Source organism: Callospermophilus lateralis, chromosome 5, assembly GCF_048772815.1.
Source record: "Callospermophilus lateralis isolate mCalLat2 chromosome 5, mCalLat2.hap1, whole genome shotgun sequence".
NCBI classification, from domain to species: Eukaryota; Metazoa; Chordata; class Mammalia; order Rodentia; family Sciuridae; genus Callospermophilus; species Callospermophilus lateralis.
Window position 1 is genome coordinate 106,156,687 of NC_135309.1, and position 103,081 is coordinate 106,259,767.

Here is a 103,081-nt window from a genome sequence, read left to right on the forward strand (position 1 = left end):
TGCTTCACTAGTCTTTAAATCATGGGCTTCTTAAAACACACTTCCTCCCTTCCCCAAGGTCTCTTAAATTAGATACTGGATTCAGAAAGCTGGCCTGAGATTTTCCAGAGGTCAAACTTCCGTGTTTTTCTTTTGGTACTAGGGTTTGAACCCAGGGGTACTTTACCACTGAGTTACATTCCCAGCCTTTTTAAATTTTTTTATTTTTAGACAGGGTCTCTCTAAATTGCTTAGGGCCTTGCCAATGCCAAGGTTGACCTTGAATTTACACTCCTCCTACCTAAACCCTGGAACTGCTGGGATTACAAGCATGCATCACCACACCCAAAACTTCCCATTATTGTCTGTATTCTCTTTCCTTCAGCTATCTCCACCATCAAACTAGGCAGTACCCACAGAAACTGTGTGGTTAACCAAAATGTCAGAACACAGTGACAAGAAAATTCGCTAACAGAAACCTAAGGGACAGTGATTGTGAGACACACATCTTTGACAAGGCTCACCATGTTTGGGTCATTTTTTCTGAGGCTCCTCCATATCTTAGCAAATTCTGGAATCCACAGACAGAAGATTTCCAAATTAGATGACTGCTGCACAGCATCATTAAATCATTCCATTTTTCTTGGGATAACAGGGTCAATCATCACCCAGTGTCCAGACCCTGGGGAAGCTGAGGAGCTATGTATTGTGTTAATAACTGATAAGGTAAATCTTCACTCTGCTTTTCTTTTTCAAAATTGACTTAATGGGCTGGATATGATGGCACGTGACTGCAATTGCAGTGACTGGGGTAGCTGAGGCAGGAGGGTTGCAAGTTCAAGGCCAGCCTCAGCAATTAGCACAGCCCTAAGCAACTTAGTGAGAAGTTGTCTCAAAATAAAAATAACAAAGGCTGGGGATGTGGCTCAGTGGTAAAGTGACCCTGGGTTCAAATCGCTGGTATCAAAAAATAAATAAAATTGGTTTAGTGGGATTAGGGGGCATGTAGCTCAGTATTGGCATGTGCTTAGCATGAGCCATGTTCAATCCCCAACACCACTCACACAAAAAAAGACATAATTGACTTAATTATCATGAATCTCCTCTATTTTTCCATATAAATTTTAAAGTTAGTTTTTCAATTCCTAAAGCAATCCAATGGGATGTTTTTTTGAAAATTACATTCAAATGTATAGACTAATTGGGGATAGAATTAACATGAAAGTTTATCAATTCACATACCTTCTTTTTTACTTTAGTCCTTCTGTTTTATTTTTTCTTTTACTTTGGGGTGTGTGTGTGTGTGTGTGTGTGTGTGTGATGTTGGGGATTGAACATGGCTCATGCTAAGCACATGCCAATACTGAGCCTCACATATGCTAGGCAAGGGCTTTACTTCTGAGTTATGTTCCCACTAGCCTCTTAAGTTGGTATAGTCCTTTTTTTTAAAATTTATTCAGTCGTAGATGGACACAACACCTTATTTATTTATTTATTTGTTTATTTATTTATTTATATGTGGTGCTGAGACTCACACATGCCAGGCAAGTGCTCTACCACTGAGCCACAACCCCAGCCCAAGTTTTAACACTGTTTCTGAAAAGGTCTTGGTCTTTCTTTTATGGGGGTGATGGGGTAGGGTTTTAGAGATTTAACCCCCACTGAACTACTTCCCCAGCTCTTTCTGTTTTTTAGTTTGAGACAGGGTCTCACTAACTTGCTTAGGACCCAAGCTAAGTTGCTGAGGCTGGCCTTGAACTTGCAATCCTCCTGCCTTGGCCTCCTGAGTTGTGGGGTTACGGGTATGCCTGGATGATTATACCCAATTTGAGGTACCTTTAGGACCCCTGTACCAATGTCCAGTAGGGAATGAGCACTTCAGAAACCTGACTGAAGCTCAAGAAACAGATCTGACTGTACAGCTAGTACTAGGTAAAGCATTTCACACAGCTTCAGGGTGAAGGAGGTAAAGCAAATGAGTGCACAGGGCAGCCAGTCACTACTACTGGGTTCCAAGGACCATGGAAGCTTGTGGGAAAGGGACTCCCTGTCTTATGCAGCTTTTCATTTTTTTAGAAAAGGCAAAAAAAAATTTAAAGGGGAAACCCCTGTTTAAAAACAATGGTTCAAGTTAGAAAGAAAATTTGTCATTACTCGTTACTTGTTACTGGTTATTCCATCCTTTTCATCATCCATGTTTGCTTCAGATAAGCTCCAGGGTCTTCTCATTTTTACCATCACTATCCCTGCTGTGTTTGTCCCTTTCCTCCCCATTCTTTGCTCTTCTCCTCCTACTTTTTCTTCTTTTCATGCTTTCATCTGAAGAAAGTTTAACTGTCTCTCTATGAATCAGAATTGGCTTGTACTTAGCATCAGTTGATAGATCTCTTTCCTTCCAGGTAATAAGTCAGGGTTTTCCAGGTAAATAGAACCAATGGGAGGAAAATATATATATATATATATATATATATATATATATATATATATATGTGTGTGTGTGTGTGTGTGTGTGTGTGTGTGTATACACACATATATATGTAATATATATGTAATTTTTTCTACTTGTTATATATATATATATGTGTGTGTGTGTGTGTGTGTGTGTATGTGTATATATAGAGGGGGGTAGGGGGATAGGGAATATAAGGAATTGGCTCTATTGATTATGGAGGCCAAGAAGTCACATAATGTATTACCTACAAGCCAGAGAAACAGGAAAGCTCTTGGTGTAGTTCGAAGACCTCCAAGTTTGGGAACCAATCATGTAAATCCCAATTCAAATCTGGAGGCCTGAGAACTAGGAGTACCCAGGGCAGAAGAAAATTGGTGCTTCCCTCCAGCAGGCAGGCAGAGACTAATGCTTGCCTTTTGTTCTGTTCAAACCCTTTGTGTGTTGCCTGATGTCTGAAAGGAAAGTGTCTAACACAAGAGATCTTTATTGCAGCAGTGAGAAAGAGAAGAAGACAAAAAGAGAGGAAGAAAGAGAGAGCAAGAGAGAGGGGGCCCAGCAGGAGGGAGTTTTTATAGCCAAAATCTAATGGGGTCTTTGGGTCTGCAAGCTGCCTTGTTGGCGTACAGTGATTGGATCATACAGTAGTTGCTAAGGGTATCATCTTCTGCCTTCAGGCAGATGGGGTAGAGGTCAGATGTGGGTTTCCATTGCATCAGACAGGTGGGGGTCGAGTGTTCAGCCTTGAGTGGGGTTGAGTGTTCAGCCTTGATGCAAACAGGTGATAAAGAACCAGACAGTGGGGGGTTTGAGTGCCCTGGGTTATCCTGCAGCTACCATTCGTTCAGCCCACCCTGCAGACAACTTAGTTCAGCCTACCCTGAACCCAACAATGTCCACTCACATGGGGGGCGGGGGGAGGTGGCAATCTGCTTAACTCAGTTCGTCAAGTCAAGTGTTAATCTCTTTTGACTTCAACCTCACACAGAAATAACATTTAAGGAGATATCTGGGCATTGTGTGGCCCAGTCAAGCTGACACATTAGTTGACCACACTTTGGAGATCCAAGTAATGGCTTCTGTTATCTGTTCTGTGCTCATATCCCTTGCCATGATTTTGTAGCTTTCCTTATTAAAGAGAGATTCTTACCAAGTGGTACACACTGTAATTACAGCTACTCCAGAGGCTGAAGCAGGTATATTGCAAGTTCATGGCCAGCTTTGGCTACTTGCAGAGACCCTGTTTCAAAATAGAAAATAACTAAGAAGGCCGGGTGCAGTGGAGCATACCTGTGACTCCAGCCACTCCAAAGGCTTAGGCAGGAAGATTGCAAGTTCAAAGCTAGCCTCAGCAACTTAATGAGGCCCTAAGCAATTTAGTGAGACCCTGTCTCAAAACAAAAAGGACGGGAATGTGGCTCAGTGGTTAAGTGCTCCTGGTTTGTTGTAGGGACAAAAGAGGCAAGGCACCAAAGATAGCAGGAAACAGTTTTATTTGGCTGTAGCCAGGTTCAGAGGGCACAGATTTTGCTGTAATCAATTAATCCCCTGAACTCCGATTTGAGGTAGTTTCAGAGTTTTATACTCAGCATGTAAGGGGAGGGCTTCAGAAGTTCACAGTCTGCAGAAGTTCACAAAAAAGCAGCTTTTTCTTTCACTGATTTGGGCAAGTTAACTCTTCAAGGACAACACCTGAGAAAGGGAGAGCTTCTTCTCCCCTTTCTTTCCTCCCCTTGCCAGCTGTTACCATGGAGCCCAGTTGGTAACTTATCTTAAAAATGTAGACATCTCTGTGAAGCCCAGCTCAAGGCCAGAGGCCTTGTTTACACATTTCTACAAACTACTATACTGGATATGTTTGTGAAAAACTAGTAAGGAGTGTCCAGCACCAGGAGTGCTGGTATCTTCCGAGCCAGTAGTCAAGTAAAACAGGGCAACATGAAAATAGGAAGTTTATCTACATTGAATTCTTTTGCAGAGACTCTTTTGCTGACAGTCCTAAAAATCAGCCATGGTGAAGATTTCTGGAGAAGCCCAGTTAAGACTTTTCTGTGGAGAAAGGGGGTGCCACTTTAGGTTCAATCCCCAATACCAAATAAATAAATAAGAAAACAACAAAGTGCCACAGTCTGGCTGGGCACAAATCACGAGCCACTCATAGCTTTGTAGATTCAAACAGCAATTCTTTATTCCCGATCTCACACGGGCCATCTACAAACATGTTCTGGGGAAATCCACGTTCTCTGCCCAAATCCACAATACTGGGCTTCTATCTCCCAAATATATTCTGAATCCCGTGAGAACTCAAGGGGAACTCAGGCAGCAGGATACGCCCTATTCCCAGCAGGAATAACCTTAAACCGGGAACACCCTAAACACGGATCTGCCCTGGTCCTTCAGCAAGGTCACCTTACATGCAATGTCGCTGCAAAATGTCCTGTTTCCACGAGTCCTTCCACTAAAGAAACATGGGGGTATGCTGGCAAGGAAATTGTCATACCTACTTGGCTGATGGCTCCCAGCAACAAAGAGCTTGAGATATAGCTTCGTGGTAGAGCACCCCTGAGCTCAATCCCCATAACAACAACGAGAGAGAGAGAGAGAGAGAGAGAGATTGATTCTCCATTCTGCCTTTGAGTCTAGGGTTTGGCCATATAATTTGCTTTAGTCAGTAGAATGAAGTAATATGCCAAAGAGAAAACTCCTTCTAAACCTAGTTTTCAAGAGGACTCAGTAGTATGCCTGCTCTCTGGGATTCTGCTGGACTCAGGAGGAGGATGAGTTTCACATGGAGCAGATCTTTCCCAACTAAAATGCTCCAGAGCTAAGCCCAACTAGAGCAGAGGCTCAGGAACATTATCAATGCCAGTGGTGATCAGCCAGCCCCCACACAACCCTCAAGCTTGTGAGAAATAATGTGGTTGTTTGAAGCTATTAAAGTTTTGGGTGTTCTGTATGGAGCAATAGCTAACTTATGCTCATCCTGACTTAGAGCCATTCCAAGAGCTTGTGAGTTTCAGCAGATGGGATCCAAATACCTGAAATACTACATATTCCACAATAGAGGAATAACATCAACTCAACAAAGCCTAACTTATGTCCCATGTCTTTTAGACATCAGTTCTTTATTTAATGAACATTCACTTATCATAATTTATATTGGATCTTGGGGGTAGCTAACTCTCCCCTATCTGATCTTACTTTATGTCACAGAAGGATGTCTGGGGAGCCATAGCATTTCAATAGTTCTGATTTATTGCTACATATTACCTTTGGTCAATTGACTATTACCTATTTCCTCCCCTTTAGGTCCAAGAAAAAAGTTGTTGGGTGTAACATTAAAACACGGAGTGACGGTAAAGGAAGCCAAAGAACTTCTCCATCCCTAATGGATACCCTTACATTTATACCTTTATCTTATGATTATATAATGATTTTAAAAATTACTAAGCTGAGTGTGGTAGTGCACATCTGTTGTCCACGTTACTTGGGAGGGAGAAGCAGGAAGATTGTTTGAGCCCAAGAGTTTGAGGCCAGCCTAGGCAACATAGCCAGAGCCCATGGCTAAAGCACAAAATAAGGGCTGGGGATGTAGGTCAGTGGTAGGGTGCTTCACTGGCATGGGGTGGGGGGTGTGTGGAGGGTGGAGTCCCTGGGCTTAATCCCCTTAAATATATTACTATATTATAAATGTTCCTACACTTTCCTCTCCTCTCTTTCCCCCCCAATAATGAGAATGCTGACCCTCAGAGAACAGTGTGTCTCCACAGACCTAATCCTAGGTCTTCAAGATTCAAGATCAAAGAATTATCCTGGAGCTGAACCTCTCAAACTCTCTTTGGTGAAGGACTATGTAATAAAATGTTCCAATCCGTTTTGGATTGATGTATTTGTAATATACCACAAAATGTGTGAGTTAATGGGGCAGGGAGGGCGTGTAGAGAACATGGATGCAATAAGGGCTGCTGGATACTATGAAGTACTAGTTTTCAAGAGATGCAAATGAAGTATGGATTTTAAAAGTTATGCTTTGAACTGTGCATCTTTGACCATGACTGGCTTATTTCTATTTTTCAGTATTCAGATTGGCTACAAAAAGCAAAAATTAGCAATTCTACATTGATGTCAAATTCTTTTGAAGGTGTTCATTACACCAGGTGTGGTGGCTCATGCCTGTAATCCCAGGGACTCCGAAGCTGAGGCAGGAAGACTGCAAGTTCCAGGCCAGTTTTGGCAACTCAGTGAGGTCCTCAGCAACTCGGAAAGACTCTGTCTGAAAGTAAAAAATAAAAAGGACTGGGGATGTAGCTCAGTGTTAAGCCCTGCTGGGTTCAATCCCCAGTACCAAAAACAAAACAAAAATCTCACTCAAGCCAGCCCATCCATGCTGAACTTTAATAATCTCTTGTAATATCTCTGGCCTTAGCCTATAAGAAACTTTTATTCAAAACCTTAAGTAAATCATTTATTTTCTCTTTGTTTCCAAACAGCCTGTGAATTGACCCTTTCTGATTTCTGTTGATTGATTTATACAGAGATTAAACTCAAGCTATGCTCAACCACTGGGCCACATCCCCAGTCCTTTTTATTTTTTATTTTGAGACACGTGTGGGAGACCAACCTTACACATGACTGAGTCACACTCCCCGGCTGGGTGCTGAGGCGCTCAGTGGCAGAAATGTGGCAGAGCTTTCCCCACCCTTCTTGGGTTCGAGGGTCAGTCTCGTGCATGGATGTGTCTTCCTACAACCCCATGAGTGGAGCTATGCTCACCTGTTTTCCTTTGTAATATAACCCTTTGCCCTGTTTAGGATAGAATTTTCCATGGAAGTGCCTTTTGTGTGTCCCCTTCTCTTACTGTGCCCTTGGGTGTGACCTACCTAGGTATCAGTCAACCTGCTGACAGTGACATCATGAAGATACTCAGCCCCCTGAAACCTGACCCCTTGCCTCATTTGAATAGCTTCTCCTCAATGAAAGGGGTCAGCATGTGCTCTCTCTCTCTCTCTCTTCCTTCGGACCCTTAAGGTCAGAGGAGCCGTCACAGTGACCCCAAAGAAAAAGGTATTTGTGTTTCTTGTGTGGTTATTTCGTGCAGCCCAGTTAGCCCAGCTTAATTGGAGTGATCCCTGAGCCTTTTAGTCTCGAGAACAGAAACCCGGTCTTCCTAAATCGCTTAGGGCCTCGTTAAATTGCTGAGGCTGGCTTTGAACATGTGATCCTCCTGCCTCAGCCTTCCCAGCTGCATACACCACAGCACCTGGCTCTGAATTCTATTTTTAAAACTGTTTTGGAGATAGACACTGCTAGGTTGTTAACTGAATAGCCATTCCCCCAACTTTCTTACAGGGAAACTTATTGGGGGGTCCAACCTCCTGAAGTCATGGAGAGAATAAGTATCCTGAGCAATCCCAACACAGAATTCCTGTCTATTAGCTGAAGCCAATGAGGCTGGAATGCTTAACATAGCAGGACAGCAATGACTCCTGACACTAGGCTAATTCTTGTGGGGCATGTTGACCCTGATTAAGGAGAAAACTAAGGCCCCAACTATACTACCTGCTGTGTACTTTAGGTGTATGTTTCCTGCCATTTTTATGAGAACATATCCTGTTTTGTCACTGGGGAAATGTTTTCTTAGTACTAGCAAACCAATTAGTTGTTTTCAATGTGTTATGCCATAGTTAAGATTTAACCTCACACCGCCCTGTAAGAGATGTGCTGTGCAAGAACAAAGCAGGCTGCAGCTTCCCAGGCTCCCAGCTCCCCCATGAAACAAATTGTCATTTTAGGACTCAGAGTCTTCGTGCATAATTGTGGGCTGAACTCTCACCAATAGTTCATTCACAGCAAGTGCTCACCTTTTGTTAGAGGTAGAAATACATCTAATAAAGAATGTATTTCTGATCCTTCTTTGCAACTAGTTAACCATGTGACAAAGTTATGGCCAATGAGGTTTAAGTAGAAGTCTAGAAGCAAGATTTCTGGGAAATCTATTGCTTTCTGTTAAAAAAAAAAAAAAAAAGAACAGATTTAGGCTTTTGTTTTAAGCTTTCTTCTGAGTCCCCTTACCTGGAAGGTGGATATTATATTAAAGGTGAAGCAACCATTTTGTGACCATAAGGCAGTCATGGAGGTGACCACCATACTCTAAGAACACATTTCTGGGTTCAATCCCCAGGACCACATCAGAAAAAAGAGAGAGAGAGAGGGCTGACTGTGTGTGTGTGTGTGTGTGTGTGTGTGTATGTGTGTTTATGCACATGTATGTGCACAGATGCACAGATGCTCAAGTGCTGAGAGCCATAGCCAAGTAGGAATGATGCATAGCATTTTTGGTTGAAAGGTGATGCCAGCAAGCCATTGAGATGATATGATTATGTTAAGATCTGCATTCAATTGGATATTAGACCCCTGCTGTCCGCCTCAGCCTGCTACTTTGGAGCTCTAGCGGGACTCCTGGAGAGTTCCCACTGGTTGGGGAAATGCGGTAGGAGGGATTTCCGGAGGAGGGATTTTCCTGTTGGTGTAGTGTGGCCTGGGAGAATGCCACGTGGGTGGTTCGGCATATTTCCCGGGAGCGTGCGTGGCATTGGCGGGAGTTTCAGAAATAAAGTTTGCTCTTGCTTGAGTGGCTCATGATTTTGTGCCCAGCCAGACTGCGGCACTCAAGCACATGCATGTGCATTCTATATGGGTTCCTTTGAAAACTGCAATTCATTAAATTTGCAAATAACTGATTCAGACTTTTAAAAATGAGCAATAAATTTTTGTTATCCTAAAGCTTCTCTAAAAACTGAAATCTATCAAAAAGTGAGTAGAGGGGGTTGTAGGGGAGTGTAGCTCAGTGGCACAGTGCTTGCCTACCAAGCGAGAGGCTCTAGGTTCAATCTTAGCACCAAGGGAAGAAATAAGTGAGTGGTGACTATGAAGCCAGATTTAAAATTAGGTAGTCAGTGTAGTTAGGTAAATCGGGTCTAATATCGAGTGAAACCTAAAATGGAGGCCATGCTGGGAATGACTCAGGGAAAACGCAGGACAACTCAAGGAATGTTAATGAAGTCCCGAAAAGGCCCTAGGCCAAAGTCCACCTCAAAGAAATGTTAATGGAGCCCAGGAAACAGCCCCCAACAGATTTGGAGATAGCCCATCCTGGAGAAATGATAAGCCCATCCCAAAAGGTGATAATTGGGCCCACCTGTGTCCTAACCCCTTCAACCTACATTCTATCACCAAAACTATAAAAAGGGGAAACAACCGCACTTCCACGGATTCCACCTCTTGGGTCCCCTTCTTCCTCCGGGAGAAGTCTTTTCTGCTGTCCTTTAATAAACTTCTAATTTCTACTCTGACCTTGCCTTAGCGTGCTTCTTTGGTGTTATTCTTCAACATTGGGGAAGCAAGAACTCGTCACCAGTCAACAGCGGTATCAACTATAATTCTTGTGTACTGAGCACAGCCAGCATGTTTCCAAGACAATAAGTGTTCAGTCTAAGCTGCTAAATTGAATTGAAAAATCATTAAGTGCAAGAGAAAAACAATTGCTTATAGATAAATAGCTTGAGTGGTATTAGAATTTCAGAGTTTATGAGCTCAAAAAAAAAAAATGTGAGAATTGAATAAGGTGGTAAACATCTGTAATCCCAGCAACTGGGGAGGATCGCCACGTGATCGAGACCCTGTCTCAAAAATAAAAAGAGCTGGGGATGTAGCTTAATAGTAAAGAGCCCCTGGTTTAGATCTCCAGTACAAAAAAAAAAAAAAAAAAAATCAGAGCTGGGGCATGGAGGATAACACCTTTAACCTGGGTCTGCTGATATTCTTCTTCATTTTTATTGCTAAAATGTAGATAAATTTTCAAGAATTCTTCTAAAGGCAAAATAGAGCAACATTTATATAAATATTAAGGAAACATTATGTCCCAGACATGGTGCTAGGCACATTTCACTATAATGGTGAGTTGAAAATAGGTTCAGTCTCTCATCATACACAGTCTAGTGGAGGAGACATCTAGACATTCATTAGAAATCACACAAATAAAAGCACAACTGACATTAACAGCCTTAGAACCCCATCATTCATTGAATGCACATTACTCAATAGGAGCATTATCTAAAAATGTAATAGGAGTTCCCTTTGAAGGACAAGAGTGCTGACGATAATTTGAGGAAAATGAGTAAGGGAACTGTGGCAACAGATTCTTTGATTTTCCTAACTAAACAATAAGTTAAAAAAAAAAGTCAATTCAAATTCTCTTTTAGAGGACCAAAACAGATAACTATGACAGAATACCCTCTCATTAGGGAAACAACCTCTCAGAAACTTTCCCAACATTACCCCACATCTGGGCAGTTATGTTCAAAATAGGTTGAATGGAAAGGAAAGAATGTTAGGCCAGTTTCATATAATAATGATGTAATAATAAATAAAAATAATATTTATATTTATATCAAACTGAAATTTTAAAATGTATTACATTAAGCTGAGCATGCCTGTAATCCCAGCAGCTCGGGAGGCTGAGACAGGAGGATCCCAAGTTCAAAGCCACCTTTAGCAAAAGCCAGGTGCTAAGCAACTCAGTGAAACCCTGTCTCTAAATAAAATTTAAAAAAAGGTTTGGGGATGTGGCTTAGTGGACGAGTGCCCCTGAGTTTAACCCCTAGTACCAAAAACAAAAAGAAAGAAAGAAAGAAATGTATTACATTAAAATAGTATAAGATAGCTGGGCACAGAGGCACAGCCTGTAATCCCAGCAGCTTGGGAGGCTGAGCACGAAGATCACAAGTTCAAAGCCAGCCTCAGCAAAAGCAAGGTGCTAAGCAACTCAGTGAGACCCTGTATCTAAATAAAATACAAAACAGGGCTGGGGATGAGGCTCAGTGGCTAAGTGCCCATGAGTTCAATCACCAGTAATTCTCCCCCTCCAAAAAATAAATAAAATAGTATAAAATATTCTACATTAAGCTGGGAGCAGTGACATTGCCTATAATCGCAGCAGTTCAGGAGGCTGAGGCAGGAGGATTTTGAGTTCAATTTAGTGAGGCACTTAGCAGCTCAACAAGACTGTCTCTAAATAAAATATAAAAGAAGTCTAGGTATGCGGCTCAGTGGTTGAAAACCCCTGAGGGTTAAGGGTTCAATCCTCAATACCAAAAAAAAAAAAAAAAAAAGAATATTATACATTAAAATATAACAATTCATATTATAAATCATCATATAAGTATATAACAATATTATTATGAGAAAATAACAATATTATACCATTTATAATTCAACAATATCCAAACACAATAATACAAAATGCTATAAAAATAATTTTATGTTATATCATTATGATCATGATAAGAACAATTAATATAGGATGATTTTCCCCTGTCTTGGGAGGGTCTAATAGTCAATTTCTCCGTATTCTGAAAACAAGGAAAGGAATGGGTTCTGAGCCTAATGTACTTTATCATGAAGAAACTAAGACTAGGTTTGAGGAAGAGAAAGAAGAATTCTAACAAAGTCAAAGAAAAAAAATAAGCAAACATTTTTCTTAAGAACATATACAGGGATGAGGGAAAGAAGAAGAGAATTTGCGGTCAGGTTGGGAGCCAGGAAAAGTTGCTCAGATAGACAAAGCATGGTGAGGCATGCCTGTAATTTCAGAGACTTTGGAGACTGAGGCAGGAGGATCACAAATTTAAGACCAGCTCAGGCAAATTAGCAAGATTCCATCTCAGAATGTTCAAAAACAATAAAAGGGTTGGGTATGTAGCTCCATAGTAGAATGTCCATGGGTTTAATTCCCAGTGCAAAGAAGAAGAGAAAGAAGGAGAAAGAAAAGAGTCGCTGAAAGCTATAATTCCAGCAGCTCAGGAGGCCTAGGCAGGAGGATGGCAAGTTGGAGGCCAGTCTCAGAAATTTAGTGAGACCCTCAGCAACTTAGCAAAACCCTGTCTCATCATAAAAAATAGGAAGAACCACGGATGTAGCTTAGTGGTAAAGCATTCCCAGGTCCAGTTGCCCATACACCCAATATGAAGAGAGACAGAAGGAACACATCACTCAAGGAAGACCTGGGTGGATGGATCTGAGAAAGTACCTGTGAGTTATTGGTCCTGGGCCCAGGAACTTCTCAGGAACTGAGCCATCACCTGCAGTTGTTCTGCTTTCATTTAAAAAAAGTCTCCATTGCCTGTGCCAGGGGACAATGATAACTGCTCTCCCTGGTGTCCATGAGGATGTCATTCCTCCATCATCTATCCCCACCAACTGGCTAGTAGGACTTGCAACCAACACTATCGGCCCACTTCGGTACTCAATGCACATAATACTGTGAGACACCATGAACCCAAAGTGGGGGAAACTACTGATGGGTCTAAACTGGGTCCCAGTGGAATGGGAGTGGGGGAGCATCCAACACCTCCACTTGAGGGAATAATCTGGTTTAGCATATAGACAGGAGTTCTGTAGCCCCAACTGCTGTACTGTGCCCAGGTAGCAGAACCATAACTGGCAATTATCCTCTGGGGTGGCCAGATGTCTTCACCCAAGTTTGTTGACCTCCAAGATCAAATCCATCCCCAATGGACTTTTTTTTTTTTTTTTTTTTTTTTTGGTCCTCGGTCTTCAGACAAGGAAACACCTAAGTCTTTTCAAGTTTTATTTGACAGTAGGAAAAATCCAGGTCTAATAACACCAATAGTACAGGTCCTCCTCCAGTTTGTTGGGAGGTACGTATGTGCCTTTTCCCCACAGATCCAAAACAGCCCATCTGGTCTTTCCATTCAGTCTGGACTGAATTACTCCATAATTTTATGGATCTCAGGGATGCCCTGAAAAGAACTGATCTGGTTAGTGTCTGAACTGGTGTCGTTAAACAGAGCTCATTTCTTTTGGAGATTTTTGCATTTGAGACCATTAATTCTCAGCCCATAGGGGTTATCTGTTCACAACCAAGTAGTTTTCTTTGTCCACTAGGAGGCGTTCCAGAACAGTATTTTGTTACATGGGGTTTCATGGTTTCATGGACACACTGGGTGTGGTGGGGTCCAAATCTGCCATTTCTACATTTCTTTCCACGTACTTCTGAAGTAAGATCCCAGCCTTGGTGTCTTTTACCCTTTTGTTCAGTGCAAGTCTTACTTCACAGTAATAGGGAATAAGCATCTAAACTTATTCCTGTTCGGGGCCATTCACTCATGAGGGCTCCTCCATAGACCTAACAATTTTTATCCCAAAGACTTTTGGCTATTTTTTCTGCTAGGTCCAGAAAGAAATTCTTCCCAAAGAAGAAAGGTTAATATTTGGGATTAAACCCTCATATAGTTTAGCAGCTGGTCCAGGGCTTGTAATGGAGATCAGGATGATTGATTTATTTTTTTTTAATTGATTGATTGATTGATTGTGGCCCTGGGGATTGAACTCAGGGCCCTGTGCATGCTAGGCAAGCACTCTATCAACTGAGCTATATCACCAGCCCAGGATGGTTGATGTTTTTGTTTGTTTGTTTGTGGTTTTTTGGTTTTTTTGGATTTTTGTTGTTGTTTTGTTTTTAAAGAGAGAGAGAGAATTTTTTTTTTAATATTTTAGTTTTCGGCGGACACAACATCTTTGTTTGTATGTGGTGCTGAGGATCGAACCCGGGCCGCATACATGCCAGGTGAGTGCGCTACCACTTAAGCCACATCCCCACCCCATGGTTGATATTTTTTAAAAAAATATTTTTAGTTTTACATGGACACAATACCTCTACTTATTTTTTAAATATTTATTTTTTAGTTGTAGTTGGACACAATACTTTTATTTTATTTATCTATTTATTTCTATGTAGTGCTAGGCGAGTGCTCTGCCTCTGAGCCACAACCCCAGCCCCTGTTTATTTATTTTTATGTGGTCCTGAGGATTGAACCTGGTGCCTCACATGTGTCAGGCAGGTGCTCTACCACTGAGCCACAACACCAGCCCAGGGTGGTTCATTTTTGAATCAAAATTCTTATTCCCCTTTAGAGGCTGAGTGACCAGTCGCCAGCAATACCAAGTGGGAGGGTCAATTCCTGGGTAAGTTGTGTCTCCCACATATTGGGATTTGACCCTAGCTATGTTGACTCTTTCTCCTTCCCAGAGGCAAGTGGCCACTGAACTATAGCATCTCTCTGACAGTGCAGGTCCTAAATATATATTTTGAACTGTCCCTTAGTTATAATAAATTAGTTGGACACATGGATCACATGATGGCAAAAGATGTGTCCATAGTGGGGAAGGGCCTTCTAAGATTATCAAAGGAAAACATACTAAGTGATAGATTAAAGTTTTGGCTAGCATGGGTTAAACTGTGTAAAACTGTCAATAAAGTAAAACTAATAACACCAACCAAAGCCTAGAAAACCTACGTAAGCAAAATTAAAAAGTACAAATGAAATTTCGTTACCAAGAGTCCAGTCAGCAGGACTTACTGGTATCAGTCCTGTGGCAAAGATCAAGGAAAGGACTACATACACAGCTAGAAGCAAGGGGTGGCAATGCATCACAATATAACAACCCTCTTAGAGGATGAAACAGTTCATTTGTCCTGTTGGTTAGTGTATCTTCCACTGTGCATGGATGAGCTAGCCCCTGAGTGGCTGAAGCAGGGCTGTTGTTTCCTCAAGCTTCCACCATGAGCAGGCTAGTCAGCTTCCAGAGTGACCACAGCAGGGCTGTTGTCCTTCTGACCCTCAAGCTTGTCTGCTGTTTCCTTCCTCTAGATGGTCAGCTTATGAGGTGCAGAGGGGTCTGGAATGCACTTTCGGTCCATGGCTGTGGGCTTGAACCTGGAGTAATGAATCTGCAACTTTTACTGCAGTTGGGGAGGATGAAATAACAGTGCAAGGACTCTTCCAAAGAGGTTTTAAGGGTGGAATAGTCTATCCTTTGACCTAGACTGAATCTCCACGCCTGAAGGAGTGTGCACCTGTGGTCAAACTTACTGGCAACCTTCCCTGACCCACTGATTGAGAGTCTGTGTTTTCCTAAAGCTTGAAGCTGTTGTCTTTTTTTTTTATTTTCTAATATTTTTAATTGTTACATTATACTTGTACATAAATAATTTTTTTACCATACGATTTATTTTTATTTTTTTTAGTCACACATGACAGCAGAATGTATTTTGACATGTAATACATACATGGAATGTACATACATCAATCATAATGTCTATTCTATTCTGCTGTCCTTCCTATCCTCCCTACTCCTCCCCTCCTCTCCCATCCTTTCTCTCTATCCAATCTAATGTGACACACTTTTTTTTTCTTTTTCTCACCACAACATCATATATGTATTCTGTATAACAGTGAGGTTCTCCTTCCATCTTCCGTGCAAATCCCCTTCTCCCTCTTTTTTCCCTTCCACCTCTCTTCCCTATTTAGTGGTAGTCTTCTTCTCATGTTCTTCCTCCCTATCCCATTTTGAGTCACCCCCCACCCCTTATATCAGAGAAGACATTCGGCATTTGTTTTTTAGGGATTGGCTAACTTCACTTAGCATAATCTGCTCTAATGCCATCCATTTGCCTGCAAATGCCATGATCTTGTTTTTTTTTTAGTGCTGAGTAATATTCCATCATGTATAAATGCCACATTTTTTAATCCATTCATCTATTGAAGGGCATCTATGTTGGTTCCACATTCTAGCTATTGTGAATTGTGCTGCTATAAACATTGATGTGGCTGTGTCCCTGTAGTATGCTCTCTTTAGGTCTTTTGGGTATAGTCCGAGAAGGGAAATAGCTGGGTCAAATGGTGATTCCATTCCCAGCTTTCCAAGGAATCTCCATACTGCTTTCCAAATTGGCTGCACCAATTTGCAGTCCCACCAGCAATGTATGAGTGTACCTTTTCCCCCACATCCTCAACAGCACTTGTTGTCTGACTTCCTAATGGCTGCCAATCTTACTGGAGTGAGATGGTATCTTAGAGTAGTTTTAATTTGCATTTCTCTGATTGCTAGAGATGGTGAGCATTTTTTCATGTATTTGTTGATTGATTGTATATCCTCTTCTGAGAAGTTTCTGTTCAAGTCCTTGGCCGATTTGTTGATTGGGTTATTTGCTTTTTTGTTGTTTAACTTTTTGAAGTTCTTTGTATACTCTAGAGATTAGAGCTCTATCTGATGTTTGAGGGGTAAAAATTTGTTCCCAGGATGTAGGCTCCCTATTCACCTCACATATTATTTCTCTTGCTGAGAAAAAAACTTTTCAGTTTGAATTTGTCCCATTTGTTGATTCTTGGTTTTAACTCTTGTGCTATAGGTGTCTTATTAAGAAATTTGGGGCCTGCCCTCACGTGATGAAGATTAGAGCCAACTTTATCTTCTATTAGACGAAGAGTCTCTGGTCTGATTCCTAGCTCCTTGATGCATTTTGAGTTGACTTTTGTGCATGGTGAGAGAAAGGGATTCGATTTCATTTTGTTGCATATGGATTTCCAGTTCTCCCAGCACCATTTGTTGAAGATGCTATCCTTTCTCCATTGCATGTTTTTAGCACCTTTGTCTATTATAAGGTAGTTGTAATTTTGTGGATTTGTCTCTGTGTCCTCTATTCTGTACCATTGGTCTACCAGCCTGTTTTGGTGCAAGTACCATGCTGTTTTTGTTACTATTGCTCTGTAGTATAGTTTAAAATCTGGAATCACGATACCACCTGTTTTACTCTTCCTACTTAGAATTAATTACTTTAGCTATTCTGGGTCTCTTATTTTTCCAGATGAATTTCATGATTGTGAAGCTGTTGTCTTAATGTTAATTCTCTATTTCCTGCAATCCCTTTGTAAGTGGGAGAGGTCTCCCACGCATTGTCTCATAGGGCTCTCCCAGCCTCTAAGAGGGCTCTATCAAGTCCTCTTAATGGGAGAGGATGTAATTCTCAAAAGTGCAGTAGGCAGGATTTCATCCCAATGCAGGTGAGTTTCCTGATGCAGTTTACCCATCTAAGCCTTTAAAGTTGTTTTCATTCTTTCTACTTTACCAGAACTTTGTGACCTATAGCAGTATGTAATTTCCATCTAATATTTAAACTATTGCAATAATTGTATCATCTCTGCCACAAAATCTGGCCCAATTGTCTGAGCTAATGGTTACTGGGATGCCAAATCTGGGAGCAATTTCCCAGAGGAGCATCCTGGCTACCTCTTGAGCCTTTTCAGTGCCAGTTGGAAAGACTTCCACCCAGCCGGCATATAAGCACACAAAAAACAAAAGATATTTATAGCCTCATGAACATGGTAGTTCAGTAAAGTCTAGTTTTAGGTCTTCAAAAGGTGCTTCTCCTATAGTTTGGATTCCTGGTGGATGCCTTGGCCCCTGGTGTGGGTGTTGCAGGTACGAGTTTTCCATTGCTCACAAATCACACAGGAGAGGCTTATGGGGGGGGTGTAGAAATGCTGACTTGAGTGCTATTTGGCCAATGTGTTCCCCTGTGGAACTGTGTGATGATTATGGCAGGGGCTGCAGTCTCAGAGATGGCTAATTCAGTCATCAGAAAATCTCCATCATCCACTTGGGAGATAGCTTCCCTTTTCAGCCTTAAACTAATTATTTTTCTGCTGGGATTACTATAGTTCGCATTCTGTTAGAGGATTAGGGAGAAGAGCAGTGTTTAAGATTGGTAGCTGGATGTTCTGTCTGCTTTTTACAAGCTGCAAATCTTGCTTCTTGGTCTGCTCTTTGGTTGCCCTGAGCAATGGTGGCAATGGTGCCTTTGGTGGCCACAGCAGTACATAGCCACAATTTTTTGAGTGCCCCTACTGCATCTAAAAGATCTTTTCCTGGCCATGTTTTATGTCTTTTCCTCCTGAATTAATTATCCCCCCTTCCTAATCTAAGGCCCCATAAATATGAAAAGTGGTAATGGCATATTTTGAGTCTGTGTAAATATTGCCACCAATTCCTGGTGCCAATTGGAGTACTTGAGTCAGAGAGGTTAGTTCTGCTTCTGTGTTGAATTTCCCTAAAGCTGAGGATCTGCCTCAACGGTGGAGTCCACAGTGACCACTGCATGTCCAGCAAGACGTATTCCACCTTCTGTAAAGCTACTTCCATCTGTGAAGTACTGCACACCAGGGTCTTTGAGGGGCTGCTCTGTCAGGTCTGGTTTACTAGAGATGACCTCGGTGCAGTTGTGATTAGGCTGTCCAGTCCCAATGGGCAGCAGAGTTGCTGAGTTTAGAGGAGTCCTGACAACTTCAATGTGGACATGTGGATTTTTACATAACATGCCCTGGTATCAGATCATCCTTGCATTAGTAGCCATATTGTCATTTGGATTCTAACAGCATCAGTACAGAGTGGGGCACCTAGACTGTCAGTTTCTGTTCTATAGTCAGTGTCAGCTTCTACCACCAGAAGAGCCAAGGCTGCAAGGACCCTGTAGACAAGGTGGCCAGCCTTAAGCCCCAGATCACAGCTGCTTAGGAAGATAGGCCACTAGATGGTGCCATGTCCCCAGAGTTCGAGTTAGGACTCCTACAGCTATTTCAGACTGTTCATGGACATACAGAAAGAAAGGCCTGTGAGAGTAGGGAGTCCTAGTCCAGGCACACTGGTGAGTACTTGTTTAATGCCCTCAAAGACTTTTTGTTGTGTTGGTCCCCACATCAGAGGCTCCGGTTCCCCCTACCTGCCCTTTGTTGCTTCATAGAGGGTTTTGGCCATAACTAATCCTCAGACAATCGCAGCAGCAATCAAGAACCCGTTCAAGAAGAATCAAGCTTGCATCTGCTCCAAACTGGAATCTTCATGCACAACTTCAACACCTAATGCACAGTGCTTCAGCTGTTCCCTTGCCAAGGACCCACACTAGCCAGAGCATTGAAATAGTTCCCAATGGGGATCTACTTGAGAGACTGATTCTATGGATCCCTTGGATCCACTTGTGTACAAAATACCAAGTCCACTGACTGGGTTACTTATATGAGCAGCTTCATTGCTCTGACCCATGGAGCACAGTTCCCTTGCGCCTACAGGTCTGACCTGGGACATTGCACAAGCACCTGGCTTGGGCTCCTCTCTTGGGCCATTTGCCTAGAAACTCACAGAAGACATCCTGTGCCCACTTTGTCCTCCACTCTTATGTCACATTGCCTGGTTGGGCTCTGGCCTGGCTTTGTGGCTTGAGCACAAGGTTGAATGTCCCCTTGTGTGTTCTCTTGCATGGGCTCCTTGCTTGAGCCACTTGCTTTCAAAATTGATCTGATGTAATCCATTACTCAGACCCACCAGCCCACCTGGATTGACTGCTGTCCCCTGCTTCTGACTCTGTTTAATATGGAGGAGTGCAGATGAGTGACCCAAGCTGCTTTAAAATGGCTAGAGGATGGGGCTGAGGTTGTGGCTCAGTGGTAGAGCGCCTATAGGGCATGCGTGAGGCACTGGGTTTCATTCTCAGCACTGCATATAAATAAATAAATAAAGTTTCATCCACAAATAAAATGACTAGAGGAACATGTTCCAGACACACAAGGTGACATTCTAGCCTATGCCCAAACCCGATTCCCAGACACAGACCCAGGTGGGACTCCACAAAGAGGAAGATCTTCTAAAGGTAAAAAGATATCAAACGGCTCTCACTGGTGGCCTGAAAGAAGAGGGAAAAAGAGCCCTAAATGTGAACTAAATATCACAAGTACTCCAAATGCCCAATGGAAGCCCCAGGCAGTTAGTTCTATGGACGACTGTGCAAGGCCTTCCGACTCTTCACTCCCTTTGATCTTAAGGCGCCACACAACCAGCAGATGATCAATGCCGGCTTGGTGGGACAAACTCAGGGAGACATTCGCCCAAATCAACCAAGCTAGAGGGTTTTGCTGGAAAGAATGCCAGTGAGCTGATTGAAGTGGCCACCCCCGTTTTCATCAACGGAGACCAATGGACTCAATGAGAGGCAGACTGGAAGATGAAGAAGATGGATCTCCTTTCAGCTGCCCCTCACCACAAAACCAGAAGTCACCCAAAGGGTGGGGGGGTGTCCCACCAGGACAAAACCAAAGCAAATATCAAAATTGGGGCCAAATGCAGATCTCAAGGAAGGTCTGGATGGAAGGACAGAGGGATGTGGGGACAAGGCTGAGACTAAACCAATGTGCCTACTGCCATCTAGAGGGCCACTGGAAGAATGCATGCCCCTAACTAGAGGAAGACAAGTGGGCTGAAATCACTCCTTACCAGCATAAAAGGGCCAAGTGATCCCAGCCCCACTCACATCCCCTTGATGCTCAACACTGTGGATATCTCTCTGATGCCTCTGAGAAGGATTTTATGGGTCTGGAAAACCATGAAAAATTATGAGGACTAGGACCAACTGGGCTCCATCCCTTTGGGCCCCCAGGAGTCCTAATGATTATGGGGAACCTCCTATTGATTTTAAGGCGAACACTGGGGCTCACCATTTCATGGTAACCCAACCTGTGGGCCCACTTTCAAAGAAACAGACCATAATTGTGGGACCCACTGGCTACAAGGGGTGTCACCCTTTCCTGATACCCTGGCACTGCAACGTAGCAGGTCACAAAGTGATCCATGAGCTTCTGTACATGCCAGATTGCCTGGTGCCATGATGGGTTGAGACCTGCCGGGAAAACTCTAAGGCCAGATAACCTTTGACAGCCTGGCTAGAGACCGGGCAATCCTGTCACTGGGAAAACCTGAGTAAAGGTTCTAATTCTTACAGTTCCCTGGGAAGAGTAGTGGTGCCTCTTTGGCCTTACATTGGCACCACAACAGGGACAACAGCTCCCTTTCTGGGCACCAAGAGTAGGCTGAGGACAAGTCACCTGCACTAGCCCAGACATCCCCCATGGTGGTGGAATTAAAACCAGGAACCATACTGGTCTGCCTGAGACTACTATATTCCTCATAAAGCACAACTTGGAATTCAAAAACATTTGGACAGAATTTTACAATATAGAATTCTCAATCCTTACCAATCACCATAGAATACATATCTTTTGCCTGTCCAGAAAGCAGGAACTGATGACTAACAGCCAGTTCAATATTTGCATGCAGTGAATCAGGCCACAGTCACCTTACATCCTGTGGTCCCAAATCCGTATACTCTCCTAAGTCTGTTCCCTGCTGAGGCAGCCTATTTCACATGCCTGGATGTCAAAGAGGCCTTCTTCTACATTTGACTGGCACCTCAGAGTCATCCACTCTTTGCCTTCCAGTGGGAGACTCTAACAGGAACAAGGGCCAATTGACCTGCACCAGGCTGCCACAGGGCTTCAAAACCTCACCAACCATCTTTGGGATGGTGCTGGCCTGTTCTGAGGGCCTTTCCTATAAAACAATGTAGGTGCACATTTCTCCAGTATGTAGAGGATCTGTTGCTGGCCAGAGCAACCCAAATATGTCTCTATGATGTCTCTACAAGACTCCTCACTGTCCTATGTAAAGCTGGTTACAAAGTCTCAAGAAAGTCCAAATATGACAAGAAAAATTCAAGTATCTTGGTTTCTATCTAACTCAGGGACAACAGCAACTGGGCTCCAAACAAGCAGTCTGCTCAATTCCAGTCCCTTCTACCTGCTGCCAGATCCGCAAGTTCCTGGATAAAGAAAATGAGGTACATATACACAATGGAATATTACTCAGCCAAAAAGAAGAATGAAATTGTGGCATTTACTAGTAAATGGATGGAACTGGAGACTAACATGTTTAGTGAAATGAGCCAATCCCATACAACCAAAGGCCAAATGTTCTCTCTGATATGTGGATGCTGACTCACAATAGGCGGTAGGGGAGGGAGTAAAGGTTCACCGAATTGGACAGGGAGAAATGGGGAGAAAGGGTATGGGAATGGGGAAGACAGTTGAATGAATCAGACATAACTTTCCTATATTCATATATGAATACACGACCAGTGTAATTCCACATCACATATAACCACAAGAATGGAAAGTTATACTCCATGTATATATGATATGTCAAAATACATTATACTGGCATGAATAACTAAAAAAATTTTAAATAAAAAATTTAAATAAAAAAAAGAAATTATGGTATTTGCCAGTAAATGGATGAAACTGGAGAATATCATGTTAAATGAAATAAAAAATTACCTTAATTTCATTTAACTCCTTCTCTCATATATAATATTATTGTTATATATTTAATTTTTTCTGTTTCATAAAATACTAATATTTGAGTATCTTGTTTTGCTGTATTGGTAAAAAAATCTAGGGCTTCAAGTATGCTAGGTAAGCACTCTACCACTGAGCTACATCCGCAGCCCTAATATTTGTTTATTTTTCCCTATTATCATATTTCCTTTTTTAAAATTAATTTTTAATTTTTTTACACAAATGAAGCACAACTTTTCATTTCTCTAGTTGTACATGAGTAGAGTCACACCATTAGAGCAATCATACCCATACATAGGGATAATAATGTCCATCTCATTGTACCATCTTCCCCACACACACACTCCCTCCCTTCTGCTCTATCCAAAGTTCTTCCATTCTTCCCTTGCCCCCCGCCCATTATGGATCAGTATCCACTTATCAGAGAAAACATTTGTCCTTTGGTTTGGGGGGAATGGCTTATATCGCTTAGCATGATATTCTCCAACTCCATCCATTTACCCATAAATGCCATAATTTCATTCTTCTTTAACACTGAATAGTATTCCATTGTGTATACATACCTGTTTCCTTATCATTCATCTATTGAAGGGCATCTAGGCTGTTTCCATAGTTTAGCTATTGTGAATTGAGGCTGCTATAAACATTGAGGTGGCTGTATCGCTGTAGTATGCTGCTTTTAAGTCCTTTGTGTATAAACCTAGGAGTGGGATAGCTGGGTCAAATGGTGGTTCCATTCCAACTAATATTCATTTTAATCAGTCAATGTTTATTAAAATTTAATTAGGGGATGGACTGTAGCCGAGTGACAGAGCACTTGCCTAGCATGTGTGAAGAACTGGGTTCAATTTTAGCACTGCATAAAAATAAACAAATAAAAAAAAGGCATTCTGTCCAACTACAACTACAAAAAAAATTTTTTTTAATCTAATTATATATTTACCATTTTCTTGACTCTCCATTTCTTGCATGTTAGATCTATTTAGGATCATTTTCTTTCTACCTGAAGCACATCCTTCAGAATATAATACATTCCAAGTATATCACAAGCTACCTATTATATAAAAAAGGAGGAAAAATAAGAATATGCATTTATATAAGAAAAAGAAACACTGGGAATTAATAGAGAAAAATCAATAAAACCAAAAATTGGTTCAACAAAGTTTACAAATCTTTCAATAGAATGGCCAAGGGAAAAAAGACTGAAATTACTAATATCAGGAATGAAAGAGAAACATTATTCTAAATCTTACAATTCACATATTCACCCCCCCAAAAGAAACCCATACCTTCTAACAATAATTATCTATATCTTCTAGTTCACAGTATTCCCTTATAATCTTCTTTTAAATATTTTTTTAGTTGTAGTTGGACACAATACCTTTATTTTGTTTATTTAGTTTATGTGGTGCTGAGGTTTGAACCCAGGGCCTCACACATGCTAGACGAGTGCTCTACTGCTGAGCCACAGACACAGTCTCCCTTATAATCTTTTTGAGTTTTTTAAGTTGCATGAATTTTATCTCAATAAAGCTGTTTTTTAAACAAAAAAATATTAATATGTTGCAACAGGGGTCAGCAGGGCTTCTGCTGCTCGGAATAACAATGGGAAAAAACAGGAAGGGATTTTTCAAGATCACTCAATTTTTCGTGACTTCCTCATGTTTGTGGTGATGTCTGTGTCCATCTCTGTCTCTTTAGTGGTTAGCAAATTCATAACATGGACTAATTTCATGAATGGTAAGAGAGAAGGGTCACAACCAGTCCTTGGGAAATGGGTTAGTAGAATACTAATACTATGCCTTTACTAGGTAGCATAGCTGAGGAGAAAAGGCAAGAAGTTTGAGTCCCCTAAGAAAAGGGCACAAGATGCTGTCACATTTTTCCCCCCACAGACCAGTCACCTTTTATGGTTGTCAGTTCTCAGGAATATGAAATAACTCAGCCTTGACTGTGACTTGAGTTCTTCATCGGGGAGCCTGGGGGAGGTGGTCCTGGTCAAATAGACTCTCCACATTGGCCCCTCTTCAGTGGTACTAGTGTCGCTGCTCATGCTTGAGTCCCTTGTAAGGAAGTAGTAGCTGCAAAGCACATAAGCTTCCAGCCCCATGTTAGCCCAGGCGATGTTCCCCTTCTTCACGTCGATGTACTTGCTGCGGTAATGGTAGTAATCTCTCCGAGATGCTCCCGCTGTTCCTTTAGGGGTGAAATCCCTCATCAGTATGCATTGTGGAAGCTCCCCTAGTTTGACATCCATGAGTTTCTGCTTTCACCGGTTTGACCGATGCCATCTTGGAGTCCTAGTGCCCACTGAGCCTGGCCAAGGGCTGCTGGGCCTGAGAGGTAAGCTTTTGGAAACCCTACTAACCCTTTTTTTTTTTTTTTTTTTTTTTGCATATTGCCTAGTTCCGTTCTGAAGACAGGTATTATTAGAACGTGGACAGGGGACTCTGCAGGCTCCCTGTGGGATTAAATTCTTGATTTGGCCTGAGGTGCTATTTGAATTACATTTCAGGCCAGGACCCGGGAAACAAGGTACACTCATTAATTTATTGATTCACCCCACAGACCCTGTACGTCATCTAAAAGTCCAACAAGATCCTAGGCCTTGGGGATATGGACACTAAAAAGAGGACATAAGCCCTAACCTCCTGGGTCTGTGAACCCCCCAGTCTAAAAATAAGCAGCCCTGTCAAGAAGTCCATGTGAAAGTGCTAATACTGTCCCAAGTGTTAGAGGAGTGGGAAGGAGGAGCTGTGAAATGGGTCTGCACGAATTCACATGTATGAAGGGGCAGGCAGGTGAGGCAAAGAGGGGTGGCCTCTGGAAAGCACATGTCCCATCTAAAGAAGAAAGCCTGAGATGCTGAGGGTCAGGGGTTTGGGTACTAGGGATGGAATCCAGGGGTGATTTACCACTGAGCTACATCCTCAGCCCTTTTTATGTTGTATTTTGAGACAGAGTCTCACTAAATAAGTTAGGGCCTTGACAATCTGCTGAGGCTGGCGTCAAACTTGCTATCCTTCTGGCTCAGCCTCCTTAGTTGCTAGTATTACAGTTATGTGCCCCCTTGCCTGGTTTGTAACCCAGGATTCAAATCATGGTACTGAGGAGAGCCTTATGGGAAACAGAGCTCTGCCCCTCGCCTGGGCCCTTTGCTCTCCCTGGGCCCTTGGTCCTGCACCTGGAATCCTGACACCTGGCAGTGGCCATGGGCCCGGAGCCTAGCTCCACCCTGCCAGATCCCCTATCTTCCCTCCCCAGCCTGGTTCACTGTCCTGAGCGCCCTGCCCCAGCCCTGGCCCTTGACTCTGCATTTCCTGGCCTGGCTCCTTGCTTGAGCCTCCCTCAGGTAGCCCTTCCTGCTCCATGAGTCCCTGGGTGTTGACTGCGGGCCCCTTGCTGGGGCCTCTTCCCTGCTCCGCTTGGCTTCCCTGTACTGCAGTACCCTCGTGCAGCCCGGCCCTCGTCTTCCCGGCCCCGCCCTTCCCTGCTCTCCCCTGGCTTGGGCCCTCCTCTGGGTCCCTCACTTGGGCTCATTTCTGAGGTCCTGGCCCCCACCCCACCTGCATCCTTTTTCCAGCCTTTCAGGCTGTGCCCTCCTTAGGCCCACCTATCGTTGTCCCTATCCCTGCCAGGCTCCTTTTCGGGATCCCCTTCCCAGGATGCTCACCCTGGGGGCTCCCTTTGGGAAAACGTAGCCCTGCCCCTTGCCTGGGCCCTTTGGCCTCCCTCAGCCCGGGGCCTGCTCTCCAACCCTGACACCTGCAGTGGACCTCGGCTTTGAGCTTTCCTCCCCCTGCAACACCCGCTCCCCTCTCTCCCCTCCGTCCCCTCCCCAGCCCTGCAGGGGCCCTGGCACTTGGCTCTCCATTCCTGGGCCTGCCTCCTTGCTTGAGCCCTGGCCGCCATTCTCGAGGACCCCATCTCCGTCCCTGTCTCTTGATTTCAGGCCCCTTGCTCGTGCACCCTCCTGTGCTTCCCCCTGTTCCCCTTGTTCTGTGGTATCCTGTGCCAGGACCCTCCGCTCCCCCTGCTTCTCCCTAGCCAGGGCTCCTCCAATGTGTCCAGGCTCCCCACCCTCACAGCCACTCCCGCCCCTGCTTCTGGGCACAGGGTATCCCAACCCAGTGCCTTTCTTTGGTCCTCCTTAGGTCCTGTTCTCTCTCTGAGGATCTCTCCTGGGGCAGAGGAGTGGAATTGGCTGGCCTCTGCACTCTGAGGGCTCCCTATGGGAAACATAGCCCTGCTCCCCACCTGGGCCCCCTTCCCTGCCCGAACCCTGACCCTGAGCAGTGGATGTGGGCCTTATGCTGACCTTGGCTTTCGCGATCACCTCCCTTCCCTCCCCTGCCCTCTCGCCTTGCATGCTGCCCCTACCCCAACCCAGCTCTCCCGAACCCTGATCCTTTGTGCTCCAGTCCCTGGTCCTGGCTGCTAGCCTCCAAACCTGAGCACGTTGTCTTGTCGAGTGATGTCGCATGGAGTAGCGTGGCACTTCTTCCTCTCAGGTCTGACCTGGGGGCTCTTCAGTGCCCCTTACGCCTCCCTCTATCTCCTGCTCCTCGCAGCCCCGTTCTCCCCTTCCCTTCCTACATTCCTCTGGCGCTTGCATGTCTCTTGCTCTTGGGTCCCTCTTCCTCGGTCGGTTGGGTCGGTTCCTTGCCTGGGCTCCTGGCTTGGGTCCTGGCTCTCACCCCTCTCAGCACCCACCGTGATGCTCCGCCGTGCCCTCCTGTCACCGTCCTCCTGGCCCCCTTACATTGCCAGGCCTCCTTTGCCCGGTCCCTGGCCCTGGATTCTCACCTGGGCCAGGTCGCCTTGTGGGAAACAGAGCCCTGCCCATCACCTGGGCCCCTTTCTCTCCCTGGGCCCTGGGTCCCGCACCCAGAACCCTGACACCTGGCAGTGTACTGGAGTGTTCTGCTGACCTTGCTCTGCAGGATCCTCTCCCTTCCCCCACTACCATCTTTCCTTGAATGCTGCCCTGCCCCAACCCAACCCTCCCTGACCCTGACCCTTTGCACTCCAGTTTCCTGGTCTGGCTGCTTGCCTGAGCCCCTTACTGCATTCCTTGTGTTGCCTGGCATCCTGTCATGTCTCTTCATGTCGGGTCTGAACTTGGGGCCCCTTGCTTGGGCCACCTACCGTGATCCTCTCGGTGCCGCTTGTGCAGCCCGCCCGCAGTCTCCTCATCCTCGTGCCCCCCCCTTCCTCCTCTTCCCTGCTTTCCCCTCGTGAGGTCTACCTGTTCCTTGGGTCTCTCATTTTCCCAGATCCGGTCAGTCCCTTGCCAGGGCTCCTTGCTTGGGTCCTGATTCTTGCCCCTCTCCACCTTCACCGAGACCTGCTCCAAGCTCTCCTGTCCCCTCCTCCTGGCCCCTGTCCCTTGCCAGGTCCCTTGCCCACGATTCTCACCAGAGCCAGAGCGCATAATGGGAAACAGAGCCCTGCCCCTCCCGTGGGCCCCTTGCTCTCCCTGGGCCCTTGGTCCTGCACCTGGAACCCTGACACCTGGCAGTGGTGCTGGGCCTCGACCCTGCCTCCCTCCTGCTGGATCCCCTGGCTTTGCTCCCCAGCCCTGTACACTGTCCTGAGCCCCCTGCCCTAGCCCTGACCCTTGGGTCTTTATTCCCTGACCTGGCTCCTCACTTGAGCCTCTGGTGGCCCTTCTTGCTCTGTGCATCCCTAGGCTTGGACTTCAGCTGCTTTCCCCTCCCCTTGGCTTCCCTGCCCCTCAGAACCCTATTGATGCCCACCTGCCTGGCCCTGCCCTTCCCTGCTCTCCCCTGGCCTAGACCCTTTTTTAGGTCTCTAGCTTCGGCTCCTTGTTGGTTCCTGGCCCCCACCCACCAATACCCATCCTCTGGCCCTTTTTGCCATGCCGTCCTTCGGACCTCCTTTTGTCCCTTGGCCTGCCGTAACCCTTTTCCTGATCTTTTTCCCAGGATGCTCACCAGGACCAGGGAACTGGACCTGGCCTTTTTGCCCTTCGTTCTCCCTTTGGGAAAATGTAGCCCTGCCCCTTGCCTGGGCCCTTTGGCCTCCCTCAGGCCGGGCCCTGCTCCCAAACCCTGATACCCTGCAGTGGACCTGGGCCTTGAGCTCTCCTCTCCTTATGCTCCCCTTTCTCTTCTTTCTCCCCTCCCCACCCTGTCCGTTTTCATGGGGCCCTAGCCCGGGCCCTGGCACGTGGCTGTCCATTCCTGGGCCTGGCTCCTTGCTTGAACCCCTGGCCACCCTTCTCTGGGACCTTGTCCCTGTCCCTTGATTTAAGGCCCCTTTATGGGGCCCCCTCCTGTGTATCCCTTCTGTTCTCCTTGTACTGAAGTGGCACCCCCTTTCTCCACACAAAAGTCTTAACTGGGCTTCTCCAGAAATCTTCACCATGGCTGATTTTAGGACTGTCAGCAAAAGAATCTCTGCAAAAGAGTTCAATGTAGATAAACTTCCTATTTTCACATGGCCTTGCTTTACTTTGCCACTGGCCAAGAAGATACCAGCACTCCAGGTGCTGGATACCCCCTTACTAGGTTTTCAAAAACATACCCAGTATAGTACTTGGTAGAAATGTGCAAACAAGGCCTCTGGCCTTAAGCTGGGCTTCACAGAGATGTCTATGTTTTTAAGATAAGTTACCAACTGGGCTCCCTGGAAACAGCTGGCAGGGGGAGGAAAGAAAGGGGAGAAGAAGCTCTCCCCTTCTCAGGTGTTGTCCTTGAAGAGTTAACTTGCCCAAAACAGTGAAAGAAAAAGCTGCTTTTATGTGAACTTCTGCAGACTGTGAACTTCTGAGCCCCTATCCTTACATGCTGGGAATAAAATTCTGAAACTGCCTGAACTCGAGGTTCAGGGGATTGATTGATTACAGCAAAAGCTGTGCCCTCTGAGCCTGGTTGCAACCAAATAAAACCATATCCTGCTATCTTTAGTGCCTTGTCTCGCTTGTCTCTACAACAGTACTGTGGTATCCCAGCACTGCTGGACCCTCCCCTCACCCTGCTTCTCCCTAGCCTGGGCTCCTCCTATGGGTCCTGGCTCCCCACCACCGCCCCCCAATTCTGGACACAAGGTATCACCTTTGGCCCTCCTTTGGTTCCTGGTCTCTCTCTGAGAATCTATTCACCTGGGGCAGAGGAGTGGAATGGGCTGGCCTCTGCACCCTGAAGGCTCCCTCCCTGGGCCCCCTTCACCACCTGAATCTTGACACCTGGCAGTGGACATGGGACTAGTGCCGACCTTGCCCTGGGCGACCTCCTCTCTTCCCTCCCCTGTCCTTTCGCCTTGCATGCTGCCCCTACCCCAACCCTCCTAACCCTGACACTAGGTACTTAAGTCCCCGGGCCCGGCCTCTCACCTGAGCCCCTGACAGTGTTCCTGGTGTTGCATGGCTTCATCTTGTGTCTCTTGGTGTTGAGTCTGACCTGGGGGCCCCTTGCTTGGGCCCCCTAGTGAGCTCCCCTCCTTGCCCTTTGCACCAACCTCTGTCTCCTCATCCTAGCACTGCCCCTTCCTCTCCTTCCCCTAGCTCTATCCCCTGGAGCCCGGGCCTCCTCCCCTTAGGTTCCTAATCCTCTTCTGGTCAGGTTGTTCCCTCTGGGCTCCTTGCTTGGGTCCTGGCTCTTACACCTCTATCCACCCACTGCGAACTGGTGCCATGCACTCCGTTGCCATCCTCCTGGTTCTTATCCCTTGCCAGGCCCCCTTGGCCTGGTTCCTGAACCTTGAATCTCATCTGGGGTAGGAGCCTTATGGAAACAGAGCCCTACCCCTCACCTGGGCCCCTTGCTGTCTTCCTGCACCTGGAAGTCTGACACCTAGCAGTGCCGCTGGCACTCCAACATGCCTCTCCCCTGCTGGATCCCCTGCCTTCCCTCCTCAGCCCTGTCCACTGTCCTGAAGCCCCTGCCCCAGCCCTTTCCCTTGGCTCTCCGTTCCCTGGTCTGGCTTCTCACTTGAGCCTGTGGTGTCCCTTCTTGCTCTGTGCATCCCTGGTCTTGCACTGCAGCCCCTCGTTTGGGCTGCTTCCCTGCTCCCCTTGGCTTCCCTGTACTGCCCTCCTCTAAGTCCCTAACCTGGGCTCCTTGCTGAGGTCCTGGCCCCCACCCTATCAACACCTGTTTCCCTGTCTTCAGGCTGTGCCCTCCTTATGCCCTCCTATCATCCCTGTCCTTGCCAGGGCCCTTTTCCCGATCCCCTTCCCAGGATGCTCACCGGGGCCAGGAGACTGGATCTAGCCTCTTGTCCCTGCTGGCTCCCTTGAAGAGAACATAGCCCTCACCTGGGCCCTTTGGCCTCTCTCATCCGGGGCCCAGTTCCCCAACCCTGGTGGACCTGGTTCATGAGCCTTCCTCCCTTTGCACCAGCCGCTCCCCTTTCTCCCCTCCTTCCCCTCCCCAGCCCTAACCATTTTCATGCACCACACCCCAGCACTGGCAGTTGGCTCTCCATTCCTGGGCCTAGCTCCTTGCTTGAGGCCCTGGCCACCTTTCTTGAGGACCCTGTCCCTGTCTCTTGATTTCAGGCCCCTTTTTCCGGCCCCCTCCTGTGCCTCCCCTCTGTTCCCCTTGTGCTGTGGTATCCTGGCACTGCCCCGACCCTCTTCTCCTTAGCCGGGGCTCCTCCAGGGGGTCCTGGCTTCCCACCGACTACCCCCCCCCACCTCTGCACAACAGGTATCCCTGCACAGTACCCTCTTTTGGCCCTCCTTTGTTCCAGGTCCCTCTGAGGATCTACTCACAGAGTAGATCAGAGGAGTAGGCAGAGGAGTGGAACTGGCTCGCCTCTGGGCCCTGAATGCTCCCCATGGGAAACAGAACCCTGCCCCTTGCCTGGGTCCCTTTAGCAGCTCAAACCTTGACGCCTGGTAATGGAGGTGGGACTTGGGCCTACCTAGCCCTAAGCGATCCCCTCCCTTTCTTCCCCTGCCCTCTCACCTTGCATGCTGCCCCTACCCCAATCCAGTTCTCCCTAACCCTGATTCTTTGCTCTCCAGTCCCTGGGCCTGGCTGCTAGCCTGAACTTCTGACTGCATTCCTTGTGTCCCATGGAGTAGCATGGCATTGTTTCCTGTCGGGTGTGACCTGAGGGCCCCTAGCGCACTCCCCTGGGTGCCCCTTGTGCCTCCCTCTGTCTCCTGGTCCTCACACAGCCCCTTTCTTCCATTCCCCTCGTGCATTCCCCTGGCATTCGCGGGTCTCCTGCTCCAGCACAGTGAATATGGAAAGACCACCTAGACACAATATTTTGTAATATTATAACTCCAAGGATAAAAGAGAAGATCCTGAAAGATCCAGAAAGATAGAAACTTGTCACTGTTAATGACTTACACTTGCAGCATAACTATTAACCAAATCGCATATATAGAATAAAAAATTTCCTGTTGTGGGAATTGGTCTGTTTTGTTATTCCACTTTTGGTCCTGAAAGGGTTAGTTCACTAACCCTGTTGACTCAGTATCTTAGCACATTTACTGGTGACTTTTTTGTGCAATTTGTTTTGAGTTTTAGTTCCTCAAATATTTTCTCACAATTTCCCATTAAAGGACAAACTCAGAGCATTTGTATTTAAGTCACATGTTTTCTCATTCTCTTTCCAATTAGCTGGCTTTCTCCTTCCATTTGACCCCGACTCCGGATAAATTTCAAGGTAAGTAGGTGATCTCTCTGACAAAGGGACTTTTCTTCCACATTTAAACTTACGACCTCCCTTCTTTCTCTTGTTCTTGTTTCTTTCTTCAGAGGAAGGCTGGTATGGAAGAAAAAGGACAGGGGCTGAAGTGACCTAAACTTGAGTTTAAATCCTAGCTCCGTGACCATATTTACTTCAATGGCATTCTTGGTACTTATAGTCAAAGAGCATTGAAAAGGGCCTTGGCAATCATCTCTTCTCCCCAGAAATGATCTCACAGCCAGCAAAATTGACCAAAACTTTGTTGAGTCAATATATTGGTTCTGGATTCTCATGTGGGCCAGAGCGCCTTATGGGAAACAGCTGGTTTGTTGCAGCCCTGTGCTTATTTATCTCCAGGGAGGTCAAGAGCTTTGTGGCATTTATTGGCCAAACCTGAATGAAAGAAATTATTTATTAATGTAGTCTTATGCTAGGGTGTGAGTTAGACCAGGAGACAGCCCTATAGCATCTGGTTTATGTTTCCAAGTCTGGTTATACATCCTAGTTTGGGCCACTTGACTCCAAGGAGTATAAAAGACCCCTTCTTAGATGATTTATGGTTTTTGCTTTACGGTTATGCATCTGTTAATGGAATTTGAAGGCAGTGGATCTAAAACCAAAATAAATAACTAAATTGATTAAAAAAGAAATCCAGGCACAGAGGAAGTCAGTCAAGGGTACTGTATATTAGCTGGCATTGGCAAAAGTGAAAGTAAGTTAAAAAAGAGTCCTAGGTTGCCAAACCATGACCACTTCCTTCTGTATAGGGAAGGAACATGAAAGTGGGGACGATGTTTCTTTTGGTGGGACTATGACCCTCATCTTAGAGATGATCACTAAAGTGACTCTATAGGGAAAGGACATCAAGAGACAACTAAAAGTATAATTATTCAAAGAGATAAGTAAACTGTAGATTGACACAGAGAGCTTCTTAGATTATTGCTAATTTTATTTATTTTTTGTTTGTTTTTTGCTTTGTTTTTCATGATACTGGGGATTAAATATAGGGATGCTCCACCATCCATTTTTATTTTTATTTTTTAAATTTTTTTCGGGGGGTGAGTTACTGGGGATAGACCCAGTACTCACTCAACCACTGAGACACATCCTCAGCCCTATTTTGTATTTTATTTAGAGACAGGGTCTCACTGAGTTGCTTAGAACCTTGCTTTTGCTGAGGCTGGCTTTGAACTCATGATCCCTCCTGCTCAGCCTCCCAAGCCACTAGGATTACAGGTGTATGCCACCATGCCCAGCTAAAGTATATTTAATACACTAGTGACAAAGGAGCTCTTCCTTTTTTAAAGTACTGTCAAATGTTCTTTCACATGAAAGGCATGCTTGGTCTTGATAATGATCTTCAATTTGTTGCAGCTTTTGCAGAAATATGGGAAAATTCCAAATTGGTTGAGCTGGAAAAAATGGGGTACATAAAACATCATGTAAAGGAAAACTGTCAAACTATACCTATAGGTGAGATTACAGAAATGTTGAGATACAACCAAGCACCTTTGGACTGGTGACATGATGATACAAAGGTAGCCTAAATTTTATGCCTTTGACTTAAATGATGCTGTGATAAAGGTCCTCTAATTGCTTAGACTATGTGACCTGAATGTCAGGAGAACAGTGAAGAAAGGCTGTTGCCGACCAACTAGCTCATTTGATGTCAGTTGTGCTGAAATAATAAAAGATGAATAAACCCTCAGGACAAGTGAACTGAATGAATGTTCAGATGGATAATTACAAATGATATGAAAAGGCTGATTGTACCTCACTGGTCTACCATGGGCTGAACATATACAAAGCCCTGGATTCAGTCACCATGCTGAAAAACAAAATAGTACTAAGAAATGACATGAAAAAGGAGGAAAGAAATGGAGTTGCTGCTGAAATTTCAACACACCACTCTAAGATGATTCATTATGGTGGTTAGTCTGTCTGCTCCATTAATCCTTAAACTGTGAAAGAATCACCATGGATTTCTAATTTATACTAGCCTTGATGAATTAAAAAAAATTATGATGATTCAAAAGTGAAATCTACCGTCCTTTTAAAACAATGTGAGCTCAGTGGTTGAGTGCTGACCTGGCATGTGTGAGGTACTGAGTTTAATCCTTAGCACCACATAAAAATAAAGGTGTTGTGTCCATCTACAACTAAAACAAACAAACAATGTGATGTGAAGAAGAGGATGGTCAAGGTCTCTTGGTGCTGCCCCCTGGGGGCCTGATGATGTTTTACATTGTTATGGATAAAATAGCCTGCAGGTGGTAAAAAAAAATTATTGCCATTATTGGACCGTGGTGCATAATGTATTGTCATATCTAAACCTACTGATGAAAAGTTAAAGTACAATTAAATTAATTTTTATGATATGACAATGCAACTATAGGTTTAAGAAAAAAAATGTCTATACAAAATCTTGTACACAAGTGCACACAGCAGCATTCTTCATAATAGCCAAAAAAATGTAAATAAGCCAAATGTTGATAAATGGATAAATAAAATGTGGTATATCTATATAATGGAATATTATTTGACAACAAAGGAAATATGAAGTATTATGTATGCTACAACATGGATGAACCTTGAAAACATTATGCTAAGTGAATGCAACCATACATTAAGGACCACATATTGTACAATTTATATGAAATGTCCAGAATGGTAAATCTAGCAGAGACAGAAAGTAACCTAATGGTTGTCTAGAGCTAGGAGAGTTAGAGAAAAGTGGGAAACAACTGCTAAAGGGCATTTTTTTTGTGGGGGAGGTGATGAAACTACTTAAAAATCGAGTGTTTTCGATTTTTAAGGGTTGCATGAGTCTGAATATGCTAAAATCTCTGGAATTATATTTTAAACAGGTGAATATTATGATGTGTGGATTATATCCCAATAAAGCTGTGATTTAAAAATGAAAGATGGCAGGAATTAATGAGGAAAAAAATTGTGTTGTACTAGAATATAATTATGTTGTCCATAATTATTGTGCTATCTTTCCCTGATATATTATTGAAATGGACATGATGTCTGAATGGGGAATATGTCCCTTACCCATGCCTTTGAGGAAAAGGATTTCATGAAAATCTGGTCTTCATTTGATTTTATTTGGAGATGCTGGAATAGGGGTCTTTAGAATGACTCAAGCCTATTCAAGTGTTTCATTTGAAGCAATGCAGGATGTTTGGGAGATGTCAAGAGACTCAGCCCCAATTAAGGACATGTTAGATGCAGTTGTACTAATGATGATGAGTTCTTTGTTAAAAAATCTGGTATGGCCTGTGATATAAATTGATAATACAGGATATTCGTTGTGGACTACAGAGGATGAAATCCAGCTGTGCCTCCAATAGCTTCAGCCATGTCTGATGTGGTTTTTAAGAATGCAATATGGCCAGGCATGGTGGCACACACCTGTAACCCCAGTGGCTGAGGAAGCTGAGGCAAGAGGATCACAAGTTCAATTTTTTGAGGCTCTAAGTGATTTAGCAAGACCATATCTCAAAATAAAATAGCTGAGGATGTGACTCAGTGGCAAAGCAACCCTGGGTTCAATTCCTGGTGCCAAAAAAAAAAAAAAAAAAAAAAAAAGTACATTGAAGAAATTTATTTATTTATTTATTTATTTAGGTACTAGGAATTGAACCCAGGGCCACTTAATCAGTGAGATACATCCCCAGCCCTTTTTTATTTTTTATTTTGAGACAGGGTCTTGCTAAATTGCCGAAGCTGGCCTCAAACTTGTCATCCTCCTTCCTCAAGCTTGCTGAGTTGCTGGGATTACAGGCATATGCTATTGTGGGGCAGGACACTCAGAAAACACACCAAGTCCCAGTTTTGTCCAAATTGAACCAAATTGAATAGTCTTTATTAAGCCAGCCGGCCGGCAACTGCTCCCCACAGGACCCATAACTGTCTCTGTAGGAACAGCCCCAAGCCTGAGAATTTTAGGATATTTAAAGGTAAAAACTACATCTGGGTTGACGTTGCTGTAAGCAAGCAGGTACAGACGCTGGATTGGGCAGTCTGCAAGACAATGCAATGGCTACATTGGTATTTCTCACAGGACTTTGCAGGTTGGCATAACAGCAAGCAAGCAGAAGGGAAGGGGGTCAAAATGACACTAGTGGAGTACAAGTTAGAGAATAGGTCTAGACAATCTCTGACAAGGTACATTGTCCAAGATAAATGGAAAGCAAAGAGAACAATTTTACATTGTATAAGAATTGCTATTTTGTGTTGCCAGATATGCTATGCTAGGTAACTATTAATGGGTACAGAGGTGGGGCTTTCCCAAGGGAGAAGCATTTCTTACATGATATGGAGCCTCAGGGTAATATGGAGTCTGTTTGGTCATTGCCCATATAGCCTGCCCCATAACAATGCCACAGCCCTGTCTGAAGAAATATATTTATTAATGTGATAATACCTTATAATTTTTAATTAGGAAAATAGCTTATGAAATAAAATGTATCACACACATAATGGTAAGTATAGTAGGTCACAGCTTGGGTACAGAGCACTGCCATTTTGAAAGTGAGCACAATTAGAAAGTAAAAGCAATTAAAATAATAACTTTTAAAAAATCTAAGCCATCATGGTGATGTATACCTGTAATCTCAGCTACCCGGGAAGCTAAGGCAAGAGGACAGAAAATTTGAGACCAGTCTCAGCAATTTAGCAAGACATTTTTTTCAAAATGAAAAGTAAAAAAAGGGCTTGGTGGGGGGGGCAGCTCAGAGGTAGTGCACCCCCAGGTTTAATCCCTAATACCAGAAAAATTAAAACAAACAGACAAGAAGCTAAATAATTTTATCAAATTACCACTACTGGACTATAACATTTTGTATATATTTTCCCTTAACACAAATGTAAATTTATGTCCATGTTACTGCATGTGTCCATGATGGACATTTGGAAGGTTTCATGAGTAGAGCCAGATCTGTCTTACTGAGCCAGATCCTCGGTGCCTACACAGTGCTTAACACACAAGTGAGCATTTAGCAAATATTTGTGGGTTGATAAAGTGGATGAGCACTGACATTGTCCAAACAATTTTTTTTTTTGCCTTGAAAATCCAGGTAATTTCTGAATTCCTTCAAGTTCTGCCTTCTTCAGAAACAGTGAGGCAAGGCTGTTTATGGTAAAAGTATACCATAGCCAATCAACCTCCTTTTGTCCCTTTTTTCAGAAAATGGCCACTGAGGGGAAGGCCTCTGAGGAGAGGATTTCTCAATTTGATTATGATTTGCTCCCAGAGCTGAGTACCCTTCTGGGCATAGATGCAGTTCAGATGGCAAAGGAAATGGAAGAAAATGAAGAGAAAATCCGAGCGAAAATGCAGAAAGGCTTTAACTCACAAATGCGCAGTGAAGTCAAAAGGTTAAAGACTTTCATGACCTACGAGTCATATAGTTCATGGATACCATCAGAGATGGCAGCAGCTGGGTTTTACTTCACTGGGGTAAAATCTGGGATTCAGTGCTTCTGCTGTAGCTTAATCCTCTTTGGTACCAGCCTCAGAAAACCTCCCATAGAAAATCACAAGAAATTTCGTCCACACTGTGAGTTCCTTCTGGGCAAAGATGTTGGTAACATTGCCAAGTATGACGTAAGGGTGAAGAATCCAGGGAAGAAGCTGAGAGGGGACAAAGCAAGGTACCACAATGAGGAGACCAGACTCGAATCCTTCAAGAACTGGCCATTTTATGCCCATGGGACATCCCCACATGCCCTCTCAGCTGCGGGCTTCATCTTTACAGGTAACTTGAAATCTTTTTCTGAAGTGTTTCTCTAAAGTGTTTAACTTCCATATTCTGGTGGCATTTCTCAATATTTTATGAACCCTCACTTGTTAAGTATGTTGTATCCAATATGAAGTCTGTTTTATTAAAATTGAACTTCAAGTCTGGGCCTGATGGTGCACACCTGTAATCCCAGAGGCTTGGGAGGCTGAGGCAGGAGAATAGCAAATTCAAAGCGAGTCTCAGCAATTTAGCAAGGCCTAAGCAACTCAGAGAGACCCCGTCTCTAAATAAAATATAAAAAAGGCTGGGGACGTGGCTCAGTGGTTAAGTGTCTCTGGGTTTAAAAAAAAAAAAAAAAATTAACTTCAAGCACGACATGTTGGAGCATACCTGTAATCCCATCAACTGGGAAAGCGGAAGCAGGCTGATTGCAAGATAAGGCCCACCTCAGCAATTTAGTGAGAACTTGTCTCAAAATAAAAAATAAAAATGGCTGGGTATATAGCTTAGTAGTAGAGTGTTCCAGGGTTCAATCCCCAGTACTGAAAAAAAATTAATTAATTTAAATAAGTTAATAAAATTCAACTTCAGCAATTTTGTTTTGATTTTGCATTTAGCACAATGTGTATTAATTTGTCAAGTATATAGAAAATAAGAATGTTACTGGTCCTTAAATTTGACCTTAGGTAATATTGGTTTTATTATTGTTATTATTATTATTAGTAGTAGTAGTAGTAGTGGTAGTAGTACTAGTACTGGGGATTGAAGCCAGAGGTGCTTAACTACTGAACCACATCCCTAGCCCTTTTTTTGTATTTTATTAGAGACAGGGTCCCTGGGTTGCTGAGGCTGGCTTTGAACTCATAATCTCCTCCTGTCTCAGCCTCCCGAGCCCCTGGGATTACAGGCATGCGCCACCATCATGCCCAGCTTTCATTTTTTATTTTGAGACCATGCCTTGCTAATTTGCTTAGGGTCTCGCTAAATTGCTGAGACTGATCTCAAACCTGTGATCCTTTTGCCCTAGCCTCCCAAGTTGCTGGGATTACAGGTGTGCACCACCATGCCTGGCTTGTTTACTTTAATCTTAAATCTTACTCGAGTAACATATAGGGCAAAACGCATTTCAGAGCATGGCACCTTGAATTGCCGTAGTCATGCCATAGATGTTCTGATGGATGTGATTGAGAATTCTAAGAACAGATATCATTTACTGAGTACTTACTTCATGCTAGGCACAGAATGAGCACTAATTCTAATCCAACTAATATGCCCCTTTTCCTCAGATTTCAGTTATTTTTTATTGAGCTCAAATAATTAAGAAATGTGCCTGCATTTCTGCTGGGAGCCATCAGCCAAGTAGGTATGACAAATTCCTTGCCAGCTTACTCCCATGCTGTCTAGTGGAAGGACTTCTGAAAGGTGACCTTGCTCAAGGACCAGGGCAGGATCCGTGTTTAGGGTGTTCCCCCTTTAGAATAGGGCAGTTTAGCATAATAGGAGAGTAGGGTGTTTCCCCTTTAGAATAGGGCGGTTTAGTAATAGGAGATTAGGGTGTTCCTCTTTTGGAATAGGGCGTATCCTGCTGCTGAGTTCCTCTTGAGTGCTTAGGGTCAGACAGTATATTTTGAGAGACAGAAGCCCATGCGGTGTGGATTTAGGCAGGAGAGGATTTGGGCAGAGAACGGAGTGGATTTGGGCAGAGAACGTGGATTCCCCCAGAACGTGTTTGTAGACGGCCGGTGTGAGTTCGGGAATAAAGAATTGCTGTTTGAATCTACAAGCTGTGTGGAGACTCGTGATTTGTGCCCAGCCGAGAGACTGCGGCACATTTCTACAGAAATGGCATAGCAAAAGTCAAACTTAGATCTTCTCACTGATGTTTGTCCACTTCTCCATCATTTTGGTTCTGAGAGGTTGAAGAGCAAAATGTTATTCATGCCAGCCCCGGGAAGCACCTGGGGCAGCATGTTGAGTTCTATAGCTTAAGGTCCTCTGTGAAGGATAGCTATGGCCAAGGGGTCACTTTCCAGAGCTCAAAAGTGGTCATTTAAGGCAGGACTATGAAATGGAGATTGAGCCAGAGTGTTGTGAGAGGACAGGCAAGATGGAGCATGTCTTGTTCATACACAAAATGATCACCTCTGGTGGCATTGCTGGGTGATCAAAACATTTTCTTTCACCTGTAGGTGAAAGGGACACTGTGCAGTGTTTTTCCTGTGGTGGATGCTTAGGAGACTGGGAAGAAGGAGACAATCCTTGGAAGGAACATGCCAAGTGGTTCCCCAAGTAAGTAGATAAGTATTTTCTGATAAAATTTTTCAGTTTTGAAAAAAAAACAGACAAAATTAAAGACAAAAGAGCCACCTTGCTGGAGTATCAGTTTTGATCTTTCCCTATCCAAAACTGGAGTACCCCAGAATTATTCTATCCTTTCATTCCCAGCTTCTCTTCTGCAATTGGGGTAAGCCTGGTCACAGTGTAAAAAAAAAAAAAATTGAATTATGTAATTTTAAACAGTTTATAAATGTTGTTTTATTACCCCCAATACAAAGATAAGTTTTGCCAAGTTGAAGATTCATGATTTGCCTCAATTAATAAACAAGATACTTTGCATAGAGATGGTGTAAAATGGTTTATAGAAGAAGTTAGAAAGTAAATAACAATGTTTGAAACAATCTTACAAATGGTTTCACATACTGCTGATATATGCCAAATGAAAATGTTTCATTTCAAAAACTTGAGAATTTCTTTTTAAATTGCAATTGTCTTTATTTAGAAAAGGAAACATATTTTAGTTATTTTTAATACTAATTAGTGTCTTCAACATGACTTTCTCTGTTTCTACCACAGATTAATTTCTTTAAAGTTTTTTAAAAAGTTTTTTAATAAAGTTTTTTATTTAGCCACCTGTCAACATGTGGCTAAATCATATTTCATCTATCTCCTGCCCATCTCCCCTGGAAATAATATTAACTAGGTTATTTTAAAGCAAATCCCAGATATTACATGATCCATAATATTTTAATACTCTTAATATTTTAGTGTGAAACTCTGAATTATGAGTGCCTTTTTAAAAACCACAATCACAATATCATTATCTCTCTTTAAAGAAGATGACCATTAATTCTCAATGTAATCCAATCTGAGTCAGTAATCAATGCTCACCTCTCTCCTCTTGAGATTTTAATTTATAGATTTCATTCTTCCCTGTCTTTTCTTCCTTGTCATTTATTTATTAAAGAAGCCACATATGGGGCTGGGGTTGTGGCTCAGCAGCAGAGCACTCACCTAGCACATTTGAGGCCCTGGGTTCAAGCCTCAGCACCACATAAAAATAACTAAATAAAATAATGGTATTGTGTCCAGCTACAACTAAAAAAATAAATTAAAAAAAAAAAGAAGCCACATATGGCTGAGAATGTAGCTCAGTGGTAGATGATTTGCCTAGTCTTTGTGAGGCCCTGGGTTCAATCCCCAGAACTGCCAAAAAATAGAAACAAAAAAATAGAAAACCATACAAGCTATATAGGGACTTGTTTGATGATCTATATAGGAAAAGATCTAAACCAAACAGTAGATACCCCTGGGTTTGGTTTTGTCTATGTGTGAGGTGGTATGGGATTGTTTGAAGATTTAATTAAATAACTACACATGCTGTCAATATGGAAATAAAGAATAATTACATCTGAACAATGATAATTCTCACAAGTAAGTTTCAGGGTAAAAATTTTTGACAGCTCTATTGAAAATTCAATAATTCAATATATTTTTAATACATATTCATTGGGATATAGGACAACTGTATCACACTATTGGGTAATTTTTAATTATTTTTTATTATAGATGTGAATATCTTCAAAGTAAGAAATCCTCAGATGAAATTGCCCAGTATATTGAAAGCTACAAGGGATTTGTTGATGTAACGGTAAATTAGAACAGCAAAATTTTTCCCAAAGTGTCTTTGGTTGCCTAGTAATATCTGAATCACAAGGTGGGAAGCATTCTTTTTGTGTCATGGATTCTATTTCTTTTTTCTGTCCTTTCATTCCCAGCTTCTCTTCTGCAAAAAAAAAAAAAAAAAAAAAAAAATCACATTCTTTTGTTAATTGCAAGCCCCTAGAATTTCTTTTTCTGGGACTGCCTTCTTTATTTTTTTTTAATTAACTATTTATATTTATATATGACAGCAGAATACATTACAATTCTTATTACATATATAGAGCACAATGTTTCATATCTCTGGCTGTATAAAAAGTATATTCCACACCAATTCGTGTCTTCATACATGTACTTTGGATAATGATGATCATCACATTCCACCATCACTTATAATCCCATACCCCCTCCCTTCCCCTCCAACCCCTCTGGGACTGGCTTTTAATTGGCTCTGCCTGCCTTCCCCATAGTCTTTGCTCTTTTGCTGAGGCCATTCCCCCAGCTTCTTGGAGCTGACCACTTGCAAATGCCTGAGTAAGTTCTTCTGATGAGAGACCATCATCCACAGAGGGTCTTCCACTTGGTTATTTAGTTAGCCTCAATCAGTAAGGACGTCCTAGTGGCAGGTGACAGGAAACCCAACCCAAACTGGCTTAAATAAAAAAGAATTGATTGGCTAACAGGACACAGAAGACTGGAACCCAGCAGAGAACCTGGACTAAGAGTCGGGGAGGAGGGGTGATTCTTCAGGCAATTTTCCCAGAAAAATCTGTTGCTAAATACCTAATGCACTTCTGAATTTTGTTTCCTTCCTCTGTCCTGTACTTCTTCATTAGTCAAAACGAATCTGCGGTATCTAAATGCGCTTCTGTTTCTGAGTCAAGTCTCTTGAAAAAGGGACCCTGACAAGGTTTCCTGTTGGGTATGTTATGGAGTTGAGGTCTTTTGAGAAACTGAGGCACCATGAAGACCCCCTCTTCAAACCCTGATTCTTGAGATCAAGTCAGAAAGATTTCAGACATGTCACTCAGCCTCACAGGAATGAGTTTATTGAAAGGATAGGAAAAAGGAGGGGAGTGGGTCCTTTCAGAAAGGAAAGGGACAATTTGCCTCTCCTGCACTCCAATTTTATTCCCAGAGAAGTTTCCAGAGAGTTCCGCCCAGGTCTACCTCTTGACTTTTGACTGACAGCAGAGTGACATCAGACTTTTAAGTTCCCACTGCCATGGCAACTCTAGGTCACCTTGGCCCATGCTGACCAGTTCTAATTGGATTCTTAACCATATATTCTTACAGACTTTATCATTAGGAGAAACTACCCTTATCTCTTAGAGTTTCACAATCTGATCACAAAAGTCTCTTCCTTCAGGGTATCTCGGGTTCTTCTCATCAACATTATTTTGGACATGCGTTTCTCCTGCAGTAAACGGGTAGTTTGCTGAGGAATGTGACATATCCTGTCCACTGAGGTCAGGCAGGGCTGCAGGCAAATTGCCTCTCGGAAAAGAAAGCATGTAGGGGTCAGCACAGTGGGCCCATCTTACAGAATTATTCTCTTAGCCTCATGTTCCCACGGTTCAGGTCTGTCTGTCCCCTAACAGGTACAGGTAAACAGTCACTGAAGACACATTCAGCATTAAGAGAATTAATTAAAAGAATGCTTCTCCAACAACTCTGCCCTTTTTATTTAATAGATTCTTCATGGTGTATATGGGGGTTCTTCAGTTCTTATTCACAAATAGGTATATATAAGCTAAATAATCAATAACATGAATTTAATCTTCCTCAGGGAGAACATTTTGTGAATTCCTGGTTTAAAAGAGAATTTCTTATGGCATCAGGTAAAAACTCAGAAATATTCCAAAGGCTTTGCTTATTTATTTCTTCTTTGGCATTTTGATTCCCATCATTTTTTTTTTAACCCTCCAGCTCCTCATTTTACAGCACTTTCTCCCCACCCCCACCCCCCATTTTCCCTCCCTCCCCCCCTCTTTGTGGTACTGGGGATTTTACCTAGGGTCACTTAACCACTGAGCTATATCGCCAGCCCACTTTTACACTAAGTCACTAAGTTGCTTAGGGACTTGCTAAATTGCTGAGGCTGGCTTTAAAAACTCGGGATACCTCCTTAATTTTTTTTTTTTTTTTTTTTTTTTTTTTTTAGTTGTAGATGGACACAATAACTTTATTTAGTTATTTTTTTATGAGGTGCTGAAGATCAAACACAGTGCCTCACGCATGCTAGGCAAGCGCTCTACCACCGAGCCACAACCCCAATCCCTTAACTGTCTTTTTATTTCTAATTTTTTGTTTTTTTTAGTTATAGATGAACATAATATATTTATTTTACTTGTTTATTTTTATGTGGTGCTGAGGATCAAACCCAGTGCCTCACACGTGCAAGGCAAGCACTCTGCCACTGAGCTACAGCCCCAGTCTCCCTTAACTGTCTTTTAAGAATCATTTTCATAAAGAGATTTCTGCGCTTATAGAGAAACGTGGGTTTAGTATAGATGAACATAGGGAAATACAGTAGGATTTGTTCCTTAACTGCCATTTCCTTGAAAACAACTGAATTTCCAGATAAAATGTCTTGAAATCATTTTTAAGTAGCTCAATGTGCTTTTAAGAAGTTAGAGCCAGGCATGGTGGCACACACTATAATCCCAGTGACTGGGGAGGCTGAGGCAGGAGGATCACAAATTTGAGGCCAGCCTCAGCAATTTAGCAAGGCACTGTCTCAAAATAAAGAATAAAAATGGCTGTGGAGGGCTAGGGCTATTGCTCAGCAGCAGAGCGCTTGTGTGAGGCACTAGGTTCGAATCTCAGAACCACATAAGAATAAACAAATAAAATAAAGGCATTCTGTCCATCAACAACTACAAAATTTTTTTTAAAAAATGGCTGTGGATGTAACTCAGTAGTAGAACACCGCTGGGTTCAATCCTCAGTATCAAAAAGAAAAAAAAAAGTTAAGGAATATTCATATTAAAAGTGAAATAACAGTAAGAACCCAAGAGTTAAGTGGAACACTGGAACAAGCTTTTGTTGTAAGGAAATTTGCAGAACAAAGGTAATATAAACTTATTTTTCAAAACCTCTCAGCATGCTAAAGATAGGAATCAAAGGTCAGGGCTAGTCTGAGGCAGAAAGTCTAAAGGAGGCTACCAAGAGTGTATATCCCAAAGAGCAAGAAATAAAACTGCCTGTTCTTAAGGGAGCTTACAAGGAAAACTATCTTTTTAAAATCTTGACACTGACTTTGGAAGGAAGGAAATCTACTCGAGCTTTTTCTTATTTTATTCTGGTGTTAGATGATGAAGAAATAATTTTAAAATATATCTTACTATATAAAATTTCAAACATATACAGAAATTAGACAACTGAATTTATACTCATGCAATATCCAACATTCTGCTTCAGCCATTCTTATGTGATAGTCTTGCTTCATCCACATCATGTCTGACTTCCTAACCAATCCCATTATTTTGAAACAAACTCAACATGTCAGATCAATCCTTCTGTAAATATGGAGGGATAACTTGAATTTTGCAATATCAAAGCTTGCTGGTCTCACCCTTTCTTTATTCTAGCTTATTGCAATGACAGTGTCTTTGCTAATGAAGAACTACGGCTGGACACTTTTAAGAAATGGCCCCACAAATCAGGTCTGAAAACTGCAGCTTTGGCTAGAGCAGGTCTTTTCTACACAGGTGAGTCGGTGGTTGGTAACTTCTCGCTTCTTCGACCATTTAAATCCCAAATAGACCTTATGATTCTGGACTTGCTATCCCTTTTCTGCATCATTCCTTCCAGATTACTTTCCTTGCTCATCATAAATCTCTCTCAGTTTTCCCTACTTCCCTTAGGAGGTAGAACCTTGAGATCCAGATTAACAATGAATAGAAGTAGTCTGGGATAATTATTGCATCTTTTCCTTTCTATATATTACTTTCCCCAGCCCCAGGAGACTGTCACAGAACACTTTTGCTTATTATTCTTTAACCACAACTTAGGTGGACATAATTTCCTGTAAGAGAGGCTAGGAAACTTAATATTTGTCTTGGATAGCAATGTGCCTAGCTAAGAATTGAAGTTTCTATTTCTATGGGAGAATGGGAGAGACTGGGAATATGGAAAACAATTTTGGCTACACTCTGCTTGGAAAAGAAAATCAGGAAATTCATCTGCATGATTTGAAAGCATGAAGAATCTTCCACCAGTTCCTTGTATTCTCTAGCTTGTGGTCATCAGGCAGCTCCACTCTGTAATCCACAAAGCTTTTTGCCCTCAGTCAAATTTTTGCCTGAGCTGCCCTTCAACAGATGAATGAATAAAGAAAATGTGGTATATATACAAAATGAAATATAACTCAGCCTTAAAGAAGAATAAAATTATGACTTTTACTGGTATATGGATAGAACTGGAGAGTATAATGCTAAGTGAACTAAGCCTATCACCCCAAACCAAAGGCTGAATGTTCTGTCTGATATGTTGATGTTAACTCATAATGGGCGGGAAGGAGGGTGGAGGTGAAGTTCACTGGATTTGAACTTGATTAGGGCAGAGTAGGAGGAAAGAAGGGGGGATGGGAATGGTAAAGACAAAACAAATTGGACATAACTTTTCTATGTTCATATATGAATACATGACCAGTGTAACTCCACATCATGTACAACCACAAGAATGGAGAGGTATACTCCATGTATGTGTAATATGTCTAAATACATTCTATTGTCATGTATAACTAAAAAGAACAAATGAAAAATTAAAAAATAAAAAGATTAAAAAAAAATTGTTTTGCCTGAGGGACAACAGGGGGAATAGGGTAAAACTATTCGACCTTTCCTAGGAACCTTGCTGGTCTTCCTCAGACCAAGTGTACCCGAATTACAGCAGAATTTTATTTAACTGTTTAACTAAAATATTTTAGGTATCACAAATATAAAAGGACAGCTCAGACAGGAGAAAGTGACTGTCACTTTATCTAACAGACATATTTCATTGGCATGAAAAATTTCAATGCTGGGCTGGGGTGTAGCTCAGTGGAAGAACATTGACCTAGCATGTGTGAGGCACTGGGTTTGATTTTCAGCACCACATATAAATAAATAAAATAAAAGGCCATCAACAACTAAAAAAAAAAAAATCTCAATGCCTCACAATTTAAAACCTTTGGAAGGAGTGTTTACCCTTTCTTCCTACTCACCCTATTATATTTTTTTCTTGCCAGTTTCCCTCAAGCTCCCCCCTGTCCAAGATGCTCACCCTCTTCCTTTTCAAACTTAGTCATCTGGCCCTTTTAGGATCCTGCAAGCTCTAGGACTTCATACTTTGGGCCAGACATAAAGGGAGGCTTTTCTTTGCCCCAGCTTTGTAGTACCTGCAAGAGTCCAAGAGTGAAAGGAGGCTTCATTTCCAAGGATTCATTTCACTTGGCAAATCCAAATACTAATTTCTTTCCAAAGAAATATAAACTCGTAGGAAACTTGGTCCTATTCTAGAAGAGTAAATTTGACAATAATTTCCTTATTTTTCCCACTGAGCTCCAAATATATTCTTTCTTTCTAATTTATTTATTAAACAAATACAGTTTGTCCAAGAAGTGCTAGGCATTCTTTCAGGTTCATGAGAAGCAAAACAAACAAAAATCCCCTTGTGGATCTTGAATTCCAGATTCTGATTGCAAATCTCTCTGTTGATAGGAGAATGGGGCCAGGAGAAGGTGTTCATCAAAGTGCATAGGAGCATCCAGTGACTACCCCACTTCTGATTGGGGACCAAGAGTCCTTCCTATACAGAATATTGCCTTGCTGGTGACTCAGCTTAGGACTTTTCCACAAAATCCAATTGGAGGAGAATTAGATTTTGCTAATAAAGATCTGATGGTTATTATCTGGTCAGTTGATGAATGCACACAACATTGACACTGATCAAGTTTTCTTCCTTCCAGGTGTAGAGGACATTGTTCAGTGTTTTTCCTGTGGAGGATGTTTGCATAACTGGAAGGAAGAGGATGACCCATTAGAAGATCACACCAAACATTTTCCCAAGTGAGCAGAATGAATGTTTAGTGTCTATGACTTTGAGTGCACTTTAATGATTTCCCCCTTATTATATCTATGGATGAAGTGTTTAGTTTCTTCTCTGATTCAGACGATGAGGACGTGTCTTCATATCTTTCATCCCTTTGTTACCATGACACTTCCTGTCTATCTTTTCTCTCATTATAGTTCTGTCTTGGTTTGGGTTAGATCAATATATATATATATATATATATATATATATATATATATATATATATATATATATATATATATATATATTTGTGTGTGTGTGTGTATGTGTGTGTCTGTGTGTGTGTGTGGTATTGGGGATTGAACCCATGTCCTTGTCCTGTCTACAAACTGAACTATATCCCCAGCCCAGATTGATATTTTTTTAAAAATATTTTTAGTTGTAGATGGACACAATACCTTTATTTAATTTATTTATTCTTTTATGTGGTTCTGAGGATCGAACCCAGTGCCTTACTTGTGCCAGGCGAGTACTCTACCACTGAGCCACAACCCCACCCCAGATCAATATTTTTATTTTACATGTTTACTTTATTATAACTACATAAATACTATGCAGAGCTAAAGCTTGTAATAAATTGTGGCATTTTTTCCTTTCTTGTCATTTGCCCCTACTCCCAGTACTAAAGATTGAACCCAGGGCCTAGCACAAGATAGACACATCCTCTGCTGCTGGGATATATTTCCAGTCTTTTTTTTTTTTTTTTTTAAGACTAAGTTGCTGAGGCTGGCCTGCAATTTGTGATCCTCCTGCTTCAACTCCCAAGTAGCTAGATTTATAGGTGTGCACCACCAGGCCTGGCACGTACATCGTTTTATGTAGGAAATAATAATTGCCTTAAGAGGATGTTTGTTTATATATTTTTTGAAGTAAAATTCACATATTAACCATTTAAAAATATTTTAGTTGTAGATGGATGAAATACTTTTGTTTTATTCATTTATTTTTATGTGGTGCTGAAGATCAAACCCAGTGCCTCAAACATGCTAGGCGAGCGCTCTACCACTGAGCTACAACCCCAGCCCCACATTAACCATTTTTTAAATGCACAGTTCAGTGGTGTTTAGTACATTTACAATATTGTGCAATTATCTTCTTAACTCCAAAACATTTTCATCAACCCAAAAGAAAACTCTACTCATTAAGCAGTCACTCCTCATCTTTCCGTGCTATTCCATGCCACATCTTTGATAGACACCAATCTGCTTTGTGCCTCTGGATTTACCTCAGGTAGACATTTCACACAAATGGAAGCATGCAATATGCTTCCATTCTGTGTCTGGTGTCTTTCTTTCTTTGTTTTATTTATTTTATTTATTTATTTTTTATGTGGTGCTGAACATCAAACTGAGTGCCTCCCATGTGCTAGGCAACAACCCCAGCAACAACCACTGCAACAAACCCAGCACCCTGGCTTCTCTCACTTAGTATATTTTTGGGGGGTTTATCCATGTTGTAAAGCGTATCAGTATTTTATTCCTTTTGAAGCCAAATAATATTCTATATGAATATACTACATTTTATCTATCCATCCACTGGTTCTTGGACATTTGAGTTGTTTCTACCGTTTGGTTTTTATGAATAGTGCTACTACAAAGTGGAAGATACTGTTTGAGTACCTGTATTCAATGCTTTTGGGTATAGAGGAGTTGAATTGCTAGATTATATGGTAATTCAATTTTAGCTTTTTGTCAAACTGTTTTCCACCATTTTAATTTCTTATCAACAATATATGAAGGCTCCAAATTCTCTATAGCCTCATCAACACTTATTTTCCAGTTTTTTTTTTTCAGTTATCTTACAGCTATTTCCTTAGCTTTTTATACACTTAGCACCAGTTCATCTTCAAATTCTCCCAAGTGCTTAGATATCTTCTCAGTCATTCTAATCTATCAAATATCTCATCATTTTCATCTCCTTGAAGGAGTTTCTCCCAGAATGCCTTGACTCGCTGCAGTATGAACTACTTATCCTATAGTCATCCTGGGATCCTGGGATCTTCATGATCATCCTGGACATTCCTCTCCTGTGTTGTTTCTATTTCCTGGATCTAATCTCATTCTCTTCTTGATTTACTTTCTCATTTTGGAGGACTACTCAGCCACAGTACTCTTGGAAAGATTGTATAAGAGATATATTATTTTAGTTTGAATATATCACATATATTTTAATGGATGTATCTATTTTCCCCTACTCTCACAATTTTTGGTAATTTAGTTAGGTATAGGATTCTAGATTGGAAGTTATTTTGTCTTAGTTTTTGGTACTGGGGATTTACCCCAAAGGAAATTTACCACTGAGCTATTTGCCTGTTTTTTTTTCTCACTGATGTCTTTTTTTTTCTTTCATACATTACAATAGTGAAATTAATTACATTCATAATTATTCACAACACAATTTTTCATAACTCTGTATATAAAGTATGTTCACACCAAATTATGACATTATACATGAGCTCTCTTATTGATTTTTTTGCATTACAATTCTTAATACTCCTTTATATACAATTTATCATATCTCTGTTTGTATATAAGGTATGTTGACACTAAATTCACATCTTCATACATGTATTTTGTATAATGATAACCATCTCCTTCCACCATCCTTGTTGTTCCCCTTCTCCCTCCCTTTCTCTCCCACCCCTATTCCCTATCTAGATGTAATCTTCCTCCCCTGCTCTCCTTCCCTATCCCACTTTGAGTCACCCCCCTTATATCAGAGAAAACATTCGGCATTTGTTTTGGGGGGATTGGCTAGCTTCACTTAGCATAATCTTCTCTAATACCATCCATTTCCCTGCAAATGCCTTGGATTTGTACATGTAGCTTTCTCTAATTTTGATTCTTTAAATTAATCCTAGTTGGTTTTATGGATGAACATTAAATATACACTCATCCCACCAAATTCCCTGGCTTTACAAACCATGTACATTTCTATTGCTGAAAGCCACAGTCTAAATGTCTTATGTGTTTATGACACTGACAGAGTCACTGAAAATGTTAGTTTTATACTTAATTCTTGTCATTAAAACTCTGATTTTTAAAAGTATAATATGCCAGGTGCAGTGGCACACACCTGTAATCCCAGCAGCTTGGGAAGCTGAGGCAGGAGGGTTCATGAGTTCAAAGCCAGCCTCAGCAAAAGCAAAGTACTGAGCAATTCAGTGAGACCGTGTCTCTAAATAAAATCCAAAATAGGGCTGGGGATGTGGCTTAGTGGTCGAGTACCTCTGGGTTCAATCTTGGTATCCCCCCCCCTGAAAAAAAAGTGTAATGCAAGTGTTTAATTAGAGCAATACTTGTTTAACTTATACCTTTTATGCTTAGTTGTCCATTTCTCCAAAATATGAAGTCCACTGCAGAAGTGATTCCAGACCTTCAGAGCCATGGTGAACTTCCTGAAGTAATGGTAATGAACACCTGATCATGTGATTGAAAACTGTTTTGAACAGTAATTGCTCATTATAAATAAGTAAATAAATAAATTCCATGACTATCTACTAAGTCCCTATCAAGTGCTAGGTGCAGATGGGGATACCACGTAAACCAGGATGGTACAATTTCTAGCTTCATGAAAGGTACAATCAGTTCCTTCTACTTTGGGGCTCAGACTCTTTCACACTTAGAGTTGATCAGCTCCAAGCTAAACGGATCTCACCTGTGATCTTCATTTGGCAAGTAGTAAGGCCTGACTTCCTACTTGGCTTTTTTTAGGAATGCCCAGCAAAATCATAAATCCAGATAATAGGTTGACCCCCTTAAACTGAGAAATCCTATTAGTTCTCTGAGATATAAGCCAACTATCAGTTTGATAGATAACAAACACATACCACCTTATTTTGAGACTGTATGGAACTATAACAAACACATACCCCCTTATTTTGGACTGTTATGTTTGTCATCCCACAGAAAGAAAACAAAGCAATTTTCTGTTCACTTGGTATGTCTTTTATATTTGAGAATTAAAAATTGACAGTGAAACCAGGTATGTTGGTGCATGCCTATAATCCCAGCTACTTGGGAGGCTTAAGCAGGAGAATCACAACTTTGAGGCCAGCCTGGGCAGCTTTGAGACCTGTTTCAAAATAAAATTTAAAAAAGGTCTAGGGATATAGTTCACTGCATGTGCAAGGTCCAGGCTTTAATCTCCAGTACTGCAAACAAACAATAAAATCTAATTCAAAATGGCATTGAAGCTGGGCGCAGTAGTGCAATCCTGTAATCCCAGGGGCTCTGGAGACTGAGGCAGGAGGATCACAAGTTCAAAGCCAGCCTCAGCAACTTAGCAAGGCTCTAAGCAATTCATTGAGATGCTGTCTCTAAATAAAATACAAAATAGGGCTGGGGATGTGACTCAGTGGTCGAGTGTCCCTGAGTTCAATCCCTGGTACCCGTCCCCTGACACCCGCAAAAATAACATTGCGATCATAAGTGGGTGTTTAAGTGTGATGACTGGGTTTTTATGACATTTTGTGAGATGTGTCTCCCTCAAATCTTGTTACAAAAGTGTATGTTACCCATTTGATGTAAAAAGGTGAAGGGTGTGACATTGAAGCTGGGCATGGTGGTCCACGTCTGTAACTCCAGCAACTCAGTAGTCTAAGGCAGGAGAATCACAAGGTTGTGGCCAGCCTCGGGAACTTAGCAAGACCCTGTCTCAAAATAAATAAATTAATTAATAAATAAAGGACTGGGACAATGGCTCAGTGGTAAAGTACCTCTGTGTTCAATCAGCTGTACCACAAAAAAATAAAAATTTTTAAAAAGTGGCAATGAAGAAAAAATTTGGAGACATAAATAGGTTATTCTTACTTTCTTTTTTTCTTTTCACACATGCTAAACAAGTTCTCTGCCACTGAGCCATACCCCGAGCCCCTTTTTAAAATAGCTCATTTTTAAAAAAATATTTTCTCAGTTGTAGATGGACACGATATCTTTGCTTACTTATTTATTTTTGTTTGGTGCTGAGGATCGAACCCCGTGCCTCACACATGCAAGGCAAGTGCTCTACCACAGGGCTACAACCCCAGCCCCAAATAGTTCATTTTTAAAAGGAAGAAACATACATTCCAGGTGTGTAATAATAAACATGTATTTATCAACTAAGGACAGAGGCTGCACCTCAGGGTTCTTCTTGCTCTAAACATTATTATATATTCTGATTATCTTAAAAGTATTCACCATGGAATGTACCATATATGTATCATTGTTATGTTTGTTTATATGAAGTATCCCCCAAGATTCCTGTGTTTAAGGCTTAGTCTTCAATGTGCTGCATGTACTTGCAAAGTACAGAGGTGGAGCTTTTGGGAAGTGATTAGATCATGAAGGCTCTGACCAAATTAATGGATTAATGCATTAATGGACTAATAGTTGGATGGCGTTATTGAGAGGTGATGGAAACAGTAGGAAGTGGGGCCTACTTGGTGGAAGTAGGTCACTAGGAGCATGCCTTGGAAGGGTTTATCTTGTCCCTGGCCCCTTCCTCCCTCTCTCTGCTTTGTGGCTGTTGCAAGATGAGCAGCTTTCCTCCATCATGTCCTTCTGCCATGATATTTCTGCCTTGGAGCTGACCACAGACTGAAGCCTCTGGAACTGTGAGCCAAAATAAATCTTTCCTCCTCCAGGTTGTTTTAATCAGATAGTTTTTCCCGGTGACGAAAAGCTGACTGACACAGTCATCTAAGAACACATGTACCATCTTGCAGATGTTTGCAAATGGTTAATTATTTTGCATTTAGAGCACTCCTTTTAGCATAAACACTTGAGGGTAGGCTGTGTTTAGAAGATGTTGGATCCTCAATAATAATATGATGTCTTACTCTCTTATGCAAATTTTTATTTAATAAAGAATTTTCTTTTTCGAAGGAAACTACAACCGAAAACAATCTTGAAGATTCAGAAGCAGTTAATTCTATAGGGCCAGGTAAGAACTTGGAAGTAAAATGTTTATTTAGGAGGTAGAATAATAATAGTTACTCATTGATAATATATGCACTTGAGGCTTAGTTGATTAATTCCTATTTAATCATCACAATAATCCCTATGATGTAAGTATTATTATTAGTTTCAGGAAACGGGCGCAGAAAGGTGAGATAATTTATCTAAGATCAGAAAGGCAGTAATAAGTAGCAGAGCTAGAACAGGCCCATGCATTGTGTTTCACTAAACCATTATGCTCTGTTGCCCCTCTCCATGGTAGAGTTGGACAATTTAAGCAGGAATCCTATCTGAACTCCTTAGTTGTAATTTCAAACCATTTAGAACTTCATATCTCTCATCTATGAAAAGGTGATACCATCTCCTGGAATAATCAAGGTAAGGATTAAGTGAGAATGCATGTAAAGCATGTCTTCACTAATCATAGAATGGGTCTTGGTACTCATAAATGAATGAATGCTAAGGAAATACAATCATTAATTCCAAAGTTGCCAGGTAATCATGGAATATAATGTCAAGTGTGTTCTAGACAACAAGCTGTTCTAGATTTATTCTAAAGGTCCAATAATAAAAGTCTAAGTAAATTAAAAAAAAAAAACTTGGAAGCAGCACATGGGATTATATGTATGTGTAAATATATTTGTATGCAAAGATTTGAGAAAAAAGTATTTGTGGAACTGGGGTAGCGTGCTTACCTCACATATATGAGGCACTGTGTTCAATTCTCAGCACCACATATAAATAAATGAATAAAATAAAAATGTCCATCAACAACTAAAAAAAATATTTAAAAAAATATTTGTAATTGTCCAAAGATCTCATAGATCAGAGCATCACTGAAATGGAGACTATTGTATATTGAGAGAAACTCAGGGTTCTTCTGGCATTTCCAGAGTGAATGCAGGACTGAATCCATGGTAATCAATGTGTTTCAGATACAAACTATTGTTGAAAGGCACCACGCAGCAAGTTTCTCTCCTGAGGTTTTAAAAAGGGAAAGTATAGAATTCCAGGAGGCTCCTAATAAGCACATTTCTAGGTCCCCATGTCAAGTAGGGTACTGGGGTTCATGCTCCCCACATTCTGGTTTCATGGAAAAAGCTAGAAGAGAATCCCAAACTGGGGATCATGGATAGCTGTGGAAGGTCCTAGTCCATCTGTAGTAGATAGGTGGAATCATGGTGTGGAAAGAATATGGTATTAGGATTGAGAGAGATGTGACTGTGAATCCCAGCTGTGCCTCCCCTCTCTCCACAGAAGTGGCACAGGACAAAACCCAATGGTTTCAAGAGGCAAAGAATCTGAGTGAGAAACTGAGAGCAGTCTACACCAGTGCCAGTTTCCGCCACATGTCTTTGCTGGAGCTCTCTTCCAAAGTAGCCACTGACCACTTGCTGGGTTGTGATCTGTCCATCATTTCAAAGCATATCAGCAGCACTGTGCAAGAACCCGTGGTGTTGCCTGAGGTCTTTGCCAACTTGAACTCTGTAATGTGTGTGGAAGGTGAAACTGGTAGTGGAAAGACGGTCCTATTGAAGAAAATAGCTTTTCTCTGGGCATCGGGATGCTGTCCTCTGCTGAACAGATTCCAGCTGGTCTTCTACCTCTCCCTTAGTTCTACCAGACCAGACCAGGGGCTGGCCAGCATCATTTGTGACCAACTCCTAGAGACAGAAGGAACTGTTACTGAAATATGCCTGATGAACATCATCCGGCAGTTAAAGAATCAGGTGTTATTCCTTTTGGATGATTACAAAGAAATGTGCTCATTCCCTCAAGTCATAGAAAAACTGATTAAAAAAAACCACTCATTACGATCCTGCTTGTTGATTGCCATCCATACAAACAGGGCCAGGAACATCCGCCGATACTTAGATACGATTCTAGAGATCCAAGCGTTTCCCTTTTATAATACTATCTTTCTATTACGGAGGCTCTTTCCACATAATATGACTCGTCTTCGAAAGATGATGGTTCACTTTGGAAAGAATACAAATTTGCAGGGAATTCAGAAAACTCCCCTCTTTGTGGCAGCAATCTGTACTAACTGGTTTCAATGTCCTTTTGATCAGTTCTTTGATGATGTGGCTGTTTTCAAATCCTATATGGATTACCTTTTTTTAAAGCACAAATCTACAGCTGAACGTTTCAAAGAAATTATATCTTCCTGCAGTGAGCTGGCCCTGAGAGGATTTTTTTCATCTTGCTTTGAGTTTACTGGCAATGACCTCGAAGAAGCAGGGGTTGATGAAGATGAAGATCTAACCATGTGTTTGATGAGCAAATTCACAGCCCAAAGACTGAGACCAGTCTATCAGTTTTTAAGTAATACATTTCAAGAATTTCTTGCTGGGATAAGGCTGATTGAACTCCTGGATTCAGACAGGCAGGATGATCAAGATTTGGGACTTTATTATTTGAAACAAATTAAGTCATCCATGATGGCTGTATTTCCCTATGAGAATTTTTTGAAATATGTCTCCAGCCACCCTTCATCAAAGGCAGGGCCAAAACTTGTATCTCATTTGCTTCATTTGGTGGATAATAAAGAATCATTGGAAGATATGTCAGAAAATGATGACTACCTGAAGCACCGTCCAGATATTTCAATGTATATGGAATTTCTTAGGACGATATGGCAACTGGCTCCGAACACTTACTATTCACTGGTTTCAAAACGGTTATTGGCTCTTGCTCTAGAAATTGCTTATCAAAGTAACACTGTTGCTGCATGTTCTCCATTTATTTTGCAATTCCTTCAAGGGAGAACACTGAGTTTGAATATACTTAATTTACAGTACTTTTTTGACCACCCAGAAAGCCTGTTGTTGTTGAAGAGTATTGTTGTCTCCATACAAGGAAAGAAAAGGAAAAATTTCCCAAATTTTTCATCCCTGGCAAAATGTTGGGAAATCAACAAATCACAGGTACCAACTATAGATCAGGACTATGCTTCTACCTTTAAACCTATGAAAGAATTTGAGGAAAATTTAGCTGAACAGGAAGAGACCATAAACAGCTTTCTGGATTTACAACACAGGGCGCCACCAGACATCAGTGCTGGCTATTGGAAACTGTCTTCCAAGCAGTACAAGATTCCCCTGCTGGAAGTCCAGGTGACCAGCATGGATGCTGTGGATCAGGAGATGCTCAGGGTTCTAACGGAAGTTTTCTCAGCTTCACAGCACATTGAACTCCATTTAGATCACAGCAGTGGCTTTATTGAAAGCATCCGCCCAGCTCTGGAGCTAAATAAGACCTCTGTCACCAAGTGCTCTATACACCAGTGTGAACTCTGTGCCCCAGAACAGGAGCTGCTTCTCACCTTGCCTTCCCTGGAATCTCTTAACATCTCAGGGACAATCCAGCTACAAGGTAAATCTAAATAGATTTGGGGTGACTGTTCCAATGTGAGACTTTATTTCTTCATTCTTAGTTTTTAGGTAGATGAAAATTTCTGAGGGCATGAGACCAAAAATGTTCCTTGATAGAATGGCATAAAATAAGCTTTGAGTCTGTAATTAATGAAAGACCCCTGAAAAATAGAACGGTTTTCAGATAACTGAGATAAAATTAACAAAATAAGATGGGTGTAGTGGCACATGTCTTATAATCCTAGTGACTCTGGAGGCTGAGGCAGAAGGATCACACGTCTGAGGCCAGTCTGGGAAATTTAGGAAGCCTCTGACTCAAAATGAAAAATGAAAAAGGATGGCAATGTACCCTCTCTCCAGTACCCCTGGTTTCAATCCCCAGTTAAAAAACAACAACATGGAGCTGGGGTCATGGCTCAGTGGCAGAGCACCTGCCTAGCATGTGTGAGACATTGGGCTCCATCCTCAGAACCACATATAAATAATAAAAAATAAAGGTACATCAACAACTAAAAAAGATTTTTAAAGCAACATTAATATCAATATTTAACTAGTGACTTCTCTTTGTAAACAGATGTGAAATTCTTGTTATTAGCAAATAATGATCTATATATTAAATGATGCTTTAAAATTACCTTCATGCTAACTACCTGACGGAAAAAAGTGCTTGGCTTCTCCAGAAAAGAAAAGGATAAACAGGAAATAATGTCTCTCATACATTTGTGTCTTCTAAGCAACATGTGATCATTTTAGCGTAAACATTGTCTACCTCTCCTTAAATTTATTTCTTTGTACATATATTTTTTGATGTCATTGTAAATGGCATTTAATTTTTTTTTCATTTTCTAATTATTGCCGCTCTTTGACTTTCAACAATTTGAAGTATATCTAGTTGTGCTTTGCTTTGCGTATGTCTTACTTGAGGGTTATTCAGTTTTTTTTTTTAAATTTCTGTGGGTTGATATTTATCATTAAATTTAGAAATAGTTTAACTATTAAAAATGTTTTTACTATGGTAAAATATATATAACAAAATTTTCCATATTAACAGGTTTTTTTGTTTGTTTGGTACTGGGGATTGAACCCAGGAGGGTTTAACCACAGAACCACATCCCCAGACCATTTTATGTTTTATTTTGAGGCAGGGTCCCGCTGAGTTGCTGAAAGCCATGCTAAATTGCTGAGGCTGGCCTCAAACTTGTGATCCTCCTGCCACAGTCTCTGGGGTTACAGGCATGCACCACCCTGGTTCTGTTCTGTTCTTTCTTTTTCTTTTTTCTTTTCTTTCTTTCTTTTCTTTTTTTTTTTTTTTTGCTGCAGTACAGGGGGTTGAACCCAGTGGTACTTAACCACTGAGCTATTTTCCAGCACACAACCTTTCTTTCTTTCTTTCTTTCTTTCTTTCTTTCTTTCTTTCTTTTTTTTTTCCTCCAGACACAGATTTATTTAGGATAGCAGTTACATATTTAAGTGAGAATGCAGTCTATGTCAAGGGAGAGATGTCTTTTAGGGGTAAAGTAAGAAGTACACATTCAAGGGAGAATACCAGTCATCTTAAGAGTGAGCAGTTTGGGGGATAAAGAAGGAACACACATTCAAGGAAGGATGTGGGTGATCTCCAAAGGGAGAGACAGCCTTTGCTCTTTTTTTTATTTTGAGACAGAGTCTCACTAACTTGTCTGGCTGACCTTAAAATTGCTATCTTCCTGCCTCACATTGTTGAGTAGTCAGGATTACAGGCATGTGCCACTGAGTCCAGTCCCTTTATTTCTTTTTGTAGCTGAATGATATTCCATTATATATAATGGAATATCATTATATATATATATATATATATATATATATATATATATATATATATATATATATATATATAATGAAGGTCCAATATATATATCACGTTTCTTTTTTTTAAGCTTTTTTAGTTGTCAGTGGACCTTCATTTTATTTATTTCTATGTGGTGCTGAGAATCGAACCCAGTGCCTCACACATCCTTGGTGAGTGCTCTACCACTGAGCCACAATCCCAGCCCCTATATATTACATTTCATCTAGTCATTGCTCCCTTGATGGACGCTTAGGTGATTTCTTTCTTCTGGCTACTGTGAACAATGCTGAAATGAACATTAGTTTTACAAGTATCTGTTTGAGGCCCTGCTTTTTAATTGTTTTGAGTATATCCTATGGGTAGAATTTCTGCTTCATATGGTAATTCTGTTTAGGTTTTTGAGGAACTTGCAAACTATTCTTCAGTGGCTATACAATGTTATATTTCCACCAGTTATATGCAAGAGTTCTAATTTCTCCACATCCTCAGTTTTTCTTTTTTTTTTTTTTTTTTGCTAATCATAAAACCATCTAATAGATGTGAAATGTTATCTCATTGTGCTTTTGATTTGCATTTTCCTAATGACTGAATGATATTGAACATCATCTTTTCATATTCTCATGATGGCTGTATCTCTTTTTTTGAGAAATGTCTAGTCAAGTTCTTTGTCCATTTTAAATTTTTTTGTTGATATTGTTGTTATGCTGTAGAAGTTCTATGTATATTTTGTATATCAAACCCTTATTAGAAATATGGTTTGAAAAATATTTTCTCCTATTCTGTAGATTGTAATTTCTCTTTATAGTATTCAGTGCACAAAAGTTTTAAATTTGATGAGGTCTAATTAATTAATTAATTAATTAATTGTTTTTCCCTAGTGCTTTTGATGTCATATCTAAGAATCCATTGCCAAGTTCAAGGTCATGAAGATTCACCCCTATGCTGTCATCTAGGAGTTGTATGATTTTAGCTCTTATGTTTGCCATTGATCCATTTCAATGAATTTAATTTTTTTTTACATTCTCTTGCTTATGCAAACTCAACTGTTCTCACACCAATTATTGAGGAGATATTTTATTTATTTTTGTAAGACCAGAGAGTCACACAGGGCTTCCCATATAGAATGTAATTAGTACAGGCTGCAGATAGCAATGTCTGCATATGCATACTTTCTAAAAAAGAAAATGGTATCTGACAGGTTTTCATTTCAAAATGTGAAAATAGCTGATGAATCAAAATGAAAGTTTCTATATTTCCATTTGGAGCACTGTAATGATGAGAAACCGTGTGCCACTTTCCAGATCAAATCTTTCCTAACTTAGACAAATTCCTGTGCCTGAAAGAACTGTCTGTGAAACTAGATGACAAACCAAATACTTTTTCAGTCATTCCTGAAGAATTCCCAAACCTCCACCATATGGAGAAATTATTGATTCATATTTTAGGTGAAGATGATTCTTCAAAACTAGGTAAGTATGGCTCAATTTGTTTGTCTTTGCATTGGTTAAAGAAACTACTTTTAATTTAAGAATTAAAACTTTTACGGGTATTAGAGTTCCAGGACCTCCTGTTGATATCAAAATCAGAGGATGCTCAAGTTCCTCATTTAAAATGGTGTAGCATTTGCACATAACCTACACACATTTTTCTATATACTTTTTTTTTTCAGTATTGGGGACTGGGGCCCTCTCCCACTGAGCTATATCTATTGTAAATTGTGGGGATAGTACTCTTTCTCATTAAGAAAGCAGAGAGCTCTTTGTAATTACTGAGTCTTTACTACATTCTTGGAACTCTTCTAAGCACTTCACAAATATTAACTTATTAAATCTTAATACCCATTCTGTGAGGTAAGGTACTATTATTATTGCCATTACAGCTGGGAAAATTGAAGCACAAAGAAGTTAAGTAATTTGCTCAAGTTCATACAGTTAGGAAACATAGATTGAAAGACAGAAAATTTGACTCCTAAATCTGACCTTCTTAAACCTTAACATCCTGCCTCTCCAAATTAGTTTGTGGTTCTTTTATTTTGCTTCTGTATAAGTTGTTCTTAACATTGCACCTTATACATTTGCCAGCTCAGGGAGATGAATATGTAATTGATAGCATTTTCCTGTTGCTAGCCATCTTATTCTCATGGTTGATGGACAGTTTGTGCAACCATCCTTTTAAAATACATCATTCGCAAAACGACTTAGTTACTATCAGTTCCTTAATTTAGTAAGTGCTGAACACTAAAGACTAAAGAAATGTAAAGCTTCACATGAAATTGATTACAGAGTTACATGCAAAACTTCATTGAAATTGAAGCTGAAAGAGATAGTTTTCTTAAATTTGCCAGCAATTTTTGAGTCAAACTTAGGTTTTTGCTTTAAAGTTGTCATCATTTTATGTTTCTTTGCATAGCATTTTTATTGTATAAATGCAATGTACAAACTTAGAGACAGGATGGTAAAGCTGAAGGTGACCTTATGGAGTCTTTTGTTATGGTTGTTTTTGTTTTTAGTACTGCTGGGGACTGAACTCAGGGCCTTGCACCTAACTATGCAAGTACTCTAACAACAGAGATGTACCTCCAGCCTTTTTTTTTTTTCAGACAGAGTCTGAAAAAAAATCTCTCAGGCTGGCCTTGTGATTCTCTTGCCTCAGCATGCCAAACAGCTAGGATTACAGGCATGTGCCACACCATCTGGCTTCTGAACCCTAATTTTTTAGAAAACAAAACTGATCCCCAGAGAGAGTCAGTAACTTGTCCAAGTTTAAATTGCTCGTCAGTCAGTTGCAGAACTTGAATACAAGTCCAAAGCAACCTGATTCTTAGATCATTATATCATGGTACCTTGTTTGAATTCAATATTGTTGGAACAAAATAATAAATTACAAGGTTGTTTTGATAGAAATTTGTAATTTGGGGCTGGGGTTGTGGCTCAGCGGTAGAGCACTTGCCTAGCACATGTGAGGCCCTGGGTTCAATCCTCAGCACTACATAAAAATAAATGAATAAAATAAAGGTATTGTGTCCAACTACAACTAAAAAATAAAAATACTTTAAAAAATTTGTAGTTTTCTCTAATTTCTGAAAACCCTTGATATTTTACAGTCACATTGATTCAGAATTCTCCAAACCTTCGTGTTTTCCATCTGAAATGTAATTTCTTTTCGAATTTTGAGTCTCTAATGACTGCACTCGCTTCCTGCAAGAAACTTGAAGAAATTTGGTTTTCTGAATCATTTTTTAATGTCATCCCATTTGGTAAGAACTATAAACTTAAAATTTTGATTTAAGATGTTTCTGTGGACTATCATATTAAAAGGCACTCTACAAAGTCAAAGTCACTATAAAAAGAGTCAATATCTTAAAATGCAGTTGATGTCAAGGAACATTTTATACTTGATCTTTAATGAATTTCTCAAATAATAAAGCTTAATTGTTTCTATAATTTTAAACATTTTTATTGTTTCCAGAATCATTTTCTGAGCAAGGATTTGTATCCTCTTAGTCAAACTAATTCAGTCTGAATTATTTTATTAATGTTGATCACTTCTCAAATATTATTTAAAGATGTTACTCTTTGTTATAAGAAATATAAGTGATATAACTAAATTCTTATTTTCTCTCTCATAGTCACCATTTTGCCAAATTTTCTCTCTCTGAAGATATTAAATCTTTCATTCCAACAATTTCCAGACAAGGAAACATCTGAAAATTTTGGTATGTTTTCAAAGCAGTTCTTTTTACTTATTCCTTATTCCCTCCCTCTCTCAACCCCTTTCTTCTATTTTTAATTAGCTACAACAAAGCAAGATATGTACTGTTGTCCTTCAGTATCCACTAGATTGTTTCCAGGATCCCTGATTGATACCAAATTCAGAGGATGCTCAAGTCCCTCATAATGGTGTAATGGTATAGTATATGCACATAACCCACACACATCTTCCTCCTTCCCCCCACACCCCCAGTATTGGGAATTAAACCTAGGGTCCTATACCACTGAGCCATGTCCCCAATCCTTTTTCTTTTTTGAGACAGGATTATGCTAAATTGCTGGGGCTGGCCTTGAATTTGAGGTCTCCTGTCTTAACCTCCCAAGGAGTTGGGATTGTATGTATGCATAATCGTGCATACATACAATCAATTCTAGATCACTCGTAGTCCTTAAAATAATGTAAATGCTACGTAATAGCTGTTATGCAGCATTGTTTAGGGAATAATGATATGGAAAAATTGTCTTAGAAAAATTCCTTGAATTTGTAATCTTCTTGCCTCTGCCTCCTGAGTTGCTGGGATTATGGGTATGCACCACTGTGCCTGGTTAAATATTTTAATTTTCTGTACAAAGAGCTAGTATGGGGCTGGAGATGTGGCTCAAGCGGTAGTGCGCTCGCCTGGCATGCGTGCGGCCTGGGTTCGATCCTGAGCACCACATTACAAACAAAGATGTTGTGTCCGCTGAATACTACAAAATAAATATTTTAAAAATTCTCTCTCTCTCTCTCTCTCTCTCTCTCTCTCTCTCTCTCTCTCTCTCTCTCTTTAAAAAAAAAAAAAAGAGCTAGTATGGTTCCTTTCAGTGGGCAGATGTCTTGGATAATCTATCCAAGGAAGATCACATAGTCTAACTAATGAAGACTATATCTTTGTGTGCTAATGGTGTCGTTGGCAGTACATATTAAGGCTGTATTTTTGGATCAAACCTTGCTTGGTGTGAGCAAAGGATGAAAACCAGAACTGGGGCTGAACTTCTGCAGCTGGCTCGCATGCAGCTGTGGGTGACCCATCCTGCTTTCAGAGACACAAGGAGGCAAAAGGCCCAGATTTTGATTTCTAGTGATTTTTTGTTTTTGTTTTGTTTTTTGGTTCTTGGGAAGGTCCTTACTATGTCACTGAGCTACATCCTCAGCCCCCAGATCTTGATTTCTAAATTCTCTTTTCATAAAGGAACCACAGTCTATGGAGCAATGGGTCATTCAAGAACTGAAACTGGGAAAGCCTAGAAGTTTGTTTTATGCTAGAAAGTATTCAAAAAACTTTAATGTATAGAAAATTTTTTAAAGAGATTCACAATGTGGCATGCTAAGGAGGGGTCAAAGTGGAAATGAAGGTTATCAGAGTGGCAGATGGTGAGGTTTTAGTACTCAGTGTAAATTTCCTCAATGTGGAAATCATTGAAGATGATTTTTTTTTCAGTGAGTATAGATGGGAAGAAAGGGAGTGGGATGGGAAGAAAGGGGGTTGAAAGCACTGCAGAGCTACCAGAGTAATTGCAATTCACCATAAAAAAGAAAATGGAAATATAATAGGCATCTTAGACTTCAGGACAGTAGAAACTCGTCAGGGGAGGATGGAGGAAGTGTGTGCTGACCCCTTTTCTCTTTCCCATGGAGAGGATGAGGAATGGCCTTTACGCTACATGGAGTCTTCAGATGGTGCATAATTTTTTTAAGTTACAGACTACTGATGTATAGGAATTAACTGTACAAAGAGAATAGCTTTTTTTAAAAAAATTTAATTTCTTCTGACAGCCTATACTTTAGGTTCTCTTAATCACTTGGAAGAGCTGATCCTTCCTACTGGGGATGGGATTCGTCAAGTGGCAAAACTGATTATCCAGCAGTGTCAGCAGCTTCAATGTCTCCGAGTCCTCTCCTTTTACCAAGTTTTGAATGATGACAGCCTGATGGAAATTGGTGAGCTATTCTTAGAGAAAGGGTTTCAGCTCACAGGGAAGGGGGGGCGGGGGGGCGGCTACTCAAGCTTTCCGCTCCGAAGTATCTATAAACACATTTGCCTCTCCTAAAGTTTTCAACCTACTTCCTCATTCTTTCTATCATATTGTTCCTTCCGTGTCCTTCTGTGGATTTAAGTTCATCCTAGTCAGATCTGGACATTCCAAGAGCGCCTCCCTTTTGAAGCTATCCAAGCCTGCAAGTCTCTATTCTTTTGTTTGTGTGTGTGAGAGATACTGGGGATGAAGCCAGGGCCTCACACATGTGTGCTAGGAAAACACTCTCCCAATTAGCTACATCCCCAGGCATGTCTGTATTCTTGACAACTAATGTTTCAGACACCTGGCCAAATATTTTCAAAGTACTTTTTTTTCAATTGAAGATTAATATACATACAGAAAGGTATAAAACTCTTAAGTATACAAATCAATGACTTTTCCAGTGAACATACTTGAAAATACACATACCACTTATGGGTAACAATGAAGCAGATTAGCACACAGAACATCAGGGCTGAGGGTGTAGCTTGGTAGTAGAGTGCTTGCCTGGCATGTGTGAGAACCTGGGTTCAAACCCTAGCACTTCACACACACACACACACACACACACACACACACACACACACACACTTGGCTTATTATGAATAATGTCTCTATGAATATTCTTATACATAGCCACACATTTTTTATGCCTGTTGCTCTTTATGGTCTCCTGTACTTCCTTTTATGAGTGGGTCACATTCCTTCTATCTGAAGACCTCCTGTAATATCTCTTTTCCAGTGGGTTAGCTGGTAATGAATTGTCTTGTGTTTTGATTGTCTGGAAATGTTTTATTTTGCCTTCACCTTTGACATGTATTTTTTTTTTCAGGGAGTATAGAATTCTGTCTTGGCTTTTATCTTCTCACCTTTCTAGCTTGCATTGTTTATTTTGTTTAATGAGCTGTCTGCTTTTATGTCATGTTATCTTTTCCCACTGTGGTGGATTTTAAGATTTTTTTTCTTTTAAAGAGATGGTGTCTCACAAACTGAGTGCAGTAGCACAAACCGAGTACAGTGGCGCACACCTACAATCCCAGTGGCTTGGGAGGCAGAAGCAGGAGGATCAAAGTCAATCTCAGCAACTTAGCAAGGCCCTAAGCAACTCAGTGAGACCCTGTGTCTAAGTAAAATACTAGAAAGGATGGGGAAGTGGATCAGTGGTCGAGTGCCCTTAAATTCAATCCCCAGTACCCCTGCAAAAAAGAGATGGTGTTTCACAGCTCAGTGTGGTAGTGCAGGTCTCTAATTCCAGTTACCTGGGAGGCTGAAGCAGGAGGATCACAGGTTTGAGGCCAGCCTCCTCAATTTAGCAAGACCTTGCCTCAAAATTAATTAATGTTTCCCAGCATCATTTATTAAGGCTGTCTTTTCTCCTACATATTTTTTAGGCACACACACACACACACACAAAAAAAAAAAACCAACAACAACAACAAAAACAAAAAAAAAAAAAACAGGTGACTGCAGCTGTGTGGGTTTATCTTTGACTTCTATTGTATTCCCCTGGTTTGTGTGTCTTTGTATGCCAATACCATGGTGCTTTTGTTACAATGGCTCTGTAATATAATTTGAAGTTGGGTATTGTGATGCCTCCAACATCATTGCTTCCTCCCCACACCCCCTCCCCTCTTCAATAATGGAGACTGAACCCAAGGGCACTCTGCCACTGAGCTACATCCCTATCCCTTTTTATATTTTGAGACAGGGTCTTGAACTCAGGGTCCTCCTGTCTTAGCCTCCTGAATCACTGGGATTGCAGGCATCACCATCATGCCCAGCTCCTGCATTGCTATTTTTGTTGAGAATTGTTTTGGCTATTCTGGGTCTTTTGTTCTTGCATATGAATTTTAGGATTGCTTTTCCTAGTTCTGTGAAAAATGTCATTGATATTTTAATGGGATTGCATTGGATCTATAGATTGCTTTTGGCAATATGGCTATCTTTGGGGCTTTTTTAAAAGAGATACTTAAAAATACACTATATTTGGTGGGCTGGGGTTGTGGCTCAGAGGTAGAGCGCTTGCCTGCCATGTGTGAGGTGCTGGATTCGATCCGCAGCACCACATAAAAAATAAAATAAAGATATTGTGTCCACCTATAACTAAAAGATAAACATTAAAAAATTATATTCAGAATTTCCTACCTTCATTATGATGGTGGTGGCGGGAGAGAAAGCTGATTTAAAAACCCTCATCTACCATCATTGAAATAGAAGTCCTTCTGATTCTCTTTTGTTTTTGTAGCCAAGGTTGCAATCAATGGAGGCTTCCAGAAGCTTGAGAACTTAAATCTTTCCATCAATCATGAGATTACAGAGGAAGGATACAGAAATTTCTTTCGGGCACTGGACAACCTGCCAAACTTGCAAGAGTTGACTATCTCCAGGCATTTCACAGCCTGTATCAAAGCTCAGGCCACCACTGTCAAGGCTTTGAGTCAGTGTGTGCTGCGCCTGCCAAGCCTCACCAGGCTTCAAATGTTAAGTTGGCTCCTGGATGCAGAAGACCTTGCATTGCTTGATGCCATGAAAGAAAGACATCCTAAATCGAAACACCTGGTTATTTCATGGAAATGGATACTGCCATTCTCTCCAATCATTCAGAAGTAAATAATTCAGCTAAGAACTGCTGATTCAAAAAATATTTAGGCTGGGCACAGTGGCACACATGTAATCTCACTGACTCAGGAGTTGAGGCAGGAGAATTGGAAATTAGAGGCCAGCCTCTGCAACTTAATGAGACACTGTCTCAAAATAAAAAGTAAAAAGGGCTGGGGATGTGGCTCAGTGGTTAATTACCTCTGGGTTCAATCTCCGATACCAAAAACATAAAATAAAATAAAAATAAAAATCTAATTATCAAAAACATCTTTTTGGGGGGGATGGTATCAGGGATTGAAGTCAGAGACACTCAACCACTGAGCCACATCTCCAGCCCTATTTTGTATTTTATTTAGAGACAGGGTCTCACTGGGTTGCTCAGGGCCTTGATGAGTTGCTGAAGTTGGCTTTGAACTTGTGATCCTCCTACCTCACCCTCTCAAGCTACTAGGATTACAGGCATGCACCTGTACCCAGCATCTTATTAAGTACTGAATACTAAAGAATAATCACTAAATGTGTAAGACTTGTAATAATGATAGTTTTAAAAGTCTGCTCACCCATTACTGAATCTAAGAAACAGATCATCACCAGTACCTATGCAGGCTCTGAATGATGCTCTCCTGCTATAGATTAGCTCTACAATCACTAATACAAAATGAACCCTCCACTGTCAAGGTCCACAAGGAGGGGGTGTGAAAGGCACACAATCTATCCCCACAATATGAAGAAACGTTCAATTTGGGTAAGAAGTGGCTAATTTAATAATTGAATTAGTTTCGCACAGAAATAAGACAAGACTTGACTTTAACACAGGATTCAGATGAATCTCTTCCAAAAGATATTTTTTAATCTTTGCAGGATTTCTTTTACATATTTAGCCTTGGTATAGTGAGTACCATTTCTTTGTACATTGCCAATGTGAAGAAATAGGGTTCAGGGGAAAATGCCTTTATTCCAGAGGCTTTTGAGAGCTCAACATAGGTATAATGCCCTGAGGATTTCTTATGAACCCACTCTACTTGGTATAACTATGATAGAATCCCATTTAAAAAACAAAACAAAACAAAAAAACCTTTTGGGGCTGGGAGTAAGTCAGTGGTAGAGTGCTTGCCTAGTTGTGCACAAGGCACCGTTTGTTCCTAGTACCACACACACAAAAAAAATTAACTCCTCTTAATATTTCTTTTTTTAATATCTTTTAAATATCTTTATTTTATTTTTACGTGGTGCTGAGAATTGAACCCAGTGCCTCACACATGCTAGGCAAGCGAGCTACCACTTGAGCCACATCCCCAGCCCTCCTCTTAATATTTCTAGTTGCATTACAGATTTCTGAATATATTAATTAGCTTGACTGTGATAATCATTTATCATTTCACAATGTATGTTGAAACATCACATTGAATACTGTTATGGTTTGGATGTGAGGTGTCCCCCAAAAGCTCAATTGTGAGATAATACAAGAAGGTTCAGAGAAGAAATAATTGGGTTATGTAAGTCTCAACCCAATCAGTAAATTAATCACCTGATGGGATTAATTGAGTGGTAACTAAAGGCAGGTGAGATGTGGGTAGAGGCAATGAGAGATTGGGGGTGTGGCTCTAAGGTATATATTTTGTATCTGGGAGGGAAGTCTCTCTCCGCTTTCTAATCATCATGTGAGCTGCTTCCTTCTGCCTCTCTTTTTCAACATTATGTTCAGCCTCACCTGGAGCCCCCTGGAATAGAGCTGGCTATATATGGACTGAGAACTCTGAAACCATGAGCCCTCAAATAATCTTTTTATCCTTTACACTTGTTCTGCTTGGGTCTTCCAGTCGCAGTAATGAAAAAGCTGACTAAAACAAATATCCATGTCGGTACAACTTAAATATATGATTTTTGTTTGTCAATTATACCTCAATAAAGTTGAGGAAAAAAGATTTCTGGAAGACTATTTTAAAATGTCAATACCACTTACCTCTGGGATGTGAGACTAGAAGGCATTTTTATTTTTCACTCCCTTCCTGTAGTTTTTTTTTTTTTTTTACAGTTGCCTATAATATTATATTTAAAATAAAAAATAGGGGACTGAGGCTGTAGCTCAGTGGTAAAGTGCTTGCTTCACACGTGTGAGGCACTGGGTTCAATCCCCAGCACCACATAAAAATAAAGATACTGTGTGTTCATCTACAACTAAGTATTTTTAAAAATAAAATAAAATAAAAAATAGGGCTGCAAGCTGGGTATGGTGGTGCATGCCTGTAATCCCAGTGGCTCCGGAGGCTGAGGCAGGAGGATCATGAGTTCAAAGCCAGCCTTAGCAATGATGAAGCGCTTCGCCATTCAGTGAGACCCTGTCTCTAAATAAAATACAAAATAGGGCTGGGGATGTGGCTCAGTGGTTGAGTGCTCCTGAGTTCCATCCCTGGTTCTGTCCCCCTCCCCCCCAAAAAAAGGGCTACAAAAAATAATAACCTGGAGATTAAGGCAGGAGGATCGAGAGTTCAGAGCCAGCCCCAGCAACTCAGCAAGGCCCAAAGCAACTTAGTAAGACCCTATCTCTAAGTAATATATAAAGAGGGCTGAGGATGTTACTCAATGGTTGAATGCCCCTCGGTTCAAATCCCCAGTACCCCCCCCTCCACAAAAAAAATCCAGTTCCGGTGGGAGAGGAGACAGGTTCGCTAGTGCTATTTAGTTGCAGCATACAGAGGTGTGGGCTTGGGGCATTTTGTTAAGAAGAGTCAGGGGTGGGGGACAGAGCTGCATGTGGTTAACTACTTGGTACTGGTGAAGTTGGGCTCTGTAAAAGGTGTGTGTAATAGGAGTCGGGCACTGCACCATCTGCCTGTAGGAGCACACTGAACTAGGAAAAGAAGCCCCTTCCTCAGCGGTATCCCACTGACAAAGCTTTACACTGAGCCTGCTGATAGGACAAGTTTTAGAGGGTCTTGCAGGACCAGCAATGAAGGCTGAATTTGGACATGAGGCAATAATTTGATTAACTGGTGTAAGTCAGTAAGAGTGTGGATGGAAAAGAACCTAAATTTCTGTCTCCTTGAATACCCACTCCAGCCCACTCTGACTTCCTGCATCCTTCTACTATGCTCACATGGAAAAAAAATCCCTTACCCTTTTGAGACAGGGTCTCAGTGTTGCCTTAGCCAGGCTTGAACTCATGAGCTCAAAACGATTTTCTCACCTTTACCATCTAAGTAGCTGGGACTACAGGTATGTGCCACTGTGCTGGGCTTGCAAAATCCCCTATATTTTCAACCTCTTTTTCCAAACATTCCCTGCACCTTCTTGATCTAACTTCTTATTTTCAAGTTTTTTTTTCTTTTCTTTCTTTCTTTTTTTTTTTTTTTTTTACCATGACCCACAATTAGAAATATATTTTACATCAAAACACACACATAGAGCTGGGGTTGTGGCTCAGCAGTAGAGTATAGCATGTGTGAGGTGCTGGGTTCGATCCTCAGCACCACATAAAGATAAATAAAAGTATTGTGTCCAACTAAAAAAAGAAAAAGAATCAAAAAAATTTTTAAAAATACATGAATACAAGTGTCATGTAAATAACTTACTAAAACAAAGCTATGTCAAGTATTTTATTAATATCCAGAAATACACAAGAATTATAATTACAAAAATACAGAAATTCATATTTCCTTGAAAGAGTTGTTTTATGTGCTGATAAATGTTCTTTCATCCTTATGTTGTCTCCCACCAGGCTTTTATCTCCTCCATTCCACTGTCATAGCTGTTTTGAGCATCGTGAATGACTTCCACACTGCTGGATTAGTGAACATTCCTATCTTCATCTTGTTAGCAGCATCGAACTGATCCATTGGTGGCTTTGATAGAGCCTGTTACCCCCTCCCCTTCCTCCTCAAAACACTTTTTTCCACTGGCTTCCAGGACATGGCTCTTGGCTTTCTGGAACCTCCCTCATTGAGAGCTTCATCTTAGTCTCCTTTGTTGTTTTCTTCTATCTGATCTAACCCTGGGGGTATCCCAGGGTTCTCTGACATCTCTGAACCCAGAGGCATTCTACCACTGAAGTACATCCCAGCCCTTTTTATTTTTTGAGACTGGGTCTTGCTAAGTTGCCCAGGCTAGCTTTGACCTTGTGATCCTCCTACCTAACTAAACCTCTGGAGTTGCTGGCATTACAAGTATGTGCCACTGTGCCCAGTCCAGCCTCTCAACTTAAAAATACTTCCTCAGTTATCTCAACCAGTTGAATGGCTTTAAATTCTCTGTCTACACCAATTTCTCCACTTCCATCCCTAGCCAAGACCTATTCCCTGACGTCTCCCCACCCCTGGGTACTGGGGATTGAACCCAGGGTCTCACACATGCTAAGCAAATGCTCTACCACTGAGCTACACCCTTATCCCCCTCCACTCATACTAGTGGGAATCACAAATGTCACATCTCTAAAATCTAAGTCCTATTCTTCCCCTCCACAAAAAGTCCTTTCACAGGATTCCTTCGCACTAAACCTTCTCCTCCCAGTTATTTAGCCCAAACCCTTGGTGTCACTGGAGTCATCCCTGACTCTTTCATATTCTGCATCTAACCTACTAATAAATCCTGGTGGCCGCACTTGGAAAACACACTCAGATCCAACTGGTCGGAACTAGCCTCCTTCCTTCCTTGGCACCTGTAGTGTTTTCAACATGTAGCTGGAAGGCTTTCTGTAGTCACAGCATACTATACCTCTAGTTCAAAATCTTCCACTGGCTCCCAGCTCAAAGTAAATGCTGAAAACCTTACAATGGCTTACACATGGTCTGACCCTTGGCTACTTCTGTTCCTCTACCTCCCAAATCTCTTCTTTCCCTCTCCCTCTTGGCTTCCTTGCTGTTCCCTGAACATTCCATACCCACTCTTGTGCAAGGCCTTCGCACTTGTCATTTCCTTTTCCTGGAAGATTCTTTCTTGCTTTGGTTTGGATATGGTTTGAGTATGTTCCCTCAAGGGTTCATATGTTAAAATGTAATCCTCATTGTGTGGTATTAAGAGTAGAAACTCGTTCTGACCCCAGTGTTTAGAAATGGAGCCTTTAGAGGGCTGGGGATATAGCTCAGTTGGTAGAGTGTTTGCCTTGCATGCTTGCTTTGCATGGGTTCAATATCCCTAGTGCGTGCGCGTGCACACACACACAGACACACAGAAAGAAATGGAGCCTTTAGGAGGTGATTAGGAATTAATAAGGTGGAGGCCCCATGACTGAACCTGGTAGCTTCATAAGGAGATAGACCAAAAGACCTATGCATGTGCTCCCATTTCTTGCAATATGATGTCCTTCTCATGTTTCCTAACCTTGGATTATCAGTAGGAGTGTTTTACAATTGTTCCTTCTTTACAATTTTACCCTTTATACAAGTAAGCCTGAGTAGTTTTCTTTCCACATCTTTAGACACAGACTCCACTTCATTGTATACATTCCAAAGAAAAATATTCATATGTTCAGGGTTTCAAAAATTTTCATTTATTTTTAAAGGCAGTAATAAAAAGCTTAATATACTAAGAAAGTTACAATTATACAAATGCGCTCAATAACAATTTGACAGATTGACTTTAATGCACTGAACATGACCTTGAGTTTTTTAAATTACTTACATTCCCATTGTTCAGTCCCTTAAACTGATTATTCCCTAAAAACACCTTGCTGGTTATTTAGGCATAGAACACTACACAGGGGAAAATGCAGATGATGGTGTCACCCAACCAAGTATCTGTGAAGATAATCCATGAAGATAAGGGTGAGACTTTTGTTCATATCAACCAGGGAACATCAAAATACCATTCTCCTTGGGAGAAAGTTGAACCTGAATTTGAAGGAAAAAAATAAATAAAGGCTAGGTCCAATTACAAAATATAAAACCTTATAAAATCATAAAGAAATGAGAAAATAGAAAGTAATACACTCATCAAACTAGAATCAAAATATAACACTTTTGTATAGAACACAAAAAATAAAAATATGCCAGTATAAAGACTTAATAATAATTTCAAAAAAAAATTTAAGGAATACTGGTATATTATTTGTCCTACTAGAATTAAAAACATTATAAAACAATTATTAAAACTGTGTTAAGGGGCTGGGATTGTGGCTCAGTGATACAGTGCTTGCCTAGCATGTGTGAGGCTCTGGGTTTGATCCACAGCACTGAATATAAATAAATGAATAGAATAAAGGTCCATCAACATCTAAAATCTTTTTAAAAACCCATGTGTTAAAAATTTGTTTTAAATGATTACAACAGCAAAACTTTTTTCCCACAACTTCTCTTAACCAAAGTATACTAATAACTAGAAAGTAAACCTAACCACCTAGAAATTATAACACAAATGGTTTTAGGTTGAAAACAAAACTCAATTTAAGAATCACAAATCAGTCATGGTATATATACTTGTAATCCCACCTACTCAGGAAGATAAAATAGAAGGATCAAAATTTCAAGGCCAACCTGGGCAACTTGGCAAGTCTCTATCTCAGTGGGGTAGAGCACCCCTGGTTTCAATCCCAGTGATGCCAAAAGAAAAAGAAAGAAAAGAGTGGAGAACTGATATATTTAAGGATAAAAGAAAATATGGGAGTCTTATCAGGATAGTTCATTCAACAGAGGGCTACATAATACAATATTTTGTGATAAAATCTGAACCACTAGCATGGTACTTGAAGTACCAGCTACTTGAGAGGTGAGGAAGGACCAGTGCTTAAGCCCAGGAGTTTGAGATCCAACCTGGGCAAGAGTAAGACCCTGTTTTAAAACAAAACAAAAACTGAACCATCCCATTTTGCCATTGTTGAAAAAAATGCTGTCTCTATTTTTTTTTTTTTTTTTAATCTTTTATGATTGTCTACAAGTGTACTTGCTAGGCTTGGGGATGTAGCTCAGTAGTAGAGTGCTTGCCTAGTTCATGTGTACACTCCATCCTTGGCACTACAGAAAGAAAGAAAGATACTGTGTCCATCTACAACTAAAAAAAAAAGTGTACTTGCTAAAGTCTATAGAAGTATATATAAAGTAATTGGGAGCATAAGATGAAAAATTCTTAATCTCCTGAGACTTGTGATCTCTTTTAAGGAACCCACTGATGAACATATGTGGACAAAATAATTGGAAGGTAAAAATACAGAAATAAAAACAATATTTGGACTGATCCTTCTATTGGTACTTATGAATGTAAAAATGTTTTGCTGCTATGGAACAAAGATAGTTTTTAAATTTTTTTCAGTGCTGGGGATTGAACCCCAGAGCCTTATGCAATATTAGACAAGTGCTCTACCACTGAGCCACATCCCCAGGTCTGGCCTCATTTTCATCATCCATCAATACACATAATCTTGTTTTGTGTATTTTTTGTTGTTTTTGTTGTTTTTATAAGAGTGAAAACAGTATTTTTTTTTTTTCCAAGTGTGAAGAACAGAAATGGAACTCCAGCAGGGGAAAGAGGGAATCCTATTTAGCAGGTTGCCCGTTATGTGTATTTTGTTTAAAAAGACACAGTATTTAACAAATATTATGATTCATTAACATTGAACTCACTCCTCACAGCAATATAACTCATGCCCAAATGAAGTTCTAAACAAAGTTATTTAATGCATGTATTTCCTCTGTAAAACACATCACAGAGGGGTGTGTTTTGCACCTAGGGGTAGAAGACAACACTTCAGCACAATGCATGCAGGCCATTTTAAACAGAAAAATCACAAAGAGAAGTCACAAAAATGAGAAACATGTGGTACTAAATAAACTCTTTTTGAAAGGGACACTTGTTTATAGCATAGGAGCTAAAATAAGAAAACAGAGCATGTTCAACCCCAATCAGGAACCTCTGTTGGGTACTCAAAACGTTTCCTCTTCTGAGCATGTTCACAATGTCATGAGTATTGACTTTGGGGTTAAAAATAAATTTGAGGGCTGGGGATGTGGCTCAAGCGGTAGCCAAAACTAAAAAATAAAATATTAAAATTTCCCTCTCTCTCTCCTCTCTCTCTCTCTCTCTCAAAAAATAAAAATAAAAATCCTTTAAAATAAATAAATAAATAAATAAATTTGAGCAAGTGGACATATGAGCAAATACAGAATCCATAAATAATGAGGTTCAACTGTTAATCAGTTTTATAAGCAGCCTGGTACTGTGGTGCACACCTGTAATCACAGGGACTTGGGAGACTGAGGCAGGAGGAATACAAGTTGAGGCTAGCTTCAGCAATTTAATGAGACCTTGCCTCAAAACAGAGCTGGGGATGAAGCTCAGTGGTAGAGCTCTTGTCTAGTATATGCCAGGCCCTGTGTTTGGTTCCTCTCAATACACACACAAACACACACACACACACACACACACACACACACACTTAAAAATAGTAAACATAAATATCTGAAATAATTGGGAAAATAAACACCGAGAAAAAATTTAACATAGCTCTCAAACACATAAACAAAATACTAAGCCTCACAATAAGATAAATTTAAAAAGTATAAATACTATGAAATGACCAATTTCAACTATTAGATTAACAAAGATAGAGAGACTGAGGCAGGAGAATTGCAAGTTCAAGGCCAGCCTTAGCAATTTAGTAAGATCTTAAGCAACTTACTAAGACTCTGTCTCAAAATAAAAAATAAAAAAGGCTTAGTGATAAATCACCTCTCCCAAAAATATCCCCAGTGCCAAAAATATAAAAAATAAAAATAAAAACAGACTGACAAAGATCCAGAGGTTTAGTAAACTATTGGTTAGATTGTGGGAAACAGGAACTCTCAATGTTGGTGGAGACATAAACTAATACAACCTCTACTCTGAGTAATCTGTCAAAATTTATTAAAATGCTAAGTGCATATCCAATAGTTCTACTTCTCGATACTTAATCCTAAAGCTGTATTCATTCCTACAAAAGAACTATGTAATAAGAATATTGACTATCATATTAAATACTAAATGACTGGAAACAACCTCAACTTTTTTTTCATTCTAAATCCTCAGCCTCAACCTAAAATTTCATCTACAAAATCTCAATTAAATGCTATATGCATCTCCACATAAGAACATCCTGCACTATTTAAAAGAATGAGAAGGTTTTACATAGTGATATGGAGGGCTCTCTAAGATATATTGAGGGAAAAGTACTTACCTATTAAAGAATACTGTATGAGTTACCTATAAAAATAAAAAAATTAAAGTTTAAAGGGAGAATAATATATCATACTAGATTTATTTTAATTATATATTTTTTATTTCAGATAAATTTTTTTTAAAAAAAACTTATCTTGGGACACAAATTTAAAAAACACTATGGAAAATCTCCCTCATGTCCCTGTGTCTTCTATATCTCCAGAGATAATTCAAATACTGCCCGGGCATAATTAACATATATACATACAAACACATAAATGTATATTTACACAAATAGCAGATTAACATAATACAATAGTTCTGCCTCTTGCTTTTTTCACTTAAATGTAGGTAGACCTTCCTATTAGACTATTTTATATAGAGCAAAGCAACAATATTCCTTTTTTTTTTTGGTGCTGGGGATTGAACCCAGGACTTTGTGCATGTGAGGCAAGCTATCTACCAACTGAGCTATATCCCCAGCCCAACAATATTACTTCTTAAAAAACAATTAAAAAGGATAACAAATTGTTAAACAACAATCTAACAAAAATAAATTTTAAGAATATACTGAATAGTGTTCAAAAACAGATTCAAACTATTTTAGAACTTTACTAACTGTTCTTTTTAGAGAAGCAATATGACAACATGATGTTTAGAATTACTTAGAATCTAGGAACTCATATACAAAATTAATAAATATATAAAATCACTTCCATGACACCTGTAAGCAAAAGAGTTCAAAATAGATTTTCTTTTTTAGGTCCTTGGGATTGAACCCAGCGTGCTCTACCACTGAACTACATCTCCAGCCCGTTTCATTTTCCATTTAGAGACAGGATCTTGCTAAGTTGCCAGGGCTGGCCTTGAAACTATGACCTCCAGTCTCAGCCTCCAGAGCTGCTAGGATTATAGGCATATGCCACTGCACCCAGACCAAAATAGATTACTGATACATATCCCTACATGGCTATCTCAAACTTTACATCTAAACCTATGTACTTGGGAATTATATGGTATCATTGCATAGTACATTTTGTTTTAACCATCACAACAAACTCATCTTTCTAAAAACATGAAACAACTGAAAATTATTCTATTCTTCAGGGGGATATAGCTCAGTGTAGAGCACTTGCCTAGCATGTGCAAGGCCCTTGGTTCCATTCCCAGCATCAGAAGGAAAAAAAAAAAAAGAGGAGGAGGAAAAACAGAAGAAGGAAGAAACGAAGGAAATTGTTCTAAAATGGGAAAGATGATAATGATTTGCGTCATCCAGCCAAATATTCATGAAAAAAATTATGAAACATTTGTTAAAACCAATTAGTCTTTTTAAAAATAATTTTAGTTGTAGATGGACATAATATCTTTATTTTATTTATTTATAGGTGGTGCTTAGGATTGAACCCACTGCCTCACACATGCTAGGAAAGGCCTCTACCACTGAGCTACACAACCCCAGCCCTAAAACTAACTAGTTTTTAGAAAAAGTGAGTAGCTGGAGGTGGACTTGTCTTACCACTAAAGACTTCAAAACTGGGCATAACATATACCACTATTTCCAGGTACTAAGTAACAGATGGTGCAGGGCTGAGATCTTTGAGAAAGAGAAACCTTTGACATGGACTTAGCATTCACCTTTTTTGGCTGGTTATGGTTCCTAGATTAGGTGCCTATATATAAGTGGAGCTTGAGATTTCTGATATTCCTGAATAGAATTCAGTTCTCCAGTTCAGGCCTTGGACTAAGGCAGCTAGAATCTGAGCAAGCAAGGTGCAGAGAGTAGGAACTTGAAGAGAAAATGCAGCAGAAATGTTGGAAGTTTTCCATTTAGATCCTTGCTGAATTCTCAATTGTATGTATATAGGACATGTTTCTACAGGGCATGGCAAAAGGTTGCTGGGGAGCCAGGTGCATTGCAAGTTCAAAGTCATCCTTAGCAAGGCTCAATCTCAAAATTTAAAAAAAAAAAAAAATCTAAAAAGAGCTGGGAAGTGGCTCAAAGGTTAAGTGCCCCTGGGCTCAATCTCCAGTCCCCCCCCCCCCCAAAAAAAAGCAGTTGTTGGGAGTGGGTTCTATCCTCGGCACCACATACAAAACAAAGAGTTGTATCCGCCCATAACTAAAAAATAAATATTAAAAAAAAAAAAAACAGAGTTCCATGACCTATGGAACTACTATGTGGTCCAATGCAACTCATTTTACTGCTGTGAATATGTTTTCTCATCTGAAAATGGGAAAATAGCATCTAATTTGATCGATACTATAAAGATTAAACAAAATAACTATGCACATCATACAGAAATCAAAGTGTAGCTAATATGATTACTTATAAAGATAAGAAATTTTGCATGTGGTAGTTTTCAGTTTCCTTTGCAACAAAACCCAAATCCACTAAAATATATCTGAGTCTACTGAAACTAATATTTATAAAATAAGGTTTCATTTGTTCTTAATTAAAAATCTTTATTGAAACATAAAGACTCATTAATGCTTAGGTATACTGCTTCACATTTCTCATTTTTTATCCAGTAACCAAGGACTTTTTGTTTAAAAGAGAATATGCCCAACTCTAAATCACATGCCATTTTTAAATGTAAAGGACAATTTGTGTACTACAATCATATGAAAAGTTTAAGATTACAAAGAATCATGAATGCTTTACCAAAGCTTTTCTAAATATATTACCTAATATCTTTAAAATGTACTACATAAGATGGGTGCAGTGGCACACACCTGTAATCTGTTACTCAGGAAAACTAAGGAAGAAGAATTAGAACTCTGAGGCCAGCCTGGGCAACTTAAAACACCTTTTCTCAAAAGTTTTAAAGAGGGCTGAAAGGAGTTGAGTGGTAGAGAGCTTGCCCTACATGTGTGAGGCCTGGGTTTAATTCCCAGCACAGAAGAACAAACAAGAAAACGAAAACATATGCTGCATGCATTATCTCAGAAAGCAGGTAAACTCACATACCTTTAAAAAAATTGTGTGAGAGTGCATACTGTATGATTCCATTAATGAAGTTCTAAAATAGACTTATTTTTTGCTCAGGAGTCAGAACGGTGGGGGGCAAGTGTGATGAAAGGTGCACAAAGAAATGTCCTGGGTTGAGGGAATGTTCTTTCAATACTGACTCAGCTTGATGTAAATCCTTACATTTTATCATATAAATATCAAAAAAAGTACTGGAGCCAGGGTTGGTGGCATACACCCATAAACTCAGGAGGCTAAGGCAGAAGGATCTAGTTCAAAACAAGCCTCAGCAACTTAGCGAATCCCTAAGCAACTCAGTGAGACCCTGTCTCTAAATAAAATACAAATAAGGACAGGGGATGTGGCTCAGTGGTTAATTGCCCCTGGGTTCAATCTCCAGTACCCAAAAAAAAAAATAGTTGAGTACTTTCTTCAAATTCTCTACATTGTTCAATTAATTCTTTTGAAGGCCATGATTCATACAGAAAAATTATTTAATGCCCAGTACTTACTAAGATAACCAAATACTGAATGTCTTTTATTTTCTATATATAAAACATGGACTTCATAGTAGTAGGAGTTGCTCTTCTTTCAGAATTTGATTTCTAAACTAAATATATTATTCTTCCACTCACCAGGAGCTTCAAGCACAAGACTGAAGTTCATAAAAATAAAACATTAACCTGTAGTTTCTTTCTGCTAAGAGTAACCATGCAAAAAATCTAAACTTAACAATATGACTCAGATACTAAGTAATCTCTGGATGATCCCTTAAGGCGATAGGGCACCTATGCACATCTCTTCTGAATGTAGGTATTGCTGTAATAGCTCTGCTTTGATTTCATTGTTAGGATTATTCTAGATGTGTGGTTAGTGGTTTTGCTGTTTTCTGTCTATACTAATGGGGGAAGCTGCTTCATTATTCTATATTTAAGTTAAGGTAAATATTATTTAAAAATAACTCTAGGTCAAACACTATTACGATTAACTCAACTTTCAAAACCATTCACCTAACAAAGGATTTATCAGAACAAATACCTTCAGCTGGGTGCAGTGGTACACACTTGTAATCCCAGCAAATCAGAAGGCTGAGGCAGGAGAATTTAAATTCAAAGCCAGCCTCAACAACTTAGCAAGGCCCTAAGCAATTTAGCAAGACACTGCCTCAAAATTAAAATAATGATAATAAAATGGGCTGGGAGGGTTTAATCCCTGGCACCATTTTAAAAAACTCTTCAATCTAGCAAGAATGCATGCCCAATTTCTTCATGATAAACAAAGATCGATCTGAAAACAATTCTGAAATTTCTCTTTTATTTACCATTTTCTCTTTCTTGACATTCCTTCTAGTCTAGGCTTGATACCTTTCCTGAATTTCAAAACTTGCCAGATATTGTAGATACAATGAATAGAATATAGCTTTCTATAGAGGAAAGGCACATATGTAATCAAGAAAAATTATGTGGCCGGGTGAGGTGGCACATGCCTATAATTCCAGCAGCTCAGGAGGCTGAGGCAGGAGGAGCACAAGTTCAAAGCCAGCCTAAGCAAAAGCGAGGAGCTAAGCAACTCAGTGAGACCCTGTCTATAAATAAAATACGAAGTAGGGCATGGGATGTGTCTCAGTGGTCAAGTTCAATCCTTGGTAACCCGCCCCACAAAAAAAAAAGATTCTGTGGAAAGCTATGTAATTAAAAAAAAAAAAAAAAAATATATATATATATATATATATATATATATATACACACACATATATATGTGTATATATATATATATAAAGCTGATTCAAAGAGAGTGAATTACATGGATGGGGACTAGTAGGTAAGATGGTTGGGTGGCATGAGGAATAGAGATTCAAGCTAGGTGCAGAGACACACACCTGTAATCCCAGTGACTAGAGCTGAGGCAGGGAGAATCATGAATTCAAGGATAGCATCAGCAATTTAGCAAGCCCCTGTCTCAAAATAAAAAATAAAACGGGCTAGGGATGTACCTCAGTGATAGAGGGACCCTGAGTTTAATACAGTTAATTTAAAAAAAAAAAAAATGGAATACAGATACATTTGAACTATCCTAGGCCTCTAAACACACTATGCCCTGAAACTTCTGGCTTTGCACATTTACATGGAATGGTCTAACTCATTTCATACGCTGCTAATTTTTCTATTTACCCTTTCAGATTTGGTGAATAAACTAGGTAAAGAACTCCAATTGAAGGTTGGGGTCATAGCTCAGTAGTGGAGTGTTTGCCTGCGAGTGAGGCACTGGGTTCAATTCTCAACACCGCATATAAACAAATAAAAGCAGGGCTGGGATTGTGGCTCAGCAATAGAATGCTCGCCTAGCATGTGCAGGGCCCTGGGTTTGATCCTCAGCACCACATAAAAATAAATGAATGGAACAAAGGTATTGTGTCGGGCTGGGAATATAGCTCAGTTGGTAGAGTGCCTGCCTTGCATGCACAAGGCCCTGTGTTCAATCCCCAGCATCACACAAAAAAAGGTATTGTGTCCAACTACAACTAAAAAATATTTTAAAAAATAAATAAATAAAAGTCCATTGACAACTAAAAAAATATTTTAAAAAAAAAACTTCAAAAAAGGAGATCAGGAAGGGAAAAGTTAGGGAAAAAAGAAGATTGGGAAATAGAAAAAAAGTGGGGGACTGTTGGAAAGCCCTGGGAGAAACAAAGAAGAAAGTCATTTTTTGTTTCTGATGAGAGAAAAGAAGAAGAAAAATGCAGATGTCAAGGTGTGTTTTAAAATACCAACCTTGCTTATGCTGAGGAGGAGGGTGGAAATGAGGAGCTGGAGGCTTGAAGTTGGAAATAAGGAAAGGGTGCTTGGAAATCAGGTCACCCAGCAGGAGCCCAGCACAAAGATCAAAGTCTGTGGGATGCCTAGTAGAAGGTCTGACAAAGAAGAAAGGGATGGGACCTAGGTAGAGGCTACAGGAGCCACCTGAACTGGTTCTATAGTATTCTTTTGTGCTGAGCAGCCTCTGAAGGTCAAGGTCTTCACAGCCAGCCCTCTTCCGAATTAAAAGACCCACCATTCTGAAGCCAGCCTTTGAGTGACACAATATTGTCCCTACAGTTGCCATAGAACTATTGTTTCTTCAAGTAGGAATGTGGTTCTCTTGAACACAGCACAATCTTTTTTCTCTAAAACAAAATAAAAAATCCACCACCAACAATAACAAAAACCAAAACCAAAAAAAAGAAAATGAAATATGGTAATTACTTTTTAAAAATTTCTTTTGTTGTTTTGCACTGTTGGCAATATACGTTTAAAATTTTTCATTTATATTATTTAAAAAGCACTCCTCCTAGGACTACATCTCACATTCTGAAAAACAGAAAAGAAAATATGATCTTCAAAAATTTGATTTTCAGGGCTGGGGATGTGGATCAAGCAGTAACACGCTTGCCTGGCATGCGCGGGGCGCTGGGTTCGATCCTCAGCACCACATAAAAATAAAATAAAGATGTTGTGTCCACCGAAAACTGAAAAATATTTAAAAATTCTCTCTCTCTCCTATCTTTAAAAAAAAAAATGATCTTCAAAGAAACATGAAAGTATCTACCAAGAATCAACATACCCACAATCTCTTACCAATGTCACAAAACAGAAAAATTTATCCTGAGACTAAGACAAAACAGAATCAAATTACTACATACATGAAGGTATTTACTGTAATGCTATTCAAAATGGAAAAATCTACTGCATAAAGGAATAGTGGCATATTAAGTAGGCAAAGACATGCAAAATGTGACTTAGGACAGACAGACACACATGCAAGTGTGTATGCCAAATGCTACGATGACATCCATTTCAAACTGTGGGCAAAAAGTATAAAACGGGGCTCAGTAGTATAGCATTTGTAGATCCTAAGTGAAGCCCTAATTTGATCCCCAATACCACACACACACACAAAAAAAAAACAGAAAGTGCACAATAATATGTAAAAAAGGAATACAATGACATACACAGCTAATTTTTGCTGATTTAAAAAAATTAAATATATTTATTATATACTTTTAAACATACAAAAAAATAGGAAAATAGTACAATGAATATTCATATACATACCAGTTAGATTAACATTTTCCATGTACACTTCATACACAAACACACTTGGTGAAACCATTTAAAAATATTTTAGAGCCATTATAATATTTCATTCCTGAATGCTTCAGTGTACTAATTTAAAAAATTACTCTATAAACAAGTTTTATTACAACTCACAAAATCAGAAATGATCTAATATTTAAAATCCAATCCATATTAAAAATTTCCTCAATGCCCCCAACTCAAGGTTTTTACAAATGGCTTTTCTCATCAGAGTCTGTTCAAGGCTATTAACACTGGGAACTAGAGACAAAGCTCAGTAGTACAGTGGGTGCTTGGCTTGCACAGGTTTTAATCACTAGTACCAGAAGAGATTTCACATTAAGTTGGTCTGTTATGTCTCTTAAGTAACTTTTAATCAAGAATAGTTACCCAAACCATCTCCTTTTTTTCTTTCTGATATTTTGAAGAAACAAAACCAATTATCTTCTATAACATTTCATATTCTAAAACCTGTTTCACAATGTCTTCATCAATGTCTTTGAATTTATTGTTCTATTTCCAATATTCCCTGCAAAATGGGAAATAGACCTAAAGGCTTGATTAGATTTCAGTTAAACTTTCTTGACAAAGACAGTTCATAGATAATGCAGTACACTTTATACTACATCACAAATTAAAAAGCTGCCTGGCTATTCAACTGATGCTGGTCATGCAAAGTATCACTAAATCCTGAGGATTTTTTTTTTTGGCGGGGGGGTAAATTACATTTTGTCTACATGACCAACCAGCAAGTATTTGGTGAGATGATATTCTGACACCAAGATTATTCTAGTGGGGATACAGATCAAATTTTTTGGGGGGGATGAGGGGCATATATTAGGACACTCAACCAGAGTCACATTCCCAGCCCTATTTTGTATTTTATTTAGAGACAGGGTCTCACTGAGTAGCTTAGCACCTCGATTTTTGCTGAGTCTGGCTTGAACTTGCAATCCTTCTTCTTCCTGCCTCCGCCTCCTGAGCCACTGGGATTACAAGCATACACCACCATGCCCAGCCCAAATTTTTATCTAATAGTTTTGGCATTAAGATATCTTTAACTTTTCAACTTTTTAATATTTCACTTTTTTTAATTATTCAAAAAGCATTGGTTTTCCACAAATCAGAAAATTTATACAAAAATAAGATTCATTTTTATAATGATGGCAGACTTACTCCTTAATTGAAATGTGAGCACCTCCCTTCTTTTTGATTTTGTCTGAAACCCTGTAAGAAAAGCAAAATAAAGGAAGTTAAAAGAATAGCATACACATTTATTTGTATTTATTTATATTTTTAGCATATTTTTCTACAGATGTTAAGAAAGTTTTATTAATTTTATTTAACAAAATATCATCATAAATTAAATTTATTGGCTTCCAACATGTTTTTAAAGTGATTGATTCCAAAGTAAAATATTAAGTTGGAATTAAATATTTTTTATTTTAACAAGGCCAATTATATTCCTAAGGTCCCTTACACTTTCTAAGAAGTAAAAGGTACAGTGTAATCCACCCATTTGTTAATATAAAACTGGGATGTGGGTGTAGGTACTGGGATCAGTCCACAGCATCACAAAAAATAAATAAATAAATAAATAAAACCAGCATTCAATAAAAATGTAAAAGATAAAACAAAATAAAAAAATCAATACTCATATTTACTGTTTCTCCTCGTCAGATCTAGCCCAAATGTCTTAGGTATCCTTCTTTCTGGGTTTCAATGCCTTTTATCTTTCCCTACATCTGTACCACTTGTAGAGGCTTTCCATTCATTACCAATGTATACCTATGGGGCCAGAAGGTACACTGGAACTGACTTTTTACTAATGAGGACAAAAAAAAGTTAGAACCCATTTTGTTATTCCAATAACATTACTCTTTTATTTTGAGCTAGGGTCTCACTAAGTTGTTGAGGTTTGTCTCTAACTTGTGATCCTCCTGCCTCAGCCTCCTGAGTTGCTGGGATTACAGGTATATGCCACTGCACCTGGTTAAAATAGGAATTTTCAAAATACACAGGAGACAGTGCATAAGAATTTGAAAAAGCCAGTTAGCAGAATCAAAAACTAGAGCTACAGCAGGCACGGTGGCACATGCCTATAATCCCAGTGGCTTGGGAGGCTAAAGCAGGATTGTGAATTCAAAATCAGTCTCAGCAACTTAGTGAGACTCTGTCTCTAAATAGAAATCCTGGGTTAAAAAAAGCTGGGGGGGGGGGGGACACGACCCTTTGAGGGATGAAGTTCAGTGGTAGAACACTACTGGGTTCAATCCTCAGCTCTTTGACCTGAAAATAACACTTCTAGAAATCATAAGGAAATGATACACAAGACAATTAATATATAAAAATAGTTACTTTCAGAATAAAAAGTTGCTAATGTTCATCAATTGAGAAACTATGAACTTATTCTGAACCAAGCTTATCATAAACCAGGTATTATTCTACAGAGATCCAATGTTATCAAGACAGACAAGGTTCCTGATGTTATGGAGCTTATATTCCACTGGAAGGAGACAAACAGACATGAAAAATTATACCAGGAAGTGAATGATAAATGTAACTTAGAAACGTAAGTGAGGTAAAGTGGTAAGAGAATAAGGAGTATCACTTCTGCATTGAGGAGGGAAGGTGAAATTTAAATTTAAGGTGATATCTAATCGTAACAAGCCAAAAAGAAAAGATGTTCAACATCATTCCATCATCAGGAAATGCAAATCAAAACCACAATAAGGGACTATCTCATACCCACTACAGTGGCTATCATCAATCACAGAGATAATAAGAAGTGTTGAAAAGGATGTAAAGAAAGAACTCTTTCCCATGAACTTTGGAAAAATTTGGCAGTTTCTCAAGAAGTTGAACAAAGTAATCATGAGTCAACAATTCTACTTGTAGTATGTACCCCAAAGAACTGAAAATATGCTCATTAAATTTTACGTAAAAATTTTCATAGCAGTATTATTCAAAATAGCTCCAACTTTATCAACTGATGAATTGATATTGTATAATAGGTATACTATGCATAAAATGGATTGTTCAGCTATAAAAAGGAATAAAGTACTGGTATATGCGGCAACTTGGATGAACCTTGAAAACACTATGCTAAATAAAAGAAGCCATAGATAAAAGACTATACATAGTATAATTATGTATACATGAAATGTCCAAAATAGACAAATCAATGGAGACAGAAAGCTTATTGGCTGCTAGGGCTGGGAAAATTGAGAATACAGGGTTTGTTTTGGGGGTGATGGAAATGTTCTAAAATTGATTATGCTGACAGTTGCATGGCAGTTAATATATTAAAAACATAAACTTTTGACTTGTATACTTCAAAAGGGGAGCTGTATGTCATGAGGATTATATTTAAATAAGGTTTTATTAGAAAAGAGAAAATATTCACAGCAACACAATTTTTAATAGCCCCAAACTGGAAACAAACTGGGAAAACACACATCATACTCTGCCAACTAGAGTAAAAGGTTTGAACATAAAGATTCATCAGTGGTAGAATGAATTAACAGATTATAGTATATCCACTCAATAAAATGTAACCTAGTTATCACTACACATAATAATGTAGATTCAGCTCACAAACAAAACATTGAACAAAAAGCCCAACCAGCCAGAGCTAAGTGTAGCTCAATGATAAGAGTGCTTGCCTAGGAGGTACAAGATCCAAGATTTGGTATCTAGCACAGCAAAAAAGAGAAAAAATCTGTTTTTTCCCCATTACCTATAATTCATTTTATTTCAAATCAAAGCAAAAAAGCTACTGAGATTATAAAATAATTTAAGGGGAAATACTGGAGAATGATACTGGCCAAATTATACTGTTACATTGTATGAATGTATGACTATGTAACAACAAATCCCGCAATTGTGTATAACTATAATGTACCAATAAAAAAAATATTGATAGAAAAGTAATTGAGGGGGCTGGGGATGTGGCTCAAGCAGTAATGCGCTCGCCAGGCATGCGTGCGGCCCGGGTTCGATCCTTAGCACCACATACAAAGATGCTGTGTCCGCCGAAAACTAAAATAAATAAATAAATATTAAAAAATTCTCTCTCACTCTCTTTAAAAAAAAAAAAAAAGTAATTGAGCTGAGCCTAGTGGCATACGCCTATGATCCAAGCTACCAGATACTTGGAGGCCTGAGGAGGTAGGATCTAAGTTTGAGGCCAGCCTGGGTAAGACTCTGACTCAAAAAAAAAAAAAAAAAAAAAAAAAAAAGAAAGAAAGAAAAAATGCTTGACTTGGCCATTACTTACCATATAATAGCCAGTATGATAGCCACTCATATACCAAGAGATTAACATGCTTCCCAAAGCATCAGCATCATCAGAATCTGGACATATAGGAGGTGGTGGGGGAATTATCTGAAAGGGAAAAAGATCTTTAATTTAGCAAACAAAAACATGAAGTCTGGAGATCTGTTTTACACAGAGGATGCTGGGTATTAATTGTATCTTCACCAACATATCATGGCACGTCCTATTTAAGTTTTTTTTTTATTTTTGAATATCTGGAAAAAGTTAACAGTAATAAAAAGACCAAAATTAAATTTAACAAAGATCAAAAGATACTAGGCCTGGCCTAGGTTGGTAGCACAATGGTAGAGCACTTGCCTAGCATGTATAAGGCACTGGGTTCAGTTCTTAGCACCGCGTATACATAAATAAAAATAAAGGTCCATTGTCAACTAAAAAAAAAATATTTAAAAATTTAAAAAGATACTATGCAATTCAAAATATTAGATGTTCTAATTTGATTAGACTATTTTTCTGTTTCATTATGAAGATATGAATAGAAAGACAAAGCACAAATACCTTATTTTTCCTACACACACATACACAGTACTTCATGACCATTTTAAGTAAAGGTCTTAGGTAGAATATTTGCCCTATCCCTACCCCAAAACAGTCTGCCAAACTCTATTTGTATCTATTGTTAACACCTAAATATCATCATCAGAAATAAGTTACATGATCAAAAGCTAATATCCAAAGTATATCCAAGGGGTGTAAAACAATCAACGTCTTATATGTAGTGTAACTGAGTCCTTTCTTCCTTTTCCTTTTTTTGGTGGAGTTATACCTCCAGTCCTAATTATGTCCTTTTTCCCTTTTTTGGAAGTACTAGAGATTAAACCCAAGGGTGCTTTACTACAGAGCTATAGCCTGCCTGCTGACACACACCTTTTAAAAATATTTATTTAGTTATAGATGGACACAATACCTTTATTTTATTTATTTATTTTTATGTGGTGATGAGAATTGAACCCAGCGCCTCACACATGCGAAGCAAGTGCTCCACCACTGAGCTACAACCCCAGCCTCTCCTCCATTTTTTTATGTTTTATTTTGAGACAGGGTTTCATTAAGTTACCCAGACTGTGCTTGAGCTTTCTATCCTTGGGCCTCAGCCTGCTGTGTAGTTGGGGGAAGGCACAGAGGTTCTTCCTATTAGGAGCTACCTCATATAGAAAGATACCAACTTTTGCCAGGAAAAAACAGGCAATACATATAGTTCAGAATTGGGGTTCTGATAACACTGTCTGAGTAACAGAAGGGAATTCAAAATGAAAACTGAGGTTTAGTGCAAATCTTTTCTCATTATTCTGTGGCCCAAGGAATGATCTAAAATGATAATTCCTAATCCCCTATATTCTGCTACATTCCAAACTATATAAAAAATCAAAATTTAATATGAATTCTTTTATACTTACTGGTGGTCCAGAAGGAAATGGAGGTAGCCAACATGATAGGAAGTGGGGTGGTGGAGGTGGTGGTGGTGGGCCACTGAATTTTAGACCTGGCTATAAAGAATGTTTCAAAGGAAAATTAATTTACTAATTTCAATGAAGGGAAAGAACTGAAACCCAAAAGAAAAAAAATAATTACCCAGCATAATATTGTATTATTATCAAAATAATAATATCAAAAAGATTAAGTGGAATTTCATGTACTAAATCCTAGAGTCAAAGAGACCCATAAGTCAAATAATAACCTCTAGATTTTTCTCATTTCTTTTCTATGTAAACATTAAGGAAATAAAATCAAAGTAAGGAAGATTTTTAATTACCTAATGGATCAAAGACAGTGCATTCAGCAAGCTATTTCAATTATAAAAGATTATATACTCTTCCCTACTTCTATTAACTACATTATATAATCTTTTTATGAAAGCCCTGTCATATATGCTTAGAGCACATACTGTGAAAATTAGCAAAACCTCTCATCTAACAAAAATCAGCCCCAAGACTAAAGAAGCATAATTTTAAGAGCTTTGATCATTTTATGTTCAAGAACCTCTAATACAGTGTAATAAAAAAAGCTATCATGAAAAATCTCAAGGAGAATCTTGATTTTTAAGTTATTATCAGAATACCACACTCTTTCACAAAGAACTAGATAAGGACATCACTTGGGTTCTAAAACAACTTACCCTATAATAAGACCTTTTTTTTTTTTTTTTTTTTGGTACTGGGGGCTGAATCTAGTGCACTCTGCCACTGTGCTGCATACATCATCCTAGCCCTTTTTATTTTATTTTTTAAGTTTTGAGACAGGGTCTTGCTAAGTTGCCCAGCTGGCCTTGAACTTATGATTCTTCTGCAAGAGCCTCCTGAGTCACTTAGATTACAGGCATTTGCCACCATACCTGGCATAAAAATAATTTTCATTTAAAATGATTAATTTCTGTCGGGCTCAGTGGTGCATGTTTATAATCCCAATGACTTGGGAATCTGAGGCAGGAGGATTGCAAGTTCAAAGCCAGCCTGAAAGAGCCACAAATAAAAATAGTGTAAATCCACAAAACAATCTGGGGACTCCTCAAAATTTTATCCATATTAGATGTAAAAACTGTATTCTCCCCCCCCCAAAATATCTGATATGGGTAACACATGGGACTATATAACATATTGTCCAGGTGATGACAGAATATTATTATATATTTTACATATAATAATATATATCTTTTTTTTTTTTTTTTTGGTGGTGCTGGGGATTGAATCCAGGGCCTTGTACATGTGAGGAAAGCACTGTACCAACTGAGCTATATCCCCAGCCCTATATCTTCTAAGAAACTAAATTATTAAGTCTAATACCTACTACTCCACAAAAGTAGTTTGATAGGTCTTTCAATATGAACCATTTTGCATCATTTTCTTTTCAAAAAATTCTCACCTGTGTAATATAACATCTAAAGAGAGCTATCAAAGTTTCACAGGGAAACTACTCAATGGAGGAGTTAATTTCCAATATAAATTATTTCTGGAAACCTTTTCTGGATAATAGGTTTACCTTTCCTGGTCCCAATCCTGACCCTGGCATTGGGGGTGGTGGAGGGAGAAAACAGTCCCATGGAGTTGCTTTTGACTTGATGTTATTTGGTTTATTTCCAGGAGACCTAGAGGAGTTTTCACTTTCATCTGTTGAAACTTGACTTTCATTTTCATTCTTTAAAAAGAAAAAAAAAATTGTGTTATATGAAAATGACACCTATGGTCCCAGCTACTTGGGAGGCTGGGGCAGGAGGATCACCTGAGTCCAGGTGATTAGTCTGAGCAGCACAGGGAGGCCCTATGTCAAATAAATAAATAAATAAGAGAGAAAGAAATAATGTCTCAGTGGATCAAATGGATAACTTGGTATGCAGTTACTCCTTTTTGTTTTTTTAAAGGATGGGGTCTTGCTATGTTGCCCAGGTGGGTGTTGCAGCTGGACTCAAGTGATTATCCAGCTTCCTGAATAGCTGAGATTAGAGGCATGCACCACCCTACCCAGCTCAGAAACCGAAATTTTTTGTATCCTTACCTCCTGAGTATTCTGTTCTATATTATTAGCTACTTCAGAGGTTGGGGAAAGCAGATCAGACAGATTTTGCTCCTCTCTATTTCCATATCCAGTGTAAATCACAATACAGGTTTCTCTCTTAAAATCAACTGAAGCAATGGTAGCTGGGTAAACACAGCCATCTTCTGACCAAATGGCAGAACACTTATCACCAACTTTCCACTATAAATGAAAGATATGCACACAAATACACACACAATTATTTCTTGAAAGAGAGTAAACTGTAATCTTATTTAGATGGGGTGGTGGTGACAGGTATAGTGGACAGTCTCTAATTAATATGTTTGGAAGGCAGAAAGAGAAAAAGGCTTAGGACCAAATCCATGCAAATCTGAATTCCAGATTTTGCATTTATATAATCATGGACAATGTTCTTAAACACTTTTGAGTCATCTTTTACCTGTCTATAGACTGGTTATAATACAGTCTACCTCCATATTTGATGTGAAGAGAAGCAGGAAAAGTATATAAATGCCCAGCACCAGCCCAGCTCTGTGCCTGCCACAGAGCCACGTTAACTCTCTTCTCCTTTGGTAATGATGAATTTAAGGTTGACTAAGGAGACAGCTTCCAAGTCAACTGTTTCTAATTAACAGAAACTACTTTAACCCAGAATTTTTGGCTGTCTGGAATTAGCAATTTTAGTGTTTTTGAAAAACAAAAAGGATATCCATCTCAGTTTAAGAAATAAACACTGCTGATTCAGTATAAGGCCCTCAGTTACTCCTTTCAAACAGCATCATCACCTTTCCTCTACTCCATCCTCAAAGTAAATCTTGTCCTGATCTTTTTTTTTTTTTTTTTTTTTTTTGGTAGCAGGGATTGAACTCAGAGGTACTCAACCACTAAGTCACTTCCCCTGCCCTATTTTGAATTTTATTTGGAGACAGAATCTCACTGAGTTGCTTAGCACCTCACCATTCCTGAGGCTGGCTTTGAACTCACAATCCTCCCGTCTCAGCTTCCCAAGCTGCTTACACTTCCCCAGACCTATTTTGTATTTAATTGAGAGACAAGAGTCTCACTGAGTTGCTTAGTGCCTCGCCATTGCTGAGGCTGGCTTTGAACTCACAAACCTCCTGTCTCAGCCTCCCAAGCCACTGAGATTACAGGCATGTGCCACCATACCCGGCTTTTGTCCTGATCTTAATATTTGTCAATCCTAACTAATATTCCCTATACTTTTATTATTAACATGTACATTCCTAAGTAACAGGAAGTTTAATAGTCATTTTAAAAGTTGCAAGATCACATGTCAATAGAAAACACTGTACAAATTAATCATTTAAGTTAAAGGTATTTGGGGCTGGGGATATGGCTCAAGTGGTAGCGCGCTCGCCTGGCATGCGTGCGGCCCGGGTTCGAGCCTCAGCGCCACATACAAACAAAGATGTTGTGTCCGCCAAAAACTAAAAAATAAATAATAAAATTCCCTCTCTCTCTTGAGACATTGAATTTCTACCTATTTAAAAAAAAAAAAAAAAAAAAAAAAAATAAGTTAAAGGTATTTGACACTATTCAATAAGAACAGAAGAAATTCTTTGAAGTTAAATTTCAAAGTTTTAAAACAACCTGTTTCAAGGGAGTTGCAGTATTCTTCTTCTGGTTTTTATTCTTCTTAACAGGTTTTCGCCTAGGTGTACCCTTTGGTTTATCTGAAGTTTCACAAATGTCACCATTCTTTAGAGCATGCTATGAAAATAGAAATAAAAATGTACACATTTAGAGTGATACATTTAAAAATGTCAGAGTATAACTCAGTTTCTACTATAAGCTAGTCTCAAGGCTCATCACCTCGAAAGCCTATATTCCTCTTTTCATTATCTCACATTCTACAGGAACTGCCCATGAAGATGGTGTTCACCTGAATACCAGCTCTAAGGACTCCCAAGTCTCCATGCTCTCAGCCTCTGTAACAATAGACAGTTACTATTACAATTGATCACCTCCTTCTTCTTGATATTCATGATAATTTAGATGACACAAAAATGTAAGGCCCGGGGACTGGGTTGTGGTAGAACACTCGCCTAGCACGTGCAGGGCTGTAGGTTCAAATCTCAGCGCCACATAAAAATAAATAAATAAAATAAAGGTATTGGGTTCAACTACAACTAAAAAATAAATACTAAAAAAAATTATAAAAAAAATATAAGGCCCCAATGCTTTAGTTATTTCTCTAACCAAGTCTTACACTTACACGTTCCCAACAGGAATTGGCTGTCCATTTTTACTTGCTCAAGGTAATCTATTTCCATTAGTTCAATTATAATGCTTCCAAAGCTACTATCCAGGTCTGAATTTTCTCCTTAGTTTAACCCAACATTTTGAATTATCAATTTCACATTTTCACACTCAAAGTGAATAAACCTAATTACCTTTTCTCCAACCAGTTATTTTCCTCCTTTACTCAGACTAATTCACCCTTCAATATGATCAATCCTATCCCACATTAAGCCCCATTTCAATCTGTATTTTACCAGAACTCTTAGTAACTCTTTCTGAGCCAACTTCTAGTTTCATTGTATAATGGAAGGCATTAAAATATCTAGAATTTGGATACAAAGATGACACATGACCTGATCTTTAACTCATGTTACAAGTGTAATTATGGAAAGAAGTGGACTCTCTCTGCCTGGTGCTTTGCATAAATATATGTTCTATGTGCTCATTCTAAACAGGATGATGGATAACCAACAAACACTTGATGCTCAATAAGACTAAATATTTTGAACAGTGAAGAAAATGAAGATATTAAATATTTATATAAATTTCTTATTTCAGCCACAGAACCAGACTTTACCTCCTAAAAAACGTGTATAATCCTACATCAGGAACACTTAACTTGACACCCAACTCATGGGATTTGGAAGGATTAATTTAATTGAGGCTAGGGATGTAGCTTAGTGGTAGAGTGTTTATCTAGCAGGCACCAAGCTCTGGATTCAATCCCAGTACTTAAAACAAAACAAAACAAAACAGCATCACTAACAAAAAAAACCCAAACCCCAAATACCAAAATATGTAAAGCACAATGCATAGAATTTTGTCATACTCTATAGTTATTTATTATTAATTATTGTATTACTGCTATTTATATCATCATTATTTCACTAAAAGCTTATTAATTGTTTAAAAATGTAATTCAGACTGTCCTTTTCCTACTTATCTGAACTAGAGGACATCTTCCTTTTTCTTTCTTTTCTTCCCTTCCTCACTTTCTTCTTCCCTCCTCCCTCCCTCCCTCCTTTTTTTTTTTCCCCCAGTACTGGGGATAAAACCCAGAGGTGCTATACCACTGAGCTACACCCCAGCCTTTTTATTTCTTATTTTGAAACAGGGTCTCACTAAGTTCTTAGGCTGCCCTTGAACTTGGGATCTTCCTGCCTCAAACTCCTAAGTGGTTGGGAGTAAAGACATGTGCCACCATGCCTGGATAAATTAGAGGATATCTATAGTTTGATATGATGTAAAAGTATTAAAAAAAATAAATGTTTAAAATACTGAAATTGCTTTTGCAAAAGGAATGACATGCAGATATGCTATCAACTTCTAAAGGATGATTAACTCACCCATATTTTATTTATTTATTTTCATGTACTGGGAATTAAACCCAGGGGTGTTCTATCACTGAGCTACAGTGCAATTTTTTATTTGAGCTGGGCGTGGTGGTCCACTCCCCAGCAGAGCTGGAGGGCTGCGACAGGAGGATTGCAAGTTCAAAGCCAGCCTCAGCAACAGCAAGGCACTAAGCAATTCAGTAGGACCCTGTCTCTAAATAAAATTCAAAATAGGGCTGGGGATATGGCTCAGTGGTTTAGTCCCCTGAGTTCAATTCCTGATATCCCTCCCAAAGGCAAGGTATTGCTAAATTGCTAAGGCTGGCCTTAAACCTGCCTCAGGATGAGCCAGTGGGATTATGGGCATGTTCTACCACACCTGGCTAACCCATTTTATTATCTAAGCTTCAAAATGAAAACAAAATAATATGTACTTCAATGTCTTACTGTTACCAATTATTTTTTCGAAATGAATAACATGAAGGAATAGGGAAAAATAAACATTTCATACCTTAAAAGAAGCCACAGCCTTATCATAAGCTTTAATCAATGCTGTATCATCCCAAATGTCAGAATCATCACTCTGGGAAGGGAAAGGAATAGAAACAATTCATGTTCAGATACACTTTATCAAAAATGTATGTTAGGGGCTAGGGATATAGCTCAATTGGTAGAGAGTGCTTGCCTCACATACACAAGGCCCTAGGTTTAATCCCCAGCACCACAAAAATAAATACATGGTTATCAGAAGCTATTTACAAAAAAAAAAAAAAAAAAAAAGTATGTTAGTACCAAGAGCCATCTTATCCAGACTTAATCAAGCTTAATGAAGAACTCTCAAACCTCAATAAAAAGAAAACAATCCAATATAAAAAAAGGGTAAAAGACCTAAACTGAAGAAGATATGTGGATAGCAAATAAGCACATAAAACAAAGATCAACATCATTAGTTATTAGGAAAATACTCATTAAAATCCTAAGATACTACTATACACCTATTACCACATCTAAAATTAGAAAGACGGACTATAGGGCTGGGGTTGGTGGTAGAGCACTCTCCTAGCATGTGGAGGCACTGGGTTCAATCCTCAGCACCACATAAAAGAATAAATAAATAAAAGTATTGTGTCCATCTACAACTATATATATATCCCTACTATACCAAATGTTTGCAAGGATAAGGAGCAAATGGAACTTTCATACATTGCTGAATAGAATGTAAAATGATACATACACTTTGAAGAGTGTGGCAACTTCTAAAAGACTTAAAATAATCTACTCCATGTCCAAAAAGAAAATGAAAGCATTTGTTCCTAAAATTAATTATACCAATATTCATGGGAAATCTAAAACAGTCCCAAAATGGAAACAACCCAAATGTTCATGAACAAGTGAATGGAAAAAGTACAACATACACACACAGTGGGATACTGCTTAGTAATAAAATAAGATAAACTGACATACACAAAATGGATGAAAATCAGAACAGCTATAAAAGATACTGTATAATTTCATGTTTATAAAATTCTAAAAATGCAGACTAATCTGTAGTGACAGAAAGTGGATCAGTGAAGGGAGGAAAAAAAGTAAATCATGGGCTGGGGTTGTGGCTCAGCAGTAGAGTGCTCGCCTAGCATGTGCAAGGACCTGGGCTCCATCCTCAGCACCACAAAAAAATAAATAAATAAAATATATTAAAATTAAATTAAAAGATAAATATTTTTTTTAAAAAAAGTAAATCAGTGGCTGGGGATAAAAGAAAAGGAGGAATGGGAGGAGAGCATCATAAAGGTAGAATCCAATTGCTCCAAGGCCACCATGCTATAAGGAAATCCAAACCAATCTACACATTGAGACCACATGGAGATATCCTGGAACTACATGAAGAAATGCTATGCTGCGCCCTAGCTGCCCAGTCCCCTGCTATATACATATGTAGCTCTCGCAACTGTATGTATGCTACTACATGAGAGCACTGAACAAGAACTGCCTAGCAAATTCCTGACCCACAAAAACCCTGAGTGGTTCAAACAATCATTACTACCATTAAGCCACTAAGTTTGAGTGATCTGTCACACAGCAATCCAGAAGATTAGGTAACTCTCAGTAGCTCTAAAGTTATTCTTCATGTCCTGCCATCTTTTATTACTTCTCAACTCCTGGAACTTCAACTGTGCTGTCTTGAGCAATTAGGGAAAAAAAAAAAAAAAAAAGCAACCTCTTCTATGAAGTTCCCATCATCTTGCTCTAACCAAAATCTGCCTTTCCCTGAGGATGCCACTTTCCTTGAAGCAATCTCAAAAGGCAGATATTTTCTCTTCCATACTTTTCATAGCCCTACACTAGAGGTAGGGAAGAATCTTCCTTGTTCCTTACTTCCATTTCCAGATTATTCTCCTTCCCATCTCTCTAAAACATTCCCAGTCCACTGGGCACGATTGCACATCTGTAATCCCAGTTAATTGGGAGGCGGAGGCAGAGTAATCACAAGTTCAAGGCCACTCTCAGCAGCTCAGTGAAACCCTGACTCTAAAAGGGCTAGGGATGAGTAACTCAGTGGTAAAGCACCTCAGGGTTCAACTCCCATACCCTGCCCTCAAAAAAATTCTGTCATCAGTCTGCAGTTGCAGTCATTTACAAGCTCCTGGGTCACTCTTCCTCATTCTTTAAAGTTTACATGTCAGCATTCTAACACTAGTCCTGTCAGAATTTTTGGTGACTTAAACATAGATGTAAACTATCCTTCCAATACCCTAATCCTCTGAGTCTTTAAACTCCACAAGGTTGGACATCCTCAAAGTCAGCTACTCACTTTTATGGTCTTTGTTTATCATGAATAATAACTACAACCTATCCATAAATTCAATTTCAAGAATCCCACACCCTAATAACCACTCTCTAAGATCTGCAATTTATTACTTCTAGTAGCCTGATGACAATCATTTATCTTCACTGAGACTGGCAATCCTCACAATTTTTAACTGTCTCTCAGCATTTTAATGCCCTCACTTCCTTTTCTAGCCAGCCTAAATTCTATGGTCCATCATTAAGATAACCCAAGGGGGAGAGGGGCACCTGGGGTTGTGGCTCAGTGGCAGAGCACTTGCCTCGCACATGTGAGGCACTGGGTTCAATCCTCAGCACCACATTAAACAAACAGATATTTTTTAAAAAAGGATAACCCATATGTACCTCTCTCTCATTTTTTTGATCTTTTGTACTGCTGGGTATTGAACTCAGTGCCTCACTTACACTAGGTAAGCACTGGACCACTGAGTGAGCCCTCCCCTCACTTCTTCATATCTACTTGGCAAAATTATAATACTGCTAATTTCAACTCTTGGTTTATTCTATGCCTTCACTCACTCATCTGAACTTAACTGGAGAAAAATACAATCATGTCTGACCTCCTACGACTCACAACCCCAAATCTCAAGTAAGCCTTCATGATGCTTAGCCATTTACACTAAATTTTCCTCCCCAAACACTAATCCCCTCTCCTAGAGAACTACTTCCTGTCTTTTCATATTTCAAACCTTCAACACCTCCTCCCCTCTCCTTCCACCCAGCTGATGACCTTGCCTCTTTCTCTAAGAGAATGGCAAAAATCAAAAGAAAACTTTTAACAATCTTCTGCTACCACTTCTGCCCCTTCAGAGATCTGTAACCCAAATAACTTTCACTACTGTCAATGCTTCTAAGGAAGGTTAAATTCATCCCTTTCATCTACTTAACCTATTGCTCCAGAATTCTCTTCTCTTCAGGAATAATTAATTTTTCCAACTTTGTTGAATCTTTCCAAACATAGCCCATAAAGAAACTGAAGCATGTGGCTTCCATCTTAAAAACAAATGCCACAATTTTAAATCTTCTTTACTGCATACCCTCCCTCATCTATTGCCCACTTGCTCTAACTTCTACTTATAATAAAATTCCTTTAAGTATTTGTCTTTTCCCACGCTCAACTTCAATCAGATTTCACCATGTCATGACCTAGACTGAGCTATGGGATCTTCCCTCTTCCCCATCTCAGTGCATCTCAGTAAATGGCAACTTTGCTTTTCGACTGCTCAAGATAATTTCAGTGTCACCCTTGACTTTTTTCTCTAAAACATTCTTATCGAATCCACCTGCAAATCCTGGTCTCTCTGATGACAAAGTATATCTAGAACCTAAAACCTTTAGTCTAAATCCACTGCTAACACGCCGATCTAGGTCTGGATCATTTCAATAACCTCCTACCAGGTTTCCCTGCTCCCCCTTTGACCCTGCCCACCCTCCACCCAGGTCAGGAAAGAGTAGACAAATCACGATGCAGTATGGCCTCAAAGCCATCAAGGCCTCCGTCTGCGCACGGAAGGGGCTTATGGATGGGGCTCACAGTAGCGGAGTGGGGAAAGATGTAAAGCAGGACCTCAGCACCCGCGAACAACCGGTCACGTCCTGCCCAGAGGCCAACGCTACCAGCACGCAATGGGCGCATGTACCGAGGCTCCGCGGACCGTGACCTCACCTGGCCTGTGCCGCGCCGGAACAGCACCGAGTCTTCCTGCTCCGGGACGCCGCTGCTACCTCCACCTGGACCCATCGCCATGGCGAGCTTTCTGGAGGACGGACGGCGTGGGGTGCAGACCCAAGAGTGACGACTTCCGCCGCGGGGGCTTCTGGGACCGGAAGAGCACAGTGACCCGGAGGGCGGCTTGGGCGACTCTTCAAGCTGCCTTTGAATTGTTATCACCCTCCCGGCTTGGTCGTGTGGGTGTTTCTTTCCCCTGTCTCCTAACTCTTTGATTTCGCTTTGTTGTATTTTTGTAAAGTGATTTCATCAGGGTTTCTTTCTTTCTTTCTTCCTTGGTACCAGAGATTGAACCGAGGGACACTTAACCACTGAGCCACAGCCCAGCCTTTATTTTTTAATTAGCGACCCTAAAGTTGCTTAGCTGCTGGAAGTTGACGGCTCCCGCCAGGGTTTTGTGTTTCGCCTTGTTTTAAACAAACTCTCAGCAAATGTTAATTAAGGTAATTAAGAAAATGAGGGTCAGCAGCCCGGGTGGTGGCACACTCCTGTAATCAATCCCAGCGAGTCAAGAGGCTGAGGCAGGAGGATCTCAAGTTCAAGCTAGCCTCAGCAGTTTAAGGAGGACTTAAGCAACTCGGTGAAACCCTGTCTCAAAAAGGACTGGGGATGTGGCTCTGTGGTTCATGGGTTAAATCTTTGTTTTAAAAATATAAACAAATTTTATTTTGTTTTTTAGTTGTAGATGGACACAATACTTTCATTTTATTTATTTTTATATGGTGTCAGGGATTGAACCCAGTGCCTCACACATGCTAAGCAAGTGCTCCACCACTGAACCACAACCTCGGCCCCACAAGTATTATTTGTTTTGTTTTTAAAGTGGGCTATAGGGCTGGGGTTGGAGCTCAGTGGTAGAGCGCTTGCCTAGCATGTCTGAGGCACTGAGTTCCATTTTTAGCACTGCATATAAATAAATAAAGTAAGGTCCATCAACAACTAAAAATATATTCTTTTTAAAAAGTGGGCTGGAATGTAGCTCAGTGTTAAAAGCGCTTGGCCTTTCTTGAGCAAAGCGATCCTGGGCTCCAAAATTGAAAAGTTAAAAAAAAAAAATCAACTGGGGAGGCTGAGGCAGGAGATTGGCAGGTTCAAGGCCAGCCTCAGCAATTTACCAAAAACCTGTCTCAAAAGTAAAAAAGCTGGGCGCCAGCCTGTAATCCCAGTGACTTGGAAAGCTGAGGCAGGAGGATCACAAATTCCAGCCAGCCTTCACCTCAGCAACTTAGGGATACTCTGTCTCCTATAATAAAAAAATCTAAAGGACTGTGTAGTTCAGTGATAGAGAGCCCATGGATTCAATCCCCAGATTCCCCTCAACTCAAAAAGCTATAAAATACTGTATAGATTGTCTTGAGCTAGCTTTGCTATCAACATAAACTGGATACATTTTATCTTCCCACAGTGTCAGAATAAATTTTCAAGTTACATTACTTTCATCCACTTCAATTCACAGAAACATAGTTCACTTGGTGTTGTGACTGAGGCTATAACAGGTTCTTTTATTCCATTCCAATCTTAATTGCTAACAACTAAAACATTGAAGTAACACATCACACTTTACACGATATATAGGTTACAGAATGGCTAAGAAATGCTTAGAGAAGCCAGGTGTAGTGGCACACATCTATAATCTCAGCTACTTGGGAGGCTGAGGCAGGAGAATCACAGATTTAAAGCCAGCCTTAGCAATTCAGTGGGACTGTCTCAAAAAAAAAAAAAAAAAAAAAAAAAAAAAAAAAAAAAGGCTGGGGATGTAGTGCATCCTCTAGGTTCAATCAAAAAAAAAAGTGGGGAATGGGTTCTGGTATTGTGGCTCAGCGGTAGAGCACTCGCCTGGCACGTGCAAGGCTCTGGGTTTGATTCTCAGCACCACGTAAAAGTAAACAAAGGTATTGTGTCCAACTACAATTCAGAAAAATTAAATTTTAAAAAGGTTTAGGGGATCACAGAGTTTCAAGAGGCAGTACCAAGAACAAAGGCAAAGACCAGATACAAATGCAAGCGATCAGAAAAGTTTCTAATCAGGACCAGCCAAAAAACTTACTGGTGGTGAGAGCTGATTGGGGCATGGAACTGAATCTAGGTGTGGGTATTGACTGTAGGCAGTTCCAAAGTGGGCCATGGCAAGCAGGAGGATCTTGCTGTGCTGGAGCCCTGGGAACAGAATCAGGAGTTCAATGCCTGTTAAACCTCATGAGTTTGTGTGTGCCACTGTGTCCAGTCTTGGGGTGTGTCTCCTTTTATGTGTTATGAGGGAGTTACATCTTGTGAGCTCAATAAGCTCCTATATCTGGTGTTTCTGATATGATTTGATATGTCCAAGAGTCCATGTGTTCCTTATTTAATATGGTAAGTAGGCAGGAATAAATTATTAACTGTGCCTTATAGTTGGGCTGAGCAGATGGTGGTTGTTTATTTGTGTAAAAAAAGTATAGAGTCATTCCACCATGACACTTGTACTCAAAATGGAGGAACTCATGGCAAACTGCTGTTTTGTAAAATGTACCACCTTGGGGCTAGATATAGCCTGAAATTGTTGTTCTATATATCATGGAGTAACTCAGACCAGGCAGGACACAGCCTTCTCTCTACATATTGACTAAGGATCTTTGCCCTCCTACGCACCACCATCCTGACTGTCAAAACATATTTTATCTTTACATGGATCAAACAGGTTTTTTATTTTTATTTTTTAATCAAACAGTTTTTAAATTCTTTATAGGAACTTACCATTCACTTTTCTAGTATCTTGTTTGTTTTGTTTCTGGGCATTGAACCTGGGGCTTGGAACCTGCTAAGTACATGCTGTACCACTAAGCTACAACTGCAGCAGGAATCAAACTCACAGCATTGTGCTCTACCACTGAGTTACAACCAAGCCAAAGTATTTATTAATGTATTTATCAAATTCCTTTTATGCACATAATGTGTGTCTGTGTTCTCATGCACTACTAGAGATTTACCCCAAGGGCACTTTATCACTGAGCTAACCCCCAGCCCTACTCTCTAAATTGCATAACTGGCCTCGTATTCTCAAACTTGTGATCCTCTTGCCTGAGCCTCCATAGTCTGTGGAACTGCAGGTATGCACTGCCAGATCTAGCTATACATTTTTTTTAAATCCAGCAAAGGAAGTTCGAGGGATCCTCCCTAAATGTCTTTGATTTCTATATGTATTCAAAATACCAGGGTTAGGCATGTAGCTCAGTGGTAGGGTACATGGTTGGCATGTGTGAGGCCCTAGTGTACACACACATGCACACACAGAATTGGGGGAAAGAAGAATGGATGACATTGGTCAAAGAGTACAAATATAGTAACTGTAGTGGTTATGTTTACCTGGAATGTGGAATGTGGTGATAATTTCAGGATGCATATCAAAATATCAATTTGTACATAATA

At 40.0% G+C, this 103,081-nt stretch overlaps 2 protein-coding genes, 2 non-coding genes and 1 pseudogene across 9 annotated transcripts; 3 read left to right on the forward strand and 2 right to left on the reverse strand.

Annotated features, from left to right (window-relative positions):
* Positions 1–24,563: 24,563 nt before the first annotated feature.
* Positions 24,564–24,818, reverse strand: LOC143641750 (ATP synthase F(0) complex subunit f, mitochondrial pseudogene; annotated as a pseudogene).
* A 12,578-nt stretch (positions 24,819–37,396) lies between these two features.
* Positions 37,397–67,485, forward strand: Naip (NLR family apoptosis inhibitory protein). Of its 3 annotated transcripts, none has more exons than XM_076856070.2 (14): positions 37,397–37,964; positions 40,139–40,238; positions 41,796–41,877; positions 43,678–43,729; positions 45,482–45,609; positions 47,850–47,941; positions 51,293–51,374; positions 53,834–53,891; positions 55,163–57,280; positions 60,409–60,576; positions 62,211–62,363; positions 62,736–62,822; positions 64,634–64,798; positions 67,121–67,485. In XM_076856070.2, the coding sequence occupies exons 1-14, from the start codon at positions 37,397–37,399 to the stop codon at positions 67,483–67,485; spliced, it is 4,218 nt and encodes a 1,405-aa protein (XP_076712185.1). The 3 variants fall into 3 exon arrangements, with proteins under 3 accessions (XP_076712185.1, XP_076712184.1, XP_076712186.1); XM_076856069.2 differs by having other exon boundaries at positions 45,482–45,601; positions 47,842–47,941; XM_076856071.1 differs by lacking the exon at positions 55,163–57,280.
* Positions 52,390–52,492, forward strand: LOC143400598 (small nucleolar RNA U13). The gene has a single exon (XR_013091504.1). It is a non-coding gene; the product is annotated as a small nucleolar RNA U13 (small nucleolar RNA).
* Positions 67,486–72,938: 5,453 nt separating the features above from the next.
* LOC143399930 (survival motor neuron protein) lies at positions 72,939–99,739 on the reverse strand. Of its 4 annotated transcripts, XM_076857114.1 has the most exons (10): positions 99,614–99,739; positions 95,612–95,683; positions 93,116–93,235; positions 91,505–91,705; positions 90,992–91,147; positions 89,413–89,502; positions 87,956–88,063; positions 84,853–84,903; positions 76,616–76,641; positions 72,939–73,301 (listed from the first exon to the last, which is right to left on the reverse strand). In XM_076857114.1, the coding sequence occupies exons 1-8, from the start codon at positions 99,692–99,694 to the stop codon at positions 84,856–84,858; spliced, it is 876 nt and encodes a 291-aa protein (XP_076713229.1). In that variant the 5' UTR covers positions 99,695–99,739; the 3' UTR covers positions 72,939–73,301; positions 76,616–76,641; positions 84,853–84,855. The 4 variants fall into 4 exon arrangements, with proteins under 4 accessions (XP_076713229.1, XP_076713231.1, XP_076713232.1 ...); XM_076857116.1 differs by lacking the exon at positions 95,612–95,683; XM_076857117.1 differs by lacking the exon at positions 89,413–89,502.
* LOC143400564 (small nucleolar RNA SNORD42) lies at positions 74,513–74,580 on the forward strand. Its single transcript, XR_013091479.1, has one exon. It is a non-coding gene; the product is annotated as a small nucleolar RNA SNORD42 (small nucleolar RNA).
* Positions 99,740–103,081: the final 3,342 nt, after the last annotated feature.

Bases quoted from the DNA above. Each gene is read 5' to 3' on its own strand.
- Naip (XM_076856070.2), top strand. From the start codon at position 37,397: ATGGCCACTGAGGGGAAGGCCTCTGAGGAGAGGATTTCTCAATTTGAT. The intron at 53,892-55,162 runs GTAAGAACTTGG...CTCTCTCCACAG, and splicing joins AGTTAATTCTATAGGGCCAG to AAGTGGCACAGGACAAAACC. The intron at 57,281-60,408 runs GTAAATCTAAAT...GCCACTTTCCAG, and splicing joins AGGGACAATCCAGCTACAAG to ATCAAATCTTTCCTAACTTA.
- LOC143399930 (XM_076857115.1), bottom strand. From the start codon at position 99,694: ATGGCGATGGGTCCAGGTGGAGGTAGCAGCGGCGTCCCGGAGCAGGAA. The intron at 93,236-95,611 runs GTATGAAATGTT...CTATTTTCATAG, and splicing joins AGGCTGTGGCTTCTTTTAAG to CATGCTCTAAAGAATGGTGA. The intron at 89,503-90,991 runs GTAAACCTATTA...CATTCTTTATAG, and splicing joins CAGGATTGGGACCAGGAAAG to CCAGGTCTAAAATTCAGTGG.